The 144,179-nt window shown below is 42.0% G+C and overlaps 2 protein-coding genes and 1 long non-coding RNA gene across 21 annotated transcripts in view; 2 read left to right on the top strand and 1 right to left on the bottom strand.

Moving 5' to 3' along the window:
• Dgkh (diacylglycerol kinase, eta) overlaps window positions 1–58,035 on the top strand; it is a 169,499-nt gene extending 111,464 nt beyond the window's left edge. For 6 of the 10 annotated variants that reach the window (XM_039094036.2, XM_008770920.4, XM_006252363.5 and 3 more), the window contains 19 exons: window positions 1,789–1,873; window positions 4,989–5,074; window positions 8,205–8,304; window positions 10,760–11,030; window positions 12,141–12,248; window positions 16,355–16,486; window positions 19,079–19,196; window positions 20,814–20,924; window positions 21,057–21,153; window positions 27,240–27,347; window positions 29,539–29,652; window positions 29,914–30,048; window positions 31,536–31,699; window positions 32,756–32,861; window positions 35,585–35,677; window positions 38,347–38,466; window positions 39,223–39,331; window positions 40,642–40,772; window positions 46,224–58,031. In XM_039094036.2, coding sequence (XP_038949964.2) covers window positions 1,789–1,873; window positions 4,989–5,074; window positions 8,205–8,304; window positions 10,760–11,030; window positions 12,141–12,248; window positions 16,355–16,486; window positions 19,079–19,196; window positions 20,814–20,924; window positions 21,057–21,153; window positions 27,240–27,347; window positions 29,539–29,652; window positions 29,914–30,048; window positions 31,536–31,699; window positions 32,756–32,861; window positions 35,585–35,677; window positions 38,347–38,466; window positions 39,223–39,331; window positions 40,642–40,772; window positions 46,224–46,310 — 2,275 coding nt within the window. In that variant the 3' untranslated portion in view covers window positions 46,311–58,031. 10 annotated transcript variants of the gene reach the window in all.
• Window positions 58,036–78,315: 20,280 nt separating this feature from the next.
• LOC120097049 (uncharacterized) lies at window positions 78,316–82,957 on the bottom strand. The gene is made up of 2 exons (XR_010057964.1): window positions 82,744–82,957; window positions 78,316–79,514 (listed from the first exon to the last, which is right to left on the bottom strand). It is a non-coding gene; the product is annotated as an uncharacterized LOC120097049 (long non-coding RNA).
• On the top strand, window positions 82,834–127,475 carry Akap11 (A-kinase anchoring protein 11). 10 transcript variants are annotated; one of them, XM_063274564.1, is made up of 12 exons: window positions 82,834–82,956; window positions 97,461–97,570; window positions 99,251–99,367; window positions 101,242–101,289; window positions 102,924–103,058; window positions 104,270–104,534; window positions 105,004–109,432; window positions 111,418–111,573; window positions 116,315–116,401; window positions 117,107–117,153; window positions 120,921–121,081; window positions 123,852–127,475. In XM_063274564.1, the coding sequence occupies exons 2-12, from the start codon at window positions 97,511–97,513 to the stop codon at window positions 123,990–123,992; spliced, it is 5,646 nt and encodes a 1,881-aa protein (XP_063130634.1). In that variant the 5' UTR covers window positions 82,834–82,956; window positions 97,461–97,510; the 3' UTR covers window positions 123,993–127,475. The 10 variants fall into 10 exon arrangements, with proteins under 10 accessions (XP_063130634.1, XP_063130635.1, NP_001381722.1 ...); XM_063274565.1 differs by having other exon boundaries at window positions 82,949–82,976; NM_001394793.1 differs by lacking the exon at window positions 82,834–82,956 and adding an exon at window positions 82,979–83,125 and having other exon boundaries at window positions 116,318–116,401.
• The last annotated feature ends 16,704 nt before the right edge of the window (window positions 127,476–144,179 follow it).

Genomic DNA, 144,179 nt, shown 5'->3' with positions numbered 1-144,179 from the left:
GGTCTTTTTGTTATTTTGTATTTTTACTTTTCCCCTCAGAGCTAAGGACTGAACCCAGGGCCTTGTACTTGCTAGGCAATTGCTCTACCACTGAGCTAAATCCCCAGCCCCAGAAGGTTGGCTTTTACATTTCTAGTTGCAGTTTTCTCTTTCTTGGGTGTTTGTATGATCTCTAATTTCTGTGCTAGCCCATGTGCCTCATTTGGAAACCTGTTGACTCTGTGTATGCAGACCCTGCTGTTCCTTTGCTTTGAGATATTCAGCATATAAATATGTGTGTGTGTATATACATGTTATATATATGTATATATACACACATATATGTTGAGTAATGGATGGAAAATTACATACATACAATCATATTTATAACGTCTTATTTTGGTTACATGTGTGCACACACGAGTGTACACATGTATTTGTACATGTATGTGGAAGTCTGAACTTGTTGGAATCATTCTTGATTTCTTATTCATTGAGGCAGGGTCTCCCACTTAAACCCTGAGCTAGCTGAGATGGCTACTCTCGCTAACCAGCTCCTGTCTTCTTCCTGTGGTACTGTAAGCAGGCCAGCATTCCTCCCCTGCGCTGACATAGGCTCTGGGGATCTGAACTCTAGTCCTCATGCTTTCACAGCAGCTGTTGTAGCTATGAAGCCAGTCTGTGTGGATGGAGAGTTGAACAGTAGCTACAGTAAGTGCTGAGTTCACATAGTCTAAGTGATAAATGCCTATTGGGGAAGTTTGGGTTTTTTTTTTTTTTTTTGGTTCTTTTTTTCGGAGCTGGGGACCGAACCCAGGGCCTTGCGCTTCCTAGGTAAGCGCTCTACCACTGAGCTAAATCCCCAGCCCCCCCCCTTTTTTTTTATCTATAAGAAATCCTTCTCTCTCAACTTGTTAGACTATAATAATGTTCTGCCCCCTTATTCCTTATTCTCTCCAAATTTGGAAATTGTTTTAAATATTAATCTGGAATTATCCCATTGATTGCTTTTTCAAACGATTCAACATTTGGAATTACCACTTAGTAATGCATAATAATTACTTACTGATAATTGGGATAAGTTTTCTTGAATTAAGTATTATTTCTGTAAATAATTTCCTTTCATCTCATGTTTAAATTACTCTTTCTTAAGTTAAGGAGTGTTTACCTCATTTTCATCACTTACATACATGTTCCCATTCACACATACACGCACACACATACACTTTCATAGGTATGCGCACACACACTCACACATATACACATCCCCTCTCTCTCTCTCTCTCTCTCTCTCTCTCTCTCTCATATCTCTTTTGCCAGGAGCAGTTGCTGAATAAGTGTTTTCTTTTCATAAGTAATAGGCATTTATTTAATCTAGGACATTATGTGTTAGAATTCTGGGTTTTGGCTCATGCACAACACATACTAATTAGTACTTTACAATAAGCCTTATCTAGAAAGTGGACGAGAAAATAAAGAGCTACGCTGCATTGTGTCTAGAGTAGTAAGACATAACCGTGGCTAGCACTTCCTTCTGTGACCTGGTGTTTGGATATTTCTAACTGGAAAGAGAATGGTAGAATGGAAATCATAAGCTATGTATGAATCCAATGTTTTCTGGGATTATTTTGTCTCTGTCCCATCCTCCATTTAAGATAGAATAAAACTATATGCCATAAATGTATGTATGTATGTATGTATGTATGTATGTATGTATGTTTATTTGTTTGTGACAGGGGAAAGTTTATTAAGATTTAAAGTTTTAATTTAAAGACTCAAGTTTTAGACCAAAGGATTTTCTCCCATCAGGTGGAGCATAATGACCTATGAACTCAAACTGCCAGCAAAGGCATCTGTACTTCCTGAGCCTGCAGAAGCGACTGAAGAATTCTATGTAAGACTAATCTTTTATCTACTGACTGTTTGAAATGGGCTCTCTTGGGGACGGACGGCGGAGAGGGCAGTGGTGACATGCTTGTTTCATAGTGTCACTGCCTGCCTCTAGTCTTCTCTCCCAAAGCAAAGGATTGTGAGGATCAAAGTTAGAGTCCTTCTGTGACCATGACCCTAAGTCACCGACCTTCCTGCATCTTACCAGTTTGTAACATGGGCCCTGGTACTCGGAGGACATCAGACATGCAAGGTCCTGTTCTTGTGACCCTGGAGGCCAGCAGATAGCAGCCTCTAGTGAAGGCTCACTCATCTTCTGCATGGGTCATGAGTGCCTGCTTGATTATTAGGTGTCCGCCCAGGTCCTCTAAGCCCCTCCCATGTTCCAGTACTCATGACTGGAAGATCATGCAGTTTCTCTCTCCCACTTGCCTGCTCTCTGAAGGGACGTTAAGCCCATTGATCCAGGGCAAGCAAAGGAAGAAGCACTGCTCACTCCCCTCTATCGCTGCTGCTGACACAAATGTCTAACATCTTCAGACATGTTTAAACCCCAGGGCAGTGGAAATATGAGACAATCTAGCTTCCAGGAGATTCGCTCTGACTCACTAAGGCCCTTTGATCTACCGCAGCCTATTTTTCACCTCTTTAGAGCTGAAATCTTTGTTTTGCCGTTGGGAAAAATTATTATCTTGTCAAAGCTGAAACAGGAGCATTCTTAGAGAAGATTGGTGTATTTTTCAGATAGGAAAATATTTAAAAAGTTCTAAAATATGAAAAAGTAATAGAGTCATATGAAATGGAAAACACAGGCCCGTCACCTGAGGAGACTCGACTGCCGAGGTTAATGTGTTTACTGTTTAATTTCCAGAAAGACTCTCGGTTATGTAATTCTATCTGAATATGCCTGTAGAGCCTGTTTTTCTGAAGGCCAGTCTTCCCAGTAACACTTTTCGTTAGTCACTAATTTTTTTCCCAAAATGAACAGAGGAAGTCATGACCCTGCTAAGTGACACTGTAGTAGATTAAACTGTGGCATCTGTAAATTATGTCCTTTGACATAAGAAGTATCTTCTTCCTCAGAGAGAGGTGTGCTTTTATCTATAATTATCCTTAATGAACAAATAAACACAAGCTTCAGGCAGCACTAATTAAATTACAGTAATTAATAAATTAATCAATGACATGAATGAACGCATCCCTTCATAGCATTAGGGGCCATCCCATATGTTACCCACCCTGCAGTGAACAGAATAAGCTCGTCTCTGAAGAATCTTGCTCCGTTTTGCATTTTCAAGGACGCATTTCCATTTTCCTGATCTTTAAAGAAAGAGATTCTTGTAGTCAAGCCGAGAGATCAGATGGGCAGACAGACACATAGCTACTCTGGTGTGGAATTGCTTCTCCAGGTGTGGTCTGCACTTGAAGGAGATGAGGTAGACATTGAAAATTAGCTACTGGTGGATTTGACCATAAACTTAAAATGAGACTTCTTTGGGAAGATGCCAGAATGGCACTGTGGAGGAGAATAGTCACTGAAATTCCAGGCGTGTGTGAATAGACTTGGGGTGAAAAGAAGCCGGGGCAAGGCGAGCACACACTGGAAACTGACTGGCTTGAACGGGGCCATCATTTCTATTGGGAAATCCCAAGTTTATGACATGGAATGCATATGAAGAAAACATTTAACAGAGACTGTACGTGAGGCTGTTAAGTAGTGTGCATGCTTTTATACATCATGAAGCTGTGTTCTTTTGATGGATGTTAAGGGTTCAGTCCAGTTGAAGAGGAGATGGAGGGCATTGGGCAATGCCATGTATTTCACTCTCTCAAGACCGCAGTTCTCACCCTATGGGTTGTGACCCCATAGGGTCAGATATCCTGCAGATCAGATATTTACGTAATGATTCATAACAATAGCAAACTTGAAGTTTTGATTTGGCAAGAAAGTAATTTTGTAGTTGGGGGTCATTTAGCATGAAGAACTGTATTAAACTTCCTAATGTCGCAACATTAGGAAAGTGGAGAACCACTGGTCTAAGAGGTATTTATTTATATAGTTTTATGGTTGTGTACAACATTTGGCTACACAATCGCATTTTTAAAAGCCTTTTGTGACAGGTATAGTATATAGACAGAAAAATATGAGTATCTTAGATGTATAGCTCGGGACATTTTTATAATTAGTCAAACCTATGTAACAAACACCCAAACCACAGGACAGCATGAAGTGCCTGATAAGCCCCTCTCGTGCCCTTGTAAGCACCGCCACACATTTCTCACAGATGACCACTCCTCACTCTACTAGTCTAGACTCTGGTTTAGGAGAATGGAAAAGCAGATTATATAATGGAAATCATTCTGCATGTATTTTTGCTTTGGATCTATCCACCCAGCATCTGGGCTGTTGTGTAATTGGGGCTCACTCCTTCCCAGTGCCCTGTAGTGTTTCCATGGAACAAATGCACTGCATCCGACGCTGTGTGAGCATCCCACCCAGCCCATGTCTTTTGGGGAACACACGTCCGTTTCTTTGGGGTGTGTGTGTAGAACTTGTTTCTCGGTCTTCTGGTGTGGGCCTGTGTTCAGGTCTAACGGACATTGCCCAGCAGCTTCCTAGGACCGTCAGCTTTTATGTAGGAGAGATTTATATTTCCATCCCCTGTGCTGTTGGCAGGCTCCACTAGCTGCTGTTTGCATTTTAGCCATTGTGGGTGTGGTTTCAGTTTGCGTTCTGCAGGTATGTGAGAAACTGATTGTCAGTCACCGGGCTATTCTACCTGCATTTCTAGTGTTCTCCCCATGTTCGGTACGTGCTGGCCTGGCCTTTAGTAAACTTATTTTAAACACTACTTCTTTCAGTCATACTATATTTATATATAAGTCACTCATGTAATTTAAAAAAAACACAATGGAACATTAATTGGATTTCCTAAGCATATAAAGAACTCCAGGTTGTAAAAATGGGAGTCAGGGAAATTTTCGTTTTGCATAACTAATTTTTCACGACAGCCTTTGCCCTGTTTCCAAGTGTCATGAAGCGTGCATTTCTGAAGCAATCATGACTGGGTTGTATAGACACCAAGAGCAATCATATAGTTTAGGGGTTTCTTTTCCAGATGACAATTTATGAAGACTCTGTTGCAAATCACCTTACGAAAATCCTCAATTCCGACGAACGTGCGGTGGTCATATCGTCTGCCAAGTGAGTTGTGGGGCTGAAGTGAAAAGGTACTTAGTTACGTGAGAACGTGAGAGGAAAGGTATTTCCTGACGGTGACACCATTCCTGGCGATTTTTCTTAGATAATAATCTGAACTGGAGTTTTAGTCATGTTAGCATCTGCATGGAGCCTAAAGAGAATATATTTTGCTGCTTATTTTGAACCATTCTGTCATGAAAGTATTAAAAAGTGCTTAGAATTTAAATGTCTATTTGCAAATTATCAATGATCAATTATAACACAGAAATCCTACCTCATTGTAATTTATTCTTTCCCACACATATGTTTTTTTATTTAGCAACTGTTTACATCACCCAAGGGAAAATAGTGAGATCCTCCAAAATGGCATCTCTTGGTGTGTTTAAAATCCATAATTATAATTTATCAAAGCCATCAGATTTTACTTAATTCCAAACACGGAGCCAAAGCCTCCCGATGTTACCCGAATGTGGGATCTCAAATGTACTTCTGAAGTATCCCTTACTTGCATGGCAAGGAGGTCAGCTCGCTTCTGCTAGCTCAAGTTTCCACTCCTAAACAAAGGAGTGCCCTTGACGATCCTGCTCAGTGAACACAGTGCTGTCACGAAGGAAGCAAAGAGAGAGGATGGAAGAATGGGGTGTGGAAAACCAGAAGGAAAACACACGTTTTGATTATCACATACTTAATTTGTAATGAAGAAAAATCACAAAAAGTCATTATAAATCACATGCACCTGTATCAGAAGTACAAATGGAGTGACAGCTGCTTTTGAGGATGCATCCTCAGCAAACAGGAAACAGCACTGACCGACAGGAAGGGGAAATGGCTTCAGGCCGTAGACCACTGTGCTTGAGGCAGAGATGGGTACTGGCTGGTTTGTGTTTGCTTAATGAGTTGTGTTGCATACAGAAATGTGCTTTCAGACCACTCAGCCCTCAGCAATTCTTGTCTCTTGTCCTGGGTTCAACCCCCCTGTTAGTCCCCTGGCCTCAGCAGATATTTGACTTTGCCAGCCTTGATCTATGAATTAAATGCGTGTCCGAGGAAAGTTCACTAAGACACCTACTGGAACTCACTGTATTCCAGGCAGTCTTGGAACCTAGAATCCTCCTGCATCAACTAGATAAAATTCCAGACCCACACCACCTGGCCCACCTGAAGTACATATTTTACTACCCTAAATTCACTTCTTAGATTCTTTCCTCCAGAATATAAATGTCCTATGTTCCTTTTGTAATGTGGAACCATAGGACCATAAGGCAGAACGCTTCTGATTATTTCCACAATTTGAGCATCAAGCACTCTCTTGATTTGCACATCAATCATCAGCCCTGTGGACACAAGGCTGTGATACATAGAACCAGGCTGTTCCCTCAGCCTCTCTCCACCTCAGAGATGTGGGGGAATTGAGGTAGGAAACCTTGCCTGCCCCTTTCCCATCTACAATGATGGACTGAAAGGCTCCATCACTCAGAGACAATAGCACAAGCACAGCAGCGGTCAGCCCTCTGACATGTGCAGTTTTACAAACCCAGGAGGAAATTAGGGCAAACCATTACAGTCATGGCAAGGTGGAATTCTAGGTTGGAGTTATACAAGCTGGTGAGAGTGGCAGTGTCTGCTCTGAGGAGTACTTCACAGAGGATCTTCTGTTAGGGCATGTACTAGAATGGTTATAATAAACTGACATCATCATATGTCATTATGCATAAGGTATATTATACATTAACAAAGAAGAAAATTATATAGGAAGTACATGAAGGAGTCTCTAGTCAATGGTAAGCTAGGCTCTCTTAATTTGCTTTAAAATTAGAAATTAAGGGGCTGGAGTGATGGCTCAGCATTTAAGAGCCTGCCGCTCTTGGCGGAGGACTCTAGTTAGGTCCTCAGCTCCCGCATCTCAGCTCGCAACCATTAATAACTCTAGTCCCAGGAGGTCTGATACGTGTCTCCTCAGACACTAAATGAGTGTGGTACACATACATGCATGACATGCAAGCACACATAGACACGTACTGTTTTAATTTTAAAGTAGAGACCAGAAACCGGAATGTGAAATGCCAGCCAGCTCCAAGAGAACTGTGTCTCTAGCTCAGTGGCTGGGGTTTGCTTAGCACACGTGAGACATGGGTTCTATCCCTGCACCAGGAAGCAGGCCGAGGGCTAGATGGCCAGCAGATCTAACCCCTAAGCAAGAAGGAAAACGAAAATGGTTAGAAATAATGCACCTGCACGACCTGTTCGGAAGTCCGGACTGTAAGAGGGTGCGTATGTGTGTGCCCTGTGCCTGTCACATAGTTTGGTTGTGTAGTATTAAGGTCTATAGATGCTGCTGTTTCTCACCGACCAGAGAAAATTGTGAACTTAATAGAAGAAAAACCACTAGGGGAGCATATTTCTCCTTTTCTTTAAATTCTTACTATATCAATGATAGAAATGTTTAACTTTCAAGATGTTTCTATCAATGTACACTTTTTGCCAAAGCTAATCTATCCGTATATGCCATTCCGCTGGCTGTTTATTGCACAACTTTTTGAGAGGCAGATGCATTTCACATTATTTTTCTTTCTAGTCCATTTCTTTTGCAAAGAAACCAAATGTAATTAAAAGAAACAAACAAGTCAGCCATGGATTGCTGACACTAATGAGACCTAAATGGAATTAGGGTTGTGCATTATTGTATTGGTTATCTTAAGTGGGGGGTGGAAGGGTTTACAGAGAATATAACTGAATTCAAGTGCCTGATCGGTTGGTAACCAATACACACAACTTCTCTGTCCTTCAGGTAGCAGTGTGCTACCAAGATGTACTAGTAGGTCAGTAAATCAGTAGATCCTGGAGACACTGAAGAGCTGTGGGAGATACCTTAAGGGACCTGACAGTTCTTATGGCTTACTTAAGCATTTGAGGATGGTCTGGTTCAGCCTTACTACATGTATGGAAAGCAAGGCTTACTTGTCTATCTGTTTCTCACGTAAAAGTTGTCAATGTATCTAAGATACGTCACCCTGATGGAGTGCAGTCCTATGTAAAAATGACCCCGGGTATTCTGAGTTTTCCTCCTTACCTTTAACTACGTTTGTACGTGAGAGCACACAGGCTCTAACGGAGCATTTTCTCTTCCCCAAAGGATACTCTGTGAAACCGTGAAGGACTTTGTTGCCAAAGTGGAGAAGGCACAGGACAGAACACTGGAAAATACAGTAGTAGCTGAAGCCGTGGCCAGTAAAGTAAGAGGGACACACACCAAGGGCATGCGAGCTGTTTTTTGATATTATGAGCACCGAGCTGTGTTGTAAAGATTGCCTTGGTGTGCTCTTGACAAAGTACCTAAAGGGAAAAGAAACCAATGGTGTTTATTTAGGTGTAAGGGTTTAAGAAAATACCTTCTAGTTTATAGTTATCCTTAAATATGCACCGTGGCGCCACTGGAAGTATCCAGCAAGCCAAGATTTTGTCTTCAGATCCCCTTCTCTGTGATTGACATCTTAAAGGGACATGCAGTCAGCCTGCCATGCCAGGATTCTAGGGGACCCATGGTCCTGTTGGGTGAGGCCGGGCTTTACACATCTAACAAGCGCTGGTGACCCATTTCCCTCCCAGCACGGATCTCTCCATTCTCTAGACTCAAGTTCTTTTCTCCTTTAAGTTCTGTTTCTTTCGTGACCTTTTTTCCATACCTTTACAACCTTTTTTCCTCCTTTATGAGCTTTCTGACGCTAAGGTAAGAATAGCATACAGACTTTACAAGCCAACATCTTTACTTTTAAAGCTCACAGAAGGCTCTTTTTGCCTAAGGCATGGGAAGGATTTCTGTCCCTTAGGTTCCTGCTGTCCTAGGGGATTAAGTGGAAGAGAAAGAAAGTGGAAATAAATTTTTCCTCTAAATTTTTATTTAGTCATTGACAGTTTTATTTACATGTACACTGTGTTGATCATGTCCGCCGCTCTCTCTCCCCCCACCAGCTTCTCTCCATTCCAATTTCAGGTCTTCCTCGCATAATTATTATTTTTATCCCACAGTTAGTGCCACTCATATGGACATGGGTGTGGAGTCATCCACTGAGGAATGGGGAAATCCAACCAATGAGCTTCCCTCCCCCAGAAGTCATCAGCTGTCAATAACCCATTAGCCGAGGAGTGGGACCTCCTGAACCCCTTCCCCTCCCCGATGCTGGAATATTTAGCTGCGGATCTTAGGCAGGGCTTGTGTGGGTAATCACAGCTGCTGTGGGTCCATGGGTGCAGCAGCCGTGTCGTGCCTGGAGGCCACCGTTCCACACCACTCCTCCCTGTGCTCCAGCTCTCACATGTTTCCTGCCCCTCCTTAAGCCATCTTCCATCCCTGAGACATGAGGGTGAGGGAGGGGTGTTAATGTGGTGTCTCACGTCGCTGACCATCCTGAGCCCCCATTTGTTATGATTCTTCCTGTAAGACTAAAGACTCCACCAAAGGGCTCTTACACTGAGGAAACCTCCAGCAAAGGCGCAGAGTATGGAGATAACATGTAAAAGCCATCAGTCTTCTTAGGTACCTTCGAAAGCAACATTGACGTAAGCCTTTGCGTGCTTCACTCGTTCCCTTCCCTATGGAGAGTTTCAGACAGCAGGGACTCTGGTTTAGCCACACTTCTGTCTCAGAAGTCCTTCACCTGTGACTTTGCTTGGCTTCTCGTCAGACAGAGAAATAGAGTAGAGGAGGACAGACAGGAATTCTGTGGAGGTTGAAGTGGTTAATGTGATCATCCCTTGGTGGTAGCAGTAACAGTTTTGTCCCCAAATGTTTCTTTTCCTGTAGAAAAAAAGACAAGCAGAGAGAAACAAGACCTCTGTGCTTGCCTCTCTATAGCCCTCCTCTTTCCCCTCCTCATTCCTGGACAGTTTCCTTCATGATCTTTCTGGGACCCAGTAGTCCTGTGGGCACTCTTCAGTTCTTTGCAAAATAGGACTTCAGCTTAGCCATGCCCGCAACTTAGGGTGTTAAAAAGTGTGCGCTAAGTCAATAACTTTATAGGAAATCCTGGTGCTTTGTATATTGTATATCTTTCAACTTAGTATTGGTTGCATTCTAAGGGAGAAAAGCAGTTCATAGGTTGTAAAACTTTGAACCTGTGGGGGCTGGAGAGATGACCCAGGGGCTATGGGCACTTGCTACTCTTGTAGAGGACCCAGGTTTGGTTTCAAGCACCCACATGATGGGTCACAGAGCACCTGTCCCAGGTGACCTGAGATGCTCTTCCGCCCGCCTTCTGTGGGCACCACACACACACATGTATGCGTGCATGCATTCAGGCAAAACTCCCATATACACAAAAAATTGTTCCAAGAAGACTTTCTATCTGACACTGCATTTAGTGATTTTGAAGTAGGAGTCAATAAGAGTGGCTTCAGTCATTTATGTCATAGATGTATATCAGTCAGCTAATAGCAAGCAGTTCTATACATTAAGAGCCACTCAGATCATTTTCTGTCTTCAGTAAATATTTAAAACAAAAGTCTACAGAATAAAAGACTATAGCTACTTGAATATTGATGTTTTTATTCCCAATGGTTAAAGATTTATCTTACATAAAAATACATCTCATTATCTACCAACCTAATATATTTTAATTTCTTCCCCATCACCCTTGCTGATACTTGTGTACTCGCTTGTCACCGTCACTGATATTTTGTTTGTCTTCTTAGTGCTCGGTCCTAAACGAGAAGCTTGAGCAGCTGCTCCAAGCCCTGCACGCAGACTCCCAGGCCAGTCGAGTTCCTCCAGGGGTCGGCCCTGCAATCCCTGAAGAAGACACCGACACCGCCAGTGAGGAGTCCTTGGGTGAAAGCAAGGACCAGCTCGTGAATGACTTTGGGAAACCCTCCTCCCAGAAAGCCGTGAAGCCCCGGGAAATAATGCTGCGGGCAAACAGCCTAAAGAAAGCAGTGAGGCAAGTCATTGAAGAAGCTGGAAAAGGTACACACAAAATTAGCTTCGAAGAGGCCCGCAACATCCCTGCGCTGCGAGCATAGCCAGTGTGCGTAGTGCTCGGATGTGGTCCACATTTACAAACGAGGCTCGTGACACGATAGAGGACGATAAGTCCACTAAAGGGAATACGTACTTAGACGTTGTCTAACTCCAGTAGTGAAGATCTGCGTCACCGTGACGTGTAAACTAAGACTTCAGAAGTGAATGAAGTTGTAATATTTCTATCCCAACTTAAGTAGAAAAATAGTTACCGAACAAGTCTAAAATTCTGAATCTTTTTACTTTATCGGCCTTTCTTCTTAAAATCAATCTTATAGCTGCTGATAATAAAATTATAATAATATCGATTTCTTTTTTTTTTCTTTTTTCTTTTTTTTTTTTCGGAGCTGGGGACCGAACCCAGGGTCTTGCGCTTGCTAGGCAAGTGCTCTACCACTGAGATAAATCCCCAAATCATTAAAATTTTAATAGTATATAAATCTTTGCGTTTTAAAAGATTTACTTTTTAGTTTTGCTTCTATGCATGCATGGGTGTGTGTGTGTGTGTGTGTGTGTGTGTGTGTGTGTGTGTGTGTGTGTGTGGCAGAATAGGTGCCACAAAGGCACTGGATCCTCTGAGATGGGGGAAGCAGGCACTTGTGAGCTGCCCATTGTGGACTCTGAGACCCAGTGTGAGCGCAAGCAGTCTGTGCTCTCAGCCACTGAGCCATGTCTGCGGCCCCTAGATTTAAACTTCTATATGAGTGTAATGTACACGCTTCTTAGAATTTTAGTGCCAGGTGAAAGTTAACTGAAATATGGCTGATGTTGGGAATCCAGTTCCAGGTGTGTGACTTGTAACCAGGCTTTGTATTTTGATTTAAGTTCATCTATAATTTTAGTCTAGTAAATATGTAACCATAAAAAATTTATTTAGTTTTTAGACTCTCCAGTATCCACAGACATCACTCCCAATTTTGTTAATAAGTAATGTTGCTTTGTAAATGTACAATTTCTCTTGGTACTTGGTTTAGTTTTTCTTTCCTAAGCATATCTTTATATGAATTCATTTTGTTTCCACTTACACAAGTCTGTTTCCCTTCTTACTACTTAAAGTTATGGATGAGCAGACAGTGCAGCCCTGTGAACCAGTTAGTCCATCTTGTGACTATGATACAGAAGCAGATGAAGCTAAAGAGGATGACACGAAAGAGTCGTTATCTGGTGAGAAATCAGTGATGACATCACTTGGAAATCAGTGATGTCATTTGGAATTCAGTGATGATGTCATTTGAAAATCAGTGATGATGTCATTTGAAAATCAGTTACAACCGACTTTGCATTTAGTTTTCAAGTTTGAAATGGACTGTTGAATTTCTATTTTTCTAAAGGCCTGTGAGCAATTTGTGTTATTCATGAACACTAAAATAATAATGGTAACAGATCAGTTAGTTTGACGAGTATTCTTATATCCCTTGTGAGATCTAAGAGACATCTAGAGACCAACATTAAATTAAGTGTTATGGGACTAAAGATGATTAGTGTCTTAGAAGAAATACCCAAGTTTCCAAACTGGAGCCTGGGGTTGCTCTCAGGTTCCTTGGGAAATTGCAAGAACATTGTTGGCCTTCCCTGCATCAAGCTTGGCCTTTGAAGGATTCAACAGAGCCTTATATTTTGCTGATTGACCAATGCTTGTTGCTAAGTTAAGCTTTAAAACCAAAAGTCTTACTCTTACCCCCTCTCTTACACTCTCTTCCTCCCCTCTTCCCACCTCTCGCTCTTTGTTCTTCGCTGCTTTTGCCCACTTCCCCATCCCCCTCTCCACATGCCCATGGCCAGCCACTTTTCTTCTCTATTACTTTTCTCTCATTAAACTTCTCCACGTGACAAAAAACCCCAAAAGTCTTCTAATTACAACACTGTCTCTACCAAATTATTTTTGCCTAGAAATTATTATATTGCTGCTTGAAGATTATTAACTGTCTCCCTGCCTTTTGGCTTTTGATAGGAAACGAATTTGTCCTTTTAGTATTTCACATGATATAAGTGAACGTTTCCAATTACTGTTGGGTAAGACAGACAGACGTTTAAATATTAATGACATGAGGTAGTAGGAAAATGATTATAATATACTCAAGAAAAGTCAGGATAGTGTATCAGAGAACTATTTGTTAAAATTCGTTAGCATTTTGTTTCCAAGCTTGGACTGATTTTTTTTACACTTTTCTGTAGCTTTCTTAACTAAAAATGAGGATGATCATATACTATTTTAATTGGGTTGTGATGAAGGTTGACTTATTATACAAAAGTGCCCAGAATCGTGTCTGCTGTGCAGTGATTCATAAGTGCTTTTCTCTATCATTTTTGTTGTTGTTATTGTTGTTTTGAGAAAATTTGTTTGATTGTACTAAAAACTCTCAAGAAGAATCAAAATTCGGTTCAGTAAAGTTCAGATAGTCAACATACATGTCTGCATGCAAATTCCTATATTCGCTTTCCAGATGGTCATTGAACCTTCAGGGCATTCAGTTCTAATATGTTTCTCTCTTGTGCCTGGCTGTAACTGTTAGAAGACTATTCTTTATCATAAGTTTACATTTTCTCCCTTAAAATTCAACCCGCGAAGGAGGGTACTAGTGGGTTTTATGTGTCGTAGTGTAGGCAGTAAGAACTCCGGGCATTTATATGGTGCTTTGATGATTGGCTCGAGAGTTAATTTCCCAGATGGCATTTTACCAATGCCAAGTTAAATCTGTCTTCTGGGACCATATCTCCCCCTTCTTCCCTATGGCAGTCCTTAAATGATTCTGTAAAGACCCCTTGATACATCCGATGTCTTCCTCCATATCTGGTGTCTCTTAGCTTCTTCCGCTAGACTGTAATTTGGTGATTTTGAATTATTCATTTTTCTGGCTGCATCCATTTGGTCAGTGTCTGTCTTAAAATGTGTTGGACAAACTCCAGATGTTTTCTGTAAGGCGATGACATAGATATTCCTGCTACTCGTTGAGCACATCTTGATGTTGCGAAAACAACTGAGTTTCTTTTCAAGTTTAACTGCAATAATTCCCCTCATCTTTATGACCTTCCACCATTTTTAGTTGGACCCACCCCACTCCCACCTGTTAAATTCTTCTGTCATCTCCGCTGTATTTTATCTGTGAAGTTGGTAATCAGGCCTGTGATTTAAACTCCTGGCTATCGTAGGGTTAGCAATGGCGTCCATGTCTATTCTCTTCCGTAGGTGAACACTCTTGCCCATGGCTTCCAGTCAGCCATTATTCCACCTTACCATACTCTCATAGATTCCACACGTCCATTGTGTAGAGGGGAAATGGAAAGATACTGTTGGGGTACTAAATACAGAGGTAAACCTAGATTTAGGAAAGTCTTTAATCTTGCCACATTTGACGCCAATTTTGCCTATAATCGAACTCACTGAAAGTCATTGGCAATTGATGTGTTCCTTCTATTATCTTAACTGAATCATCCGTATTGTGTCATTATTAGATTATGCAATCAGTGTCTGAGATGTGAGAAATACAGTGTATTAATGTGTTCAGGGTGGCGCCGGACTCGGGAAGATGCATGAGGCACCCGTTTGATTCCTTGCAGGGGAGCTTTGATCTTAGTGCTGTGCTCTCTGCTTTTCATCGAGGTAAACAGCCAAAGTTGTTAGAAATTAGCTCCAGTAGTCCCATCCGCCACACACACGTCACACACGTCACACACGTCACACACGTCACACACGTGGCTCTCTTCTCTTCCCTGCATGCAGCTGCACTGTTTTTGATCAGAGAAAATACATGCAAGATTAATACAGTTAAGTTTGTAATTACTCTAAGGGAGAGTGAGGATAATTAAGTTTTAGTGTACTTTTAAATTAAATTTAATGACGACTGTTCTTTTTTAATACCTGTAGCTGGCCTCTAGATTAGTTCAAGGTGCTGTTTTTCCTCCATTAACTTGCCTCCTGGTAGATGGAATTAAATCTTGCTTTTTGATATTTTCTTGGATATTTTAACTGTGTGTAGCTTTTACAAAAACAGAACAAAACCATTCAGAGCATGTCATCTTTCCAACAAATGATTGCAAGGAAGGTATATTAGTTTTATTTGAAGATAAATGATATCTTTCCTAGATTTTAATTTTTTTTATTAAAGTATTTTTACAAATAATATATCTTGGCCACATTCTTTCCCTCCTCCAATTTCTCAGATCCTCCCTAACCCCCTACCAACCCAAGTTCATGATCTCTCTCCCTTCCTCCCCCCAATAAAAAAATCCTTCCCTCCTTCTCCTCCAACGAAAACAAAGACCAAAACAAGCAAACAAACAAATAAAACAAGCAAAATAGCACACACACAAATCCATGGAGTTCTGTTTTGTGTTGGCCTAGAGCCTGCCCTGGAGTATGGTTGATATACCCAGGGATGCTCCATAGGACAACACGGATTCTGCCTGTCCCAGAAGGTTATCGGTTACAAATAGCTTCCTAATTAGAGGAGGACTTTGCAACTACCGTTCTTTCTTGATCCTGCTAGTTTGTCTGATTTGAATTCATGCAAGTCGTGTACATGATGTCTCCTCTGTGAGTTCATGTGTGTGTCTGCCCTGTCGTGTCTGGAACACAGTGTTTGGAGCTGTCCACCACCTCTGGCTCTTAGAATCTTCTGCCTTCTCTTCTGCATAGTTCCCCGAGCTCTCTGAGGAGGCGTTTGATAAAGACATCTCATCGAGGACTGAACGCTCCAAAGCTGTTCACGATCTGTTCACTGTCTGGTTGTGGGCCTAGTTAATTTTCATCTACTGCAAGAAGCAGCTTTTCTGTTGAAGGTTGAGTGATGCCCAGATCTGAGTCCAGCCAAGTGTCTCCATTAATTGAAGGCTGTGTTAACTCCTGCTTCACATACGTTCACATGGGAGTCATGACACTTAAATATGATCGTGGACCCAGTATCCATGATTAATGGGAAATGTGGGCAGCATGCAGCATAGCACTTACCAGGCTTTAAGATTTCTATTTATCAAATGTGAGTTGATCACATTCAAATTAAGCATATTATTGGCTTTTAATGACAGTAGGTATCTATGCTCTGGTAGCATCTATTCAAAACCAGAGATCAGTATATCTCCGATATTCTCCATATGATCCAAGAAAATGAAGGTAAACTGACAGTGAAGGTAAATAGAGTTAACTTCTTCAGTTCTACTCACTGAATTTAAGTAGGCAATTGCTTGTCGCTGTGTGTCTTGAGTTTAGAAGGGCTTTGTTTAATTTTATACCGGTTTCTTTTGCCAATTTTAATCTGGATTTTTGTCAACAGCCAAAACCACACCTCAGTCTCCTGATGCCCAGGCAAGCCGTGGTCATTCCCAAATTGATTCCGTCGCTGGTCCAGCTATGGCCACCACCAAAGAAAACCTCCCTGTGCTCAACACCAGAATAATCTGCCCAGGTAGTGAAGTTGTGTGACGTGGTCCGTTCTTTAAGATATCTGTAAAAACGAGCAATTTCTCTTATTCGTGAACTACAGAAAGATGTCCTTAGTGATAAATGTTCCTTTAAGAGAATTTTTTTGCCAAACTTAGTTATAGAAATCCAGGTCTTTAGATTATTCCATGTCTAATTGTATAGGACATATTCAAACTCACATTTAGGCCTTACCCTAAAAAATGTTAGTTCATTGGTTCCAGGCCAGAGCCCAGGAGTCTGTACCTGAATTGGAGTGACTGTCTATTCTGTGACCTCCAAAGATCTCCAAAGCTTTCCTTGGGGTTTTAAGCCACTACTTTCTCTGTAGATATTTTCAGCCTAGTATTTGTTTCAGCCTGGATTAGATGAGTTTGCCTTGGATTAGGCTGATACAAGTAGACACCAAAGAGTACAGGTTGGAGCCGGAGGGAAATATACATGTCTGTTTCCTAAGGGGTCAGAGGAAAATATACATGTCTCAGAGCTTCCTAAGGGACCAGAGAAAAATATACATGTCTCAGGGCTTCCTAAGGGACCAGAGGAAAATGTACATGTCTCAGGGCTTCCTAAGGGACCAGAGGAAAATGTACATGTCTCAGGGCTTCCTAAGGGACCAGAGGAAAATGTACATGTCTCAGGGCTTCCTAAGGGACCACAGGAAAATACACATGTCTCAGGGCTTCGTAAGGGGCTGGAGGGAAATATACATATCTCAGAGCTTCCTAAGGGCCCAAGAGGGAGATATACATGTCTCAGAGCTTTCTAAGGGGCCAGAGGAAATAGATTTGTCTCAGAGCTTCCTAAATCTACAAAGGTTTTTAAATTTCTTTGGTCATCATCAGGGCATGTTGGGATCCATTTAGACCCTGAGAAGTATCTTCTCATGGAATTTCTCTTTAAATATGGGATTTAATTCAAGTGCTGGTTGGAGACTTTTGTTCCTCTCTTTCCCTAGTGACAGATCAACCAGACAGATGGTCAGGGAAATAGTGTACCCAGAAGGTCACCTGAAGCAGTAGGAACCAGTCAACATCTAAAGGACACTCAGACACAGAAGAACATGCACTCTTCCCAAGAGTACATGCAACACTCGCTAGGATAGACCATAAACCAATTAGGTCACAAAGAATTCTCAGTAAGACTGAGAGGATCTCCAGCTCACAGTTCTGTTCGCAGCGCAGTGGACTGAAAACAGTGTGTGTGGTGGGGGTGTGTGTGTGTGTGTGAGGTGTGTGCCACACATAGACGTGGAAAGGTGTAATAAGGAATAAGTCAGAGAAGACAATGGGACAACTAAAAATAAATGAGAACAGAGATGCACCACCCTAAACCTGTCTGATGCAGCTGAAGCCCGCCTAGAGCGGAGTGTAGAGCCAGGAATGCCGGCTGTGAAAGCGTACATTCATCTCACATCGAGCACCTGGTACCCACCCTGGCAGCCTAGGACAAGAGCTACCTAGTGGGAGCTAATGGGGAAGCAAACAATAAATGTGAGAGTGGAAATAAACACAAGAATTTAAAAAGAGAGAGACAGTGGAGAAAATGAAAACGAAGTTGAAGAGTGAAGATTCAAATTAGTAAAATCAGGAGTGGGAGAAGCCTTCATTGTGGAGCTTAGATAGAAACTGTGTAACAACAGATCACAACTCAGGGGAAACAGGCAAACACACAAAAACATATAGACTAAAAATCCCAGGCAAGAAGAAAAAGATATAAAACACTAGAAATAAAAAACAGGGGTGGTGGTGCACGTATTTAATCCCAGCACTCAGGACGCAGAGGCAAATGGATCTCTGTGAGTTTAAGGCTAGCCTGGTCTACAGAGTAGGCTTCAGGACAGCCAGGGCTACCTAATAAATGTCTTAATAAACCAGGAAAGAAAGGAAGTATAACTGTGTGCCTTCCCACATTTATCTGCATGTAGTACCCAGAGTGGGACTTCTTCTTCTAAGGGGAAGAGGGAAGGACTTACGTGAGGGGCACTGGGAGGAGAGGAAGGGCTGATATTCCGTTGTAAAGTGAATCAATAAATTTAGTAAAAAAGCAAAACCCCAAGGGCTGCATACACGCATGTGCTCACATGTGCACACAAGTGAACTAAGCCACTAAAGCCAATGAGTGAGTGCACTGAGGTTACAGAGGAAAGGATCAATATCTAGAAATCGCATCTCTATTCTTATATTTCTATTCACTGCAACTGAGCAAGCATTCTGTCCATGCGATTAAGAAAAAATTCCTCCCGAAAGTGCATCCAACATGACGAAATCCTTAGGAATGGGTTTGACCCAGAAAGTGAAATGCCGAAAGCTACAAACTGAAGAATTGCTGGACTGTAAGTGAGAGAATAGCACAGATACTCAGTTCGTGCTTTTCTCTCCATTATTCTTTTATTACAGCATGCAGACATTTGGGACTGTTAAAACTCTCCATGTCCCTAAGCATCATGCTCTGGGCTTTGGCTACTGAGCCGTCAGGGGAAACCAGGCCTTGGTGGCAAGCTGTTTGAGATAGGGACAGGCTGAGTGGAGCTGACTGACTTCTGCTTCCTAACACGTGATCCTGGTGTTTCCGGCAGGTTTGAGAGCAGGACTTGCTGCCTCCATAGCTGGGAGTTCTATCATCAACAAAATGCTGCTGGCCAACGTAGATCCTTTTGGTGCAATGCCGTTTATTGACCCCGACCCAGATTCGCTGTAAGGAGCATGTGTGTAGCTGCTTGGCCTCCATTTTGTTTGCTTCTGTTTCTGTTTTGTTCAGATCCTAACGTTTTGCATGTGTCCCCAAGTGTATGCGCCCATCTGCTAAAAGGGTGGTGACAATGCTCAGATGTTGATCGTGGTCTGTTCCCCGGGGCGAGTCCCTTTCTCAGCTCTGGTGCAGGGCTCTGTGCCTCCTCCTGAAGGGTGACCTTAGCCCTGCTGGGCACTGGTATTCATGTCCTTCTCTCTTCAGTCTGCTAATCCTGCCATTGCTCCACATCCCGCCGCACGGTTTCCCGATTTCTAGTTTCCAACCCGCATTGATGGCACCTCTTTTAAGGCTCCCCAAAACACTTTGGAAAGCTTGAGATATAGTTATTCTTGTTTTTATTTTAAAAATTGCTTTATGAGTGTGTGTGCGTGTGTGTGTGTGTGTGTGTGTGTGTGTGTGTGTGTGTGTGTGTGTGTGTGTTTGTGTATCCCTATCCACATGTGGAGGCCAGAGATGGGAGTCCTCCTTGATCAATTTTCCACTTTATGCTGAGGTAGGGTCTCTCATGTGAACCTAGAGCTGACCTGCCAGTCTGGCTGGTCTACACTGATGCAGGCAGCTTACCCTGGGCCCTACCTCTTCCTCCTGTGTGCTGAGATTGCATGATGGCTGCCTTGGCCACCAGCCATTTACCTAGGTGCTGGCGATCGGACCTCTGGTTTTCCCACACTGGTACCACAAGTGCCTTACCCACTGAGCTATCTCCCTAACTCAAAAATGCTTTTTTAAAAAATCTTACATTTTTTTGTAGTGGCATTTCTCAAGGAATTGTGTGTGTGTGTGTGTGTGTGTGTGTGTGTGTGTGTGTGTGTGTGTGTGTATCAGAGGTATAGTCAGAGGACAACTTGCAGGCGTCAGTTCCTTTCTGTCAACCATGTGTGTCTTGGGCATTGCACTCAGGTCGTCCAGTTTGGTGGCAAGCACCTTTCCTGTGGTAGAGAGAATTGATGCTTGCGAATTATCTTCTGCTGTTCATATATGTGCAGTGGCATCTGTGCACCACCCATCCACCCCATAAAAAAGGAACTGTGAAAATAAAAACATGTTTATCATACGTGTTGAATTCATAGGTCATTTTTCTACATTCTGTCCACTATTAAGGGTTGAAATGGAAGAGACTCTTTCATGAATAAGAAGGAGCGCATTGGGGCTGGGGATTTAGCTCAGTGGTAGAGCGCTTACCTAGGAAGCGCAAGGCCCTGGGTTCGGTCCCCAGCTCCGAAAAAAAAGAACCAAAAAAAAAAAAAAAAAAAAAAAAAGAAGGAGCGCATTGCACCGGACTGGGAAAGTCCTCCCCTACATACTGGCATCTGTCTGCGTAGTCAGACCTTGGCAAACAAGAGAGGGCTTAAGGCTGCCAAACTTCGTAGAAAACAGTGACTCTCTTTGCTTTACTTTTGCCTCAGACGGAAAATTATTGCCCTTGTGCCCCTAGGATGCCTGTAGGGTATGGCTTCTGCTTTCCAGTCCTCTGGGAAGAATGGCTATCAAAGTGTAAATAAACTGCACTTGTCATGAATCTGAAATTGACTTTCGTGTGCTTTTCCTTGTTATCATAGAGATGGATACTCGGAAAAATGTGTCATGAACAACTACTTTGGGATTGGATTAGATGCAAAAATTTCGTTAGAGTTCAATAATAAGAGAGAGGAGCACCCTGAAAAATGCAGGTAATTTCAGTAACAGCCATAATGGTGTTCTACGAGGGCAACTTCACTTGAATTCCGTTTACTGTCTCTGCTCATTTAAGGAGTAGATACATAGCATTTCCTGGGATTAGACAACAATTATTTATTTTTCAGAAGCCGAACGAAGAACTTGATGTGGTATGGCGTCCTTGGGACCCGGGAGTTACTGCAGAGATCATACAAGAATCTGGAACAAAGGGTTCAACTCGAGGTGAGTCAATCTTGAAACAAAGACATTTGAGTTTATCCTACATAGATAATTTGCAGAGCTAAGTTGACCTAATTTCCTCATAATTAGTGATTAAGTATATTATAAAGGTAGTGCCAAGTCCACCTAGAAACAACAGACTAAAGCCGCCATTCTCAGCTGCTCCTGAGGCTGGGGCCCCGGGGTGGAGCTGTCCTTCCGTAGGACAGTGTCTTTAATCATGGACTTTGACACTCAGACGTTCCAGTTCTGAAATGCCCCATGTTTTTACAACATCCTCGAAAATAGTGTTTGTGGCTCATACATTTTAAACTGTATCATTAAATACATATTTAAATATATATATTTATGTTGATCCAATTATTCCTAACAAGTTAGTTAAAAAATAAGATTTTTGGCTTTTTTTTTTCTAATTTAAGTAGAAACTTCAGAATAACAAAACTTCATCTCTTGCAATAGCAGGAAGAAGATGATTGGGGATCTTTTGAAGTCTGTCAATTACTGTAAATTTATTTTCTTTTATCTTTTGTCCAGGACATATATTTCCTACCTTTTATGATCAGATACTTTTATTTAAAGCATATCACTAATGCAGTGGAATTGATAATTCCTAAGTCTTGAGCGCTCTGGTAAGCTATCTAAACTGAGTATTGTTGTCTTGGCATTATCTTCACAGTGGGGTGGAGGCTACCTAGTCGAATCAGACACTATCAACTAAATGTCATAAAGATAAGCCCACTGGCCCTTGCCCTTCTAGAAATATCTCTAGGTGATCCGCTGCTTTGATTCATGGTTGCTTGTAAAACTACGATGCAGACCACTAGGTGAAAGGCTACAAAAATCAGGAAGGTTCACTTTCTGCCAAGACTCTGTACCACAGCTCTACCCCAAGTCAGTGTAGGTGCCCTTGTCTGTATTGTATAATTTCCTTCATTTTTGATCCCTGGCCCCAGGTGACCACCCTCCAGATCAGTCAGTTGTAATTAATGCATAGCATCACACAGTAGCTGACACCGTCTCCGGGCGGAAGTGGGTAGGGAAATGATAACTTGATAAGGAAGATGCTCCGCTCCTCATATTATGGTGACTGACGTGTTGCTGCATGGCTCCAGGAGCAGACTTGATTTGGGCATGAGGGAATGAGGAAATGACAGATACACGGACAGAAAGCTAGGATCGGTGGTCAGACTCTGAGCTGCACGAACTCAGCAGCATATGGAGCTGCAGAGGGAGGTGGGATTATTACATAATGATAACCCTGGAGGTGGAAGTTTATGGCATATGTCTGGATCAGGAGACAGATTTCGCTAACCTTGGTAGGAGCTATCTCTGTAAGCGTACAGCGGGCAGAACTATACGGCAGACATTTTCTGCACTGACTGTCTACACTAGACCTTGTCCCCTGTGGAAGGCATTGCCATGCCTCTGAGCCTGAGGCTCGGGGTCCTTGGCAGGGTTGTGCCTGTGCCAACGATACACAGTCACTCAGGTTTTACTCACTCGGTGCTTCTCTGCCCCCTACAGACGAATCTGATTATAAATTGGGAGGTTGGAGGGGACAGACTCAAAAATATATTTGGAGCCAAGTGTGGTGTCACGTGTTCGTAGTCCCAGCTCTTCTGGTTTGGAACAGGACAGTTGCCCACATTCAGGCCTGGAATCTCAGGCCAACCAAGGCTGTATAGAATGACCCTTTCTTCAGTAAACAAAGCGAGCAAACAAAACAACTGTAAACCATTTAATACTTGTGGCCTGACTTAGGGTTTTACTGCTGTGAACAGACACCATGACCAAGGCAAGGCTTATAAAGGACAACATTTAATTGGGGCTGGCTTACAGCTTCAGAGGTTCAGTCCATTATCATCAAGGTGGGAGCACGGCAGCATCTAGGCAGGCATGGTGCAGGCAGAGCTGAGGGTTCTACATCTTCATCTGAAGGCTGCCTTCAAAGTGGAAGACTGACTTCCAGGCAGCTAGGATGAGGATCTTAAGCCAACAGTGACACACCTACTCTAACAAGGCCACACCTCCTAATGGTGCCACTCCCTGAGCCAAGCATATTCACACCATCACATGAGCTAAACAGCTTATCATGTGGCTGGCCAACCTCATTCACACTTGCTCAGAGTGCTCACATAGCCCATAGTCAACATCCTGACCCAAAGGCTGCTTTATAAGGAAGTGTTGACTCTCCATGAAGTTTATAGAGTACTGGACACAAAAGTGAAAGCAGAAAAACTGCTTGTCAGCCTGGGTGGCTGAATGAATGGCCTCTGTTACCGGAAGCCATTATGTTTGGTCTTTGTTGTGGATCCAAGTTTTAAAGAAGACATCTTACCTAGAGCTCTGTCCTTTGTTTTAAAAGTCCCTGATAGTGTGGATCCTTTGACAGTCTGCTGAAACCATGGATCGCTTTAATAACGGTTTTTTTTTTTTTGGTTCTTTTTTTCGGAGCTGGGGACCGAACCCAGGGCCTTGCGCTTCCTAGGTAAGCGCTCTACCACTGAGCTAAATCCCCAGCCCCCCAATAACGTTTTTTAATACATTGAATAAGCTATGCAGATATAATGGATAGTGTGAGAATCAGTTAAGTGGTTTTTGTTAGTTTAACATTTCACTATTATCAATCAAATAAAAAGCCGGACAAGTATCTAGTAAATACAGTGTTTCAAAGTGGGGATAAAGAGATGGGAGGCGGGGTTGGGGATTTAGCTCAGTGGTAGAGCGCTTGCCTAGGAAGCGCAAGGCCCTGGGTTCGGTCCCCAGCTCCGAAAAAAAAGAACCAAAAAAAAAAAAAAAAAAGAGATGGGAGGCCTGTGAGGCAGCTCCGTGGGCAAAGGTGCCTGCTGCTTAGCCTGATTAATGACCAGACTTCAGGTCCTGGGGCCCACATGGTAGGAGGGGAGAGGTGACTACTTCAGGTTGTCCTCTGGCCAGCACACATGTGCATACATGCATGCTCTCATGCACACTTAAATGAATCATTATTGGGGTAAGTGGAACCATGCCAGCAGACAGAAGAACTGGCAAGGTCGAAGCAGAATCAAAACCCCCAATAATTCTTGTTATTTTGTCTTTTTTTTTCCTGGTGCTGAGGACTGAACCCAGGGCCTAGCGCTTGCCACTAAGCTAAATCCCCAACCCCCCAATAATTCTTATGATTGAGAACGGTACGTGTTAGAAGCCCCGCCCGGCCAGACTCGGTAAGACAGAGATGCACCTGTGTTTGGCCTCCATCGAGCAGTGTATCAGCAGTGTCCTCACAGCCCAGCAGTGTGGCAGAAGTGCTGAGCGGCAAACGATAATAAAAGTGAAATGATATGAGACATCAAGACTTTGATGTAGTCTGCATGTCTGCTGATCACGCAGTCACAGAACTGCCGACGTCTGACTGGTCTGCATTGTGTAATAGGTTGGTTAGTGGACGTAAAAGGATAATCGAGTTTCCATTCTTTGAATGTGTCCATTGACCCCTGATTTTCAGTCCTCAAGCTGAGACTGCATCTAGAGGTATAAACAGGCCAGATGAGTCTGGCCTTGTCACTGGTACCTGTAATCATGACACTCGAGCTGTGGAGGCAGGAGGATCATGAACCTGGGTCAGCCTGCACTATATATCCTTGTCTAAAAACAAAGTATATGCTACGTGATAAAAAAGAAACTAAAAGTAAAATAGGATAAAGGAAGACATGATAATATATATTAAAAAGTGAAGTAGAAAGTCTCGGAGTTCATTGCCATTTTTCAGTTAGGAAGAGTAGACTGGCTTTCTAAGAGCGAGTGTGGAGGACTGGGCCACTGCTTTTCTCCTTGGTGATGCTGTGGAGAGATAAAGGTGGAGCAGAGTCGCCTGAGGAGGCCTCCCTTTATGTGCCAGCCCTGTTTGGGTTCCCCTTGCATTCAGTATTTTACACAGATGAGGGTTCCCCTCTGGTGTGGAAGGATACGGATTTCACGTGTGCAGTTTGAATTCGTGCCAGCTGAGACTTAACTGTGGCTTCTCCGGGTGCCAGTGGGTGGAAGAGTGCTTGATGCAAATTCATTGAGCAAGGTAGAAAGTCACGGTGCGAACTGAGAAGAGCTCGGATTTGCCGTGTGGCCTGGTGTTCCTCATATAAACCCAACTTCCAGAGCACAAGGCGAGGCTTAGGATCCTATCCCCATGGCGGGAACTCCAGGGTATCTTCTCCTTTGCAGTAGAAAAACGTTGGGTGGTATAAATGGGAGGTTTCACTAAAATTGACATCCTTAAGTAACAGTGACTTGTCTTAACAAGCCTGACTTGCATGTGTGAAGCAGTTTTCCTTTCTAACTGAAATCATCATCGTATACTCTTGTGCATTTTAAGTACAGAGCGAATGTAGACAAAAAATAAATCACTGGAAAATGCAAATTTGTAGCTCTGCTCTCCTGACATCCCATCTCTTAACTGCTAGCCATCTCCGTGTCTAAATTTTATTTAAGAATAGATAAATAGAATAAAACAACAAAAAATTTAAATTAAAATACATTTGAGGAATGACATTTATGAAGATGTCAGTTTTGCTTATACTAGGGAAAATTCACTTATTTGAAAAATAATTATATTTTTGCCTTGTTTTGTATTTTTAAGACAGGGTCTCACTTTGTAGTCCAAACTAGCTGGGAACTTCTGCCCTACAAGTATGGATTGCAGATGTGCGCCAACACACTTAGTATAAGTTTTCCTTGCTTTTTTTTTTTTTTTTAATCTGGAGAGGGGCTGAAGAGGTGGTTCAGCCTGTAAGAGCACTGACTGCTTTCAGAGAATTAAGGTTCAACTCCTGCCACTCACATGGGCTAATGACCAACTGTAGCTCGGGTTACAGGGATCTATCGCCCTCTTCTGGCCTCTTTAGGCACTGTGTTCATTGATACAGTGTAATTACTGTAGCAGCCACAGACGCCTTTTCCCATCTAAGTGGTAATTTTCATTTAGGTGAATTAGAAGGTGGGAGTGTACTGTGCCATCCACTGCAGTTTTTCCTTGCCTTTGCATCTAGCTACATGAACAGTACGGTTTTGATTAAAAATGTTTATTGTGAGGGGTGTGTGTGTGTGTGTGTGTGTGTGTGTGTGTGTGTGTGTACTTGCATATGTACAAATGTACCAAGGCACACATGTGGCGGTCAGAGGACAGCTTGGGGATTTTGTTCTTTTCATATACATGTGGGTTCCACATATAAGATCCAAGTCGTCAGGGTTGGTGGCAAACACCTTTACCCACCTGGCCATCTCATCAGCCCAGCTCAGCTCTCGGTTTAGATGGTGGCTGGTTAGTTACCAAACCCAGGCGAGGACCCAGTTATGGCATGGTCTGAGTGAGATGAGTGAAATCAAAGTCTGCCCATACAGGACCATTCAGACAGAATGCCTAAAACAAGACAGACACTAGAACATCAGTTCTCAAACTGTGGGTCGAGACCCCCTTGGGGGAGTGAATGACCTTTTCACAGGGGTCACCTAAGACCATTGGACAACACAGATAATTATTATTTATGACGTAGCAATAAGTTTTTGGTTGGGGGTGTTACCACAGCTTTAGGAACTGTATTAAACTTTCACAGCATTAGGAAGGTTGAAGACCATTAGGCTAGAAGTTTGTAGGCGGTCTGAAGGGGATTCAAGAAAAGTACTACATGATCTGGGAGGAAAGATAAAGGAAAGTATATTTTTAATTCAATTTTTATAAAAATTTCTTTAGTTGTTTATACTTCTTTATTAAGAGAAAAGGTGAAGGCCTTTGTAATATGTAAACAAGCAAGTTTCTTCAAGCAAGCTAGCACCACAGAGAAATTACATTGTATCTCACCCTTTGTAAAGTGAAAGAGTGTGTTTACAAGAAAGCTAGCACCATGGATACCTTCCTGTCTCCATAGCTCTGAAGTAACAGTGTTATCCTTTTTGTCTGACCTCTACATGTTTTATTTTTGAGACAGCGTCTCATGTAGCCCAGGCTACCCTTAAGCTTGCTATGTAGCTGAGGGTGTTCATGAATCTCTGTTCCTCCTACATCTACTTCAAAGTGCTGGGACTATAGGCGTTCTAACCTCCGAGCTTTTGCCTTGCAGTGCGATGGGCAGTATATTCCTCTCCCCAGCTTACAAGGCATAGCAGTGTTGAACATCCCAAGCTACGCAGGAGGCACCAACTTCTGGGGTGGAACCAAAGAGGACGACGTAAGTAGCATAATGGGGTTGGAGTGTGTGTCTGTCCTCGGTGGTGTGAGGAAGAATTCCTAGCATCTTATTTCAACGTTTTCTCTCACGATTATACTCTTAAGAACCTGGTGTTCTGCCATTAAAGGTGTGCACCACCACCCCTGGCGAGGTTCGGGAGTGTTTCTATTCTCTCTCTGTTTCCCTGCATTATGAGAGAAAAGCCACAGTCACATTTGTGTGGTACACAACCGTTGCTCTAAAAGGAATGAAAAGGAGAACAGTTATTGACAGGCATATGGTGAAGAGTGGTGTTACTGTCGTGCTCCTGAAGAATCTTACTCTGATATCAGTTTGAGGCTTAAACGAACGTGCAAGGTATAGCTCATGATGTGGATAGATTTCTGGTCCTACTGAAGTATAACCCACTTTTTTTGCTAGCACACTGTCACTCAAATAATCAGTAGGGTCAGATAAAGTCGACATTCCTGGGCATCCACTAGGCCCCCATCATTCAAAGAGCTTTATATTCATTGTTTAACACCAATGTAAGGTGATTTTTTTCTCCTCCTTCTCCTCTTCCTCATCTCCTTCTCCCCCTTTTCCCCCTTTCTCTCCCCTCCCTCCTTCCTTCTCCCTTCTCCTCCCCCTTTTCCCCCTTTCTCTCCCCTCCCTCCTTCCTTCTCCCTTCTCCTCCACCTTTTCCCCCATTCTTTGTCTTTCTTTTTTCTCCTTCCCTCCCCTAACCCCTCCCTCCCTCCCTCCCTCCCTCCCTCCTTCCCTTCCTTTACTGTGTTTATGTGAGCTAGGGATAAGAACTAAGCTCCCTGCACACACTAGTAGAACCCTGCAACGCTGACCTACATCCTCAGCCCTAAACCTTAACTTTCTAATTTTACCCTTGAAAAAACGGAGACAAAGTTTCCACAGTTACTAACAGAGAAGCAACTTGGATCCAGGCAGTTTGATAACAGAACTTTCAGTGTCAGCAAGTTTGTGGCCTCGAATTTCCAGCACAAGTTTTGGTTAGGGTATTCCTTTAGAGTGAGTGTTTCTCTAGTCATAATTATCTGTGATATACAGTGAGTGAGAAGTGATGACTACGTGGTTGTGACTAAATTTAAATTCTTGGCATCAGTTTTGCAAACAAGGAGCACATGTCTGGGGAATTTTTGTCCCCTGAGGTTTCTGTTTCCAAACTCACGAATGCCCTGAAAGGTGGTTATATTATAAAATATAAGGCGCAGGGCTGGAGAGATGGCTCAGCAGTTGAGGGCACTTCCTGCTCTTGTAGAGGACCCAGGTTCAGTTCCCAGTGCCCAGCACCCATCACCAGTTCACACCACCCATTACCACCTGCAACTCAGGCTGTCTGTCCCAGTTTGCGTTCTATTACTATAAAAAGCTCCACGCCATCAGCAGCTTGGGGAGGAAAGGGTGCACTCGGTCCACATGTCCTGATCACAGTTGATCATGGAGGGAAATCAAGGCAGGAACTGAAGCAGGGGCCAAGCAGAGCATGCTGCTGACTGACTCATCTCCTGTGGCTTAGTCAACCCGTTTACTTACACAATTTAGCTACCTACTTAGGGGTGGCACTGCCTACAGTGGGCGAGCCCCTCACACATCAACCAGTAATCAAGAAAATACCTGAGACAAGACTAAGCCAGTCACATGGAGGTAGTTCTTCCACTGGGGCTCCCTCTTCCCAGGTGACCCTTAGCCCGTGTCAAGATGACAGAAACTAACACACTCTTTTGGTCTCTTTAGGCACTTGCCCTCCCCCTGCACATATTTATATGCAGACACACCCACCTGTGTATAGTTAAAAATAAAAACAAATCAAACATGCCAAGTGCATTGGATCACGATTTGCGTGTTGGTGGTTTGTAGATTTCTGAAAACATCTTATCAAGATGTCTACCAATTATATGTGAAGTATCTAGCAGTTCCTATCAAGATGAATCAGGTCAAAACATGTTGGTCCCGAGTGCTGTTTGAGTATCACATCCATGTGGATGTTGAAACCTGTTTTGAAATTGTGCTTATTTTGGATTGTCCTTGAATGTTTCCTTGGGCTATTATTACTCACTGATGTTTCTCTTTCGACTTTTTATGTTTTGGGGTTATCTATGGCAGGGTTTGGGGGCCTGGTACTCCGTTCTACCTAAACAGTTGGCGGAAGTGTGTGTAATACAGTTTTCCCTCCTAGATATTTGCTGCTCCATCCTTTGATGACAAGATTCTGGAAGTCGTCGCAGTCTTTGACAGTGTGCAGATGGCAGTTTCAAGGGTCATCAAATTGCAGCATCACCGGATAGCACAGGTTGGTTGCTCAGATCAAGGAACACCTTTTTTCATGGGTAAGGACTGTAGAAGGATGCTATTCCAGACGACCTCCCTTGATCAGCTTCTTGACAAAGCGCATTGATATTGTAAACGTCTGTCGTGTCTCACCGTGTCACTGCAGTGATAAAGTCTGACATTCTGCTCCACAGACCAGAGTCAACCCAAACCCAGATAATGCAGGCTGCGTCCATTCTCAGGTTCATCTGTGGTCTCAAATAATGTGTTGGCTTCGTTTCAGTGTCGTACAGTAAAGATCACTATATTTGGTGACGAGGGAGTCCCAGTGCAGGTGGATGGTGAAGCATGGGTCCAGCCCCCCGGGATCATCAAAATCGTGCACAAAAACAGAGCTCAGATGCTGACCAGAGACAGAGTATGTATCTTTAACTTTAACTTTAACTGTGTGTGTGTTGAGGGAGCTGTGGTGCGTGTAAGTGTGGGGCCTATACAAGCCAGAAGCCCGGTTTTAACTCCCAGGAGCTGGAGTTACAAGTGGTTGTGAGCCACCTTGGTGGGTGCTGGGTAGGCATTACATGCTCTTAACTGTTGATCCATCTCTCTTTCCCCTAACAGTCTCCTAGAATTTTGTCAAATCTTTTTAAAAGTTGGAAACAATGAGAAATAGAAAACATGGAAAGCAATTTAAATTGTCTTAAATACACTGTAGCATGTTTGATGGGTGCAGCCCCCTGGGTTAAGTATGAACAGTTACTCAGTTTTATTTTAAATTGAGTGCTTTGCTTTGTACAGCTTTTAGATTTACCGAGCAATGGAACAGCAAATACATAGAACTCCACTTCTGTTCCTATAGGTGTCTTTCCTTCTACCGTCCCCAGCACACAGAAAGTCCTATCACACATATGTTGCACACACGTTTAGTGTGGCACAGTTTTACGGCTGGTAATCTGTTCATATATTGTTAGCTGCCGGGCAGGGCGGCACCCACCTTAATTTCAACACTTGGGAGGCAGAGACAGGTCAACCTCTGTTAGTTCAAGCCAGCCTGCTCTACATATTAAGTTCCAGGCTAGCCAGGACTGTACAGTGAAACTGTCTCAAACATACGCATGTACATCACATACAGAAACACACACGCGCGCACACACATGCACACTCACACTCACACTTCTAGATGACATTGCTCTCCCTGCCGTTGCCCTGTGCTCTGTCTTATCTCTTCCTTTCTCCCCCTTAACCCTGGCATCCATTGGTCTTTCAAACACCTCCATAGTATGGTCTTCCCCAAAACAAGTATTTTTACTTAAGGTCGGCCCTTAATAAGGCTGGCAGTATTCATACGGTCTAGTAAAAGAGTGAAGGAAAATAAAAGTATGATCGATCACTGATTGGATAAGTGAAGATTGAATCATAAGCACTATTTATGAACATTAGTGCTATAATCGTCTTTATTGGTCATTTTTCTTTTTTATGATGTGATGCAGTGACAGACTTGAAAATTCCCTGTCACCAATTTAATGAGTTTTTTTTTTTCTTTTTTCTTTTTTTCGGAGCTGAGGACCCTTGCGGTTGCTAGGCAAGCGCTCTACCACTGAGCTAAATCCCCAACCCCTTAATGAGTTTTTAGAATAGAGCAAAGCACTTGGAGTTCCAGGCTCTCTTATGCAATGCCTAGCTGCCATCTCTCTGTCTCTCTCTCATGTCTCTCTCTCTCTGTCTCTCTTTGTCTGTCTCTCTCTCTGTCTCTCTCTGTTTCTCTCTGTGTGTGTCTCTATCTCTTTGTGTGTGCTTGTGTGTGTGTGTGTGTGTGTGTGTGTGTATGCGCGTGCTCACATGTGTGTTTAGTTATGTTCATCTCCAAGCTCTAGCATGACTGTTCCTTGCCACCCTGGTTTTAAACAGGCCTTTGAAAGCACCCTGAAGTCTTGGGAAGACAAGCAGAAGTGTGACACTGGGAAGCCAGTTCTTCGAACCAACCTATACATCCATCCCACCGCTGACCTGGCCACGGAGGAAGTGTCACAGATGCGGCTCTGCTCCCAGGCCGCAGAGGAACTCATCACTAGGTAAACTGTTTCTGCTGGAGATTTCTACTGGGAGAACGCTGGTCTTAGCCAGTTGTGCTGTCATCTTTAAAGTTGTTTTGGTGCCTAGAGTAATCATGAGGGGTGTGTCTGCTTATCTCGTTAGCTGCCTCTGTGGGCTGTATCTTGCCCCCTTTATCAGGTCTTCCACCCATGCTATCTGGAGTCTACGTCTTACACAGCTTCCAAAACTACAATGAATTTGTCCAGACTTGCATTCTCAGTATCTCTGCACCCCCACGTGTTCTCGGGAACTACTCACTGTGTGTGAGATGTTAGAAGAAGTCTGAACATGAACCGTGTTCGCACACGTCACGAGACAGAACAAACATTTGGAGAGTAGTTTCTGGCAGTATACTCCAAAGGCCACACAGACTTATCCTTCTAGACAGAAAGGGGAGCGATCTTTGAAAATTGATGAATGTAAAAGATAAAAAAGTCGGCCAGGCGGTGGTGACACATGTACTCAGTACTCTCAGTACTTGGGAGGCAGAGGACAACGTGGCCTATAGAGTGAGTTCTAGGACAGCCAAGGATACACAGTGAGACCCTGCCTCAGAAAACAAAGAACTATAAGAATCACTATGATAGAACTGAATTTCAGAATGGAAGAGAGGCTGTGATAAGATCGTTGACTCCTCCCCACCTGTCGGCTACCAAGTGGGAATGAATTCTCAGCCTGCCACTCGATACATACAGTCTCTGTGAGCCTCCATGCTCAGCTGAGGGCTTGAGAAAGGGTATCACCATACGCTGTGAACGTGGAATTTTATAATATGTATAATAAAACAGACAGCTTAAATTTCAGGACCGGGGTGCGACTGATAGAACAGCAGCTTCGGAAGTTCAAGTCCTGGGCTCAATCTCAATACCACAGCAAACCCACAAAGAAGTGGGGGTCTCGGCGGCATGAAAGCTATACCGTTTGCAGTCTTTCCACTTTCCAGCACTGCTCTCTCCTGGCCAGGGGACCCTCTTCAAAAGGCCAGTCTTCACTGATGCCCGACAATGTTTATTTTGTCTCATTCTTCCTTCTAGGATTTGTGATGCAGCCACGATTCACTGTCTCCTGGAGCAGGAGCTGGCTCACGCCGTGAATGCGTGCTCACACGCCTTGAACAAAGCCAACCCACGCTTCCCGGAGGTGAGGATTTAATGGTAAATTCTCATTCCACAGATTCCTTTGGCATTTCAGCTACTGTGAAATACTGTGAAAGACAGCAGTGTCTCTCTGTTGCTGTGATTAAAACACCGTAACCAAAAGCAACTTGAGGAGACAAGACTTCATCTTCTATTTGACTGGCTTGTCTCCATCATGAAGTCAGCTTAAAACTCAGGCAGGAACCAGAGCAGACAGCAGGAGCAGTGTTTCTCTGCCTTGCTCTTCAGGCTCACCTTCAGCTGACTTGTACCTCCCAGGGCCACCTCCACTCTAGTAACGCCGCCCTCGGTGGGCTGGGCCCCCACATCAATCATCAATTAAAAAATGCCCCACAGCTCTTCTGCAGGCCAGGCTGATGGAGGCATTTTCTCAGTTGAAGTTTGCTCTTCCCAGAAGACACTAGTTTGTGTCAAGTTGATAATCCAATGATCACAGGTTCTTCATGAGTTTCTATAAGAAGCTTATAGCAAATCTGTGACCATGATTTTGTTTCCCTTTTCCTGACATGCATGCATACATACATACATACATACACACCCACTTATAATTTCCCTGCTCTTAAATTTTCTGCATTTCTTTCTATTTCATTTGCAATCATTTGTCACCTTGACATCTCCTTTCAAGTCTTTCTACTGCTTTTATTACATTTGATTCATTCATTCATTTATTCCTTCATTCATTCACGGGATGGAAGTAAGCCACAGAGCACATGTGGCGATCAGAAAACAACTCGCAGGGGTTAATTCTCTTGCCCACCATGTGGTTTTAGGGATTAAACTGAGCCCTCAGGCTGGATGGCAAGCCCCTTTCCTGGGGAGCCATTCCCTTTCCTGGGGAGCCATTCTCTTTCCTGCTGAGTCATTCCCTTTCCTCGGGAGTCATTCCCTTTCCTGCTGAGTCATTCCCTTTCCTGCTGAGTCATTCCACAGCCTAGACTTTTCATCTGTCTTCCTTCTTCCTCTTGATTTGGCTCTGATATCCTGATTCATGTTTTGCTAAATTGTTAAGTTGATGTTTCTGTAGTTTTTAATGTCCGTGTCGATAATGGAGTGGGTATATTGTAACTCTTATACTGTGAACTACTGTGTACTGGGAGTCTAGGGAAAGCTAATACCTTTATTTATTCTTTTAATTATTCCATTGAAACCACCCAAACTACTGTTCTACTAAATGTTACAACTCAGGATTAAAGCTCAAAGAACCAGTGAGTAAAAATACATGGAACTGCAGCTGAAACACCCTGGTGGGGGAGGCCCCTCTCCGCTCAGTACAAAAATCTGGGTAGAAACTCTGACTCTCCCACAGCCGACTACCATACCTGTCTGCCATTGACCAGTAATGTTCAAAAGTCACTTAAACACACTGTATTGTGATTTTTACTTATTTATATTTTATGTGTATGTATTTATTTAATGTAGTGTATGAGTACGTAGTATGCGTCTGAAGGTATATCTGTACACTATATGTATGCAGTACCCTGGGAAGCCAGAAGAGGGCATCAGATCTCCGGGGACTGGAGTTACAGATGGCTGGGAGCTGCCTGCCCTGTGGGTGTTGAAATTGAACCCGGGTCCTCCACATGAGCGGCCAGAGCCGTAACTGTTGAGCCATCTCTCCAGCCCCTTAACAAAGACGTTTTATATATTGCAAATGGTGGGAGGCATTCGAGAATCGTGAGAAGGCACTTTTACTGTAGCACATGACCACCCAGAAACCTCAGGCAGAGATTAGCTATGTCACTCAGCTTTAAGCAGATACCCGTCAATGTGAGAATCACCACAAGAGCAACAGAGAGCAGCTGAACAGGTTACCATAGTGAAGTCCGTTCCTCACCTCACTCCACCACCCTGATTCAATAGAGCACTTTACATTTGTGTACACTTCCACAGCTGAAAGTGACACTATGTTTGTGCATGCAGGGATTTATTCTGTTTTTAACTCTCTATGTGTGTGTGTGTGTGTGTGTGTGCGCATCTATGTGTTCATGTGTCTGCTGGGATATATGCAGGGGACTGCAGGTATCACCCCAGGAGGCCAGAAGAGGGCCTTGAACTTCATGGAGGTAGAGTCCCGTGGTTGTGAGCCACCTGGCATCGTGCTAAGGAACTGAACTCAGGTCCTGTAAGAGCAGCAGTGCCCTTAACTGATGAACACCTCCCAGGTTTTGATTGTTTAATCTGTTGCCTGTATTTTACTATTTATGACCTACTGAACTTTTCCTTAATTTTGTCAGATATCTCTTAGCTATGTAATCCATCTTCGAGAGTTTTCAAATTGTCAAAAGTCTACAAAAATATGCATAACTCCACAGTTCAAACCCATAATATGCAAAGACTTTTGCCTGTGTAATTGGATAATATCTTCCTTCAAGGCATGAGTTTTTTTAACTTTTATAGCAATACTGGTTCTAGCATATGTGAACTTGTAGATTGGAGATGTGATCCTAAGTAAATATATATATGTATATATATAATGTATACACACACACACACACACACACATATTTTAGTTCATTCTGTTGATTCTGTGATTTATTACTTAACAGATAACCTTATTAACAAACCTGTGTGCAAAATTTTGAATCTGTTATAGAATTTTGGTATTTTTTTGAAAATCGGTTATGATAAGAATACAATTTACAGAATCTATTGGTGGGGGGGATTTAACTTAATGTGGAAACCTATATCTTTGTTATTCTCTTCTAGAGTCTTACGCGAGATACTGCCACTGAAATAGCCATCAACGTCAAGGCGCTCTATAATGAAACAGAGTCTTTGCTAGTTGGCAGGGTTCCTTTGGTAAGAAAAAGAAATGATTGGTGGCTGTTCTAGTTTGCTTCTTTGCCTGTGATTCACTGTGGCCAAAAGCAAATTAGAGAGGAAAGGCATTGCTTCATCTTACAAAGCCCAGGTCACACCCCATCACTGAGGGAAGTCAGGGCAGGGTCCCGGAGGCAGTAAGTGAAGCAGAGACCGCAGAGGACTCTGCTTAGTGGCTTGCTACCATGCTCAACTTCAACAGCTCAGAGCCAGCTGCCTGTGCACGGTACTGCCCCCCAGGGCTGTGCCCTCCTTCTTTAATTAGCAATTAAGAAAATGCCCTACAGACATGCCACAGGCCAATCTGATGAAGGGAACTCCTCAGCTGAGCCCCCTTTTCCCATGTGACTCTAGGTTCAAGTTGACACCCGGAAGCTCACGCTGACAGTAGCCCAGATGGTGGCCTAAGGATCTGAGCCCTGCTTCATTAGTGGAAGTGTATTGCTGACCTCTGACCTCCATCCTTGGACCTTCCTTTCGGTCAGACTTTTGCCTTCAGGAAAGCAATGCTAACCTAGAGCTAACTTGAGGCCGCCATCTTCTCACACCATCCCTCTCTCTGCTTAGAGAGATTTGAGTGACATAGGTATAGCAGCCGTTCCTCAGCTACTCACACATGCACAACTTAGGAGACATCACGTGTAAGAAAGTGTGAATCTGGCTGAAGCCCACAGGCCTGGAACAACAATACAGCCCTTTCTGTAAGAGCACCTGAACTGGTTTTGAGTGTTCTGATACTGAATCCTGTGACCGCCTGAGGCTGGGCATGTGGAAGGCCTCAGACGTTAGCTGTCTTCCCTCTCCGTGTGTCTCTCTGAATGATCACAAAGCATCTCTTGTCATAGCAGTCGCATCTGTTTGGGCAAGTGCAAACCGACGTAAAAGTATATAAGTCATTACCGACGTGGTGTTTGAGGTCCTGGGTTGGGGAAGTGGAGCTTGGACTTCCTGCTGGGTTGTAACTGTGGTCCAGCAGGATGCCACCACCCAAGTCTCCTTTCTGCTTAAGACACGCAGAGGCTCTGTTGGTCCAGTTCTCTTCACCACTTCCCAGGGAACTGAAACACAGCTTCCTGGGCCACAGGGTGGCCATGTCCACTCCGGCAATGCAGAACTAGTAGGGAGAAGTCTTGGTTACTTGTTGGTAGGATCCATGGAGACCCCGCCCTGGCCATTGCTGATACTGTTTTTGTTAACCAGAATCTTCTATTGCTTTTCCAAATAAACCCACCAGAAATCCTGTGGGCTGTGACCAAGGATCCAGGTTTCAAATTAAGATGTCTGTTTTTCGCGTCACTTGAAAGACTTTTAAGGTCATTTATGATAAGAAATAGAAGCATAACTTTGTCCTTTACACCAAGATATATTATATTTAGTGATTATATTATATGAAAACATAAGAACTTTCCCCTCCATTTCTAATCCTCTGTGATCCTCAAATATAGATGTTTGGTGTCAAAGATGTCCCGGTAAATTTTACCCAAAGTCTTAACAATAATGATATGATAATAACTTATTATACTTGAGAGCACTGAAGTTTGTCATTTTACTTCCAGAACAGTTGTGAAATACAATCTAATCAACTTTGTCAGATATTCTTATATTAAAAGAAAATGGTAAATGTCTTGTGATAGGGTGGAAAATCTTATTTTTATTAAATACTGGGAGTAGATACTTTAAATATCACAGGAAATCTACAACAAAAAGATGCTTAAAATAGACAATAACGATAATCTCAGGACTTCCTAAGATTCTGCGAACATCAGTGCTGGCACTGTGGGGTTGAAAATAGTCTAGAAGGAGATGGAGTAGTTGAACGAATTCTCGGAAATACTCTCGTCACCCTGCGCTAACAGGGAACGAAGGTGCCTGAGGTCAGTTACCCTTCCTAAATGGGTATAGTTAGAAACCACGCCACGACTAGCATCTCACCGACTCTCTTCCAACTCTGCGTATTGTAGTGACTACCTCAAATGTGCCGAAAATGGGTTTAATGACAGTTATATTCTCTTTGAAGGAGCCGCATCAGCTCCACATTAGTAGCCCTTTGACTCTCCTGGTTTTCATAATAGTTCTTCATCGTAAAAGTTTCAGAGATTCATTTTTTCCTAAAACTTACTTTTTTGATTTGCCAGGATATGTACGTGTGTGTGTGTGTGTGTGTGTGTGTGTGTGTGCATGTTTGCGTGTGTGTGTATGTGTATGTGTGTGTATGTGTGCATGTGTCTGTGTGTGTATGTGTGTGTACATGTGTGTGTGCGTGTGTGTGTGTGTTTGTATGTGTGCTTTTTATATCATAGGTATTTGATTATGATTAGTTTTTAAAACTGTTTTTTGTTCATGGAACAAGTCTGTGAGTCAGAAGAATTTTGATAAGTGTGATGGTTGACAGATATTTATTTGCTTTGGAGCAGTGAAGGTGCAGTTAGAGTGGGAAAAGGATGGGAGTGAGGGCCAAGAAACACTGAGCACAGTAGTTTTGGAGGGGAAATTGTTCAGGCACACCAGTTACAGATTTCAACTTTGGGATTAGGAGTTAGGACAAAAGCAACCACTTTTTATCAGAAGGGAAGATGCTCAAAGTGGCCCCGTATGAAGTTGGTCGCTGAGTCTCCGTTTGTTTGGCTTTCTCCCCTGCTGGTGACTAGCACTTGGAATCTCCTCATGAAGAGCGGGTGTCCAGTGCCTTACACTCTGTGGAGATGGAGCTGCGGAAGTTAACCGAGATCCCCTGGCTGTATTACATCCTCCGCCCCAATGAGGACGAGGTACGTCAAGTCCAGACTATCGGATGTGGACAGTAAGACTTTTGAGTTTGAACTTACCTTTGAATAGAGACATTTCCGGGAAATGAAGTTTGAATACTTCTTTGAAATGTTTTGTCATTAAGAGAGAAAGGGCCTTTTTGTGAACATGGGCATTTAGTAGAGTAGGACATGTTCAGTATTCAAAACCCATTTGTGCTGGCCAGTTTGATGTCAGCTAGGTACAAGCTAGAGTTGTTTGGGAAGAGGGAACCTCAGTTAAGAAATACACCTGTAAGGAAGCCCGTAAGGAAGCCCGTAAGGAAGCCCGTAAGGAAGCCCGTAAGGAAGCCCGTAAGGAAGCCCGTAAGGAAGCCCGTAAGGAAGCCCGTAAGGAAGCCTGTAAGGAAGCCTGTAAGGCATTTTCCTTATTAGTGTTTGATGCGGAAAGGCTCAGCCCCTTGTGTAAGGCCAGTCCTGGGCTGGTGGTCTGGGTTCTGTAAGGAAGCAGGCTGAGTTACGCCCTAGGAAGCAAGCCAGGGAGCAGCACCCCTCTGTGGCCTCTGCATCAGCTCCTGCCTCCCTTTTCTCAGCGATGGACTATAATGGGGAAGTGTGAGCTGAAACTTAATCCTTTTTTCTTTGTGTTACTTTTGGTCATGGTCTTTCATCACAGTAATAGAAGCCCTAATTAGGACACCATTCTTAGTTTATACTTGCTAACAGAGTGTTGTTTTGTTTTTGTTTTTGTTTTGTTTTGTTTTTGCTTGAATTTTGCAGGAGCCTCCTATGGATTGCACCAAAAGAAACAACAAAAGCACAGTCTTTCGCATAGTGCCAAAGTTTAAAAAGGAAAAGGCTCAGAAACAGAAAACAAGTTTACAGCCTGGTAGGTGGTCCCACGGTGCGGGGTTGGGGTGGGGGTGTAACTTGCCAAAAGTTATTGGTGAAGGCAGAGGAATATTCTAGAACTAGGTAGAGTGAGCATTTCCTAGCATTGTAAATAGACTACATACCATTGAACTGTAGACTTTAAAATGGTTTCGATGGCACATTGAACCATGCAAGTCATGCCATAGCCAACACGTCCAGTTATTGGAGAGAATCAGCGGCTACAAATGGATGGAGAAGAGGAGGCCATCTGTTCTGTCTACTTGAGTCAATGTGTCCATTCAAAGGGGCCTTTATCGTCTCAATGTGCTCCAGGCATTAGTGTATAACTTCAGTTTCTTCTCAGACTTAAAAATCCAGATGGCTTTGATAAGGGGAGCATAGACTTACTTTCTTTTACTCAGCTTGCTAAATATATGTTTTTACTGGAGATCCAAAATCCCTTTATTCCTGTTTTAAGGACACCGTCCACCCTTTGATAATGCCAGAGTGTGTGCTACTGACATTCTCAGCAAAGACGGGGACTTCTGTACCCCGCTGCTTTCCCAGGCTCCATCCCTTAGAGGCTGACTTTCTGCTGTCTGCACTCAGTACCTTGGGGGTTCTGTGTCTAGATCCGCCTTTCATAATGAAATCACTGTATAAATTCTTAGAAGAATTTCATACGTTCTTAAGAGAATTTTATAAATTCTTTCTGAGTTAGCTCTGTGTTGTTTATAAGCAGTGATATAAAATCTTACATCCATAGGAATAGTTACTGAGACATGTTTAAACACCAAACACAGTGGGGGAAAGATAGGTTTTTGGATGAAAGATTTGAAAGAACAGTTATCCACATTAAAAAAGTAGCATAGCCCAGCTAGTCTTGGGCAGCTGCCTGAACAGTTTTTTAATGACACTGATGTAATGAAGACATTTAAGCAGATCAGTGGTAAAACCAAGTAGCCCAGATCAGACTCTAACTGTAGCGTTTGTAGTCCGTTCCTAAGGAAACACTTCCACCTGCAGTCTTAAGGTTTCAGGGCTCATCCTGATGTTTGCATCCTGGAAGCTAGTGGTGCAAAGTCAATGCCCTGACGCACATTGTGTGGTTTTTTGATGAGAAGCTGGACTATGGCTGAAGTCAAGGGTGCAGGTGGCACCCATCTTTGTTTAGCCATACCTTGTTGGCAGTCCGTAACCTGCATCCGCTTTCACTGTCCCTTTGCTAGCGCCCATTGCTGTCTGTCTCGGTCTTCTGGCTGACCTTTGCTTTGTGACGCATCACGCATGTAGACATTAAGGGGGTTTTGCTCTTAACTTTGGTAGTCCAGAATTGGGGCACAGAGGAAGTTGCTGCTTGGCTGGATCTGCTCAATTTGGGAGAGTACAAAGAAATCTTCATCCGTCATGACGTCAGAGGGGCTGAACTTTTGCATCTGGAAAGACGAGATCTTAAGGTATTTTTATTTTGCGCTTCTCTCTGGCTTTTGAAAATTTTCTTGCAGTACAGAATCTTTTCTCCTGTGAGTCCCCTGTCACGTGCTTTCGGCTTGGCTTGTGTTCTGCAAATGCACAGTCATCTCTCACAATTATATTACAGTCTGCCATGCTTGTGTGCTTTTGCAATGAGAATGTCAGCAGTATTTTCCTGTCAGGACCACTCTCTGGCTCTCACAGCAGAAGCACAGCATGCACCTCGTAACTTCTCTCTGTATCCATTGGTGTGGCTGTTCCTGTCCTAACATCTTCAAGTGGGGCCACCTTTCTACCACCTCATTGTGTTGCAGCCGCATGGATGGCAATGACTGTTGTTGGGAAAGACTAAAAATGAATGGAGTATAAAGCTAACTAAAAATTAATGTAAAGTACAATATGGAATTGTAGATGAGACAACGGCGATAATTTAGATGATTTTGCTGTGTTTCTAAGCTGTACTTTAGAGATCACATGAATAACTAGACAGTATGTCAAAACTTCCTTCCACGGCACATCGTTGGTATCTTATTACTCTCAAAAGGAAATGCTTCATTTTCTTAGTAAATGGGGCTGAAAATATGCATAGCTGCTTTCTCTGACATGTATGCCAGCGCAGGAAACCTTCACTGGTGACGTGCAGCAATTCCATGTCAGTCTTTGTGTAAGACTCAGCAGTAGAATAGTGAAATCGGGATTATTCTGTCCCGGGTTTAAGGAGAATCATAGGACCTAGAGAGATGTCTCGGTCACTAAGCCCTGCTGCCCAAGCCTGGGAACCTGAGGTCAGTCACAGCACTCATGCAAACAACAGCAACAACAACAGCAACAGCAGCCAGGCGCGTGGGTCTTAAACCTCAGAACTGGGGATGAGTTGAGACAGGAGGATTCCCAAGAGTTCTCTGGCCAGCCAGTCTAGCCAATGATCTCTAAACTTAGTGAGAGACCCTGTCTCAGATCGTAAGCTCATGAGTGCTCACACATCAGCTCTGGCTTCCACGGGTACACACACGCAAAGAGGGAGTTTGCCAGGTTATGTATGCTGCCACTTCACAACTCCAATAAATACCATGGTGACACAATCCCTCTCCAACAGAGAGTGTTCGAGAATTCACCTTTCGGTGCACTCATGACTCTTGTTTCAGCTGTGTAGTTTAGTGGCGATCTTGGCCCAAGTAATGGGTAGTGTAAAGTCCGTATCCTCCTTACAGAGTTACACAGTGATTTATCAGATCTAGAGGAGAATGCTGCCCCTCTCTAAACATCGTTAGCTCTGAGAATAATAATAAAAAAAAATACTTATTCTGTCAGTCCTAACTGATGCATCCCAAGAAGCACAGTATGAGAGAGTCATAAAGGAAAGATTGACTTCAAAACTGGAAACGAACGCATACACATGTGCACACACACGACATATGCTCAGAACTGCGGTGCCTTATTGTAACTAGTGTTCGTGTAGCTCCTGGTGACCTGGGTGTGTTGCACTGTTTATTGAAGAGCCAGTTACCGGCTAATGGATTATGCTAGATTCTCTGTGTCATGTTTCTGGAGGCTCACACCATACATGTTCTGAACTTGTGTGTCTTAAAGTACACATAGTACATACATGTTCACATAGTACATACATGTTCATGCTATGTGAATACATATACAGCTATATATTCAACACAGATGTGTATATGTGCATCACACACATTGAATGTAGTGAGTATTTGCCAAATGTTAACACTCGTGCACACACACAGAAGCCAAATTAGTTAGACTGACCGGTGTGGGGGAGAGAGAGAAAGTATGAGAAGAAAGGAGATGGCGGAGGATTTGCTAAACATCCTCATTAGGTTTTCCTGGCTTGGTTTTTGCTTTCTTTGTGTTTGTCATGCCAGTTCTATTCTCTCCATCGCCATTTTTGAAATCTGTATCGACACTTAACGCTTTTGGTTCTAAAATAGGGTTTGGGTGATGGGGAGAGGCCATTTTTTACAGAAGGAGCCTCCTGCAGCACAAAACCACAAAGCTGGAGGACTGCGTCTTTCTTCCCTGTGTGTGAACTGTCATAGCGTAGTTCCTGTGCACTGGGAAAGGGTTACCCGCTGCTGAGTCTTCTCCCACACACCCACTGCTTCAGCTCCTGTTTATGAAGATGTCGGGGACTCACGGTCGTCTCTAACCCTGACCTTGTTAGTGAACTCTAGAGTCTGTTACCAACCAGCTGCTGACACTTGGGCATCACAAAGGGCATAGATCTTGCTGTATCGCAGGAGGGACTCTCATCTTTGTCTCTCTCCTCCCCTGTTTCCTCACCAGCTCTGCATTTTACTGAACCATGTCCCTAGCCCCTCAGGTGCTGGAAGCGGAGAAACCCAGAGTCCGATTTAGCGTCTGTCCCATCCTGATCCATCTGGACATTCTAGCCAAACTCTTACATGTGGATTCCACTCCATCATCGCTCTGCAGTTCTTCCCAGGACCTCCCTTTATGCTGCACCCCACACCCCACCTTTCCGTGGAAGATCGGTAGTTTTTGTTTTGGTCTTCTCACTGTTCCTCTGTCTCTCCAGCCTATCATCCACATTGAACCACCATGATAGATTGTCATCTTCAAGTATATTACTTTTCTGCTTAGGACCTTCCGGAAGCTTCTCATTCTCTATCCATGTGGAGGTCCAGAGGCCCCGCCTGTTTACTCACCCTCTTGTCTCTTACACCTTACTGGCCTATGGCCCATCCACTTTGGCCTCCTTGTTTAAAAATGCTGTTTCTGACCATGAGGATGTGTACTCATGGCTTATGTCTCAGTATCCCCCGCTCTCTGTCCCACAGCTCAGCCTAAGCATCCTTCCTTAACATGGGAGATTGCCGGACAACTGAAGATATCAACCTGGCAGCCTAACTTGGCTAAGAACCATTTCTAATGTGATCTTTCCCTGCTGGAACCCAGTGGGGAAGATGGTGAAGGCATAGTGGGGGGATGCCCTGCACACACTCGGAAAGCTGTATATGGGTGGCTGGAAGGATAGCTCAATATCTACAAAGGAATCTTTGGCAAAATTATGTCTATTCACCCAGAGAAACAAAACCTCAGTTGTAAGGAATATGATAACCATAATAAATCAGAATATAGATCTGGGAAAATGGGGAGTAGGTAGGAATCTAGCCAAGTCCATTATCCCCAGGCTCAGAGAAACCCCACCTCAGAAATAAGACGGAGGGCAAGTTAAAAAGGCACTCCGTGTTGATCTATGGCCTCTACATGCATGAACAAACCACACATCTGTCTACATACATACATCTACACATACACAAACACATATACATCCAAAGTAAGTAAACAGTGATACAAGAATATGATGCCCGCTGAAATGAGAGCTCTATCAAACGTCAAAGCAAATATTTCATTATAACCTAACAACTAGAAGTCATGAAGACCCTGGATTTGGTCAGAGTGAAGGGACTGTAGCTATGAAGCCAGCGTGAGTGGGTTACCCTCCAGAAACCATTCCTCTCACTGTACGAAAGCAGTAATTCTGTGCAGAACATCAAAGATAAAGTTTGTCTTCTGGAGAAAGCAGTGTCTGCATGGCCTAAAATAGGATAGTATTTAAATATATCCCATAAGCAGAGTCTTATTGCAAAGTCTAAAGATTAAGTCTTCTGTCCTGGAACTGCAGTGGCAGGTAGACATAATCCACTTGACATGGGTGCTGGGAACTGAACTTGTGTCTTCTCCAAAGCCTCAAGCCCTCTTAGCCACTGAGCCAACTCTCCAGTCCCATTAAAACACTCATTTGTGTTGTAAATTTATGCAACAGACACGAATTGGGGCTTGGCCTCAAGTTTGATATTCATCGCATACCCAAGAAATGTGAACTAGCCTTAGGACTAATTTCATTTACCTACATAGCATATGAGAACATTTGTTTTTCTGGGTCAGTTAAGTGTGATAAAAATGTTGCCCTAAATGTATCTCAAGCTTGAGTTGAGCTGGCTATAGAAAAATGGTTTTCTAGAAGGGTTTAGAATGGTTACTATTAATACTATTAATATTATTACACTTTATGCTCTAAAGTGTAAGAGAGAATGTGTGTGCTGTGTTCATGTGTATAATTCAAATCAGTTTGATCTGCTTCACTTCTAACTTCAAAAATAAATCCAGTCCCTACACTGTAGAACTGTGTGAACTTTCTTAGGACATTTCCTTTTGGTCATCTTGTAGTTAACTTTTTGGGGGAGTGTCAAGCAAGATAGGAGAGACAAACAAGAGAATCACTTAGAAGCACTAAGGGCTAAGGCCAGCTAGCCTAAGATGCTCTGCAAAGTAACTGAAGCAGCAAGAGAGACTGAGCCTCAAAAGGGGGAAGGAGAGAACAACTTCCAAAAGTTGGAGACCTCTGGACTTCACATGGTCACTGTGGCATGTGCATGGCCAGACTCATTCATGTACGTACACACACACACACACACACATATACACACACACACACACACACAACTTAATAAGATATTTTTATCAAATCAGGACTCCTGATGCAAATACAAATAAATTAAATTTTAAATTATAGGTAGTGGGCACTGGTATCTTCCTCTAATAAAACTCTACTTCTTTTTCTTCCCAAATCCTAGGTCTCATGTAGTCTAGGTTGGCCCCAAACTTGCTATGTAGCCAGAGATGACCTTGAAATTGTTATCCGCCAACCCCTGTCTAGAAAATCCTGGGACTTCAGGCATGTACCACCATGCCTAGCAGGACTCAAGCTTGATTTTAATGTAGCCCAAGAACTGGGAGTGGTGGCACATAATGCCAAAGGTTGGGACGCTGAGGCAGGAGGATTACTAAGTCCAAGAGTAAGCTGAGCAAGATAGTAGAGCCTTGTCTACAAAGAGAAAAGAAAGAAAAGTGTGTGTGTGTGTGTGTGTGTGTGTGTGTGTGTGTGTGTGCGCGCGCGCACGTGAGCGCATGCTCATGCACACACATGTGTCATACATGTGTCATGATAAAAACCTGTGCCTTAAAAGTCTGGTTGTCTTCCATCATTTGCCTCAGATCACAAAAGAGTCAATCTTTTAAAGAGAGAGAGAGAGACAGACAGAGAGGAAGAAACTATATTAGTTTTGACTCTTGCTTGAACACTTTCCCTAGCTGTTCATAATTCATGTAAATATCATATTTAAGAGGGGTTTGCATGGGCTATGGTATCTTTTTACTGACTGGTCATTTTTAAGTATGGTATTTTTGTTTTAATAACTTAGTTTTCTAGCTGTCATTTTCAGAGCCAATCAATGTGAAATGTTAACAAAATGAAGTAAATGCTAATTATGGAAATTACCAGTTGAAATGCTTATTGGTAAACTTGTCTTTTTTTCTCCCTCTGTTCTATTACTATTGTTTTTCTTTCTCTCTTTCCTTTTCTATTAATCGTTTTCTCTTATTTTTTCCAGGACCTGGGGATTCCGAAAGTGGGTCATATGAAGCGAATCCTCCAGGGAATTAAAGAGCTTGAACGGAACCCTCCCAACTTGGTCTGAGGTGTGATCACACTGGTGCTATTTCTGGGAAGCGAAGTCCTCACCACTCAATACAGAGTTCTTGGAAGCTGCTGGCTGTTCTTGTGATTTACTGCACAGATAAGCACCTCTGGAGCACCTCTCCCGATTGATATTTTGCTGTGGGTGAAGGTTTTGATTTGAGGTATTAGAAAAATAATTTTTTTGTGCCAAAAAAAAGACCATTTCACAAAGCCATGTTCTCATTGTGCAAACCTGACATGCTAAGAAATGCTCCCAGTAGTGGAAGAAGGATCAGACGAGGTTGCTTGTCTAGAAGGTGGGCTCGCCCGCCCACCCATCGTCCAGTGCCCTTAGATCTGGGTCCACAGGAGGGTCCTCTGCACCTGCGGCCAGTGACAGTGCGTATTGCAGCTGAAACTTCACAGGCTTCATGGCGAAGGCGATGGCTCCTCCCTAGAAGCCACCGGTTAGGGGAAGAAGCTAGGAGTCGAGCTTTAAGTTTCCCCCCCGACGTTCCCAGTATCCACTGGTCAAAGAATATGGTGAGCCCAGCCCATCACACACTATGACTGATGCAAATCTGATGCACGGCGTTCCTTGCCTGAGTTGTTTTTCTTTTTTCTTGCATGTCATATATATTATTGTAATATTTCAATAGCTTTAACGTCTATTATGATGAAATTTAACTTATTACCACCCATCTACCCAAGCACTTTTTGGTTGGTTAAGGGCACTTTTGAGTAAATATCCCATACCTAAGACTCTGTGAATGTTCCTCTGTGCCATGATCAACAGATGATATACATCTTATGCAAACCAGGTTATTGCCTGTCCCAACCACAGGTGTGGGCACATGGAGAATTATTGGGCATTTTCATAAGCTTACATGTTCGGTTGCCTAACAAAAACTTACTCCAACTTTCCAAACCCAAATTCCTACATTTTGTTCCCATTTTTTTTTCATTTCAATTTAATAACCATTTTGAGTTTCTGCTTTAACTTGTTAAGACTTGACATCCAGGAATTTTCCAAGGTCTCGGCTGAGATTCCTACCCTGGGTTCCGGGGACTAGCTGACGTGATTATTGACAGGAGTCACCGGTGGAAGGAATTTCATTTTGTTTCTTAAGGGCTTTTTGTATTGTCTCACATTTGGATAGTCTGTCAGGTAGATATTCCCCCTTTTCTAAACCATTGTGTGTCATTGTGGCTCAATAGAACTATCAAGTATTTGAAAGCCAAAGGTATACATGTCAAAAAAGTAAAGCAGAGGAATCTTTGCTTTCTGGTCATTTTATGCCAAAAATAAATTGTAACATTTGAAAGTTCTATAAGGGAATCAGGCAGGGTTGCTGACCCAGCAGAGATGGTTTTGATAATCTGCTTGGCAGGCGCTCAGTAGGTAAACATACCCACTCATGTGCACACACGTCATGCACCTTTACCTGGATGTGCACACTTACTGACATATTATCTTGAGATAAAGTATCCCTGGTACTTTTTAGACAATCATTTGCCCAATGCTTAGTGTTTTATCTTAACTTTTAACTTGGGTATTTGCTAGAAAAAAAATCACAAAATTTAAAGACCTTGAGAATAAATGAAGGCCCAACATGAAGTTCAGTGGCAAAGGGCTTGCTTAGGACAGACAAGGGCCTTGGTTCCACCCATGGCAGGGCAGAAACAAAGGGGTCAACAGACAAACCCAATGGGTCCCTGGCCATAGAACTATGTCTTATATTTTACCCAAGTTGTGCACAATGGATGCTCTCCAAAGATAATTCCTATCAAGGCTTTTGAGCTGATAATAAACCAGTCCCTTAGTAATTTCAATATTAAGCTTCACGCCTGTTAACCTTGCCAACATTTTCTCTGAAACCAGATCATCCCAGAGCTCTGCCCAGATCACGTTCAAGAGAAAAGAGGTGGGGGTGGGGAGAGGACTCCAGTATATAAAGAGTGTATTAATATAAAACACATGATTGAGTTTTCATCTCCCCCCAAATACATCATTGTCAACAGGAAAAACATTCTAATGGCTGCTGCCCTGGGGGTGCACAATGATTGGCTGTTTTTGCTTGGCAATCTTTTCAGTACCTGCTAACACCTTTTATGTATTCCGTAAAATCCTGACTTGTGGAAACACATTTAAATGGAATGGCTTTGGGATGATGGAAATTCTTTAAGATGACAGTTTGGACGAATGAGTTTGTCCAGTGTGAACATCCTCTCTAGTCCGTGCCTACAGGGGTCTGGATTGGACTCCAGCGAGCCCTGACACCTGCTTACCAGCAGTGGACTCCAGAGACTCCGTCAATCTCCTCTAGTGTCACGGAGAAGCTGTCTTATCCTAGTTGAGGTTTCAGAATGAGGGAAGTGCGAGTTGCCTGCCACTCGCTTGGTCCAGCCACATTCAGGGTACCGAGGGCTGGTTTCTGATCCTCGCTTAAGAGGAGAGAGATGCTCAGGTGGGCGCCCGACGGGACAGCAGCTGTCTCTCTACTCCAAAGCACTCCCCCCACTCCAGGAAGGGAACAGAGTCGGATGTCCTCCAGTGACTAGACAGTTCTCATTCATGTCCTCCCACATACTCACTGACCTCTGCTCATCTCCCTCCATCAGTTACCCCATGGCGAGACGTTGGAGGGGATTAGATAAATTTCCATTTTGCTGGACAGTTGAAATGGAGATATTGCAGTGGTTGAGAAGATGCCAGCAGTGGACGTCCAGACCATGTCCGTGCTGTCTGGCACCTTAGCCACTGTACACCTGTGGCTATTAAATTGGAGTTTAGTCTTACTAGAGATTCTGTTTATCACTTGCACTGCCTACATTTTGAATGCCCTGTAACCACAAATGAAGACTATTTCCACCATTACAAAAATATTTCGTTTGACAGCAGTGAACAAGTATCCCTGCTACCAAAATGTGGTCCATGGGCCATCAATCAGCATTAATGTCACCAGGGAGCTTATGAAAATGTAGACTGTTGGAGCTGACAAGATGGTTTCAACAGGTCTGGCGACAGGTTTGATGCCAAATGCCGTATAAAAGTGGAGAGAGAGACACTTACAGACTGTCCTCTGACCTCCATCTTCCCGCCATGGTGTCCTCACCCACATCCACACAATTAAAGGTACATTCTTTAAAAGCAGAACTTCATATTCACTCCCTGTCTGCTTCTGGAGTCTTCCTCCTGGTGAGGGATTCCTGGGGCCTCTCTCCAGCCCTTGGGGACATTAAGCTTCCCTGATCCCACACTTGGCTTAGCTTGGTCTTACTCAGTTGCTCATGACTTAATTCACGCCAACCGTTTCAGAAGAACATGGCCTGAGATAAAGATTAGGCAGTCTCTTTCAACTTGCATGTTCTCATTTTCTTGTATCAGTAGAGTGTCCTGTGGACATACTTCATGCTCGAAGGGACGTAGCGGCCCGTGCACACTAAATGGGTCATTAAGTATGCAAAAGGAAAAAAAAAAGAACCAGAATGATTGTAAGAAAGCTGAGTGTGCCGCTTGAACTCTGAAAGCAGGCATATTTTTGCTAGATTTGGATCTCTGTATCTTACGATAACTTCTCTTGATTTGCATGTGGTTCATAATCCCTTAAAAATAACTGCTAGCGGCAATATCTTCTTGGCCTCCAAATTCAAATGAATTCTATACCGAGATCTTTTTCCAGTGATTTATTGTCAGGAATCTGTCCCTTAATTATTTTTATTATAAATTACCCAAATGTAACTTCCTAGCTTCTTTGATGTATAAGATCTTACTCTTTTTATATGAATTGACAGGCTACTAATTGAAAAATTATAGGCTATACATCACCTAAAGTCAGTCATTTACACCTGCAGCTGAGCCAGAGTGCATTGTGAACCTTCATTTTCCAAGGGTGAATTCTTTAGGGATATCAATTTTAATTTATCTGTAAAAGTCAATCCCCCCTTTAACTCCAACTTCCGGAGACTCTCTTGCTCACCCCACCCCGAACCTCAGTGGACACATTCTCTGTCTGACAACTCTAAGTTTGTTAGATGCGGGATTTATGGGTGGTTAAAAGAGATGGCAGTTTTCAAACTCTACCCAGTGCAGGTGGGAATAAAGGAGATAGAGACGAAGCACCCTCAGAAGGACCGCCGTCCAGTGGGACTGCTTTGCTAGTGGCTTCCTGGTCTCCCCTTCTCTCCCTGCCCACCCCAAGGGGAGCAAGACCTTCCTCTCCCCTGTTTCTGCTGTGGTGTCCCTCAGGTGACATCTGTGTCACAGTATCTGTCACGTTGGTAGTGATACCTTAGCAATAGGATTCCTCCACAAAGAAGCAACTAGAACTTTTCAAGGGTGGTAATTGTTTTTTTGCTTTTTTTTTTATAATAAGCAAAACATTATTTTTCTTTATATTGTTTTCCAGGTTTTGTTTAGACATATTTATGTTAGAAGAGAATGTATCAAGGTTTGTTGATGCAGAGAACAAAGAGCTAAAGACAGCTGGACTGTACCTATCTTTTTGTATAGTATTTCCAGGTAAAGAAGTTAAACCAAGACTGCATTAACTCAATAACAATGCTTAAGATGATAGACTCCACATTATATATCATAAGTGAGCAGCCTACTTCCGTTTATGTAATTTAAAATGTAATATTTACATTATTTAATATACTTCTATTTTTTTGCACTTCCAAGTTTTCGTTGGAAAATAAAAACCAAACCATAGCCTAAAAAGTACTTAAAAATCCACATAAAAATATTTCCTATTAGCTACAAGTTACCCATGTGTAAGACTGTGTAAATAGTCTGGCCATTTCATATTCTCTACATTTCAAAAGTAAATGAATCAAAGAACAGGGTTACTTATTTAAAATGCATTAAGATAAAGACATTTCATGCTCAACTGCTGTCAAAGTAGAATAATGCAGTTCAACACATAAGCAAACCAGGAAGAAGGAGGTTTTGTGACCCTTAGTGTTTGATTGTAGTGTTGCTCACACAGCTTAGCCATTTCTACAATCTGAGTACTACCTGCATATGCAGCTGAAGGTTGCTAACAGTGCTGGTAGCTCGTTCTGTAATAGGTTTGGGGATTATAACACTCACAGCCTTGTGAGTTCTATCTTATATACTGAAGATGACCAATACATTGGAGTAATATATTTATCTAGAGCTGGTAAATATGAAAATTATTTTCAAACCATCGATTAAATGAGGTTGACTTTTTTCTTCGGGTGGGATAAAGGTCACTTGTATAAACAAATCTCTATTTGTATAACAGCTTTCTCCTACTGGTGTTATTAATTTTCATACTACAGCCTTTCTTACCTTTTTATACCAAAAGAGTCGTCGTGCTGCTTATTCAAGCTTGCCAAGATGTGTTTGAGTCTGAAGACTCTTGGCAGGCAAAAATACTTAATAACAAGCAGATACAGAAGCTTTGTATAGTTTGTGGCTTTAGGGGAAAGAGTTGTACTTTTGATTTTCTCTGACGTCAGCATTGTCCCATGACAGTATTACTTAGAACGGCTGTATAAATCAGTCCCCTTATTTATTATGCTGTGAAATGTACTCTTTATACAGAATACGTAGTCTAGCTCCTTTCCTTTTTACTGCTGTTGCCTGGAGTGTGATGGCTCTGTTAATGGTTGACTTATATACTTGAAATGCTCATTTCTGTGAAACAGACGCCCAGTGTACTCCTTCTTTAAAAAAAAGAAAAAGAAAAAAAAAGAGAGAAAAAAAGTATTTTCTTTCCTGTCTTAGGTAACTGAGTTACAGTTACCAGTCATAGGAACTTTTCTACCAAGTGATTTTTATATCTAAAAAGGCACAAAGGAGAAAGAAAGGCTAAAATGGACAATGTGTTTAAGAGCTCCGTTAGGATGTATTTTGCCCGGCCTACGTTATGTCTTCAGTCTGTACGTTTTTTTCTTGTGGTGGGTTTTTAATTACTGTGGTGGAGTCATGTCTGTGTTGCACTGGCCAGTCTGGCATTCTGACTAACGTTGAATCTTGAACCCTACAACAAATCTAGTACCTCTGATATCGAGCCCATGTCCCAGAGTCTCCGTCGGAAACCCGTTTCCTGGCTTTGGGGCACACTGCAAATGGAACCCACGGTGGATAACCTTTGCTTATTTCTGTCAAGTAACCAGAAAGTTTAGCTAAGTTTCTCATTGTTTCATTTGCATTCTTGACTCAAATTTAAAAACCTAAACATTTAAAATGCATTTGCACGACACGCCATGCAGAATAAAAATCACTTGTTTTTCAAGGAAGGAACAAATATCCTACTGAACGTTGCAGAGCAAAGAATTCGCTTTCATCCCTAAATCCAACTGTTTTTCTTCTTCTGTTTTATGATGTAAGCAGCAGGTGAATCATGAGCCACATAAACCCATTCGGGAGATTAAAAATTAATTTGCTTTTAATGACAGCTTCATATTTATTTCCCTGTCGTAGATGCTTTTATTGAGGATAGGAAAAGTGAGAATATATAGATATTTCAGGAACATGAAGCAGTTTGGCAAGGCCCTAGACTTGAGTTTGAACACCTTTTCTCTTTGTATTACAGAAGGATCGAACCCATGTAAAATGTATCATATGGTGGGCACCTTGGAAAGCTCCCACTGGTCAAGTCTAACGTCCTAGCTAGAAGTTAGCTAATTCATTCTCCGAGGAGGCCATTTTACTGCAGAAATTTGCAGGTCAATTAAGGAGGCCACCAGGGTTGGGGAGCTAAACTCTTAGACATTTAGAAAGGCCCCTGCAAATGTTTATTCCCAGGGCAGAGCTGTCTGTGCTTTCCAAATACACAACAGACAGGTGGATCTAGGCATGGGGACTCAGACGGTTCCTTTAAAGGACATCATAAAGATGACTCAGTCCATACAATGAACACCAAAGACATTTTCATGAGTTAGCTGAGCCCTGAAGGGTGTGATATGTTTTCCTTTGAGACAATACTTGTTTTTCACTCACCTCTTGGATCTGAAGAGGTTCATTTGGGCACACCTTGTCGCTGGCCCATTATGTCCTCTACACACTAATATATTTTGGTGCCTTGGGTCCCCAGCTCTAAGAGTTGCCCAACACTGCCAGTTTTAAGTAATCAAATTTTTTTCTACTATAAGAAAGGACAGATATCATCAGCCCTACCTAAATTTACTATGTTTTTTTCCAATGACATTTTAGTTTAAAAGAAAGGCATTCCAGTTATAACATGAAAAAGAAGTGGTCCAATCTGGTAACCCTGGACAATGCATTTGGAAATAAAAGTGGAAGGCAAGTGTCTCAGTGATAGAGTGTTTACTCTGCAAGCGGGAAGCCCTGGCTCACTCTAACATTGCAATAGTAGAAACAACCAACCACAGCAAAATGGAAGTGAGTTTGAGTGAGTAACATCTACCCAGAGTAGGTCCTGAGTCTCTGAATCTGCCTATTTAGGTTTTCTGTGTTCATGTTAAATGGCTACTTTAATGAGATGAATACAGTTTTCAGTCAAGGCCCTCACATATTTCCTTAGAGTAACTGCCCCAAAAAGGGACATCACAGAAAAGCAGTCACTTAGAAGCAAAGCCACAGGATTCCTTGCCAGCTTTCCCCTGGGATGTGACAATCTTGATGTTTAAGCACTGTCCACAGTGGCATCTTTAATCCAGAGCTTTCCCTCTTCCCTACATTCTCTGGCTTGGACTAGTATTCTGTTGTTGCAGCACACCTCCAAAGACATCCCACAGAGAAACAAGCAGATGTCATCCCGATTGTTTGCCACAGTGGACTAAAAGAAAGAAGTGTGAGCGTATAGTCACATGACGTTTTGATCTAGTCACTAATTGATTCTTTTGGTTTTAGCCAGTCAGGGAAGAAGCCATGGTAGACGATTTCTGCTCTGAGGGGTTCTTTGTCAAAGCTGGCAGTTCTTATAGCATAGCTTGATGACTCAGAGCTCCTGTGGCATCCCCTCCCCCAACACTGGAAGGTAAACACCATGTGACAAGGAGAAATCCTAAGCTAGAATTCATCTGTGTGACTTTTGTTTGCTTTGAGCTTATTTGTATTATTTGCAGATATGGTCTTAACTGATGGTCATATCCCAGGCTGGCCTCAAACTCACCGGGTAGCCCAGGATAGCCCCAACTTGTATTCCTTTTCCACATACCACTATAGCATGTTGTTGGTCGTAACAACAACTTTCATGATGACAGATCTGTAAATGATTATTCTAGAATGATAAAGCACATTGACTTGCAGATATTACTTTGCCAGGAATTCGTTTCCACAGTAACCTGCCATAGAGATGACCCTACTTTGGCTATAACTTCAACACTTGTCCTGTTGTGGATGTCAGCTAAATGGCACCAGTGTTTTGATGTGCAAATGAGAAAGGTCTTGGGACCCATAATTGTTTTGTTCCCTCAACTTTTACTTGGAAAACCACCAAAAAGATAACACTGGGATTATGACACTGTTTTTCTGACAAGATATTTGTAACCTAAACTATGAAACAAAACTGTTCATCCTAATGGATTTTGGATTACAGAAGTAAAATTTTTATAGTTTTTTTGTTGTTATTTATGCAGCTGTGTATTTCCTTTTTTACCATCTCAGTTCAAATGGCATCTTTAGTTCTGTGCTGCCTTGGCTGTGGTAAAGTTAATCCCACGGCCTTGACTCAGTCTTTGCCATTTTCTTTCCTGTCCTTTTGCCAATTCCTCAGCAACTCAATTTCCTACTTGCTTTCTCACATCCCCGAGTACGGAGACACACATTTGCCTTGTGTTCTCTTTGCTAAAAGTCCTGAGTAGGCTTTCCTGTCCCTTAGCAGTGTGGATCAGTGTCCATAGGCCTTTGCCTCCAGAATGGCTTATTCAGCACAGAGCAGGGGAGGCAAGGACTGATCCGTCAGCCCAGCTCTGCCTGCTCTGCCTCCCTTTAGCCCTGCTTCTCCCCTCTGTCAACCTTTCTAACCCAGGAGTGCAGAGCAGCACCAGCATGGGATTTAGTACCTTGGCAGAATGACCTGGTACAGGTCAGCTCACCCAAGAAACAGTGCACATTCAACCTTCTGTGATGCTCTGTTGGGAGGCCTCCAACCTGTAATGCTTCAGCTTCAGCCTTCCTACCGCGTGCTTTTGTTGTTGGTTGTTAAATCCATCTCAATGATAACTTTCAGGGCAGTATTTCTTCCACATTTCATGTATATTCAAAGTTTTTCTGTTTGTGTCATATTCAGTTACACACACACACACACACACACACACACACACACACACACACACACACCTCCCACTGAATTTTTTACTAGTTCTGTAGTCCCAGAGTATAGCTAGCACATAATAGGACTTTGGCAAAAGTTTTTGAATTCTATTTTCATACTGTCTCAAACTCAAAATGCCTTCAAAGTCTTGTGCTTGCAAGGATGCGTGTCTTCTGTGCAAACAAACAGAAGTCATCAGGCAAAAGCAACTATTTTGTCAAGGATCCTCACCCAATAATCACATTCCTTTACATCAGGAATATCTGTCACATAGGAATTCTTGTTTCTGAAAGTGAGATATGATTTCCAACATTTCTGACAAAGTTTTGCTTGTAAATCACACACCTGCCCTGCAGATTGTCTTTCCGTTCTATACACTTGACTACTTACAGTCTTCATAGACAAATATATATTAATTATGGACTTGGAAAGGAATAGAAAACAGTAATAAAGGTGAAATTTTTAGACAGTATTTGCCCAAGAAGACACAGATGAAATTTGCATGATTTTGGGCCATTTACTGTTAATGTTTGTCGTATTAGAAATGTAGGAAGATCTGTGACTATCATTACTCTTCTAAAACATAGTGACTAAAAATTTGCTATTGCCTGTGGGCCTGTTTTCCTTTACGACTCTCTGAAGCCATTCTACCATGTCCCCAGATAATGGTAAAAGTTATCACAGCGCTCTTTAAGTTACATCTCTTGGATGAACACCAGTCAATTAAATAATTAAAGTGCCTCTTCTAGGCACTTGGTAAACTTTCCCTCCTACTTTGTAACCTTGATAACTCACTTAGATGCTGAGGGTACGGGTCAAATAAGACAGGACTCTTGTCTGGTGGACTCTACATTTGTTCACAAATTGATCTTTCTAAAGTCTGTGAGAGTCTTTTACGACAAACAAAAGCAGTTTCTTCTCTCAGATTATTTCGTCCATGTCTCCTCCCACCCCAACGCCCTCCACACCAGCCAAATCTAAGTCACCACGAAGCAACCCCACTGTTATTCTCACAACTCTCATATTCTCATGTCAGCCCCAGTGCTGGCCATCGCTGACCAAGAGTGTGCCTCGTTAACCCCACGCCATGCTACTTCTGCTGCACGAGGGCCTGTGCTGGACGCAAGTGTCTGGTTTATAGAACAGGAAAAAAAAATCTCAGGTTTATTTTGGGAAGGCAGAAATTCATGACATTTTAAGCAAAATACATGAGGCAACGTCACAAACCCACAGGAGAGGATGAAGGTCACACAGTGTTGCTTTGGAGATCAGAAGTCTCCATTTGCAGTTGGTTGAAGTGGGTTGGCGTTACCTTAGATGTCCTGATGGTTTAGGTAGGAAGTAATGACATTTGACAGGGAGCAAACCTGTTATCTCAGCATTAGTGACAGTGGGTGTATGTGTCCCACAAGGGTCTGCTCTGTAGATGAGCCACAGCAAACATTTGTGTTATGATACTGACTTCTGAATATTCATTGACAGGTAGGCTATAGATTTCCTTTATTGAGAATGAAAAAATAAACTGTCTTTACTGTCAGTAACTTTTCAGGGAGGGATTTGCTGGTTTGTATTTTCACATTTCAATAAGCATATTTTGAAATCACTATTTCCCATCATCTAAAATACCGTATAAAATAAGAGACACATCTCTTAGCAGAAGAAAGGTCTTAACTTGATAGCTTTTATGCTTAGTTTGACTTTGTAGATGTTCCACAAAAGAAGGGGGCAGGGAAGGCTGGGCGCTGTGCCCTTCTACCTAGGACATTCATTTCACTTCTCAATAAACATAGTCAGAACTTATTTCCCATCTGTTACTATCATGGTAAAAACCTAACATAGCTCCTTCTCTTCTTTATATTGCAAAAGATAGTTTTAATTTAGTCTTGCCATATTTATAGCTAAGAATTTACTACGTTTTGGTAGTCTGTTTTGAAACTAAAAACTTATATCTGAAAGATGCAGATAAAGTCTGCCTATTTCTTACACAGTGGGCTCTGTTTGCTACAGAAAAGAGTGAAACTTTTCCCAGCTTAGCACACTTGCCATTGAAATGGACCTGACAGAGCAGAGGTTCTGACTTTGGCTCTAATTACTTTTAATAATGATAAGACGTGAGTTTTGTTTGTTTACATGCTGTTTACAATGGCATAATTTTTAAAAATCTATATGAGAACTGAGATATTTATTGCATACTATTTTAAAGATGTTTTAATGTGTTTTCACCTTTGGAATATATTGTTACATTTCCTTGTACAGATAATTTGGGTGGCTTTGTTAATGTAGCTAATAATTTCTATGACTACTAAGTGACCAGTTTCGGTGCCTTCTCTTGTGGGATGCATGACTCTGTATTTATTGTAAGGAAGTCACTGATGTGTGTATTTTTGTACTTCGCTGAGAGTAATGGTTGATGTACCTGGTGATGAGAGACGTCTTTCCCAAAGGGCACTGCCTTCAGGTTGACCTTCTCAAATAAAAAGACTGCATTGAAAGGTGTGAAGTCTGCGCTCTTTCTGGAGGGACATTGTTGCAATGGTTGTAAGAGAAAATACAAAGTATCTTTTTTTTTTTTTTGGTTCTTTTTTTTCGGAGCTGGGGACCGAACCCAGGGCCTTGCGCTTCCTAGGTAAGCGCTCTACCACTGAGCTAAATCCCCAGCCCCTACAAAGTATCTTTAACCACGCTTCCCACTCCCGCACACACCCTGGCAATAGTGTGCATGGTGTCAAAGCCAGGATGCTGGTACTCATACAGTCAAGATGCTCAGCAGTGGGGTCACCCACAAGGCTCCCCTCGACGCTCATTCACGAGCACAGTTCCTTCCCGTTGTGTCTTCTTCAGCTACTTTTCAACTCCAGGCAACTGATAATCTGTCTCCATCGCAAAACTTTCATTATTTCAAGTATTAGTGGAATTACACAGTTCATGACTTTGTATGATTCCTACCACCGCCACAGATACATCAAGATCAGTGTACATATCAGTGTGTCTTTTTGTTCCTTAAGTTTTTTATTGATGGATAATATTCCATATGGTAGATTTATTAATGTTAAAAACAATTTGGTTTACCCCAAGAGAAATAAGCCCTTGATGTTTACCACAGAATACTTAAGTTCCCGGCATGGGAGCTAGAGAAATACCTCGGCAATAAGAACACTTGCTTGCCAATCAGGGAGACTAGAGTTCAAGTCCCAGCACTCATATAGCAAGCCTGAGCATCCTGCCCATACCTCAGATCCCACCTCTGAGGAGGGCAAAGACAGGGGCACCGGCTTGCTGAGAAAATGTGAACCCAGTTCACGATGAGTAACTCAAACAGCTGGAGAGCACCGGAAGAGTACATCAGGACCCTTGCCTGGCCTCCACATGCACGTGTGTCTGTGTGTACACTGCACAAACAGAGAGAAACAAAGACTTTTAAAAAGAGAACAGAACAGCAGTGGGAAGATGGTGCAGTGTGACTAGGACCTACCTGCAGGGGGCAGCAGAAGGTGAACGTGGAGTACGTGTGCATGGACATAGATGAACGTGAAAGGGGCCGAAGACAGGGCAGGCAGGCAGAGGGTACCGAGGGCAATGTTAATGAGATAGAAAGGAGGGAACAATGACGAATACTCCATAGTTATGGCCTGGGCTTGGAGGTTGGCTGTAGATGAGGAGCATGAACCCAGAAGTCTGGGTTGGTTTTCACAAGAGTTTATTAAGTGGCGGTGGGTAGGATGTCCACAGCAAACATAATACTGGGGAGAATCTCTGAAAGGAAATGCAGATATGAAGGCCAATCTCTGGTGAGCTAAAGTCGTTAGAGAGAAGGAAGTTGTCCTAAAAAAACAAAACAAAACAAAAAAACAAAACAAAACAAAAAAAACTTTGTGAACACAGAAAGTGAGTCCCTCAGAGTTTGACCCAGAGAGATTAGAAAATGGACCCAATGCCTCAGTCAGAATCAGAGGCCACACTGTTACTCAGTGAGAATCAGAGCCCACAGTTAGGATGCTGACCAAAGCCTGGCAGACAAGAAATCCTTACTGCTGCTGCCCAGTCTCAGGCTGCTGTGGACTGAAAGGGAAGAGGCAAGGAAGGGAAGTTGTTTGTAGAGCCTCAGGCTCAGGACTGCAGAGCAGTGGTTACAAGGCATGTTTGAAGTCGAGACTGGAAGAGCTCCCCTATGTGGTCAGTAAGCCTAAAGATGCACTTTTCCTTAGGATAACCTGGTTTCCACCTCATTCACAAGGCTCTGTGCCCAGGAGGAATAGTTGGGGGAACAGGATTCGTAGCTGAGAATATAGACTATGGGTAGTTGAGAGTGGGGTCAAACCAGAGGGGATAAAGGTGGAGGAGAGAACTGTTCGAATCTGGAAGGGATCATCATGGGAAAGCAGGCTTAGAAATGAGAACAATGAGACCGATGGAAAACACCGTGCTGTCTGAAGGCCTGATACGTCATGGGGAAAGGTTTCCTAAGAGACAGGAATGCAGCACTACCTGGCAACTGCCTGGAACCTGTTCTAGTTTGTTTTCCCATGCTGTGACACAAAACTTACCAAAACAATTTGGGGAAGAGGGAATTAGCTCATCCGATTCTGCTTCCGGTTCCAGTCCCTCACTGAAGGAAGTCAGGGAGGGGGCTGTGGAAGAAAGCTGCTCACGGGTTTGTTTCCCAGCCGTTTATTACACTGCCTAGGCGCCCCCTGCCTAGGTATGGTACTGCCCACAGTGGGCACATCAATTAGCAATCAAGAAAATGTCTCAGACATGCCCAGAGGCCAGCATGACTGGGTAATTCTTCAGCTGAGATTTTCTTTTTTCAACTGTGCCAAAGTCATAACCAAGATTAGCCATTATGGCACCCATGGAAATACAGGGAAGAGAACCATTTCCTCTCTATATCCAAATGTGTACAACAGTGCTCAACACATATTTATTAGCTGAATAAATTGGAAATGATTATGTCAAGTCAAAGGACCAAATAATCTTAGGTCCCTTTCATTTTTTACAGTTGATCATATAGAAACACAAGATATGCATCCTAACTACAACTTAAACTCCAAAAGAGTAGTGTAGTATCCCTCTCAAAATAAACCATGATAGCCAACGCTTCTGTGCGTCTATGTAAGGATCCCATGGCATTGTCTGATTCTGATGGACTTTCTGAATCATTACATCAGACCTCTTCCAAACGCAAATCACGTTGTCCTACATACAAATTCAATCTGTTTGTGTAGCTCCAAGTCTCACATAATCACCAGACCCAGTGTCTGCTTTCAGAGCTAATGGCTTCTGAGGCCAGAGCTTGGGGATTTTTGCCAGGAAATTTAACTAGCGCTGATATTCCCGACGAGAGCATCGAGAGCCATTCGAATGCTCTAGGGTCTTTCCTTGCTCTGGAACCGGCGTCCGTTTCACCTGGTGCCACCACGGGTACAGTCACAAAATCTGACAATGGCTGCATGATGTCATGGCTGCAAGGCTGGTGCCAGCCGTAAGGAAAAGAGGCTACAACAAAAATAAAGCAGAAACCCAGTAGCATCCTAGCAGAGTGCAGCAAGTTTTTGTTTCTGCCATTAGATCTACAATGAGTGTGCAAAACACCATGAGCTTAGCATTAGCTCCATTTGGATATCCTCACGCCAGGACGTTGACACTTCTTTACCAACGGTGTTTTTAATAAAAGTGGACACTGTCCTTTGAGAGACTGGCACTGGTGGGTAGACCTTGTTCTCTACCTAGTTCCACCCTGATGCAATCCACTGTCCTGCTTAAATCCCTGTTGCCACACGCCAGTGTCACCGGTTAAGGCCACAAGGGAGAGATATTGTATCAAGAGTCACACAAGTCATAACCATGTAATATTTGAAGGTTTTGTTATTTTATTGGTACCAGCAAAAAAATATTTCTGAGCTAGAGCGATGCCTCAGTCAGTAAGGTACATCAATACCCGGGTTTAATCCTCAGGCCCTCACATTAAAGAAGCCAGGTGTAGGGCTTCTTGCTTGTAATTCATCACTGGGAGGTAGAGACAGGAGGATCCCCATCACTGGCCAGCCTGTCTAACCTAATTGTGAAGGCTTCATTCAAATGAGAGGCTCTGTCTCAAAAGACAAGGTGGGCAGCTGGGGAACAGAACTCAGAGTTGACCTTTGACCTCCATGCAGCCATGCACGCATACAGGAGTACCTGTATTCACCTGTATTCACGTGCGCACACACACCACATACAGAAGTGCTGCTTTGTTAAACATTGATAATAAACCTCATGTGCACATTGCTTTTATGTATGCATATAAATTACTTGGGGGACAGATGCTGGAGGGTCACAAGTTTGAGGCCTGATTTGGCTGCAGAGTGAGTTCAAAACCAGCATGGGTCACTTAGACCTTATCTTAAAAAAAAAAAAAACAATTATTTTAAGTGAAAAGGTGGATGGGAATATAAGTCAGTAGTAGAGCAGTAGCATCCATGAAATTGAAAGCACGTTCCTCAGAATCGTGAGAAGAATATTAAGAATCTGGGGTATACGGACTGCGAGGTTCAGAGCACGGTGCAGTCTCACCAGTAATATCCACAAGAAATCTGGAAGGGAACCTAGCCTGATCGTAAACTGTTCATTACTGATGAAAGGAGAGAAGCCTCACTGACAGTAAGAATAGTTAGCATCTCAAGGCTGAACTGGATAAAGGCTCCTTACCCCAGAATGACAGATCTTCAACTGACAAAACCCCACTACTACGTAACGCTCTCATTAGCTTAATTGTGGTTTGATGAACTATGCGGTTCCAACTGGAAATCGAGTTGTTCAGGCCAATCTGCTGATTTGAAAGTGATTACCGCAGCTGACAAACGCTCCTAACATTTTTTATTTTTTCTGCCTAGAGCATTCTTTAATTTTAAAAGCACAAGTTGGCTTTATAATAAAGCCAACTATACAAATTACGTTGAGACAGGCTTTATCATAGAGACTTCGGTCTGTTGAGATAAAATGGATGAAAGGGAGCTCAAAGTCAGGTAAAAAACAAAACAAAACCCCTGATCGTCTTCTAAATTTCTTTTATTTCTACTCATATTTATTCTTCAGTCTTTAAGAGCTTTGGTTACAGTGTTTTAAATATTAATTTTGTTGCTTCCCTTTGTGGTCTGAGTCGGAGAGGAAACGTCTCAGGCTTTCTCCTTTTCACTCTCCAGCACACACAGATGCACACATTCGTGAACACAGAGCACTATATAAACAGAGTATGAGTCTGTTGTGTTAGATTTTTGATTTTTAAAAGTGTTTGAGAGGTCAGAGAGATGGCCCAGTCGTTAGGACCAATGGCTGCTCCTCCAGAGGACCCAAGTTCTGTTTTCAGAACCCTCATGACAGCTCACAACTGTCTGCTATTCCAGTTCCACTGGATCTAGTGCCCTCTTCTGGCCACTGTGGGCACTTCATGCTCGTGGCGCACAGATACACATGCAGGCCAGCACCCAGACACATAGTATAAAATGGGGGAAATGTGTGGATTCCTCATTTAACCTGTTTTCAAATAAATGGGTGTGAGGCAAATGGCTATACTTCTCTCACTCGAGAGATGGAGCAGGAGAGTAGGTCAGGAGTTCAAAGATAGACCTGACCACGAGGCAAGGATTAGGCCAGCCTGGAATACAGGATACCTTATCTCAAAATAGCTATTTAAATATATAAGTAATAAATATGTAAATAAACAAAAATTTCTTTGTGATTTAATACTAGTGAGTGTTTTATTGGAATACCTGTTTTACCTTTACACATATGTAAGTAAAATTTCCTCTATCAAAAAGGGAGGTGGAAAGGGTTTCAGAAGTCTTGACTTAGGAAAAATTGATGCCATTTATAAGCGTGATACTAGATTAACCTTTTGCGTATAATCTGCCCAATATCTGTGACGGGATACTTAGTTCATGAACATGATAGGACAGCTATTTTTGTAGGACCCAAGGATTCACATTCATGAATGCTAACGGTCCACCATTGAGATACCTTAGGACTGTGGATTACACCATCATCCAGCAAGGTTTTATTTTATTAATGAGTAAGAATTTTAAAAAAAATTATCTTGGACAGGACACCCTAAGTTCTAGATATTTTCTATAGTGTTTGTTCTGAAGCACAGAATATGCACTCCCAGGAAGTTAGCAAAAGAGTGGATTCCATCATTTCTCTTCATCGGGCCAGTGTTAGAAATATGTATAGAAATATGTGGGGACATTTTAATTGTAAAATGTCACTATGTTGCTTTAGATAGCGTCATGTGAGGCTGAGGTGTAGAGAAATGACTCAGTAGCCAAGAGGACCTGAGTTCAGCTCTCAGCACCCATGTGGGATGCTCACAAAAGCCTGTCTCTCCAGCTCCAGGAGTCCTCTGTCACTTCCACACATGTGGCACTCACACGGAGACAGACAGACAGACAGACAGACAGATACAATTAAAAATAAAAATAAAGTTATAAAGTTAAGAGGATAGACTAGGACAAGCATGTCCCTTCGCTTGGAAAAAGTTGACACTTTACAATTAAAGAGCTGGGCCTGGAGATTGCCTCCCATAATCTCAGCAATGCTGTGAACTAGAGGCCAGCCTGGGCTGTATTGTGCTTTCCAGATTAGATTAACCTGGGTTCCATAGGGAAACATGTTTTTAATAAAAAAAATAAGGAAAGGACAGAATTGTAACTCAAAATATGAATTCCTGATAAAGAAAAGATATATAAAATTCAGAATTATGAATCTCCATGTGAATCTCCATTTATTGCAAACAAAAGTTTCTCCAAGAAAAGTTAAGGAGTTCATTCATCTATGAGTATAAGTTACTGGCAATCAGTTCAATACTATGTCCATTTAGCAGAATAAGAGTCATAGGAACTGTAGGTTCTCCCCTAAGACCTTTGACCTATCTGGCCGTAGGCTCATGGTTTCGTCTTATGCAGTAGGACTTAAATCTAATTAGAAAGTGGCTGTTTATTCCCGTGATATCTATGCCCCTTGCCACGCTAGTCAGGACAGTAGTGGGACAAGTGGGAGGGTTGCTGATTACTTCTGTGCTCTGACACTGGGCATAGCACCTCCCAGCCCTGTGAAAGCAGACAACAGACATGGCTTCCTGCCGGTACCAGCTTCGTTTCTCTCTGTTCTATGACTCCAATATGTAGTGCCTTGGACAACAGGGTCTTACCACAATTACCATCTCATTTGTTATCCTCCGATGTCTAGTAGGGCCTTGTTTCCCTGTTATAGGGTAGCTCCTCTCTCTCTCTCTCTCTCTCTCTCTCTCTCTCTCTCTCTCTCTCTCTCTCTCTCTCTGTGTGTGTGTGTGTATGTGTATGTGTTGAAAAGCCTCTATTTGTAGTAGACAGCGATTATCCCAGAGACCCACAACTAGCCAAGGTGAAGAGAGTAGGGGACTCCAGAATGCTCAGGCCACACCCCACACCCACCTCTTTCCCACACTCGAGGATCTTAGTGGATGAGGAAACAGAAAATGTAAGAGCCTCAGGCAGTGGATGACTCCAAGGAAACGCCGTCTTCTGGACCCAGCGGAGCAGCTGTGCATGTGAACTTACAGCGGTCGTAACTGCATTCATAAGACCTGTGCAAGCCCAACATGGATATGAGAGCTGGATGTGAACTCCTGCCGCTAGCTGTGGAGGTAGTGTGATTGGTAGCTGCTGGGAACAGGAGAGACAGTTTTCTCTAAGGGTATAGTCCCTGGTGAATGGAGCATGTCCCAGTGGCAGACCACACATCCAAGAATGTAGCGGTAATAAAAACGGGAACTCTGTCTCACACTACCGCCGGCTCTCTGGGCCCTGCTGCGATCTCTCCACCTCCATGGCTAGCCCCATTAGTGGCCTTCGGCTCTCTGCTGTGGACTCTGCTCACATTCCCAGCCCCCTGTGCTTATAGTCACAATTCCCAGCATCCCGGTAAAATCAAAACTCTAGAAGCTTGTAATTTATAAATCAGATTTATATCAGTAAATTCTCACTCCACAAAACGTCCACACAGTAGACTCAGAGCCAACTGATACTGATATAAACTGCTCATCTAGATAAGACAAATTGTTCTACAATTAATTATCCATCCCTTATGATATATATATATATATATATATATATATATATATATATATATATATATTTTTTTTTTTTTTTTGGTTCTTTTTTTCGGAGCTGGGGACCGAACCCAGGGCCTTGCGCTTCCTAGGTAAGTATATATATATTCTTGTCTGGATTGATGTCTATATGCAGGTGAAGGCAGGCACAAGATAAGTCAAGGCCTGTGATTGGGCAGTGAAAAAGAAAGGTGGGGCAGAGTTTTTGTAAGGTGGGAGACAAGAGAAGGTAGAAGAAGAAGCAAGACGGAGGTAGAGGATGATGACCCAGATCTGTGTGGCCTTAATGGCTACAGGTAGCTATTCATCAGGGATGGATAATTACAGGCTACATTTGTCTTGTCTAGGTGGGCAGTTTATGTCAATATTAATTGGCTCTCATTTTATTGTGTGGATGTTTTGGGGTGTGATCTCAGGGAGTATTTTAATATGATATTTAAAAGTAATATTTTAAAAAGTCCATTGAAAAGGCATACATTTGATTGTGTGTGTGCGTGCGCATGTGTGCATGTGTGCGTGTGCGTGTGTGAAGTGGGAATTCTGATGTTTACGAATGAGCACCCAGCAGTCACTTATTCTTAGCACTGACCACTTCTGAGTCTCTGTGTTAACCACTGCCCACTGGAAAAAAGAAACTTCTCTGGCCAAGATAAGGCATATTAGAAGGCAGTTTGAAATGAATCCATTTAGTGAAACAGCAGTAGTAGGGTCCTCCCTGGACCTAGGGCCCCTTGTCTAAGATGTGTCACTTGTTATTCCGGAGCTCTGATTGCATTCATGTCTGTGTGTGCCTGTTTGAATGGGTATGAGTGGCTGGCCCGAGAATGATGTCACGGGCCTTCTTCAGTCCCTCTCCCATCTGTTCACTGAGGCATGGTCTGTCAACTTCATCCACAGCTTCCTAATATGACTAGTCTAGCTAGCCAGCTTACTCCAGGGATCACCCCTCTGCCTTCTAATCTCTGCAATTACAGGCCGGCCATTATGTCTACCTGACATCAGTGGGGTGCTAGAGATGTGAGCACTGGTCCTCCTGTTTGCTGGGTTGTACAGCAAGCACTTTAACTGCTCAGCCATTATCTCGTCCCCTCTGACTTCTTAATAGTCACTTGGAGCTAGGAGCTTCCCTCTTCAGACTGCTTTCACCATATCCCCGCGGCTTTCACTGTACCCCCAACAGCTTTCATCATATCCCCGTGGCTTTCACAGTATCCCCGCAGGTTTCACAGTTTTCACTGTACCCCCTCAGCTTTCACCATATCCCCCGTACCCCCACAGCTTTCCTGTGTTGTATTTGCATTCCCATTCATTTCCAGGAACTTGACTTCCTTCTCTGTTTCTTCATTGGCTTGTTCATGGATCAATAGTGTAGTTTAATCCCCAGGAGTTTATAAATATTCTATAGTTTCTCTTGCCACTGTTTTGTGCTTTTAGTCCGTTGTGATCACATAAAACACAAGGAATTATATTTTACTTTTTCTGTTTTTTTCCTTAAGATTTGCATTGTATCCTGATGTATGATATACTTTAGAAATCTAAAGTTCATGGGCTGCTGAGGAAAATGTGTATTTTTCAGTGTTTAGATACAATGTTCTATAGATTTCTCTTAAATCTACTTGTCTATGATGTCATTGCTTTGGATAATTTTTACCTGGGCTATGAGTTAATGACAGTAAGATTCTAACCTTTCCCACTATTGCTTATGATGGGTTTACTCTATGACATGTCTAGGCTAGAGGCACACTGTGGTCCTTGGGATTGTGGACAGGGCTGGTGCCTTCTGTGCACACTGTGCTCTCTAGCCCAATGTGCAGGGCTCAAGCCTCCTGAGTGCTCAGTCCTCTTTGGGGTGACGGGCTGAGTAGGAACCTCCTGGGTGTGCCATGGTCAGTGGCGTGAAGGTGGGCACTGGAGCCTCCCAGCTGCCTGTGCTTACCATGGGATAGCATGATAGGAGCCTTCTGGACACAGTGTCCTCACCCCTGGGTTGGAGCCTCCCAGGCATGCAGTCCTTTCTAGGATTCTGGACAGGAATGGAGCCTCCAGGTACTTACAGCAGGGTTCCCACTTGCATTTCGTAAGAATTGTCTGTTTAGTTCACAGGTCTGTTTAGTGGTTGGATCATTCATTCTTTTGATGTTTTGAATTCTTTACCTGGATATTAATTCTTTGTTGAACTAATAGCTGATTTAAAAACAACAACAACAAAACCAAACCAAACCTCTCCCATTCTGTAGATTACCTCTTCTGGGTTATTTATTTTGTTGTGCAACCGTTTTAGTTTGGCATCAGCCCATTTATCATTTCTGTTGTTTCTCTTTTTTCCTTTTCTGATGTGTTTGTAGGCACCAGGGACCAAATCCCAAGCTTTGTGGGTGAAAGCACTCTCCTCAGAGCCACATCTTCACACACCCGTGCTACACCTTGGAGTGTTTCCCTCGTGCTTTCCTGGGACTCTCTGAGTTTTAGGTCTCCTTACAACGCTCTGAATCCATTTTTGTACAGGTTGAGAGATGGGGCTCTTGTTTCATTCTTCTTAGCTGTTTGTTAAAGCACATATTTTCTGGACTTTTCTTAGTGTGTTTGTTTGATCCTTTCGTCAAAAGTCAAATTGGCCTGCGCTCTTTGAGTGTCTTGAGCCTGCATTCCCCGATTTTCCATTTGGTCTGCATGCTGGGTCAGCTCTCACACTCGAAGTTGAACACCTGCTGAGTTTCGTGCTATCTTTGGGATGCGGAACCCTGAGTCCTAGCCTGGATTTTCACTTAGCTTGGTTGCCTGAAACCCATCCCTACTTAGTGCACAACGCAATAGAGTCCCAGATGAGAGTGACGGAAACGCTCTTACCACTTGCACGACTCAACACTTGCTAAGCTTCCTGACTTCCTCCTAGCCTGTCAGACTGATCATATGAGGCACTCTGGAGAGCCAGGCTCCTAAAATAGAACATTTATTAGGACACAGCTGTCCCTCAGTGGCTCTTAAATGCCTCAGACCTAGAGATTAAGTCCTTTCGGAAGTGAAACCCTTTGCTTTGAATGATGGGGACAGGTGTGCCCTTTAAGTCGCATTCAAGAAGGCTTGCCCGAGAGCTACTTGTCTTGGGAGACCTGGTGCCCTTTTGGTTCCAACCGTGAACTTGATCAACTTGGCCCTTCTGTTATCTGAAGATTTTGCTTTGTGTGTGCCCTAGGAGGACTTCTTGCTTTGCTTCAAGTCTCCTCTGTTTGCCCCATCATGGGCAGCTCATACTTACCAAACTTAGCTTTTGGAGCAACTAAGCATCATCGTACCTGGGAGACCTGTTTTCTCCAGGGTACCAACATTAAATTTCTTGTCTGCTCCTGGCTTGGCTGCAATTTCTCAGACCAAGACCCCGGAAAGCATATGAAAAGAGTGAATTAGAAGATGCTATGAATTCTCAGAGATATGCTTGGACTCCAGTTAATGCCCATTCCCCAATTCTGTGACAGACCCTGGAGAATCATTAACAATAAGGCTTGGCTTCTGACTGTGTTTAAGTGGCACTGTGATCAAACTGGCTTTGTAGGAGCAAAGCTAATGAGTAAAACTGGTTACCGGTTACCGGTTAACCGGCTAGGGAATTTATCTCATGTAGAGCTCCTGACAAATGGTTTCTTAGAAATTCTTGAAGAGAGTCAAATCCTTGGGAGTAGAAGGTGAAGGATAGAGAACTGTCTGGGAACAACAGGCTGTGGGAATTCCAGCATCCGGGGTCTCTGGTTGTGTTCCTTTGCTTTCGGTGGCTGTGATAAAACACCATGACAAGTTTTACAACTTGTAAAAGGAAGAGATATTTGGGCCAATTCTTCCAGAGAAATGAGAGTGGCAGGAGGCATGGCAGGAAGCTGAGAGACCACATGCTTATTTATCAGCATGCACAAAGCAGAAAGACTGAACCGGAAGAGGAATGGGGCTATGTAATCTCAAAGCCCGCCTCCTGTGACACACTTCCTCTAGAAAGGCCAGATAAATCTCCCCAAACAGTGCCACTAGCCGGGGACAGTGTGCAAATGCCTGAGCCTGAGCAGGACATTTCTTAGGCAAACTACCACACTGAGCCTTTCCTATTGGTGCACAAAAGATTCCAGATGGCTCGCAGAGACGAAGTGTCAGCCTCTTAGCATCCGTGTTTGGATTGTATTTGCTGGAATAGGTCTGATTCTAGGGGGTTGGAGATTCTGATATGACATCAACTTCATCTTCTTGATTCGTATGAAGAGTTGAATGGGGCAGGATTAAAGAGAGGCTACTGATGTGGTCCACTGTAGAAATGGAGAACATCAGGTGCTATAGCAGCCTAATGCCAGAAAGACGGCCATAAGGACACGTCGGGAGAACAGTTGCCAAGATGTTAGTGAGAGGGTTAAGATTCTTTAGCATTGTCCTTGGCTACCACAGAATTTGAACTTATTAACTTCTTTTGGGAAATATGCTAATTATCTTAGACTTCCCCAAAGTATATTCTGAAACTACAAATGCTGACAGGGAGAATTAAGCCCACTAATTTAGAAATGTAGTTGACAGACATTGTGTGTTCTGAGGTAAAGATGGATGGCATTTAAATAATCGAGTTAGATGGAGGGAAGGAAGATGATTGGTTAGTTATCTTGGTGGAAGGAAGAGAGGTACTGACAATACATCTTTAAGGTTTGGCTGATATTCTCCTGCCTGGCAGGTTAGCAGTGGTATCCTAAGACACTTGGATAGACAGACCAAAAACAGGTTCTTCCTAAGAGTATGCATATTTCCATTCTTTGTATGTCTATAAAGTATCTATCTTCCTTTTCCATAATTGACAGGATTTTGAGAAACAAAAGAAGGGCTGACAGTCAATGTCTATGACTGTAGTGGCCAAAACAGAGAGCAAAGCCTCCTTGAGCATACAGAGATGTCCTTCGGAAGTGCAATGAACAATAGTGGACACACCTTGGTCATTAAAGGAGGACCAGGTGACTACTCGATGATTCCTTTCTGTTTCTCAGGTACAAGGGGAAGTGAGCCAAGTGTTACTGGAAACAATTACAAAGGCAATGTGATGTTTCTCGGAATCAGCATAGTAATGAATCCATTACAGAGGTAGCCTAGTGAAACCAAGTGTATAGTACAGGACAGAGAATGCCTGGAGATTTTATCAGTAGCTTTTTGTTCTTGTGTATATCTTGTATATCATAACAGTTCATTACTTTAAGTTTCTGGGATTATTAAATATTAGGCAGAAGTAAAAGCTTAAGTTGGTAAATGTGAACAGATGAAGAGAAGGCAGAATTCAGGACCCTCTTCTATGATGGGCAAGCTGAGAGGAACTTCCACCGAGGGCAAGCAAAGAATTCAATTGTTCTTAATATATTATTGTTACAATCGTGAAACAAATGGGACCAGCTGAGGGTGGTGGTGCACACCTTGAATCTCAGTTCTCAGAAGGCAAAGGCAGGTGAATCTCTGTGAGTTTGATGCCAGCCTGGTCTACAGAGTGAGTTCCAGGACAGCCTGAAGTAGTGAGACCCTGTCTCAAAACAAAAGAAAACAAAACCCCAAGATCACCAGTACCAGCTGAACCATAGCATGGTACCGAGTGTCACTGAATGTCATGTCTAATGGAGGAGGACTCAGATCATCCCAGACAAGAGGAGAACACATTCACAGAAATGACTGCTATCTAGAGTGTATGTGGTATTTAAGAATTAGGTGTTGTGCTGGGTGGTGGTGGTACACATCTTTAATCCCAGCACTAGTGAGGCAGAGGCAGGCAGATCTTTGTGAGTTCCAGGCCAGCCTGGTCTACAGAGTGAGTTCCGGGACAGGTAGGGCTACACAGAGAAACCCTGTCTCAAACAACAGCCACCAAAACAAACAAAAAGAATGGAGTGCCATTGCTGCAGGAGAGGGTCCCTGCGTGTAAAAAGGTATTAGTTAGAACATCTAGATGAGAGGATTTTGTAGCAAAAGGCAACACTGACCAGAAGGCACTTCCAAGGACTCCAGATTAGAAAAGAGGTAATAGTAAAAAAATATAATAAGATACTGAGAAATTTGGCAGACTTCAGTTGAATAGATTCTTCTCGGAACTTAGTGGCTGGTGAAGTCTCAGAATCACACAGAGTAAAATGAACAGATTGGGGTTTTATTTTTTGGTTGTTTGTTTTTTAAAGTTACAGAACATGTCAACTTGATATCAACATTTCAAGGGTACGGATTTAGTACTAGAGTTCAAGTGACACCTAAGAAATGGGGACTTTTCTTTCCCATTTTAAAAAGTCATGTCTTCCAGTCAGAACTACATCCCCACCAAAAAGAAAAAAGAAAAAAAAAAGAAAAAGAAAGAAAGAAAGAAAGAAAGGAAGGAAGGAAGGAAAGAAGGAAGGGAGGGAGGGAGGAAGGAAGAAAGGAAGGAAGGAAGAGAGAGAGAAAGAAAGAGAAACGGAGACCTTATTTACCACAGATCTCACTTTCTTCCAGAGTTTAAGTGGTGACTTCAGATCAGCTGCTGGCCATCAACAAAGGAAAGAGAAAATTACACAGTATTTTCCTGTTAGACAAGAGGTCTGTGGGAATCCTGTTACAGCCAGGATTCTCTGCCATGGGTTTACAGATAACAAGGTCTCTTGGATCTTATTACGTTGACTGAGAAGGGCAGCAACCTGAACCATCACCACAGTGTAAGGACACAGGAAGAACATTAAAATCAGCTTAGAAATAAGAACAGAATATGACAAAACAATAGATGAGATCTTATAAATGTGGGCTCTACAAAGAATATATTTTTTAAAAATATAGATATCAAAAAAATGTTTTGCTCAAGGGGTGGTGGTGCACATCTTTAATCCCAGCATTCAGAAGGCAGAGAGGCAGGCAGATCTCTGAGGCCAGCTGCGTCTACAGACTGAGTTCCAGGGCAGCCAGGGCTACACCTGTCATGGAACAAATATTTTTATATCAATTTTTTAAAAAATAAGAATAACCTATTCCTTGAGGCTTGGTGGCAGAGATTTTTGACTCCAGCACTCTGGAAATAGAGACAAGCAGTTGCTGTGAGTTTGAGCTAGCCTGGTCTACCCATTCCATTTGAAGATAGTTTTATTACCTTTCACCTTATATTTGAGTAAAAAATCTATTTTTCTCCTAGAAGAGGAAAAGGAGCTTGGGATATGTCTTGCACAATAGCCGTTCAGCCTCAGTTTCTATAATCTGCCCAGGTCTTCCATTCTATGGGTTACACAAACTTGGGTTGAAATTTGTACGTAACATGTTTCCTAGTCACCTCACTCCTGATACTAGCTCACTTGATCACCGTGAGGCATGACTAGCCCAGACTAGTGGAGTCTGTGCCTTTTTTGTTCATGCAGTTCTTTTTTGGATAACAGCATGCTTCAGCCGAATGAGCTTAGACTCATGGAATGACGCAGGCCAGCAATGGTGGTGACTTTCATGTTCATAAAGACTGGCCAGAGAACCGGCATCCATCAGTTCCATTGTGGGGAGCCTCAGGGAAGTTATCTGGACTCCTTCAGCATGTGCTGTCACATGATGAAGAGATTCCACATGCAAAAGTGGACATCTTCTCTCCACTTTGATATCCTTAAATGCTCTTGAAACCCTTGGTAACTTTCATGATTTTTTTGAACTTGTCACATCTAAAAATAACTTTTTATTGGGTTCCGTGCTTCTGTATATAGGGGCCATTTAAAGTAACCAATGAATAATAACTGTCTTTTTTTAAGGTGGTGTAATCACCCTGTCCCACAGATTTAGTTTGAATACTCTCTTTTTCTTTTAATGGATTTTTTAAAATGTACCTTTCAAATGTTATCCCCTTTCCTGGTTTCCCCTCCAGAAGCCCGCTATCCCATCCCCAATTCCCCTGCTTCTATGAGGGTGTTCCCCCCACTCACCCACCCCTTCACTCCCTCCTGCCTCCCTGTCCTGACATTCCCCTACACTGGAGCATTGAGCCTTCACAGGACCAAGGGCCTTTCCTTCCACTGATGCCCAACAAGGCCTTCCTCTGCTACCTATGCTGCTGGAGTCATAGGTCCATCCTTGTGTACACTTGGGATGGTGGTTTAGTCCCTGGAAACTCTGGAGGAGGGGTGTCTGGATGGTTGATATTGTTGTTCTTCTTGTGGGGTTGCAAACCTCTTCAGTTCCATTGGGAACCCCATTCTCAGTTCAATGGTTGGCCGTGAATATCTGCCTCTGTATTTGTAGGTTCTGGCAGAGTCACTCAGGAGACAGTTATATCAGGCTCCTGTCAGCATGCACATCTTGGCATCAGCCATATCGTCTGGGTTTGGTGGCTGTATATATATGGGATTGATCCCCAGGTGGGGCAGTCTCTGGATGGCCTTTCCTTCAGTCTCTGCTCCACACTTTGTCTCCATATTTCCTCCTGTGAGTATTTTGTTCCCCCTTCTAAGAAGGACTGAAGTATCCACACTTTAGTCTTCCTTCTTGAGTTTCATATGGACCGTGAATTGTATCGGTTATTCAGAGCCTTTGGGCTAATATCCACTTATCAGTGAGTGCAAATCATGTGTGTTCTCTTGGGATTGGGTTACCTCACTGAGGATGATATTTTCTAGTTCCACCCATTTGCCTAAGAATTTCATGTAGTCATTGTTTTTAATAGCTGAGTAGAACTCCACTGTGTAAATGTATCACATTCCCCTGTTGAAGGACATTTGGGTTCTTTCCAGCTTCTGGCTATTATAAATAAGGCTGCTATGAACATAGTGGAGCATGTGTCCTTGTTATATGTTGGAGCATCTTTTGGGTGTATGCCCAGGAGTGGTATAGCTGGGTCCTCAGGAAATACTATGTCCAATTTTCTGAGGAACTGCCAGACTGATTTCCAGAGTGGTTGTAGCAGCTTGCAATCCTACCAGCAATGAAAGAGTGGTTCTCTTTCTCTACATTCTCACCCACATCTGCTGTCACCTGAATTTTTGATCTGACTGGTGTGAGGTGGAATCTCAGGGTCTTTAGCCCATGGTGATCTGATGGGATGCATGGGATTATTTCAATCTTCTTATATCTGTTGAGGCCTGTTTTGTGACTGACTATATGGTCAGTTTTGGAGAAGGTACCATGAGGTGCTGAGAAGAAGGTATATTCTTTTGTTTTAGATAAAATGTTCTATAGATATCTGTTAAATCCATTTGGTTCATAACTTGTTAGTTTCACTGTATCTTTGTTTACTTTCTGTTACCATGATCTGTCCATTGATGAGTGTGGGGTATTGAAGTCTCCCACTATTATTATGTGAGGTGCAATGTAAGCTTTGAGCTTTGTAAAATTTCTTTTATGAATGTAGGTGCCCTTGCATTTGGAGCACAGATATTTAGAATTGAGAGTTCATCTTGGTGGATTTTTCCTTTCACAAGTATGAAGTGTCATGCCTTATCTTTCTTGAATTTTTTTTGGTTGAAAGTGATATTAGAATGGCTACTCCAGCTTGTTTCTTGGGGCTATTTGCTTGGAAAGTTTTTCCTCAGCCTTTTACTCTGAGGTAGTGTCTGTCTTTGTCACTGAGGTACATTTCCTATATGCAGCAAAATGCTGGGTCCTGTTTATGTATTCAGTCTGTTAATCTATGTCTTTTTATTGGGGAATTGATCCATTGATGTTAAGAGATATTAGGGACCAATGATTGTTGTTTTCTATTATTTTTGTTGTTAGAAGTGGAATTATGTTTGTGTGGCTATCTTCTTTTGGATTAGTTGAAAGAAGATTACTTTCTTGCTTTTTCTAGGGTGCAGCCTCCCTCCTTGTGTTGTTTTTCATCTATTATCCTTTGTAGGGCTGGATTTGTGGAAAGATATTGTGAAAATTTGGTTTTGTTATGGAATATTTTTGTTTCTCCATTTATGTTGTGAGAGTTTTGCTGGATATAGTAGCCTGGTCTGGCATTTGTGTTCTCTTAGGGTCTGTATGACATCTGCCCAGGATCTTCTGGCTTTCATAGTCTCTTGTGAGAAGTCTGGTGTAATTCTGATAGGTCTGCCTTTATATGTCACTTGACCTTTTTCTCTTAGTGCTTTTAATATTCTTTCTTTGTTTTGTGCATTTGGTTTTGTGATGGGAGGAATTTCTTTTCTGATCCAATCTATTTGGAGTTCTGTAGGCTTCTTGTACGTTCATGGGCATCTCTTTCTTTAGGTTAGGGAAGTTTTCTTCTATAATTTTGTTGAAAATATTTACTGACCCTTTAAGTAGGGAGTCTTCACTCTCTTCTATACCTATTATCCTTAGGTTTGATCTTCTCATTGTGTCCTGGATTTCCTGGATGTTTTGGGCTAGGAGCTTTTTGCATTTTCTTTGAGTGCTGTGTCAATGTTTTCTATGGTATCTTCTGTCCCTGAGATTCTCTCTTCTATGTCTTGAATTCTGTTGGTGATGCTTGCATCTATAACTCTTGATCTCTTTCCTAGGTTTTTTATCTCCAGGGTTGTCTCCCTTTGTGATTTTATTGTTTCTATTTCCATTTTTAGATCCTGGATGATTTTGTTCAATTCCTTCATCTATTTGGCTGTGTTTTCCTGTAATTCTTTAAGGGATTTTTGTGTTTCCTCTTTAAGGGATTCTACCTGTTTACCTGTGTTGTCCTGTATTTCTTTAAGGGAATTATTTATGTCCTTCTTAAAGTCCTCTAACATCATCATGAGATATGATTTTAAATCAAAATCTTGCTTTTCTGGTGTGTTTGGGTATCCAGGACTTGCTCTGGTGGGAGAACAGGGTTCTGAAGATGCCAAGTGGCCTTGGTTTCTGTTGCTTTGGTTCCTGCACTTGCCTCCTGCCATCTGTTTATCTCTGGTGTTAGCTTGTCTTGCTGTCTCTGACAGTGGCTTGACCCTCCTGTAAGTCTGTGTGTCAGCACTCCTGGGAGACTAGCTTTCTCCTGGTGGTATCTGGGCACAGAGAGCTGTGGCACAGGGCCAACTCTGGGCACAGATGGAAACCTGAAGGACCCTATCCTAGACTGCTCCCTGGTTCCTGTCTCCTGAGGGCTCTAGGTGGGTCCCTCAGAGCAGAAGTGGTAGTCCTACCTGAGCTCTCAGGTGTGTCAGCACTCTCGGGAGACCAGTTCTCTCCCAGCAGGATCTGGGCACAGAGGGCTGTGGCACAGGGCCAGCTCAGGGTGCAGATGGAAACCGGAAGAATGACAACTGTCTTAAGTAATTGCACTGATTACATCCTTTCAAAAATGCTTGGTTTTGAATTTTAGACAATGATGCTTTACATGTTCTTAACTGACTGTCATATAATGGAAATTATTGATACCTAATGTTTTGATTTAATAAGAATAATTATTAGGTTTGAGTATGATATGTAATAACACTTCATTTTGCTAGTCAAGAAGGCCCTAACTTGGAACAGTGCTTCTGAAGTCACCCGTGTGCTATTTATTAATAACAGCTGTGGTGGGCAGGAGAGGTGACTCAGTGCTTTTGAACGCTTGCTCTTCTTGAAGAGGACCAGAATTGGGTTCCCAGCACTCACGCATTTTAGCTCACAACACTTTGATACCTTTGACTGTCCTCTGTAGATGTCATATGCGCATATGATACATGCAGTGTACATACCCCACCCACACAAACATGAAGGGTAAGTAGAGGCACGGCTTTAGAAACATTACTAGGTACTCTATTCTAATAATGCTGCAGTTGTATTTCTATAGGTCCAGAGACTTGCTGCAACATAATAGGTGTCCATATTATAAACATCGTAATAGATCATGATATGATGTATATGCTCTTTGTAATTGTTTGAATGAGAAATGCCTCTGACAGGTTCAGTTATTTGAACACTTGGTCCTCAGCTGGTGGTGACTCTTGTTTGGGGAGGTTATGGATCCTTCAGGAGCTGGAGTATATGATATATATATATATATGTATATATATATGAATGAAGTATAGTATATATAATGTATGTGTATGTATATGTAATATAGACACACATATATGCTGATGGAAGAAGTATGTTTATGTTCGTATGTACACACACACACATACACACACACACACACACACACACACACACACACACACGAGGCTCTGAGAGTATATACCTTGTTGCGTTAAATAATAGAAATGGCACCACCCCATACTACGTCAGGCACTGGCGGGCTGTTCTCATTTTGACAGACTCTCTAGCCCAGAACTCTCAAAATCTCTCCACCCAACTCACTAAGTTCCCATGGCGAATTGCTGCCACGCCAGCCCCACACATTCAAAGTCTGTGAGTAGCTAGGGTACCTGCCATAGTACCTTTCTCTTGAACTCAGTTGAGTCGCCGTGTGAAGGAAAACACCACACGAACTTAGGTTAGAGTCAACAGGTGACTGAATCTCTGGGCACAGCTACTAACATCATAATTAGTAAGCCATACTAAGTTAAATCCTCCTGTCGTGGATCTACCAGCTGAAATAATGCCTTTTGTCTTTGAATTGCTTTTGATCACAATATTTTTTCACAACAATGGAAAACTAACACTGTTAATATACTCTTGAAACAAAGGTGTGGAGACCAAGGGGATAGATAGCTCAGTGGTAGAGTACAAGACCCTGGGTTGGGTCCCCACCACTTCAAAGCAAAAATAAACAAACAACAATGTTGTAAGGACTTCATCACTTCGATTTTAAAAGCTTTTAATAATTCAAATGGGTTATAAATTTGTATTTTTCTACTTTCAGAATCCTTACATTGGGTTATTATCAAGTAATAGTGCTGTAATAATGCACGGTACAGGAGGGTTTCACTGTCTCTTCTGAGTTTTCTATGTTTTATGTGAGTCTGAGTTAACGTATAGCCATAACAAACAAACAAACCAGAGACAAGAACTGAAGGATGTGCACTAGAACTTGACACGTTTTCTACGAGTGAACTGACAGCTGGGTCCATCACTCATGCAGAACGGCTCAGGGAGGAATCCAGCAACTCAGCCAAGGGGCGAGTCAAGTTTTCAAACAGGAAGCAACATGGAATCTGCTTTGGCTATCTGAGGTTGCTGGTGTAGAGGTCCGAGCCTTCTGGGGAAAGACGATGCCTTCCTTTATAGTCAGAACGTCAAGGAGAGATTAAGTTGGGAGCCAGCTTTGTGTGGTGTGATCAGTCTCACTGACAGGCAGGACCAGGCTGACCTAGTTGATTTCAGCATGCACTGTGACATTAGTGCCAGATGTGATCAGGAACAGATCAATGTGGCTAGGCCATGGTTTTTCTATTGTGTCTGTCACCGAAGCATTGTGGCTCCGCCGGATCATGTCTACAAGTGAAAGCACCTTTTCGTTCATTACAGAAGGTCATGTGGGAGAGGACACTAGCAATTTACTTACTAAATTGTCCCTGTGGTGTCAGGTCTGACCTGTAATCTCAGCTGCTCAGGTTGCTGAGGGCTCAAGGCTCGCCTACTGTACAGAGTGAGTTCCAGGTCAGCTTGGGTTAATTTAGTAGGACTATCTCAGAATAGAAAGTAAAAACTGGGCAATGAGACTGCTTGCCTGGTGTGCCTGAGGCCCTGGATTCAATCACCAGGGCTATAAACACAAGCAAGAAGTAAACATTTTCTGGGGCCATGAGAGGGTTTCTCTGATGCTTTCCTAGGCGTCCTTAGAGCAAACTGTGTTCTGTAACCTGGCAACCTGCTGCCTCGGCTCTTTTGTACACTGGCCTCGTTTCTTCTCTTCCTTGAATTCTTCTTTGCCTCAGAACAAATCTGCAGCCGGCCTTGGCCTTGGCTTCCCTTAGCCCAGCACACGTTTAGATTGTAACTTTTACTCAGATTTTACTGCTAAGAAACATAGATGTGAATCCCGCTTGGATCCTCTGGTCTGGTGGAAGAGATGAGCATTAGTTAAATGTAATCACACAAATGAAAATCGTTACATGTGGGCAAGGGCTTCAGAGAAAAGGCAGAGTCCTTCATGCAGGGACTGAGGACATGACTTCCTGCAGGAATGACCACAGAGCCGACAGGTCCTGGGTTCTGGGCAGTCATAGAAGAAGTGCCGGGCTGAAGGCAAGGTCTGAAGCAGGGTCGGGTCGTGTGTCAAGACTCTCAAAGAGAGAATGGCATGAGAGCAAAGAAATCAAGTCGGGCCTCAGGGAGAAGCACAGGACTTTAAGCTGGTGAATGATGTGGTCAGATGTGAATTGTCTGAGTACAAATACTCCTGCAGGTACACTAACTATGCTCAATAGAGCACCCCCCGCCAAAAAAAAGCCACAGGAACAAAGAAAGTGTTTCTGTGGAACACTGGAAGTAAGGACTTCGTAAACTAGACAATTTTATGTCCTTTAATTTTAGAAAGATTTGTTATGTATAGGTATACGCACGTGTGCGCACGAGCACACACACACACACATACACACATATACGTGTGTATATGCACATACTTCAATGTATGTATGTAAGTGAACCACGTGCATGCAGTGCCCACGGCATTCAGAAGGGGGTGTTGGTTTTCCTGGAACTAGAGTTATGGACAGTTGTTAGCTGTCATGTGGGTGGGGGAACCTAATGTAGGTCTTCTGGAAGAGCAGCCAGTGCTCTAACTGTTGAGCCATCTCGCCAGCCCCATAAACATATTCTTTAAAATTAAAAATGGGAAACAACATCTGCCACAAAATGTTAGATAAATGTTCAGTACACACTATTAATAGCTCAAAGTGAAAACAACCCACATATCTATCAACTATAAGGTGATCAACACAATATACTATATGCATAGAATAGAATCATTGTTATTAAGAAGAAATGAAATCCTGACATGTTATAGCATGAATGTCCCTTAAGAACAATGTACTAAGTGGATAAATTGACAAAAAAAGATCACATATTATTTAATTTCATTAACATTAAATACCCAGACTAGGCAAGTTTATAGAAACAAAGATTATTAGTGATTGCTTAAGCCTGAGGGTGTGATAGGGGATTACTGGTTGCTAATGGGTATTTTTTGAAAACGGGAGGACAAAGTCATTTTGAAAATGAGATTACAATGTTGGTGCACAGTTCTGTGATTATACAACATGAAAATGCATGTAAGTTATATTGGAGTAAAACTATATATATATATACATATATTTATATAATGCACGTGTGCATGCATGTAAAAGATGTTTTGAAAGAATCTAAGAACTAGGGATACTTTAGGAGGTCTTACATTTCTTTTCTCTTTATATCCATAGCACTCCAAACAGCTAGCACAAAGAACCACAATCACTTCCCAGCTAGAGTAAGTTGGGATGGTTTATGATCCTGTTAATATGTTTGGATGGTAGAGTAGAGTCCTCTGCCCAAGTCATCTATACCAAGCAGCTGCTTCTATTAATCCTTATGAGAGCTGCAAAGATCCCAAAGAGCACTCCAAACTAGCCTTTAAAATAGCCTTATTTGAAGGAGTGGGGAGATTTCTTTTAAAGGTCTTGTTAAAATAATACTTGACACATTTTTCCCTTCTTAAATCTTATTAAAAGTAAGATGCTAACTTTCAGATGTTGCATTGCTCTGGTCAGGCACATGGGAATGTTTTGGATGTGACATAGATTCACAGTGGCTCCAGAGGAAGGGACTATGGGGGTGAGCAGGTGGTGTTACTTCCGTTTCCACACCCAGAGGCCAGCATTTCTTAGGAAAGCATTCCTGGTATCTGGCTCAGTCAGTTACAGTGTCTCAGTTGGTGTGTGAGGTCCAATTTCACTTGGCTTGCCCAGCCTGCTATCTCGTCTTTCAGAAAAGTTCATTTCCCTCACCTGCTTCCCCTGCCAGGGCAAGCGCGACAAAATGGAATTCAGTCTCAGCCAGCCTGTGTGGAGACCAGAGTGCCTTGTTTTATGTACGAGGAACTTGAGACTCAGGATCATAAAGAGCTTATGACTTGCTTATGTCACTAGTTAGTGGAGTGTTTCATACTGGAAGACTTCCTGATTTCTTTTGTTTTGAATTAAACTTCTTTTTCCAGCCTCCAACCTCTTTTCTAATCTCACTCTACTAAAATCTACAAAGAACATTATTTTATGTTCCATATTTTTTAAAAAGTATTTTTTAAAAAGCTAATTGTTATTATTCCCTCCTATAAAAAAAATAAATCTTTAAAGCTGCTCACTGTACATTCCCAGTTCTTTTCTTGGCTGATACAGCTGTAAGAGATCTAGCCTCCATTATCATCCCAGGTTTATTTCTTGTTGTCGTTCAAATGTGCTTGCTACATTACATCCCAATTTCGGGCATGTGAGTTATCCTACTTTTTGCTAGCGATGCTCTGCCCTCCCATTTTTGTAGGGCTATTATCCAAATCACTGCTTTTATCTTTCCTCCCACAAGGGCACCGCCCCCAAGTAGTGGCCCAATTGTAACCACCATCAGATTGTGATGATTTGCGAGTTAACACCTACAGATCTCTCTTCCCAGCCCCCAATCTCTACATCCTAGTCTATTTGCCTTCATCATGGTTCAATAGACAAACTGGGATGATAACTAAAAAGCTGTAGTAAGGATGACAGCTTTCGGCTGAAGAAAACGAATATATGAATGTACTCTTTCTTGTTCCTCTTCCCTGAAGAGGACAAAAGAAGTAAGGAATATATACTTCAAAACGTCTTTCTCATCTCTCTGCCAACTTGAGGACCGGATGTCCTTGAGGAGACCATGCAACGTGACTGTACTGATCCTTCCGATTTAAACAGGAGTCACATAGCTTGTCATCCAAGGCTAGGGTTCTTGGTGGTCAAAGCCTTATTTCCCAATTTCAATGGTCCATGGGGTAGGGAGGTGCATTCCCCTTGGACTGACTCCAGAGGTTCAGATTGGGCCCGAGGCCTGGTGCTTTCCCCATCCCCCAACCCCCTGGTTTTCCCTGGTGATGTTGGGAACCGGGCAGAGTCATTCTGAGGGATGGGCCGTGCGTGGACCCTTGATCTAGTGGGCTGCCGCTGTGGGAAACCAGCCCCAGGAAGGTGGGGCGGACCAAGGCAGATAGTCTAAGGAGGCGGACGTCAGCTCCCTAGGCTCCATTGCTTGCTAGAGGAAAGGGTTAAGCGGTTCCCAAGGCAACGCACCAGGAAGCGCGCAAGACGTCAGCGGAGAGTTCGTAGGTCAGCTTCGGGTTTAAAGCTCCCACGGGCCGAGGGCCACCCGGCCAATGGAGAGGGTGCCTCCACGTCACGTGACGGGCGACCCGCAGCTTTGCCCTCCAGAGCACGTGGGAAGATTTTTTCCCCCCTCCTTGTTCCTTTTGCGCGGGCTCGGCCACGGGGTTGTTCTCGCGAGAGGTGCGACTGCTCTCGCGAGAGTGAGTGGGCGGCGTGGGGAGGCGGCGGCGGTGGCGTCGCGGGCTGGGGCGGGCGAGGGATCGCCGCTGCGCCGCGGCTCGCGCCACCGGGCGTTGCGGGCCGTGACGGGAGGGTGACATGCCCGGGAACTGAGAGGCTGCGCCGCCGGGTGAGCGGGGCGGGGAGCGGGGAGCCAGCAGGCCTGGTCCAGACTGCGGCGGGGCGCCGTGGCCTCGCTGCGTGGGGCGCAGGCGGGAGGACAGTGCACTTTGTCCTCCGCAGCAGCATCCTTCCCTGTCAGCGTCCGAGCCCAGGTCCGCGACGTTGCCCTAACCTCAGATACCGCTGTTTGCATCGCTGTCACGTCGCCCCCAGGCTGGCCAAGCATCCGAACTGCGCTACCAAATAGAAAATGGGCTGGCCAAACCACAGTGACAGTACAATCTAAACCCCTCGTATGGCTTGGTGACAGCCCTTTACCTCTGCTCTTTAAAAAGAAAAAAAAAAAAAACCCTATTAGTTGGAGGTGGCTTAGCTTTAGGCATTAAGGCATTTCACGGTGAGCAATACTGCTGAGACACATCGCTAATGGCCTTGGCGCATACTGGAGTTAATATTCGCAGTTCTTCTTAGCTTTGTAATTATTCATTTGCTTCTAAAACGCCTGTTTTCCGTTGCATCTTCTCACCTTGTTAGCAGTGTTATTTATGTTGATACTCAATTTTGTTATGTATGAAAATATCTAAAAATAAGAGTGTCAGGAAAGGTGGAGTATTTATTTATGCAAAGATGATTTTGTTTTAATATCTTCGCGTTTGGGTGTGTGTGTGTGTGTGTGTGTGTGTGTGTGTGTTGGTAGAAGGCAGCTCAGTGCCTGGTATGATTGATGTCATTTTAAATAGTGTCACCTAATCTTTCAAACTGTAGGAGCATTTTTCAAGGAATATCCTGGTTATTCATACTTAATTGTGTTTTCCAGGCAGAACTGTGAATCATGGGTTGGCAGTAAATTAAACAATTAGTTGTGTTGTTAGTAGCTGACTTAGGAGGGATAAAGGGATATGAGGGAACTGGGGGAAGAAGTGGGTTTATAAGCTGTGCTGTGGCTAATGTAGATAGATAGCTACGAAACTGCTCAACTGATCTGCCTGGAAAGGAATTGGCAGTAAATACTCTGTGGCCAGTGATTTTTCCCAGTCGTTGAAGATACTGAAGTTAGAACCCCATAATTATAGTGAGAGTTTTGCTAGCCTTCTCTCTAACCTCTGAATTCCAGGGCTGCGACTAGGAAACAGAAGAAAATCCTCTGGGAGAAAGGATGGTACATTTTATTTTAATTCCAAAGATTTAGTGTCTGGGAAAGGAACTCAGCCAATTCAAAGCATAATGCAGCAGGTTGTCTAAAGGGAAAATTCCAGTTATAAATAGGGGAATTCTAACCACACACGAAGATATGAAAAACTTAGGTGAATGGGCAAAGGAGATTACAAAAGTTCCCTTCCATTCCTCTAACTTGTGGCAAGGGTTTCAGACTTTTAGGGCAGTGGTTGCTCTGTCTTGTGTTTGGAAAGCAATTAAATTAACTTTGGATGGAGTAATTACTTACGTAATTTTTTTCTTTTTCTCCTTTTCTTTTTGTGAAGTGGCCCTGGTAGTAAAAAGAATTAACCAGTAAAAGAACGAGTGTTGGGAGGTTAGAAGATCTGCATTTGCTTGAGTGGCAGTAGAAGGCAGACACACTGGCATTCTGGCCCAGGAAAAAATGTGCCTTACTGTTTTAAAAGCAAACGGGGCAGATCCATTTCTTTTCTTCTCTTTTTTCTTTTCTGTTCTTCCTTTGAGAAAGAAATTAATTGAAAATGACCTCCTGAAGATAAGCACTCAGAATGTATGGATTATTGACTGGACTTGACAGGAGGAGGAAGCTTAGTGATTTTGTGTTAGCCTCTGACTAGGTGTTTTTCCTTTGACCTTCCTTAATGGTTTGAGGATTATTTGGCTGCCAGAATCAAAAGGCCATTAGAATTAGCTTACTTGAAAAAGGCATTTGTCATAATTTTGTAACACTGATGCCAAGGTCCAGTTTGCAATTTTAGCTCAGTGGCTGGGAAACTGGACCATCTTGAGGTTGGAGCACATAGAGTTTTCTTTTAGTTCCCTTCTACTAGCTGCATGCCCTCCTCAGTTGTTAAATAATCACCTTCTCCTGAAACCTCTTGGTTTTTGTTCTTTGGTTTGCCAGAGTGTTCACATCAGACCCACCTTGACTTGGCATCATAGTTCCTACTGACCTCTTTAACTCTCAATTCAAAATGTCTGTACATGGAGAGAAAGCAGTGGTCAGCTTTCCAGGTCTTGTCAAGTTGGTTTAGCATAGAGTAGGAAGATGTAGAGTAGGAAGTTGACAACGGGAGGTGGATGGTGGGGAACTACACATGTGGCTTCTCAGACTGCTTCAGCAAGGTCTTTAAGATGTGGGACATCTGTAGTTGGGAGGAAATGATGGATACCTCTGGTGTACTGTAGTGTCTTAGGGTTTGAGTTCTTCCCCCAAGTCCTGCATTGCACTTGGTCTCAGCTACCTAGAGTTGTAACCAGATTCAGTGATCCCTTTCCAGGACAGGTTCTCTTGGGTTTGTTAGGTGACAGACTGCTTAAAATAATTTATATAATGGGCATAATGATGCCATGAGAATTGTAGATTCACATGTGTGACACAGTTTCTTTCTAGCTGGCAAATTGCAGTTATGGTGCAGAAGTATGATGTGTCCTGTTTGTTGCTGACTCTGTACTGGGCTTCTGCAGTGTTCAGAGAAGAAATTGTCATTTTTCTTTTCAGTCTAGTGCTGACTACACATACTTAGAACTTGTTTAAAAACTCCTACCACCTGTGCTTTAGATTGACACATAATTGTGGTTCCCCACTGCTTTTTTTTTTTTCTTCTTCTTTTTACCTGCCTTGAACCATTGATAGTAATTATTCCTTTAGATTTTTGGATAATCTTATATTCTCTTCTACTGTCTTGGGTCAGCTTTAAATTCTGAATGTATAAATGATTCTTAGAGTACCATTTCCAGGTTTGACATTGAGTAAGTCTGTTATTAGTTGCTTTTTGGATAATGCCATATTGATGTAAAGCACCGTCTTCCAATTATTTCATAATTGATGAAGACTCTGCTTTTCCTCTGCTTCTCTTAAGTTCAGACCTTAACTTCAGGTTTCACACCTCCCTTCTCATTACTACTTATATATCCTTGATGAAGGCCTCTGTGCAGGCTTACATGATTCTCCTGTGGCCAGGCAGCACACCTTCTGCATCCGCCTCACTCACATTATCTGCTCCTGGCAGCCTGGGGCAGAGGCTCACTATGTGTGTGATGCTTTTCAGTGATGTGCCGTTAGAGTCAGGGAGTCACAGGCAGTCCTGGGAAGAGATTTGTTCCATGACTCCAAAACCAGCCGTGGTTTTGTTCAGAGACAGTCTGTAGAGGATGGTGCATAGTAGTAAGGACATAACTGTGTGGTCATGACAACATGATCGCGTTGACAATAGTGCTGAAGGTTTCAGTTTGTGTGTTTTCTTCTTGAAGTTATATTTACAACTGCTGTAGACGGAGTTACAGTTCATACTTAATGTCTGTCAACAAGGCCCTGATACTTGAAATACCAATGGCTGGCTGGACTTAGACGTACTTTAGGAATGTGGTTGAAAGACCAGTGACATTTTTCTATGGCTGTGTAAGAAAATAAAAATGGTTAACTTCAAACAGTTCTTGTCTAAGTGACCCTGCTCACTTAGACATTGTTAACAGTGTCCCTCAATTTCATATGCTTGACAATTAATTCCCTTAACTTTTGTTTGTTCAGTTCAGTAAATAATGGGTTTGGTTTTGATAAGAACTTTGGAGAATGTAGAGAGATAAGTAAGGCCTGGCCTTGGAGAGTAAGTGAACTCTTGACTGAAAGGTTTTCTGCATCTTAGCCACTGTTACAGACACTTGAGGACTGGTGAGTGAATGTTGCTAGTAGTTAATGCAGGGCATAAATGAATCCACTTAATTGTAATACAAGGCACCATAGTTTCCAGTGCTAAAGCTAGCTTTGCTCTGCCAGGCACATGAGAGGACTTCTGGAGAGTTGTTTTTCACAGCTGGCATCCGGAGGACAGACAGGCCCACCTTACAGCAAAGACTGATCTGGCCCTTAGTGCTGGATATGAACAGCCAAAAACTATCAGAAAGCCAGTGTCTTAGTCATTGTAGAAATGGAAATGCTCTTTCTCCTTAATGTAATTGGCTATTGTTTAGGAAGGCAGTTAGGAGAGTTGTGGTATTTTTAGATTTAGTAAGTCAAGCAGTACTCTGTGCCTGAGGGAGGAACCAGCATGTGAGTCCTGCCTTGCCATGCTGTTGTCATGGCTGAGGCGGAGCCTAAGCCTTGTCTCTGCAGGCGAGGACAGCATCACCCTGTCCTCCCACTGCTCACTGTTAGTGCTAATTCTGTTTCCTTTCTCTGCTGGCCACTGTAGGGCTTAGAGCTTTAGCTCAGCACGGCCTGTTTTTGCACAGTACCATTTTATACGTGATGTAGCATCTAATGACTGACTTCTCACAGCTCACCCACCACATCCTTTGTTCTCTCTGTCCTGCCACTCACTTCAGTGTCTAATCAGTTGATATCTTTAAGCTATTTTTTTAAAGTGACTACAAACTGAGGAAATCCTCGTACATTACTGTTTTTACCGTTTCATCTTCCATTATTACTTTGGAAGGTTCAGGTCCATCTAGTATTGTTTTCCTTTGCCTGAAGAGTTTCTTCTCATAGTTAATTTTTTGTGATCAGCTGGTGATGAATGCTCACAGCCCTGATTAGTAAGAAGACATTTATTTTGTCTTACTCTTTGAAAGGTATTTTTTATCATGTGTGGCTGTTAACACTTTCCTCTCTTTCTGTTGTTAGAACTGATGATCATTGTCCTGCTCCAGGCTGCCTAGTGTCAGGCCTGCTGTCCGCCTCACTCTCCTTCCTCATCACTGGGAAGATGTTCTTTTGTTTCTAACAATTTGGTTGTGACTCACATAGGTGGTTTTTAAAAAATGTTTTTAATATTTATTGGATTTTCTTAGATCTGTCATTGTTTTCATCAAATTTGGTACATTCCAGACCAATTCTAGACTGCTTTGCCTTCTTTTTCTTTTCTTTTTTTTTTGGTTCTGTTCCTCAACTGACCTTTTCCATGTACCTACTTTTTAAAACAAACAAACAAACAAACAAAAAAAACCCAAAAAATCAAAAACAATGCTTAATAGGTCCTAATGCTGTGGGATTGCCTGTTTTTAAATTCCTGTGTTTTGCTGTGATATTTTTTGTTTTATATTTTCTATTATATTATCTACAGTTTCACTTCAGTATTAAATCTGCTGTTAATGCATCAAGCATGTTAGAAATATTTCTTTTATTTATTTTTTTTCTTTTTTTCGGAGCTGGGGATCGATGCTAGGCAAGCGCTCTACCACTGAGCTAAATCCCCAACCCCACTTCTTTTATTTTTAGCGTTTTTATTCATATAGGAATTACACAGTGTCATGACAGTTTGGTACATGAATATAATGTATTAATCATTCACCCCATTAACTTCTTATGTCTTCCCACGCCTGGTGACTCCCTTTCTCTTTCTAACTAGTCTCTTTCTACTTTGGTGACTTTTTGGTGACCCGGTGAGTTTCAATAGGCTTTCTTACATAATACAGGTGAGGGATTATTTACAGGAGCGTAGTGCGGAGTACCTCACCAGTGGCTACAACACTGAAGGAAATCTCTCACTCTCCCTATCAACCTTTTACTGCCTATGGATTGTTGGTGAGGAGGGAAGTCTCGTGGAGCTCTACTCCGTAGCTACTTTTAACTGTCTATCCATCCTCAGGGAGAGGTTGAGCCTTGTGAGTCCCTCCTTTGAAACAAATGTTGATGGGCCGAGTCTTAAGTAGGTCTTGTCGAGGTGAGTACAGCTTCTTTGAGTGCATGCCCCTCATGTAGGGACACCATTCCTTCCATCTCCTCTCTGTGTTCTGTGAATTAGAGGGATGGGGCAGGTCTCCTGAGCATTCAGTAGTCAGTGATTCTCATCATTGACTGGTTGCTTGTCTGCATTACCACTGTCCGTCTTTGATCTGTGGAGCTACACAGAGTAATTTAGAAGATAATTTGGTGGGCACATTATTCTGTAAAACTATAGCTATAGCTTCCTCACTAGGGCCTATGACCCCCCAGCTATGAGGGACTTTGGTTTGCCGTACCAGATGTGAACTCCCTCTTGTTCCAGTGAGAAAGCCATTGGCTATTCTCATAATTTGCCCTTATTGCATCAGTGGGCAGATCTTGCCTGACAGGTTAGTAATGTGGTACAGGTGAGTAAGCCTGTTTATGAAAATCCACCCCCAACAACCTACATAGCACTTTCCAGCAGGGAGGAAGCTTCTGTCTCAGTTCCGTGTGGTATCTTCAGTAATATGGTCTACCAGCAACCACCAACAGTGGCAGTTCCTGTATTGTTTTGGGGGCTGTAGAGCCTCCCGGACTAACAACTCATAAGGCACCTTGGCATTGAATTGTTCACTTAATAACCTGTGCAGGCTACCTCTTCATATTTAGTTTTATCAACCACATGTCAGGCATTTCCCACAATCTTTGGTTTTGATTGACCCTCACCTCATCCTCTCTCCCATCTCCCAACCCACTCCTCTTGACTTAATCTGTTCATTTGCAGGGTTCCCCTTCTTTCCTTGTCAGAAGTTCTGTTATAGTCTGATGTCTTGTGTTTCTTCCTTTATCATGATCATGTTTTCTTCCCTCTTGAATGTATAGGGCACAGTATATTAGTCAATTCTGTAAAGGAACAGAATTCATTGAATGTGTTTTTATGTATTAAAAAGTGTGGATGCTTCAGTCCTTAAAGGGGGGGGCAAAAATATTCATAGGAGGGGATATGGAAACAAAGTTTGGAGCAGAGACTGAAGGAACAGACAGACATCCATAGTCTGCCCACATGTGCCCTATATATATATACAGCCATCAAGACTGGATAAGACTGATGAAGCCAAGAAGTGCATGCTGACAGGAGCCTGATATAGCTGTCTCCTGAGAGGCTCAGCCAGAGCATGACAAATACAGAGGCCAATGCTAGCAGCAAACCATTGAACTAAGAATGGGTTCCCTTTTGGAGGAGTTAGAAAAAAAGACTGAAGGAGCTGAAGGTGTTTGTAACACCGTAAGAACAATATCAACCAACCAGAGCTCCCAGAGACTAAATCACCATCCAAAGAGTACACATGGACAGACCCATGGCTCCTGCTGCATATGTAGCAGAGGATGGCTTTGTTGGGCACCAATGGGAGGAAAAATCCCTTGGTCCTGCTAAGGCTGGACTGCCCCCCCCACCCCCCACCCTGTGTAAGGGAATGTCAGGGCAGGGAGGCGGGAAGGGGTTGGTGGTTGGAGAGAGGGGAACACCCTCATGGAAGAAGGGGAAGGGGAGATGGGATAGGGGGCTTATGTCTAGGAAACTGGAAAAGGGAATAACATTTATGTAAATAAAATAATATCCAATAAAAAGGGGACAGATTTATTAGTGTGGCTCATAGGATGTGGGCTGGCTGGTCTAAAAGTGGCTACTCCTAAAGAAAAAACCAAAAGTACATTTGTTTTTCAGTCCTTGATGTTCAGTGTCTTGGTTGGTCCTCAGTCTGTGCTGGAATCCTGCAGAAGCAGCCTCTGACACCAGTGAAGCAGTGCCTCAGCAACAGGGTAGATGAACTTGCCAGCAAGAGTGAGCGAGCAGGCAAGCAGAGCAAAAGCTTCCTTATGTAGGCTGCCACCACAAGGGGTAGCCCAGATTTAGGGTGGGTCTTCTGCCTCACATGACTTGAGAAATCTTCTCACCTCAAGTGATCTAAACAAGGAAATCCTTCATAGGTGTATCCAGCTACCTGGGTTTCCATGGATTCCAGATGAAGTTAAGTTGACAACCAGGATCAGCATCATACGACATAACATTGATTTCATGCTCATGCGCTTGCTCTCTCTCTCTCTCTCTCTCTCTCTCTCTCTCTCTCTCTCTCTCTCTCTCTCTCTCTCTCTCTCTCTGTTTCCAGTGTATCACTTCTAGGTGTATAGTTGTTGCCCTTTTCTCTCTCCCTGTTAGGGTCAGGTTTCCCTCCTTTATATATTGTCTGTCCACCATTGAGTTTTTCCAGTATCGCTTCCTTGATGTGCACTTTTCCAGAGAGCTGGCTGTAGTTGGACTGCACAGTTAGATTATTTGTACTCTGAGGGTTGTTTCAAGGCCCACGTTGAGGTTTTGTTAGTGGTGATGTTTTGATTTCCCATCCCAATGTGGATGGCTTCTGGGGAGGCTGCATGTTGTCTGATGGGCTACAGGAGTTTTGCTTTTCCCTACTCTCTTGGTAAGAATATGAAGTATTCCAAACCCAGTTTGGTCTTGAGTACTGCTTGGTATACTGCTCTTGAATCACTCCTCAACCTCAGATGCTAATTTGTATTTTGCTAACAATTATAGGAAAACCTTCCTTTAGACCTCTGGAGCACTTGCTACCGTTGCATTTTTCCTTTAATACTCTGTTCTATAACATGGACCAGCATTGTCTCTAGAACTCACTGTGACTGCCAGACTCCCCGGCTTTGCTGTCCTGTGTTGTGACCTGGAAGTCGCTGGCAGGCAGTGTTTCCTTTCTGAGGTATCAGTTACACCCTACATTGCTGTTGTCTGATGTTTGAAAACCAGTGTTTCATATATATGCTGTACTGTTTTGTTGTAGTTCAATGCAAAGTTAAATTTAACACTTGACCATTTGGTATGTGTTGAAATATATTTAGAACACTTGTTACATATCTCAGACACAGTAGGACCTGTTAATCAACTAAAAAAGACATTATATGTAGGCATATCTATTTGAACATATAAGTATATACTTAGCTCTTTAATTTAAAGATTACTGGGTTTTTTTGAGAGTCTTGCCTAGACCAGCCTTGACCTCTCAGTCCTGCTTCAGTCCTGAACCTAAGGATCCAGTGTGTGCAATCGTAAGATTGCTTTTTATTTAGTGGGCATTTGAACCCTGCCATTTTCAAATACAAGTGTAATCTCCCTGAGTCACAAAAGAGATGTGTACAGACAGTGGCCCCAAAGAGTAAAGACAACCCCTTGGAAAGAAAGCATAGAGACATGACGAGTGTTGGGGAAGGGGCAGGGGAAGGTGAGGGAGAGTCAACTTTCCTCAGAGAGAGATACAGGAAAAGAGTAGATTTTAAAGCATGACAGATCAGGAATTGGTACTTTATTAGCTATGATCATCAGTAATGACTGAGGGAAAATCATGGTTGATTATACAGTTGGTTTGCTGGTATATAATGAAATAGAATAGAGTGTTTAGAGAAGCTTTATTCAGGTTTTAAGCATATCTTTAAATTCACATTTATTTATTTATTTAGGAGACAGGGTTTTTCTGTGTAGTTCTGTCCTAGAACTCCCTCTAGGGACTACCTGCCTCCCCACCTTCCAGTGCTGGGATTAAAGGTTGTGCTACTGCACTCAGCTTAAGCATAGTTATTTTTATAATAACTGTACTTGGCTTAGTCTGTTTTGTGTTGCTCTAATAAAATACTTGAGTTGTTTTCTAGAGAGAATACATTTATTTAGCTCACAAATTTAGAGACCGAAAGTTCCATATTCTACCTTTTCAGCCCTTAGTCAGGGGACGGAAGAGATGGAGCCGTGGGACGGGAAGCCAGAGAACTGGAAGGAGCTGCTTTATAACAGCTCTTGGAGTGCTTGCTCTAGTCCAGTGGGAGTCAGAACTGCCAACGAGCAACACTAATTCATTTGTCGTGGCTGTGCCTCCAGGGCCTAGAGGTCCCCAGAGCCCCAACTCTTTAATATTCCACTCTCTCTACCATACTGATGACCAACTCTCTAGAATGGGAGCCTCTGGGGAACAGCCCACACCCAAACCACAGCAGAGATACTTAACTTTAATGTCTAGTAGAACATTTAGAGAAAAGGAATTGAAGCTAAAGCATAGGACTGAATGGAAACTCTAAATTAGGAACTTAATCGTGTAGTTCAAATCACAGGTTAAAAAGTATCTTTGGAAAACTAAATAGGAAGAAAACCAATGGGGACAAGGATTAAAAAAAGAAAGTATTAAGGCCTCACAGAGACTTGAAGTGCTAGGATGGAGGTACTCATGAGGGGGTCCACTTGCTCAGAGGAAAGGGGCTGGGGGGGAGAAATGAGGAGGGGTGACCAGGAAGGGGGACAATGAGCAGGGTGTAAAGTGAATAAGTGAAAGGAAGAAAGAAAGAGAAAGAATAGAATTGATAAAAATGGATCTCGTAAGTATGTGTCTTTAGAAACAACCTGATTTTCAAGTTGTTTGAGAGCTAGTGCATAGAGGTGAGTCATGGGGTACAGTGACTGTTAGGAAGGTGTTTTACACCTGAGTCCTGATTATAAAAAAGGTCAAGTTACAGATGCTATTGACTTGAATGGTTCTTAAGCTAGAGATGAGCGAGGAAGGCTTGGGAAGTTGTATTTGTTTTGCATTTTAAATCATTAAGGAATTTATGTGCTTCTAGAAAATTATGAGATAATTTTGTCCCCGTAAAACCACTATCTGGCCAGAGGCCCACCCGTTGTCACACCACATGGAGTGGGTGGGCAGAAAATATCCAGAGTCCTATAGGCCACTAAGCCATGAGGCAGGGGCAGGCAGAAGACACCAAGAGACTCACCAGCTGTATGGCTTGTCCTCAGTGGAAGCCACTGTGGTGTGTTGGACTGATGGGAAGGAAAGAAAGGTGGAACTGAAGACTCAGGTAGAGAGGACTAACCTGATGTGAGGAGCTTGCCCTGCCTCCTGAGGCCATGGGGAAGTCCCAACCCTGGTGCTGCTGCTGAGGGCCTTATCTGGGTCCATGGCTATGAAGCAGTAGGGATCTGTGTCAATGTACAGGACTCACTGACACCAAAGGCCATGTGCATGATCCTAGTCTGGGCTGCTTCTTGAACATTGTTGATGTTCAAGGGCTGTGCAGAGCTGGCCCTACCTCTCACTGGCTGCAGCACTCTGGAGAGCTGGCCATGTCCCTCACCAGCTACATTGCTCGGGAGAGTGGCCCTGGGCACCTTGCTTAGGCAGCACAGTAGAACTGACTCTGCTGTTGGTGGCACGGGTGAGCTGAAGAGCAGCTCCTGCCCTCATTGCCTGCAGCACTTTGCACCTGTCCTGAACAGCACAGGTAGAAGCTGGCCCAGCCCCTTGTTGTCTGTGCCATTGGGTGAGCTAGCCTAGGCAGTTCTGGAGAGCTTGGCCTGGTAGTGTGTATATGGGAGAAAGCAGGTGGGCTGACCAACTCAGCTGCCACCCAGGCCCAGATCCAGGGCCTTATGTTGGCTCACCCCAACATCTACCTCATCTAGGAACTACTGGATGGAGTGAAGGGGCTGCACCTACAAACCCAAAGTGACAGAACCTCCATGGCACAGGACAACAGGATATCTGAGACAAGTCCTGGTGATGATCCAGTATTGATAGTATAGCAGAAACCAGAAGCCTCAAGCCAGACCAGTGACTCATTGCAATGAATATTTGCAAGTAAAGATGTGTGTACAAAAGGGACCTACCATGACATACTATAGCTTCCACATCAAGATTTTTGTTTGTTTTTGAAGATTTATTTATTTTTATGTGTATGAGTGCTCTATCTGCACATACACCTATGTGCCACAAGAGGGCATCAGGTCCCATTATAGATGGTTATGAGCCATCTATATAGTAGCTGTGGAATTGAACTCAGGGTTATGGTAAGAGCAGCCAGTGCTCTTAACTGCTGAGCCATCTTTCCAGCCCCATCTTTTATTTTCCTTTGAGGGGGAGGTTGTGAGGGCTGAGAGTAGATATGAAGGGACAGGGAGATGACTGAGATTGGGGTGCATGATATTAAATTCACAAAGAAGTTTTTAAAAACCCACTGCCTGTATCTATTTATAGGGTATATTTATAGTATCTGTATGTATATGTATGTGCATATGTACTATATATATATATGTATGTACATATTTACAGATTTTTTTTCTTTTTTTCGGAGTTGGGGACCGAACCCAGGGCCTTGCGCTTGCTAGGCAGGCGCTCTACCACTGAGCTAAATCCCCAACCTGATAGTTACAGATTTTATACTGAATGGGATAATGCCCGTGTGCTGGAACTGGCATTATTTTATTTGATAATTTATCATCTTCCCATAAATCAGATAGATGACATTTTATAACATTAAAAAAAATCCTCTATCAGTTTCTAGCACTGTATTCAAGATGCTTCCTAGGCTTGTGTAAACGTTCATATATGACGGTATCTGTCTGCTAGTCTGAAGTCATTTGTAGCATTTTACAAACCTGCTTCTTCACTCAAGTGTGCATTGTTCATTTCCCACAGCTGGGCAATATATAATATGTGAATTTATTTAAATCAGTGACATACTAGATTACTTTTAGGTTTTGTTTCTGGTTCAGTGACTAGTCTTGCACTGTATTTGCGTGCTATACTCTGCACTGTAGTTTGCAAAAGCATGTGTGCAGGGAGGTTTCGAGATACGAAGTTCCAGGATCGGAGGTGTGGATCTTTGTTCAGTGCTCTACAGATCTGTTCTTTGTTCTTTATAGTTGTTTCTCTGATTGTTTTCATGTCTCCATAAATTTTGTGATTTTTTTTATTCTAGATATGTATGTACAGTTTGTATTAAACCCGATTTTCCTGATGCATATTGCATTTGTGCTATTCCTCGGGAGATTTACTTTAATGGTGGTGGTCTTATTTTCTGTTTCTTGCCTGAGCTCTAGCCATTCCACTTCTTGCTGTTCCTTTCTGCTTGGCTTGTCTCTTACAACTCTCTTTTCAATTGTTTCCTTTTTATTATAACTGTGATTTCTTGCTTAGAATTCCTCTTTATTCATTCAGAATAGGGCATAAGCAGGCATTAAGTGTGAAGCTTGCTATGTCAGTACTTTAAGGGGAGATGTGTGTTTGCTCTTGTGCAATTGTAACCCAGCGTCTTCCTCGTTCTACAGCATGAGGGAGTCATCCCTCACTATTCCACTTTGTCCTTTACCTGCTTTTGGATTTGCAACGTTTTTTTTTTTTTTCTCTTTCTTAGAAGCATGCCATGTTATTCCACGGAGTTCTCTTACTTTGCACAGAGATTCTTTTGGTAGGTGTTTGGCTTAAGTGAAATACAGACTGACATGGCCATGTTCCTCACCATGATGATAATGGACTAAATACCTGAGACTCTAAGCCAGCCCTCAGACAAATGCTTCCCTTTATAAAAGTTGCCTTGGTCATAGTCTCTTCACAGCAATAGACCAGTGACTAAGATGATGGGTGATATGAATACATCTCTGTAATAAAAGATGAAATAGAATATAAAATTAGAACTGTACTAAAATTTAGCCTTTTTAAGATCTGTGGAGAGGACTAGAATGAAGTTATGCTGAAGACACTTCCTTGGAAACCTCAGTCAGGCATGCCTTGAGGAGATGAGTGTGGTTAACCGAAGATGATTGAAGCGTCTGTGAGCTTTCCTTAATACTTACTGCTGTCATGTTCTGTGTTTTGTTTTGTGTTATTTAGAATCCAGTTCTCTACTTCAGCCTTTACTGTAATTAAATATTTCCCTCCAAGGCCTGCATCCAGCAGGACCGCTGTCTTCTCACTGTCCTCGGTGTGCGGCACAAGCTGCCCTCAGTGGTTAGACCGCGTTCTACACTGAGACAGAGCAGTTGGCTGGTTGAGTAGTGTTCCAGTCTGGTGACATCCCCAAGTTTGTATGACAGCATCATTTAAAAGTCAGTATTAATTTGAGAGTTCTGTGTGTAAGATGTGTAATTCTACAGATTGTTTTCTGAGTTCTAGTCATTGGTATACTCTTAAACTTCCAGATAGGGAGTCTTTTGTTCATCTGTCATAGTATATGTACAGATTTCACATTCTCATTATATAGACTTAAAGCCCTCTGTTGAAGGGGTAATAATACCTGCCCCATTTAGTGTTGCCTAAGGATAGATGAGTGACTCTGGCTATGAGAATGGATTCCTTTTGTGACAGTGTCCAAGTTTATAAACATTTTCCCGATGGTCTTTGTTAAGGTTTTGCAGCTAAGAGGGGCAGTGCAATAGAATGTAATAGCAAACTATAATTGCAACTCTAAAAATATTTTGTAATACTTTTGAATCTCATTAAGGTGCCCATATTCACCTCTTTTTCACCCCCTGGCCCCACATACCTATCCATGGTGCTAAATAAGGCTTTAGTATTTGTGTTCAGATTTTTCTTTAAATGCCTACATTTGAAGAAATTATGTAGCAGAAAATGCTTGCTTGAGTCACAAAGCTGAGTAAATAAGTTGTTTTCCTTTACTATGTCTCCTTTAGGTGTGTTGTGGATTGACTCCGACAGTATCGCACACTGCAGTAACACAGTTATGGCGGCTTTCCAGCCTTTCAGAAATAGTCACACGAAGACTAAAGCATCTGTCCGAAAAGTAAGTCCCTTGTGCTAGGTTCCTTTCAGTGCAATTCTAAAAAAAAGTCGTTTTTTTTTTTAAGAATTTTCAAATGAATCTTAGTATTTATATACATTATAACATTAAATACTATGAAGATAAATGTGTATGAAAGTAGTGATGTCAAGTCACGATTGTTAATGATTTTAGTTTAAATCACTTAGAGACTTTTTTTTTAAAAAAGATGGAAAGGATGTGTGAAGAAGAAATGGGGAGAGGCACTGTACTGTGATGATTTTAGTCTCCTTAGTGACGTCTGTGTTCTTCTGAAGTCGCCCTGTTAGTCTTTGAGTACTTCTCTGCGTTCTGGTACGGCTCGTTGGTACAGCCTCTTTTGATGTTCTCTCTGTTTAGGGTCTGGAACCAGACATTTTTCTGAGGAGCTCTAGTTCTGTTAATTGCTGGTTGGTATTTAGAAGTCACAGTCTGAGTATGGGATCTGCTCAGTGCTACCTGAGAGTTACTGTTTCTAAGACCCTGCATTAGAAAAGTGTGTGTGTGTGTGTGTGTGTGTGTGTGTGTGTGTGTGTGTGTGTATTTTTAAAGAAATATGGACACATCTTGATAGGTGAGTTTGAAATTTAACATTACATCCCTTTTTCTTGAATTCCTTAATGTTATCTCTTAGATTACAGATTTGAGTTAGATGAACTTTTTATAGTTAGCTGTTTGTTACCTTCCTGTAAAATGTGAGGAGATAATGTGAATGGAATATAGTTTTCATGATATAGTGGGTGGAAAAGATATACATATGAATATTATAATCACAATATGTTTAATACAGATCAAGTGACCTTAATCTGCAAATAATAAAGGAGAAAATTAGACTAAAGGGTGGGGAGTTATCTTCAGCCTTGGTGTGGATGGGTTTCTGTAGGGCAGGATTGGGTGTAAGCATTCCCACAGGCAAGAAGAGCAGGCCACACATCAGAAGAGGGATGAATATTGGAGTTAGTGCCTTTCTGTCTGACTATGATAGTCATTGTCTCCTCCCTGCACTTGGCATTTTTGACAGCTTCCTTCCCCAGACACAGAGTCCTCTTACCTAATTTTTGTCATATAGCTGCTTTAAGACCACTGGGGAAAAAAAAAGACCACTGGGAAATCTTATTTTTAGTTCTGTTTTCTTTGTCTCTTAGGGAGGAATACTTGACGCTAATATGCCCTTTCTAGCTACCCCATTTCACTCAGTATAGGAATTGTTTCTGTTCTGCTAGAGACTCAGAGGTAATGTATGCAGTTTGCTAATTTTAGTGTAAGGCAGTGGTTTTCAACCTGCTCCCTCTTGACCCCCCTTTGGGTTCCATCTGAGTTATCCTACACACCAGATATTTACATTATGATTTCATACAGTAGCAAAATGACAGTTATGGAGGAGCAGTGAAATAATGCTATGGTTAAGGGTTACTACAGCATGAGCAGCTATATTAAAGGGTTGCAGCATTAGGAGGCTTGCGAGCCAGCGGTGTAAGAAGTGTAAATAAATCTGGAGCATAGGTCTGCATGGCCTTCCAGTAACTTGGCTTTTCCTCTCAACTGAATTGAGCTTAACAAATAATATAAAAAAAAAAACATTAATTGGAGAATGAACTGTAAAGCTTAAATATCTGCAAGTTTTCTTACTTGTCTTAGACTTAAATCATTTTGTTTATTCCACAGAGTTTCAGTGAAGATGTGTTCCAGTCCGTAAAGTCTTTATTACAGAGTGAGAAGGAGCTGTGCAGTGTATCAGGAGGAGAGTGTTTAAACCAGGATGAGCATGCCCAGTTAACTGAGGTTTGCCATTCAACTTTCTGAACCCCTTTGCAATTGCACACAATATGGTTTCATGCTGTTTGTATAACTGCAGGGTCTGTTTTTATTTTTGGTTGTGAGCCTAGCCTTTAACGGCTGAGCCATCTCTCCAGCCCCAGGGTCTGTTTTTAAAAGCTGTACATAATACTAATAATTGGGAAGCAGTTAGGTTATTTTGAGGGTATGACCTTGTAGGTTGACAGCGCCCCAAGCAGGCCTCATAATGGAGAGGGAGAGTATTTGGGCAACACAAATTAGACCTGATTTTTTGTTTTAATGATAATACCACATTAGATGGGTATGGGGTTGGAAGTCAATCTGGGATTAATTGAGGCAAGCAAAAATGCTCAAAATACATTGTGTGAAATTCTTAAATAACTAATAAAATGTTATTTAAAATGAAGTACCTGTTTTAATTAGTAGCTGACATTGATCAACTGTTCTTATTAGCTGTTGGTAAGTGCATAGGCACTACTGGCCTTTCACTGGGCAGGTAGGGCTTATCCAGTGGCCGCTGCTTTAATACAGTTTCTTTTCTCTTGAAAGGAAAAAATACACTTATTTCATGTAGACACTTTTTAAATCTTTTTCTTGACTGTCTCGGTGCTTTGATTTAAAGTATAAAGTGGTAAGTTTATCTTCAGAATTAAGATACTCGCACTTGGAAATGTGTGTGTGTGGGGGGGTGAGTTTTACATACCTTGCTTACCTATTTCTCTGCAATAGCAATTGTTTTTAATCTTTGTTTGAATTTGTTGTTGCTAAAAAGTGATTTTTTAAAAAGCATCTGTATTCCATCATCACATTCATATTACAAATTGGAATATAATATTGAGGGCTGAGAGTATAGCTTAAGAGTAGATCACTTGCCTAGCATGTGCAAAGCCTCAAGTTTAGTATTGGGTCTTCACAGGTTTCTGTTCCTTGAGGAATTCTTTATGGGAAAAGCTTCCTTCTCTAGAAAGAGGAGCATGCCTGTTAAATGAGTCGCATCCTGCCACCTGGATCTCCTCACTGGATTTCTGCGCACCTCCCTTTACTTTTCTCTCTGTAGGGCAGAGCACTCTTACTCTGCCTCCTGCCTGCCCTCAGTTTTGTAGCCTGTATCCTTGGTTGTTGTCAAGCTGCTCTTCCAGCCTGTTCCACGAGATCTTCCATATCACCAGAAGGAGCAGGCTCCCTTGGTACCTTCAGGGCCCGCGGTTATCGTAGTCTCCCTTTTGTGTTCAGCAAGGAAACTTGAAAGGATAGGAGAGATTTCTGTTCCATTTTAGGGTATGCATATCTCAAATATCTAAGGTTTTTTCCTTCCCAGTGTACTGGTTCATTTTAAGTATGTGAGCGTATGAAGTGTTGCTGTCTAGTGAGGAGGGAACCTGGGGAATCTACACAGGGAAGGTCTCTAAGAAGGCTGCTGGAACTCATAGGAACTTGTAGAATGAAGAGGGGCCAGGCCTAGAATGGTCCGAGGAAAACATTCATATCAAGGGGACACCACTGCAAGGACCTTAAGGAGTCACGTACAGGGCATGTGCTAGATGTAGAAAGGAGTCTCATGGGTTTGAATGAAATGAGGGCAGGCTGAAGGCTTCCATTAACAACTCTGGGAAGCATGGACAAGAGGCATGGCAGTGGACAAGTCCAGTGATGGTGAAAGTAAGAACACATGGCAGTGACGATGAGGATCAGGAGGGAGAGGGAAAGGTGAATGGTGAAGCTACAATCTTGGTCATTGGAAACACTGCCTGCCCCGTGTTTAGTACCATAGTACCATGCTTATACTGTGCCTTGTCAACATCCTGACCCAGGACTTAAAAACAGTAAACTAATGGAGGGGTTTTTTTTTTTTAATTCAGATCACATTTCTGGGCTTTAATGAAGAAACAGATGCTGCTCATATGAAGGTAGGGTCAATTTATTGAATTGGCAAAGACAGTGGGAGACTACTTAAATTTTGGAGACTGAAAATTTTACTGTAGAGCTCAAATTTTACAGTCAGCCAGGCATAATGGTGCATGCCTTTAGTTCCAGCACTCAGGAGGCAAAGGCAGGCTGAACTTTTGTTCAGGACCAGTGGCTGGTCTGTACAGTGTGTTCCAGGCCAACCAGGGCTACATAGTCTCTTTCCCTATCCCGAACCCCCAGAAACAAAGATAACATTTGAGTGTGATCTTTACATCTTCAATTTCAGCATTTTTACTAAGGATTCCTTTTTTGTTATTTATGAGACAAGGTCTTGTCAGATATCTTTGCTGTGGCCTTAAACTTGTAGAAAGCCTGCTGCCTCCACCTCCCAAGTGCAGGGATAACAACCGTGTGCTACCGTGACTAGCTTTCGTTGATAACTCTTGCTAAGGAAAGAAGATTTAAATTTCACTATTGAAATCATTTTTCTGAATCTTTAAACCACAGGCCATTTTCTCGATTCTGTTTATTATATTGCATGTAACATTTGTATATTTTGACAGTTTTCATAATTTGATTTAGTAGTAAAGTTCTGTATTTTTAGTGAAGTAGAATTAAGTATAAAAGGTCAGATTTGTAAAAGGTGTCAATGTTTGCACATTTATAAGTTTGTGCACATTTCATGTAGGCGTTTATAGGGGACTGGTAGTTGAGGTTAGCAGCCGTGAAGGGATGGCTGACATTACACAAATCACTGCAGAGTTCCCCTGTGCTGCTGCTAGACAGCTGGCAGGTTGTGTTAGTCCTCCCTGGTGAGGTCATCTGCAGCTTCTGTCTCGATTTTCATAGCAGAAGGAAGAACTGGTTTAACAGCAACAGGGAGGGCACACTCTCCAGAACAGCATGTAGATATATAACTGGACTCTCAAGGCTGATGCAGGAGTGTCACTGTGAGAGTCCGGCTTCGGCTGCATAGTTCTGAGCCAGCACCATCTACAGAGTGACACTGTTTCAGAAACAAAACAAACAGCACACCTCTGGTGGCCCTCAGGAGCTGTAGACAGGACCACCTGTATGAAGCCTCTACTCTCTGTGGGGCAAAGACTGGAGAGAACCTTGAGCTGGAAAAAATAATTAAAAAAAAAAAAAAGAGGAAAGTTAAGAGAAAAGAAAGGTAGCTCTCCTTTAACCTGCATAAACTCTTTGAAGGCTTTCTACAATACCTTCGGGAAAGTGGACTTACAGTTTAAAGAGATAAAACTTTATCCCTGAAGGGTTTTAGTGGCTAAGACTTCTATATGAAAAACTCCAGAATCAGACCAAAGGATGTTAGGGTGACAACTGCTAAAATCATTTAAACGCTGATCTCCTTAGCTGTGGGAGGTGGCCTGTTAAGGTTGATGGGGTAGCTCAGTAGCCACATGCTGGAAAGGCTCTAAAGCATCACTGAGTAACCTTGGCCTTGTGTGAGTTAGAAAATGACTGCAGGCACACTGTTAAAGTGTGCAGCCCTTACAAAGCAGGCAGCTTATTGACCAGTACACTTCATGGGCTTTGGCTATGGACAGTTTGTGGAAACCTTGACTGTTACTCTGTGGTGTTGATCGTTACTGTTACTGTCATTTAAAATTAGGATCTAGCTGCAGTTTCACTAGAACTTCCAGATCTTCTGAATTCGCTCCATTTCTGCAGTCTAAGTGAAAATGAAATCATTTGTATGAAGGATACCAATAAATCTTCTGATGTAAGCAGTAGTCCTCTAAATCAGGTAACTAGAGGATCATTTCTAATCTGCTTTTTGGGGGCAGATTTTTACTATATTTGCTTAGTAATAGTAAGTGATTGAAGCTTTCCTTGTTTTAGTCTCAAGGAAATGGTATTGATGAAAGTCTAACTCACAAAGCATTGCCAGCCTTGAAGTATAAAATTATTTTGATCATTGCGTATAAACTAAATTCCTGCCAGCAAAGTTCCGTCAGTGGTGTGCAAGCACATAACTAATTTTTAGTGAAATATTCCTGTTCGGATTTCTTTGTACAACTGGAGGGACTGCTCCTGCTTTATGCCCGTCTTACACACATTTATATGTGGTGCAAACTGAACGGACTTCTTGTTAACTTTCTAATGAACAATCTTCCATGCAAAATGTTGCTTTCATAAGACAGCCTTTATTTAGTTCATCACTAAATATTTTTGATAATGTACCAAAGAAAAAGGCTTTTCATTTTAGGAAGTAAGATATCTACAATTGTATGAGTAGGTTTACAATTGGGAGAACTCACTCCAGCTATGAAATACTGTCCTTTGTGAGGTCTAGTGGTTCGAGCTGTGCCTGGTCTTCTGCATCATGTGGTTCAGTTTAAACACTTGCTTTGTTTGCTGGACGTAAAGGGCGATGAGCTGTTACATTTGCTTTCTTCTTTGGAAAAACAAATCACTTATCAATGTCTGCATTTAAAATGCAGTGCGTATAGGGAAAACAAATGGCTCATGTTCTTAATTAGAGCTGTGACCATTATAAGTTTTAATACTGGAAAAATATAAGTTAAGTTAAAAGCAGTTCTTTTGTGGTAGAAGGAGGTGACATGTTGGGGTCTATAGGGAAGTGGAATAACAAGTAAACTGGAGTCTGGTTTCTGCCCAGTCATAGAACAGTGGGTGAGATTTAAGGAGTAAAGAGGACGTATTACAAACGCACAGTCATAGACGTGCTAATAGGTTCTTTTCCATGTAAGGAGATAGATTGGGGAGAACTCATACACAAGAGAAAAAAATACTGGAAATGAAAAATATTAAAGTAAGATTTAAATAAAAATAAGTATATATCTTTAGATAACTTCAGGAAATTAAATACTTAAAATCATTAAACATTATAGAATGAAGGAACCTTTCAGGATGCATGCACTTCTTGCCCCTACCCCTTGAGATTTATTTATTTAAAATTAAAACTGATTTTTACCATCTTTCATCTCTCCCAAGAGTCACCATTCAGGAATGCTTTGTGTCATGAGAGTGTCACCTACATTACCAGGACTCAGAATTGATTTCATCTTTAGTCTCCTAAGTAAATATGCTGCTGGCATAAGACACACCCTGGACACACACTTGCACGAGAAGCTCCACCTTGAGACCACTGATGAAGATGACGATGACACGAACCAGTCTGTGTCTTCCATAGAGGATGACTTTGTCACTGCTTTTGAGCAGTTGGAGGAGGAAGAGAATGCAAAGCTGTGTAACGACGGTGTGTGGTTTACTAGACTGTCCTGAAGTAGATCGGAGTTGAAGCTTTGGTTTTGAAGTTTTAAGGAGACTTAACAATTGGAACTTATTTTAAAATCTGACCTAGTTTAAACATTTTAATAGTTTTTTTTTTTAATTAAAGAAATTAATTTTCCTGTGACATTTAAGTTCATTGTTATGGTTGTATTGTTCAAGCCTCGATTACCTCACAACCTAGAATCTAGCACTCTGCTGTGTTCAAATGTTGAAGTGGTTAGCTGACAGTCATTAGTAATTTTCCTAACAAATGACAAGGAATTGTGTTTCCCATAGGCATGTATCTGAAGGCATAGGGTAAAATGGGATTATTTAATTAAAAGGTGAATAAATAGTATATAGAAAACATTTGTGATAGAAACATTTTGTGCTTAATGTCAGTGTTTTAAAACAAGTTTTCTAGAATAATGTAAGAATTTTTTCTTTTCCCATAGAAATGAATATTGCTACACTAAGGAGCCGGTGTGATGCTGCCTCTCAGACTACTTCAGGTCACCATTTAGAAAGCCATGATCTTAAAGTGCTGGTTAGTTATGGATCACAGAAGTCTTTGGCTAAGCCCTCACCTTCAGTAAATGTTCTGGGACGCAAAGAAGCTTCTGTGAAAACATCAGTTACAACATCGATTTCAGAGCCCTGGACTCAGAGGAGTCTCTACAGGTCACCCAGTGCCTCAGATAAAGGCAAGGACACACAGGAGACATTCTTTCCTCCTTCTCCTGTCCACTCGTCAGAGTCTGAGTGCTCAAGCCCAAGTCCTGTGATTTTTTTGGATGAAGAGGGATATCAAAAAAGTTTAAAAGCGAAACTTGAGCTGCCTGAAATCCCTGTGACAAAAGATGATATAGAGGATTCAGACTCAGAAGTGAGTGAGTTTTTTGATAGCTTTGATCAGTTTGATGAACTAGAGCAAACTTTAGAGACTTACCTGTTCATGGAAGATCCTGTCATAGGGAAGTCATCACAGAAGATAGGGCACAAATATGAAAAGTCTTGTATGAATCCTCAGAAATTCAAGTTTGAGCGCCCAGCTCTTCCAGCTAATGTTAGAAAGCCAACACCTCGCAAACCTGAGTCTCCATATGCTCACCTGTGTGGTGCTCCAGATTCCCCTCGCCCAGTGGTGGCATCAGAGGACAGTGGCTTGTTTAGCCCTATTCGAACCTCTGCTTTTAGTCCCCCTGGAAGCTGTCCTCCTGCTGAATGCCTTTGCCAAACAGATACTAGTGAAAATAGGAATCATGAAAAGTACTGCACTTACGAAGATTATGCAAATAATCTTTCATGTGAAGTACTAGGCTCAGTTCTTCATACTCAACATGCAAACACAATGTCAGATATTAATAGTATTAAAAGGGGAAGAAATAATCCTGTAACTTATAAGCATGGAGACTCTGATCAAAAAAATAAATGTAAAAAATCTTCAGTGATTACCGATAGCGTTCAGAAGTTTGCAGCAGATCTTGTGGGAAAAAGTTTTGGCAGTGCATTTAAAGACTTACAGAAAGGAGTTTCTTCATGTACCAATGCACTGTGCCACCTGGCTGTCAAATTGACATCATCCATATTTCAGATGGCATTTAATGAACTAAGAAGGCAGTGTGCATTTTCATTAAAGGAGCGAGCCATTGGTAGCCTGGCCAGTCTTTTGGTGAGCGAAGCCTTATCAAATGCCTTGAAAGACTTACAGTATGTGAAAAAGCAGATGTTTACAAACACAGTTGCTAGGTTTGCTGCAGACCTTGCTGAAGAGCTTGTTTTTGAAGGTATCATGGAAGTGTGTCAGTTTTCATGTCCTCAGACACCTGCATCTTCACAGTGTCAGTCATTTGACTTTGAAGACAAAGTCGTGAAGTCATATGCCAAAGATTTGTCTGAATCTGTAATACAAGAAGCATTCATAGAGCTGTCACAGACGGACGTGACCTTCACAGCAAAGGCAGCAGTTAATGTTTCTATGGGTAGTGTCAAGTCCGTGAATGCAGAAAATGCAGTGCCACCTGCGCAGACCCTTACATTCTCCTCATCCTTTAGCAGTCAAGCAGTTATGATGACCAAACCAATGCAGGAGCATAAGAAGGAATACACGGTACAGCAGGCTTTGTTTTGTACCTCAGGAATTGTCACTTCCATACCAGTGCCCTTGGCAGGTAGTGCCCTTCTCCCATATCACGTGTCATCTACTTTGTACCAGTCCAAGTCTCTGTCATCGTCTGAGCATAATAAAGCAAATGGCGGTTCTCCCCAAGAGCACATTGCCATGGAAAGCAGTGCAGAGGAAGTGGATTGTTTTAAAAACACCTGTCTACCTTCAGAACTCAGTCCTTGCAGCCAGAATGACTTCAAACCAACTAATGGTGATATCGACATGCAGAGTCCTTCAAAATTAATGAGTGGCTCTATGATTATTAGCAACTTTTCCACAGCAATGGTACATACAATAGTAAATGAAACCTTAGAGTCCATGACATCCTTCAAAGCCACAAAACCTGTTGATACAAATGCAGATTATTTAACTAAAACAATAAAGGGAAAAGCCTGTTCTTTTTCCCTTTGCGACCAAGCAGCACCACAACAGAACAAAGCTAGCAGTAAGGACATGTTTGCTGAGCATTTATCAAAGTCTATTATTAAACATTCCCTGGATAAAAGCAAGTCAGTCCTTCCAAATATAGATAAAAAACCAGTTAGTAAGGAACACATGCTTGTTCTTGGAGAAGAATCACAGTTGACCTTGGGGGAAACTCCCAAATTCCTTGACTTTTCAGATAATTCACCTCAGTATTGTGTTCCAGAATGTAAAGATTCTGTGGGTTTTGGATTTTCTTTAGAGGCACTGCCACCTTGTTCAATGATGACAAGTCAGAAATCTGACTTGAAGGGAGTTATGAAGGATAAAGTGGTAACAAGACACAATCTGACTAATACTGCGCTTGAGCCCTTGTCTTTTGGACAGGAAAGCTCTTTCCGTCCCTCACAGACTTTATCATCTGCAGTGCTTACCTGTGTAGATAGTTTGCATGTGGAAGATAAGCAGAAAATCAGAGACAGAAATGTGATACCTGATACTCCCCCATCAACACCTTTAGTACCATCCCAGACTAGTTCTGAATGGGACATCAAAAAGTTAACCAAACAACTCAAAGGGGAGTTAGCCAAAGAATTTGCTCCCGCAACACCACCTTCGACACCTCACAACTCATCCGTTGGTAGTTTATCTGAGAATGAACAAACTACTATAGAAAAGGAAGAGTTCATGCTGAAACTCATGCGCTCTCTTTCTGAAGAAGTTGAGAGCAGTGAAGGTGAGGAGCACCCAGAAATGGATGTAAAGTCAGAGCATTCAGGGAAAAAAGGTCAGTTTGCAGACGCATTAGCTACACACATCATTTCTCTTGCAACTGAAGTGGCAGCCTCCCACTTAGATCATGAAATCACTCAAGAATTCAAGGTTCAAAACTCTCACTTAACTGTGCCAAGTCAAAGAAGCATGCTGCCTGCTCTAAGTCACTTAGATGAAAGCATACAGACGTGCAGTTTTGCAAGTGATATGGCAGCTGGTGTTATTGCAGAAGCCGAGAAAGTTGCAAACACTAGAAGTTGTATGCTTTTCGGGCATGAGAGGACCATTTGTCATGTTGAAGGTGATCGAGGTAAAGCAGAAGAGAAGCTGGATGTGGAGGATATTGCACATCCAAGAGAAGTAGAAACGTGTGTTCTTTCATTACCAAGTTGCATGCCAGGTCTGACATACAAGTATCCCAGCTGTGAAAGTGTGACTGATGAATATGCTGGGCACGTTATTCAAGTGCTGAAACAGGAAGGTGGCAACAGTGAGCTAATCATGGATCAGTATGCCAGTAGATTGGCCTACCGTTCTGTCAAGTCAGGAGTACGAGAAGCAGCTAAGACAGTAAAAGTGAAGTGCAGTTTGAAACTCTTCCCTATGCACACCTCTCATGTGAAAACAAACAAGGAACTGTTGTTCTCAAGTAAAGAGCATCACCAAGAAGTAGATAAAAAAAGACAAAGAAAAAAATATGGCAGCCATCCTTGCAAATACCAGACATGTGACAGGACACAGGATCCATGTAGAAACGAACTTTCTGAACTGTACAGGTTTTCAGCCTCTCTTGCTAGCAGCATAACAAGAGATGTAAAGAAACAGCTGACAGCACCTAAAGTTGACTTGCCAAAATCCTCAACAGACTGTTGTCTTTTTGAAAAATCTGAATGTGTTGACAACAGAGAGAATGTTACTGGACCAGAAGTTTCAAAGTCGTGTCAACCTTTACAAAACCATGGACTTTGCCAGAACACAAGCAGTTTAAGTGGGTATAGCTGTGGAGAGAGTGCTCACACTGTAGAACAGTATGCTAGGAAAGTAGTGGGTGACACTTTAGAGCTAAGCTTAGGACCTGCAGTTTTCCTTAATTCAGAGACCACAACATCACCAGATAGGATTACTTATGCAGAAAAATTGTCACCACTTATAAATGAAGCTTGCAGATACTGTGACCTTAAGGAATCCCATGGTTGTATCAGAAATTCTGCTCAGCTCTTTTCAAAGCAGGGTCCTTGTGCTAGTGCTAAGCCAAGTTCACATTCAAAACTTAGTAGCATCCGCCAGAAATCAAGAATTTTTCATCTTGATGTTCCTCAAATTCATGTTAATCTTGATAAGAGGGCGGTGCTTGCAGAGAAGATAGTCGCTGAAGCTATTGAAAAAGCAGAGAGAGAGTTGAGCAATACGAGTTTGGCAGCTGATAGTGGAATTGGACAAGATGGCATTAGCTTTGCTGAGAGCCTTACCACAGAAATCATGACCACAGCTATGACAAATGCCGGGCATGCTGTTAGCAGGTAGGTTTCAAATTTTCTGTGGAGTCTTACAATAGAATGAAAAGCTAACTTTGCCCTATAAGTTTTAGGTTCTGTTCATAAAAAGACTACTTATTTTCATTCTAACTTAACAAAAATTTTCTGTTGCATTTGTATGTGGCTTCATATCCTGTGCATGGTTTTCATCTGAAATTTTTGTTTCCCAGTTCCTTTTGAGAGAAATTATTCATTTACAGGGCTGGAAGATGAGAGAAAGGACAATAACATCAATTCACAGAACTAAGAAACAGGTAAATAGAATAAAAGAAACTGGTGAATTTTATTTAAGAATTCAGACTGATATATTTACTACTTTGAGATTAATGTCTCTTTCTATGGTTGAAACAACTTGGCACACATGGTTTTTATTCTTCCTTGTTCACAGCAGCTCTAGAAGAGGATACTAGATGGTCATTCCTAAGCCCTTACTCCCAGGACCCAGCAAATAACGTTGCTATTCATTCTTCAGACTATTCGTTTTCTTCCTTAGACCTGGCCAGTAATGTACCTTATATTCTTCTTTAAGCTTGTTTTTATCCAGGCTGGTATTCGCAGATTCTCTTTGTATTTCTGTTCCTATGTCTCCTTTAAGCGTTGTGCCAGGAGTCTGTAAGTTCTGCAGAGTCCCTTCAGTTGCATGTAGTTCTACCTCATATTTTATAAAGTTAAAATGATTTAAGATTGAAGAATGATTGGTTCAAATAGATTATTCACTAAAATGTTAACTGAATTGTTTCACTAATGTTCCTTTTCTCATAAATGTTTGATTAATGGAAGTAATCATAATGGTAGAATATTATAATAGGATATTACAAACCCATAACGCTCACCAGGGTACCATATGAATATCAAATAGGAAAGCATATGGTAGTGGAATTTTATAACAATAATGGATCTATACTTTATTTTTAATTACCATGAGTCCAGTTACCTAGCAGTCATTACAAACCCTCCTTTTAGCCTCCTCCTGTGAGTCATTTTCTTAAAAATGTGACAGGTAACAAGAAAAAGTGTTAAATAAAATAAAGTTGTGGTAAGATACCTGTGTTTGGGATGCCAAACCTAACCCGGTTGTTAGATCTTAAATGCAAAGTGAGAAGCTCCTTAAAAATGGGAAGGGCAGTTCAGGGCTTATTTTAGATTTTAGGGAGATAAATTGAAACAGGAAAAAAAAATGTGTTCTCCAAGAGCTGGGGGATACTGTGTTCCAAGCAGAGGGCTGGGGCTGCCTGTGTGTATTGCTGTAGAATGACTACTCAGAGGATAGCAGGTAAGAATGTTGACATTGTGAGGGACTAGCTTATACATCCATGATGTTCTGAAGCCAATGGAAGGTTTTGATCAGAAAACTGATACTTTTTCTCTTCATACTTAAGCTTCAGCTGTGTTGACTATATACAGATGGAACAATTGGTTTAGTCTTTTCTTTACTGTGCCAGATGAATGTCTGTTTAAATTTTTAAGACAGGGTCTTAACTATGTAGCCTTGACTGGCCTAGAATTATGTAGACCAGGCTCGTCTCGAGTCACAGAGATACCCCCCTGCCTATGATCATGTTCTGAAGAGATTTCCCAGTTTGAATATAGGCTTGGTTGACACGGTTAGAATTTCAAACTGCATTCCTTATACTAAAAGCCAGAAGGAGGTTCTCCTAGATTCAAATGAAGATACTATTTTTATAGGGCAGATGATGTGCTTAGAACTTGTAGTAAAGTGTACTTCTGCTCAGTGTCCTGTTGAAAGTCTGCAGTGCTTTAGACGGAATGTGCTGGACACACAGGTATCATCCAGGTAGCGGGTGTGCTCCTTGCCGTGCTCATGTTTGCAGATACAGTGATGTGTTCAGGGATATTAGTATGAGCACGGATGTAATTCCTTAGTGTCAGCTTTATCATCTTATTTCTTTGTCACAACTTGTGATCTTTCAATTGCTTCTTAAAATTATTATCATATGATCTTTTCTTAGTTCAAAAGAAGTAGAAGATTTTCAGTCCACTGAGTCACTTGGCAGCCAACAGATGAATCTTAGTGTTGGTGAGGACAGCACGGGTAGCTGGTCCAACTTAAGTTTTGAGGATGACCATCAAGATGAAAGCAGCAGTTTCCATCATCTCAGTGAAAGGTAACTCTGATTTTATAGTTACTTGACTTAAGAAAAGTGAGCAATAGATTTACATTATTTAAAAATTCTCAATTTGAAAATCTGTTTATACTTCCAACATTTTATTATTCACAATGTGGCTTTTTTGTTGTTTTTAGTTTAATAATTCTTTGAGAGGATGTCTCTCTTCTGGTGTAGCCCAGTCTGGTCTTGAAGTTAAGTTTTTCTCTTAACTATCCAGGGTCTGGATTATAGGCTTGTGGATTGTATTGCCACCCCTGGCTTCTAAATGGTTTTGACACATATTAGATACAGCAAGGGAGCAGAGCTAGTGTTCTTTGGATATGCTGACAGCTGACCTGAAAAAAATATTGCAATACTGTATTTTATTTACATTTTAAGCTTTCATGGATGTTCCGGGAGTATAATTAATCATTCATTAGAGAGTGAGAAGGGTGGTTAGGTATCTGGAAAAGCCATTGCTACAACCCTGTGGTTTTCGTGATACAAGCTAAAATAAATAGTATTGTTAGGGACAGGACTTTTGCAAGGAACAAAATAGTGAGCATTTATGTAGCTTTTTAGATTGAAAATATAAACACTGTATAGGCTTAGATTTTTTCAAAACCTACTTTAATAAGGTTATTACATGCTTTATACCCTTCTCATCTACCAGCCACCAGAGGTAGTGGAAAGAAAAGGTTAATAGGGCAAAGGGGGATGGGGACATGTTTAGACATAGTTCTCTGAGGAGATTCCCATCTTCACTGTCAGGTCACTGACAGCAGTTTAGTTCACAGGAATCAGCAGCAGTGGCTCCATCCATTCACAAACACCATTCCTGAGTCAGCAAGGGCAGTTCAATCCAAAAGAAATAGAGGCTCTGCCAGTCAGTTCGAGTCCACAGACGGGTAAGAAGCTGCCAGAGCACCCCGGAAGTTCTTTGATGCGTTTCTCTTTATGAGGTCGTGGCAAACGATGATCAGCTCAGAAGGCAAGGCGAACCAATGCCACAGTGACGTCAGCTAAGACCAGCATCTGCAAAGCCCAAGGAAGACCAGCAAAGAGTGGCAAGGGGAACCCGTGCCACCGCCTAGTCCACTTTCTGTTGGGTTATACTCGTACCTTTTCCACACATCACGTGCTCTCTAGTAAATCATCACGTGCCTTTTTTCCAGGCAGCTTCCAGAACAACACCATGTGTCTGTTTTTAGGAAAACATCTTCTCATAACACAGTTTTTAGAAAACCACATGCCACAACTGAATCTCCAAAGAAACCAGAAATTTCTACTTTCCATGAATCTGTAATAAAACTAGTTTGTATACTTGAAGACATTTACTTTACATGTAAACTTTCTTGGTTAACTTTGTTTACAACAGTCATCATTGAAATATTTCATTATGATATGGTTTCTTATGTTCTCACCTCTGACTAAAGGCATTCATGGGTTGCTTATGAACTCCCATAAAGCATGTGTCCATGTTAACTGACTACTGGAACAGGAACTAACAGTCATAGTTGGACCTTAGGGAGGGAGAAGCTCTTAGCATGTCTCTACCAGGAGGTATATGTGGACAGGACCTTGTGAGGTTCCAGTTCACCCAGGCCCTTGAACTGTCCTTGCTGAGAGAGAGAAGGAAGACATTGTGAAGTTGGAGGAGAGGGTGAGGTGGCATAAAGAAAGGAGATGGCCTCTGGCCTGGTAGAGCACATTGCCCTAGCCTAAGGGTGAGAGGGTTTATTTTGTACTTGGTTACACTTTTTCTCTCTCTCTCTCTCTCTCTTTTTTTTTTCCTTACTTTTTTTTTTTGATACTGTTTTTGTTATGCTATGGGAAACATAAATATCTTTTACAATGTGGATGCAAACAAAAAATAGTCTTTAAAATGGGAACAGTAGAGCAAGTTTGCAAATTATGATTTTCCCTATCTATATCTACTATAATAACACTTAGGTTTTTTTTCTTTCTTTAAAAAAAGCAAGCTTCTAAGACTTGAACAAGAGTGACATTGCTGTCTAGGACAGTTAAACTGGGAAGAAACCAGTGGTCTGAAGAGAGTTTGTGGAAAGCTCAGTAACTAGAGAGGGTTAACTGTTGCAAGAGGGAGTATCCTACTGGGCTCTAGCCTTCCTTCTGCCTGTATTGTTTAGTTTATTAGTATAGATGACTCAGAAACAAGACTGAAGTGACAGCCTCATTACAGAACCAAATTAGGCTAAGGCCAAAGTAATTGTACATAATATGAGCAAATGCATTTAGGCTCAGATATTAATTATATCAACTCAGCTAGGGAACACATCTGGCTTGAAAGTATGTAGTCAGAAGATCTGTTTCATTCATCTACTGTCAGCATGCACTAGTGAACTAGTGATGTTACAGTAGTTTTAAGATTTAGACAGGGAATAGCTCTTAGGACCCATCCTGGGTCAACCATGTGCCTGTTGAATACAGGCTTCCAGAGCCTCACCTCCAGAGATTGACTCAGTGGGCCAGGTGGGGGCCCAAAACCGTGTATTCTTTAGAAGCACCTCAGTGATTTCAGTGTGAGTGTTTGGACATTTGAGAGTGGTAGCCTTACAAAAAGTCTTTTGGTGACCTTTGATGTGACTGCTGTTCTTTCAGGCACAAAGAGCAAGGTTGGCAGTGAGCATTCTGATTTTCACTTTAAATAGGAAGTTCAGTAAAGAACATCAGTTTTAGAACTTAGATTTTAAAAAGGGTTAGGAAGTATATATAATTGATAACAAAGAGAGCTGGCCTGTGTGTGTGATTTTCTTAAATATTTTGAATAGCTTGAAACCTTTTTGAAATTATATATTAGAGGCAAGTGCGATGTTTTATAGCCATAACCCTCTTGGGGGCTGAGGCAGGAGTATTACAAAATTCAAGGCTAGCATGGCAATTTCTCAAGGCCCTCCCTCAATAAACAAACACCCCTCCCCTCAAAGAAAACTTTTTAGAGTTAGGAAGTTATAGCTCAGTGGTAGGTAGAGCACTTATTTACATGTGTAAGGTCTTAGGTTCAGTTCCCAGCACAGCATACATACAAAATTATGTATGTTAGCTCGAGATAGGGTGACCATACTTCCCAGTTTACTCGTGTGGTTCTTGTTTAAAATAACAGACAGTAACCCCTTCTGTTTTGAATGTGTGCTGTTTAGATGAAATCCATAGTCTTAGAAGTAGTCACATTACTACATATTATTACTACATATTATTATTACATATTATTATTACATATTATACATTAGAGATAGATAGTACTTTGTAAATAACCGACTACAGATCTGAACCACTTTGATAAACAGGAGCAAGAGGAGGTTAGAAAGGCTTCTGTATTTTATTATTAAGTTACTTAGATGCTACTTCTTATGTTCATTTAAATTTAAATGATAGATTTTTATTACTAATTGGATTGAAAAATTATCGTTAATAGAATATGGATGAGAATTTTAATTTTGTGGTTTTCATTCTTTAGAAAATCATTTTCTTAAAGTAGATAGGGTTTGAGATAATAAATTCTCCCCTTTTTGTCTACTCTGTGCTACTGTATTTTCTGTGTTTTAGTTTGCCTAATGACAGACTGGTGGTAAACATCTGGTTGTCTTTATGGTTTTATAATGGAACTATATTTGTTTGAATATATGTTGAAAAATGACTTTGTTACTTCAATGCATTGTAATTTGTGAAAGTTTGATACTGTTAAAATGAAAATGGATAAGTAATTTATTTGGGAATGCTTGGAAACTACTTAGAACTTTAGGTAATCATGACTTTGGTTACCTTGACAACACATATATTAGAGAGGCAAAATTTAGGTTTGTGGGGAGGGGAAAAAAATAAAAAAAAAATAAATAAAAATTTAGGTTTGTATCAATGATAAGTTATAATTGACTAGTGGAGAGTAAAGCTGCTTATCACTGCAAACTAATGTGCTTACTAATTATTTTAATAATTAGAATGATTAGAATTTTTAAGTTGCATGTTGAAAATTTTAATCTGAAAAGTAGCCTATAATTTTGTTTTTGAAAATGGTTGCCTTTTTGTTTTCCCAAACAACGCTTGCTGTAGTTGCAGATATAGCTGCCTTCTTCTTTTGGCTACGTAATTTAAGAAGCTAGAGCTGTGTGGCTTTGGTGACCAGCCAGCCATGCAAATGTATTGCTTAAATAAGCCTTGCTTATTCTAGCTTTCTTCTGAAGAAAAATATGTGCTATTTGCCAACTGCTTAGTGTGTGTAATGTCAGAAGTACAGATAATTGGCATATTGATGTAGCAATCTCTTTAAAATAGGATGGCAAGGGCTGTCCGAGAGTTTATCCTACACCTTACCATTGTTGCGTACTGTTCAGAAATCTCAGAGGACCTCAATCTAGGTCTTTTTCCTTTTTAAATTTTCTCCAAACTGAAGAGAAGGAAAGCATATTGCCCTTTTGGTTGTTTTTAATAAGTTACATGTTAAAGTTTGAGATATTAATTTTATCATGCAGTCGTTTGCCATCCTAACAGTTTTGTTGTTTTAATCTTAAAAAGAAATGTAAGTTTAGAATGATTCCATGTTGTTTTGAGGACAATGAAAAGACTCCCTCATCTCCAGCCCTGCCAGTTATCCTTTATGGACTAGCAGTGACAGTCTCTCGCCCCCTCTGTGGATGCTCTACTCCACTGTGGCAGCTTTAGGACAGAAGCTGCCCCAAGGAAACACAGGTGATCTTCACTATCCACTTTCTAGTTCAGCTCTGTTCTTTTCTCCCTCCAGCAGTAATGGTAACAGCAGTAGCTGGAGCAGTCTTGGTTTAGAAGGAGATTTGTATGAGGACAATTTATCCTTTCCAACATCAGACAGGTTGGTCCAGTTTAGACACTTAACACTGATGACTCTTTCATCACTAATGCATGATGTCATTATTCTCAAGAGAGCCAATATGTATCAACCTGCTTTTCTCCTGAATTTTGACATGATTCTGCTCAATATATTTATATCTAATGAAAATTTCAACTAGCTAAGATACGACTGACATCTAATTGCAAAGTGTGTGGCTGTTTGCATGGGTTGCTCTGCTTGCTGTTTCCCATTCTACCAATGATTTCATTAAAAAGAGCTTGCTTCCTACAGGATTTCTGTTCTTATTTTGTTTTGTTTTGTTTTCCTATGTACTTTAATTTTATATATAAGTATAGGAAAATTATTTTAAAACAGTCAATGGCATTAATAGAAGCACTAGTACTCCATAATTCATGACATTCTATGATATTCAGATAGTACATGACTTAAAACCAGATCAGAATACTTCACCTGAAGTTCCTTGGCTTTAAATGCCATGATAAGGTATGGCTTCTGTAGGAATCATGTGCAGTTCAGACTATAACACGAAATAATGTGAGAAGCAAAGCTTCCTTTTGGTTGCCATTTTCTCCTTTCTAAATGTCATACATCACATTGTAACATTCATTCCTTACTCCTCTTCTGAGAAGTGATTTTAATTCATTACTAATTAAGCTCCCCCTCTTTTTTTTTTTTTTTGAAACTACTCTTGTTTTCTTTGAAAAGTGATGGACCGGATGATAGAGAGAGCGAACAGGAGGATGGTGCTGAGGGTGAGTCACAGTTTCTCTAAGTCTCTGTGTAAGTCTCTAGGGTTTGTCTTTATGCCTCTTACAGATAAGCTTTGGATTGTTGGTGTGAAACATCACAAATCATCTCAAAAACAAAAAGTTTGAGGGAGAAGCTTAGGGTATACTTTTCTTTTCAAAATTAATTTATTGTAATCACAGCATATTTATTACTGTGTTACTTCTCTGTAGCTTGCAAATGGGAAAGGGTTTCATGCTGGGAGGACGTGTCCGTGGGAGCTGGTGGCTAGAGGAAGATAGGCAGGAGACCAGTAGAGCAGGTGGGCTGCAGTCCTCACCGGCCCACCCTAGTGACCCATCAGGCCCCAGGCAGTAATGACTTCCCAATGTCCCAAAACAGTGCCACTTAGCTGGGGATGGGCGGGGAGGAGCGCACTCAGACTGAGACGCAGTCTCCTTCAAGATGGTAACACATAGAGTTAGTGTTGTTGTCAAACTTATATGAGCCAAAGATTAAACATGAAAAGGGACTTTAAATGTCTCTGCGTCTCTCTTCCCCTTCTAACGCTGTACTCACACATCTACTTACTTAAAGAAAATAGCCTTCTTTAGTGAACAGAGTTCTTACTATGCCAACATTACATATCATTGGCTGCAAAGTTTTAAACATAGTTTGTGATCTTAATTCTTATATTAGAATATTCAAGTGAACCTAGAGACTTCATTCATATTGAACCTAAATTTTCATTGTACTCATAGTTTTTGAATGTCCTCATCAGATCTTACTTTTTTAAAAGTATGAATTGATATTTTCTATAAAACAGCATATTTAAATTTAAAATAATGTTTAATATAATTATTTTTGAACTAATGAAAAATTGTTATTTCTTTAGAAGTAGGAAAACAGGGCTGGAGATAGCCTAGTGTTCTCTGTTAGGAGTTCTATCCCATACCCTCATGCCAATAATGTAGGCACACTGAGACACTAGAAAATGCTGAAGAGAATTTCTTGAGATATAATCCCTCAGTTTCCAACCATACTGTTCTTATTCATGGAAGTTACATAACCATTCATAAGTTAAACTTCTCAGATTTAAAATTATTGTTATTTAATATTTTAAAATTACATTTATCTGTTTTGTATGTGTGCCTGTGTGTGCATAAGTGTAAACACATGAACGCCACATATCATGAATCTCACACGGAGTCAGTTTTCTCTGTCTAGCATGCGGGACCTGAGATTTGAACTCAGGTCTTAAAGGTTTGCAGCAATGACTCTACCAGCTGAGTCATCCCACTAACCCAGGCTATTCTGTATATTTTTTAAAGATTTATTTCTATTTTATGTCAATGGGTATTTTGCCTACATCTGTGTGCAGTACCCAACAAGGCCAAAATAGGGCATCTGATTCCTCTGGAGCTGGAATTACAGAGAGTTAAGAACTGGGTGTCGAATCTGTCTCTTGCAAGAGCAGCCAGTGTTCTTAACCAGTAAATCATCTCTCCAGCCCTTACTATAATTTTTAGAGTTAGTGATAATCTAGGTAGTGTTTAATTTTGTTCATTAATGTGTTGGTCTTTAATATACTCTTTTTAAATTTTATTTTTCTTGGATATTTTATGATATTATGATAATATTTTTAATATCATAAAATTATATTTTATGATAATATTTATGATATTAACATTTCAAATGTTATCCCCTTTCCCCCCTCTCACAACCTCCTCCCCCCTCCACCTGCTTCTGTGAGAATGCTCCCACTCCACCCACCCACTCCAACCTCAAAGCCCTGGCATTCCCCTACATTGGAGAAACAAGCCTTCACGGGACCAAGGGCTTTTCCTCCTATTGATGCTGGACAATGCCATCCTCTGCTACGTAGGTGGCTGGAGTCATGGTTTCTTCCATGTGTACTCATTGGTTGATGGTTTAGTCCCTGGGAGCTCTGGAGGAGTCTCATTGGTTGATATTATTGTTCTTCCTGTGGTGTTGCCACCAAACCCAGTCACTATTGCTGATGCCAAGAAGTGCTGGCTGACAGGAGCCTGATATGGGTGTCTCCTGAGAGGCTCTGCCAGAGCCCTACTGATACAGATGAGGATGGTTGCAGCTAACTATTGGACTGAACCAAGGGGACCCCAATGGAGGAGTTAGAGAAAAGACTGAAGGAGCTGAACAAAGATTCAGCAAAAGATTGATGCAACCCCATAGGAAGTCATATACTTCTAATAACATTCATGGTTATAATTATTCCAAAGGCTATCCATATTTTATATATATATATATATATGTATGTATGTATGTATATATATGCATATATATGTATGTATATATAGATACAGACACACACACACACACACATACACACACACATGTGTAAGTTGTGGGTCTTTAGTAACCTAGTTATTACTTAGCTAACTTTGCTGAGGAATGATTAAGAGAAGAGATACAACTTAATATAAATAAACTAATTCATTTTTAACATAGTTTAGTGGTAGGCCTGAAAATGGCTTCTGTTACTATGTAGACAGCAGGAGGTTAATTATATCCAATGCATCATGCCTCAGCTCTTGAGATGATGGGCATCTCTCATGTATGAAGTTGTAGGGAACTTTTGAGATTTGTTCCATTTGAAGATACATTGGTTTAAATTGACAGAAAACCTCAAAATTAGGGGTTCCTATAATAACAGATACCTGCATTTTAAACCTTTCTTCTTTCCTATTTATTATTTATTTGTTAGGTGGCATCAGCCCTGACCTCTGTTGAAATTTCCCGTCAGGCCAGGTAACAAGCAGACCCTAACCAAGGAAACCCTAGGAGTGTAGAAAAGTATAACATGACCTAGCTTCCAACCCCAGGAACAAACACTGCAGGGTTTACTAAGGGCCTCAGATATGGTGTCTTGTTTCATAGTATTTAAGACCTCCTTTAAAACAAATAGACATATACATTTACTAAGTTAATTTTTATGTTTAACATACAAAGTGGTTGATAATTCATTCCATGTGTTGATTTCTGACTATATATCATATTTTCCTCTTCCTCATTGCCATCTCCCATTGGCACCCATTCCCCATGCTTCCCTCTTCCTCTCAGGGGTCTTCCTTCTACTTTCGTGTCCTACACAAACATGCATGTATGTAAGAACATAGACATGTGTGATTTTTAATATAGATTCTGCATAGGAAAGAAAATATATAACTACTTTTGATTGAGACTTACTGGCACAAAGGGTGAAAAAAGATAAATTCCTGAGCATGACATGGATCAAACTTTTTACATTAAGAATAGAGGACCAGCACAAATTGTGAAAATGATTAGTAGTGGTCTAGAGTGCCTTCTATACTATAACAGAAAAACGCCCATCAACAAGGAAGAAGTTGGCCAACGTTCCTGAGGGTAGTGCATACTGGCTTAAGGACCGGCAGCACGGCCAGACACCTGTTGCGCTCAGTTGTCTTTGGGTGAAGTATAAACACGGCACTGGCTCACAGGAAATTGTTCCATCGTCCAGCTAGGGCACATCATTCTCATTCACAAGGAAGTAAGATTGAGAGCAGTTCCTCTTTGTATCATACTTAAATTCACTCCACATAGTATTTTACATTCGTGCCATCAGTAAGCGGTCAGTTATTCCTTTGTTTTAGCATTATTCTGTCCTTAAGAAATGCTTTATTTGACATTATGGTATAATTAAGGAAAGCATTCATTGGAGTCTTAAATCAAGATTAGAGTTTTGAGAGTTAGTTGATAAGCTTTACTTCATATTGTTTAAATGTGCTACTAGGTTTGCAGCCGAGTGGAAAGACTCTGCTGATCGTGAACATTGACGTGGAGCCTGGGGCGGTGGACCCTCAGCTCAGGGTCATTCTTCAGTGGCTCATTGCCTCGGAGGCGGAAGTTAGAGAACTTTATTTTCAGGACTCTGCAAAGAAGGAGTTTGTCTTAGTAAGTACCTCCCTTCTAGAGTGGTTGTGAGGAAACAATGCCATGTAATAATCCTAACTCCTTTGTCGGTTTAGCAAAATGCTTGTTGACTGCAGAATATTAATATGTAGGAGTCTTACAGTCGGGTTCTGGTTTGACACTTGGGTAGGTAACTCACCGTGGGCAGATGAGTTAGTTTCCTTAGTTGCATGTGGGATTAGAGGCACATAGAATTTACTGTACAGGTTTGTGAGGATTAATTACAATACTGTAAAGAGCAAGGACTTGGTCTAACATCCTAACCCTAGAAGTTAGATGTCAGTAATAAGCAGCTAATGAATTCTTGAGGAAAGATCTAGCTATTCTATTTCTCTGATTCATAATTGTACCTAATTAATTAGGTCTTTCTCATCTTTATGTAAATAGAAGGCTTGTGTAATGAAAAACCAATACGAGATTAGATACTTTTGTTTAGATATACCAAGCATGCTGTTAGTAGGGATTTTCAGGTTTTAGTTTTAAGAGTGTTCTTCCTCAGTTTTCCATATAAAAAATTATAACCTTGCTGTAGTACAAAACAGTCCAGTGACTAAACAATATAGATTAATCAAAAAAAGGACAGGAAAGGATAACCCAAGGTACTCTTATTTTCTGGTTCAAAACTTAAAACACTATTGTTGGAAGATGTCAGTGAAGGATGTGACTGCTCCGACACGGAGTTTATTAGCTTGAGACTTCTGTTTGTAGGAGAGAAAATAGTCTGGGAAGAAATACTCAAGAAATGAAATATCAAGTGGAAGTGTGGCTTAAGATAAACCATGGCTACATGGGGCTGACAGGTGGTTAGAGGAGGAGGCCTTGTCGTCATGTAACCTCGCCCAGGGATCTTTGCCTGATTGAGTCAAGTACAATGCTCAGTTGTGGATGGCAAGGTCTTATTATGTTAACATTGGCTCATCTGAAGTGACTCTCAGAGACTATCTAGCTAGGACTCCACAAGGCTATTGGGGATGTATGAAACAGTCAAGACAAGTACAGCTTATGTTTGATAGTAGTAAGAATAATAGAAATACTTTGTCTTTCTGGATCATATATTAAAATTCAACATTTTCATGATTAAATAGAATAAACAGTATTACCATGAGGATAAACAGAAGATGACATACAATTGTATGTCAAAAAAGATATAAACATTTTAGGTAACAAAAGAGAAAGACATTGTCAACAAAGGGAGAAGACAGTTCACATATGAGAAGAAATGTTTATAATTTTGTATTCTTCATACAAAGAATGCCAATGGACGTTAGTGTTATTATTGCCTATCTTTGGAAAATAAAACATGAAGGGGTATTCAGCTTTACTAGCCGTTAGGAAAATGCAAATCAAAATCACTACATTGCAGTAGGGTGACTGTCCAGGTGGTAACAGCAAGCGTGGGAGGACATGGTACCCTGAATTCTTCTTACAGTTCTCAGTGAGAATCTAAAATGGTGAAGCTGTGGTGGAAAAACACCTAACAGTTCCCCAGAATGCCAAGTACAACATTAGCATGTTACCCAGCATTTCACTGCTTGTGTGCACTCGAGGAACACAAAAGCATGTGTGTACACAAAAACCACCTCAGAAATGTCTGTGGCAGCATTACTTATAGTAGGTAAGTAACATTTGTAACATTTGTTAGGCTTGTGGTATAGGTCTATAATTTCCAGTACACCAGAAGCAAAGGCAGGAGGATTACTGTATGTTGAGGTCACCCTGATCTAAATTAAGCAAGTTCTGGTCATAGTAAGACCCTGTCTTGAACAGTGAGCAGTCTCCCATCTGTCTTATCAGCTAATGAATGGAGAAGGAGCTTTGTTGGTTAGTAGAAAGTAGTAAGGCACTGAGTCTTGCTTTACTTCAAGATAACTATGCTAAGCCAAACACACACACAAGAGTTCACAGTTCCATTTCTATGACATACCTCTAAGTAGGCACAGCTATGAGACCCCAAGTAGATGAGCGCTTTACAAGGTGCTATAGAGGATGGAGAGGGGCTTCTGATACAGACGGCTTTTCTCCTGGTATGAGGAGAGAGCATCCAGTATTGACTGTGTGGACTTGTCTTCAGTTCAGTGATGTACTAAAACCCATGGACTGTGAATTGTATCTCAAAACTGTTTAAAGAAAAGCACATTTCCAGTAAAATAGTTTTTCAGAATTTATTTTACAGGCCTTTTAAAACTTAAGAATTCTTACATAGTTGAATAAACAGGAAAGTAAGGTCAGGTTCTGTTTTGCAGTGGTAGAGTTTGCCTAATCCCTGTTCATTCTTTTGCTTGCTTCTTTGTTCAGACATCACATTTCTTAACTTAGAAAGCCATGCTTCTGTTGAGGCTGAAGTGTTTTCCAGAATATAAACCATACTATATGCTTGGAAAGAAAATCTCCATCCTTTTATTAACCTTGACATTGTTGTTATTATTTTATGTTCCTAATTGAGGTTGTGGCAGATGTATTTAGTTAGGTGAAGAATTTTCCTGTACACAGTTACTCTGCATTCCCATGCAGACTGTCCACTGCCAAGGCTTGCGTTCTGTTTCCGGCAATCCTGAAGTGTCATTCTGTGGAGACTTGTTTCAATTTGGGCAAAGGGCTGGTGGTTGGGAGGAGATGGCATAACTGGAAAAGAAAATTTCATGGTAAACTGCAGGATTCCCAGTTTTGTCTGAAGATAAAAATAAAAACTTTGTTGCCTCAGATTGTTTTTTGTTAATGTATATTAATGTTTCTGTTAATCCTTCTTTCTTAGCTTTCAAAGCAGTTACAGGAGAGAGGATGGAAAGTGGGCGATGTCCTGCAGGCTGTGCTGAAATACTACGAAGTGGTGGCCAAAGCCTCAAGCGAGGACACGTGCACGTCGCTGTTTGATTGGCTTTTAGAAAATGCCTAGCACACCGCAGGGCAGTGTACTTTAGTGCTTGTTTTAGGAAGTAAAAAAGTTGATGATTTACATGTAGGATAAAATTCAAATACAGAATATTAACATTTTAATTGAATTGAGAGGAAAGTAAGCTTTTTAAGTGCTTTCTGTCATTACACTGTATATAGTTCATACTTTTGTAATCTTTGTCAAGATATTCTCTTTACTTATTCTTCTGTATATGTGTATGTGTTATGACCTGGAGATAATATTCTGTGAAGGACGATCTATCCTCACCCGAGGCTGGGGCATTCATTGTCTGACAGCATTTGTTTGGATTCACATAGTGCTGCTGCTGCTGCTGCTGCTGCTGCTGCTGCTGCTGCTGCTGCTGCTGCTGCTGCTGCTGCAAACAGGGCTGAGGCGGCTGGCCTGGCCCACGTGATCACTTGGTTCCTTTGAAAACAAGTGGTGTCTAATGATAAGTCATCTGACATGAAGAAAGAAAACTGAGGCTGATATTTTGTTGTTTATTTATTTCTGATAAGTTTGTATTCTTTATGTACTGTTCTTTAAAATCAGTTTTACTTCCCAGTTCAGCTATTGGTACTTGTAGATTCCCCAATCTTTAAGCTCGTAGCATACTCATTAGTGACTTAGGTTTCTGTGAACACCGTTATGTGTTCCCCTGGCTTTCCATCAAGTGATGTTATTTGCTAATACTGCCAATTGTTATGAGATGAGAAGGAGAAGGGCGTGTGTGCGTGTGCAAGAATAAACGCTAACCTTCCCACTAGTTCATTCGTTTACTTTAGAGTTTTCTTAAATAGAAACCCATTATTAACACTAAATAAAATGTCTAAATATTGTGCAGTAAGAATTTTGTCTTTTTGATTTATTCTACAGATGCAAATTTAGGTTGTAAAATACATTGAAATTTTAAAAATTAATGTAGAAATGCACTCAGAGGAGCCCAATAATGAATTTCAGTATTGGATTTTGAAGAAGAAAAAGATCCTCCTCACCTCACCAAGAGTAATTTCTTTTAGCTCGGTGATTCTCAACCTTCCTAACGTTGCAACCCTTTAATACAGTTCCTCATGTTGTGGTAACCCCTAACCATAAAATTATTTAGTTGATACTTCATAACTGTAATTTTGCTACTGTTATGACTTGTAAATATTGGTGTTTTCTGATGATCTGATAGGGGTCATTTGACCCCCAAAGAGGTTGCAAGCCAGAGGTTAAGAACTGCCATTTCAGCATAAAAGTACCTCTCTCCCAATAAAATGTATCTGGATAATTTCGTAAAGTTCCCTCTCATGATCTTTTTTGGCCTCTACATTTTCTACTGTGTTTTTAGAGACTGCAGGTTCTAATTGAGATGAGTAGGCTTTGTCTCAGTGTGCTTGAGATGTGTGTAGGTGGGAGGTTCTCCCTAACCGGTTCTGGAATCTAAGGCGAGTCATACTGCCTGGGCTGTTGTGTTTTCTCCATTATATTTTCTCTCTTCCCCTAAGCGCTGACTTTTCTAGAACCTACAGTGAATAGATGACATAACACCTACCAGGGTACTTCCATTAATCTGAGTTAGTAATTATGGTGGAAAAGTTATTTTTATAGAGATGTCACATTTGCTTTGTCTCCAGAAACAACTTAAGTATTTTGAAACTACATTATAAACTCTAGTTTTTCTCAGTTCAACATAGAGACACAGGGCCTGCCTTAAGCATACATTTTTTTTTTAAAAAGAAGTTTCTTCAAGTATTTTTCAGAGTGGGCAAATGCAGGAATAATATCCATGTGCACTCTCTTACACTTATATGAGGAACAAGCACACTGCACATATGTAATTTGCATGATATGTGTTGCTTAGATTAACAGTAAAACTGACTTTAAATTTCCTTGAGATGCAAATGACAATGTTGGTCTTAAAAAATTGAAAGTGCCAGGAATGTTTCTGTTTCTGGATTAGTTATTTGAGGCAAGCTCTAAGTTGTGCTCCGATTTCCTTTGCATTCTGGTGAAGCCACGCTACGCTGTACTGCCCAGTGTTCTTCAGTAAGTGCAACAGTGACAGAGGTGGAACTCACAGTGCGTCGGTTCTGTGCAGGAACACAGAAAACAGTAGGAAGTACTGGCAGGGTGTGTGGAAGTGTAGGCAGTTTCGTTATAGAAAGCATTTGCATGTAGAGCCATGCTGCGTGCTGGACACAGGTAAAGGGGGCCGCTTTAAAGCACGTTGTCTTTGGAGCAACTCTGTTGAGAGTAAAACTTAAAATGTTGTGATACACAGTGAGCTGACTCTTGACTCACCAGTTTTAAAGGCATCCAGGATCCACAGACAGAGACACCTCTGTCAGAAAAGCCAGCCAAGAAAACAAACAAACAACACAAAACCCACAGAAGAAATGGCAGTAGATGGATGGCTCCTTATGGTAAAGCTAACATTGTAACAACCTTCAGTGAACACATGTAGTACCTTTGTTCTTTCAGAAATGCTTCATTTACCCCTAAAGGTATTTAATGTGAATTAGTTCAGTTCATACTACTATAATTCTGCTTAGCAGAGGACTTATATTGCAGGTAGGAAGCTACGTGTTGAGTGCACTGTGCAGAAATTAAAGACGGTTGACCATTTGACAGAGCTGTGGCCCCCAGCGGTGGCACATGTTCTCTGATTGTCCGGAGCCTCGGCTACCTGCCGTTCCACTAGTAGTGTTTCTCCACAGCTGCTTTTAGCAGCATCAAGTCAGTGTATTGTTTTGTAATTTTTCAAAGAAATCTTTACACAGAGTTTAAATATGTTGGGTCCACACACGGGTAGGGAAAATACTCTCCGTTTAAAACCGTGTCTGCCTGTCAGCAGCACGGAGAACTGTGGGAGCGTCTGTGGGAGTCGGAAGGGGCGGACTCAAGTCAAGTGCGCTTTGCTCTTCAGCGCAAGCCCTGTAGGCACCCCTTGTTTACGGTGCGCCTGCTCTGCACACGCAGGCGCGGTGCTGGTCACTCCTGCCTCTCTATTTATTTATTTTGACATCTGTACATTCCTTTCCTATAGTTAAGAGCCGCAGTTCTGCAGGCTCCTATCTCAATCTGTTGTACGGTTTGGATGCTATTTAAATGCCAGGTTCTGTGTGGCTGGATTTGCTGCCTTCAGTTACTTGTGCTGTGTTTCAAGTAATCTGCATTCTTGTTCACTTAATGAATATTTAGTAGAAGTAACTTTGAGTAACTGTGGCCACTTATTTGGGTTTGCTCATTTAGCACACTAAGGTCGTATACTGTGCGTAGTAGTAATCTCTCTTTCTGCTCTTGAGTAATTTAATGTTCATTTATCAAACTCGGAACTTCAAAGTGCACTAAAGTTTTGTTTAGCAGTGGTTCAAACTGTTTCAGAAATTACTTTTGTAATCATTTGCAATTAATTGTTCTTTTGTCTTTACTCTTGTTCAAGCCTGTGATCTTTCCTCTCCCAGCCAAGAATTATTCAATAAATTTAAGAAATGTCAAGCCATGGTTTCCATTCTGTAGCATCCTGTTCATTTCGAGCTAAACAAAAGCAAAGGCATTCAAGACTGCTATGTTAGAGGACATGGAAGGAGCTACCTGCTTATGTCATGGCTCTTGAGGACAAGAGAAATTAGGAATATTTCCAGTTGAATACTGGATTCTGTCTATTTCAGAGATGCCTTTAATGGATAATGTAGGAGACTTGAAAGCTCAATTGGATTCAGTGCAAGTGGAAGGCCATTGCCTCAGCAGATGCGTGCATGACTCTGAAATTTTTCTCATCTGGCGTCAACATTCTTTGGTAAAATATAGACATCACACCTCTGACACATTAGGCGAAAGTTAGCCCTTGGTTGTGGGTATTAGCAAACATGCTAACGATATCTACAATTACAGCAGTTTGTAACAGGAAAATGGAGAAAAAGGATTGGTAGATGTGAAGGTATGGGTTAAGTTTATAGTGAGATTTTACTAGTAGAATGTAAATGCTTTTATGTTTTTAGAAATATTGGGAATAGAGAAAAAGTGATGTGAAAGTACGGTTGTTGATTGACCTCCGCTTCACACTGAACATCACTGCCACACCTCAGAGTGAAGCATCTGCCATCTGCGAGCCTTCGTGCTATAACTGTTAAGGCCCACGAGTTCTGTCAGGGTGTACTCTGAGTATTATACATCCCGGAGTTTGGACATGCATGTAACGCATTGGAGGGTCATACAAGTGCATTTGTTGCCTGATGAGCATTTAATACCCAGAAGCTGGAAAAGAACTCGAAAATGCGTCAGAATGTTTGGGGGTAATAGCCTTGGGTGTTAGGTACATTGTTCTTAATTGTGTTTGAACAGACGGACACTGACACTAAGGAAGATTCCAAGAAGAGAACGGGCCCAAACAGTAAGGCGTGCAGCAAAGGTCTTTTGAATGACTTAAGTCAGGGGACCCTTAGAGCTTGTTTCCTCGGGAGGACAGGCTTGAGGTTGAGGCAAGGACTTGACATATCCTCCCAGTTGTTTGAGTGTGAAAGAGATTGTGTATATAAGGATAGGTGCTTCATGGTACTGTGAGAGGGGTAAAGGGACAATTGTAAAAGCTTATGACATTGTGCAATGAAGAGCACAGGCGACATCTGTTTTCCTCGTCCTTTGTAACTTTGCAGTTGTCACACACTGACTTTACTCCTGTTCTATAGGCCGAGGATGAAGATATGCAGATTGGAGTAAGAGGGATTGAAGGCCCAGTGAGATGGGTAGATAGATGTGTTTATGGAACAAGGCCTCCTGAAGACAAGTTCAGTTTTCAGGGCCAGCGTCAAGTCAAGGTGGAAGGAGAGAATTAATTCACAATAGTGTCTACACACGCGCACACGCGCGCATGCGCGCGCGCGCACACACACACACACTTAATTTTAAAACTAATAAAATTTTGATTAAAAAATTAGACTAAAAAAGGACTTGATTTTTAGGGGCAGGTTCTTCCCTCTGTACCCATTTACCCCCTTTAAATAAACACCGGAATGGATTTCTTTTGCAGTAAGTGGTTAAGACTGAACCGGAAAAAACCAAACAACACCACCCTCTCCACACACACATTTTTAAGTTGGGGCAGACATGCCACAGCATTCACGTTGAAAGGAAGGACAGTTTGTGGGAGGGGGTTCTCTTCCACACTGTGGGCTCTGGGAATCACGCTCAGGTCACTAGGCATGGCAGCAGTGCCTGTGCCCACTGAGATACCTGTTGGACAAGGTTGGACTTGGTTTACAGAGTTCTACTGATAACTTTTAGCTTTATGTAAGATATTTTAAGGTAAGTACTAACAAGGAGATGCTGCATTTAAGTTATGCTTAGAATTATCAGTTTTATTAATTTGAATTCTCAGGAGCACTGGTTGGATTGCTTGTGGCAACAATATAATAATAATAATACTAATACTAATAATAATAATAATAATAATAATAATAATAATAATAATTTGGTAGGAGATGGATGATGACTGCCCCTTGTCCCAGGATAGGTTCTCACTGTTTGTGGAAAGTCATCCTCTGTGTCCTGTTCCTGTTTCTTGGAACCAGTGCCTGGAGGTGGTGCTTGGTTTTGTTTTGAGACAGGATCTCCCATGGGTAACCCAGGTGAGGAGTCTCCTAGGTAGACCTTTTCTTGCCTTAATTCTGAGTCTTGGAGAAGGGAGGGCCATTTGTAAGTTCCAGGCCAGCCTGGGCTACATAGTGAGATCTCATCTTAGCAAGCACAAATAATTTAAGTTTAGAAAAGAGACTATATTTACAGGAGACGAGTTAGGGGCAGGCAAAAAAATAAAAAACATGCTCCACAAGTTTCTATTCAGTCTTAGTAGTGAGTCAAGGAAGAGAACCATCTACCCAGAGTTCATGAGCTAGCTCCCATGAGAGTCTGTAGCCACAGTTGACCCTAAGTGGGTGGTTCAGAATGTTCAAAGCAAGGAGTTGTCTGTTAAGTCTCCATGCCTGTCAAAGACAAACAAAACAGAAAAACTTTAACGAGCTCATTTTCATCTGAAGTTTATAAAGTCCAAACCATAAAAAGATAGAAAAATGAGAAATAAGTTTGATTTTGGTTTTGGTTGTTTTGGTTTTTAAAAAAAGCTGTAAAACCATGAGTGAGAGTGACAGAACTGGAACCATCTCAGTCTGTCACTAGGATATAAAGTAGCCAACAGTGTTTGGTGTTTCTGAGACAGGACCTGAGTGGCTGTGGTACACCCTTTGCATCCCAGCACTGGAGGCAGAGGCAGGTGGGTCTCTGAGTTTGAGGCCAGAGCCTGGTCTACGGAACAAGTTCCAGTCTAGCCAGGGCTACACACAGAAACCCTCTCAAAACAATAAAACCAGAGGGAGGTTTAAAGATGAGTAGAGAGCTACTTCACATCTACTAAGGTGGCTAAACTAACAAGCTACATACTGAGGGTTGCCAAGGTTATGAAGAAACTGAGGCCCATAGGCATTGCTGCGGCTCACAGGGATTTAAAATGATGTGACTGCTTCAACAATTCTTTGGCAGTTCCAGTTCACGTAGAATACCATATAATTGGAGTAACTTCTTCCCTGTGGATATGCCTATGAGAAGTGAGAATGTCTCCACAAAACTTGTACATAAATATTTACAGCATTATTCCTAATAACTCCAGAGTACTGGGACCCAGTTCAATACACAGATTGTGGTTTCTTTCTGCAATATTGTTTAACCTTTAAAAAATGAAGTAGAGATATGTGCTACCGTATGATTGGGCCTTGAAAACAGTATGTTAATTATGAGAAACCGGACAAAAATGAAAACATACATATATGTTCACACATATGTACATATGCTTGAATACATACATATATGTGTATGTTGATTATAGCAATATACATCAAACTGCAGACTTTAGGTTAGTGTTTGCTCAGAACCTGGGGAACAAGGCAGTGAATCACTAGCACTACAGGGTTTCATTGAGTATGATGAGATAGTTCTGGCATTACATCTGATGATGTTCTCTAATTCTTTGAATATAATAAAATTCATTGAATTGAGTATTTTAAAAGAATGAATTTTATCATATAGGCGATACCCCCAAAATCTTTCATGGGACAAGGTAAATAGTTTTTAAAGCAAAAGGATCTTTTTAAATGTGAGGTGAGATCTTTGAGACTCCGCATTTGCGGTTGACAGCAGAGTAGGTGCAGCTAAGAGTATTGGTGAGTTGGAAAAAATTACACAGAGTAGTTTTCAGAAAGCCAATAAGTGGGTGGATATATAAAGAGAGTGATGTAAGTTTGTTAAAGGAGAAGGTTCAAATATGTGTAGTTGGTTCAGAAAAAGGAAAAAAAAAGTCCCAAATAATGGAAAAGATTGCTACAAAAATTCCAGAAACAACTATGCATAGACTTAGCATAAACCTCAAAACCTGTTTTCTAGGGATGCATGCATGCATGCATTTCTACTTTTCTAAAATATCGAATAAGGAAGCTAAAATGTCTAAGGTAGGTTAGTAAAAGAATAGAGGTTGTATTAAAAATTGGAGGAAAATATACGTGAAGTAAGAAGGAGAGAAAGAATCCAGCTGCACCAGTGTAAAGCCTCAAGATGAGTCAGGGCACTGAGAACGGGAGGCTGTGGGTGCCAGTCCTAAGTCAGTCACCTGTCTCAACCTGTCATGGCCCTGAGACAGTGCAAGAGGGAGCTGGAAGGGTAAGCCAGAGGACGAAGATGTGGGCTCTGGAAGGCTGTCTTCTGCCCATGGCATGGCCAGTGCATGACCACTGCACTCAAGAGCTCAGAGCAGCTGTGGTTGCTTACACACGACCGAGACAGTTCCAGCATGGGTGAGGGAAGGGCTCTTGAGGTTCCACCTCAAATTGATAAGCTACTCACTGTTGGCAGCTCCAGGGGTGGCTGGATCAATGGGAGAATTTGCCCATGTTCACATAGGCAGCATGATTGGGCTCAGTAGAATTTCAACAAAAAAATCAAGAGGGCCTGAAGGTGGGAGGGGCATTGTTGGGAAATTGGGAGTGGGGGACTTTAGGGGTGTAGATGATCAAGATACCTTTTGTATTTACACATGGCATTGTCAAAGAATTACTAAAAATAAGAATTTAAAGAAATTACATACCCCTCAAAGATAAAGAAGATAGTAGATCTAAATCTCAAATTCTTGCTGCTTCACGGTTGTTCCTGGGAGTCTTCCTCCATAAGCTCCCTTCACAACATTAGTTTTTCTTTCTGGAAAATCCAGTTTATGAAAGAATTAAATATTAGTCAAACCACTTTGGAAGAAAATTGGGCATGATTTACTTAAGTTGGACTTGTGTACTCCCTGTATACATGGCATTGTTACATACAAACTTCAAAGAATAGCTACTGTATATGTAGTACAGGAAACCAGGATGTTTATGGAGGCTAAAGTTGACACACAGTTGACCCCCACCCTGCACTAGCTGAGAGTTCTGCACTGGAGAACCAACTGGGGAGCTAAGAGACAGAAAACTGGCATCTGCAGCTACCATGCAGAATTCTATTTTCCTAAACAATGCTGTTGAATAATTATTTGAAGGGTATTATAAGCAGCCTAGAAGAGATTTAAAGTATGTACGAGGATGTGCATAGGTTATATGCAAAAGTGACACTTATAAAGAGAATTTACACATCCTATGATGCCAGTGTCCACAGGGAAACCTAGAGCCAATCACAGTCACCGATGTGAAGGGATGATTGTATTCATGTAATGGAATTTAAAGTAGAAAAAGGGGTACAGCTATGTGCTGAAATCACTGTTAAAAACATAGCGAAAAAAATCACAGAAAGGTATAAAAAACATGAGAACCAAACCAGAGAAAACCAAACATGCATGTAAATAGGGAGAGAGACACAGGTAATTTTTGATAGTCATGTAGTCGCGTGTGTGTGTGTGTGTGTGTGTGTGTGTCTGGGTATGTATATGTACACAGACATACACAAATATATATGTGTACATATACACACATGACTATCAAAAGTTACACATACACATATATATGGATGAGCTATATTGGTATATTAGCATATGAATGTTGGAGAAGATTGATACAGAATCTCGGGTCACTTCCTGGATAGGTGAGAAAAGGGGGGATGCACAACACAGGTGTCTAAAGCAGCGGTTATAAACTATGATGCTGTGTCCCTGGCCATGGATTGTTCTTTCCTTCAAATTATATTAAAAAATTATATATTTTAAATGTTTTGGTTAATTTTTGCGAACCTCATTCATACAATGTATTTTGATCACGCTGATCATGACTTCTGGATCCACATGTCACCTTTTATTTCCTCCGCCAAGTTAAAAATCAAAAATCTGAACCAAAACAAAAGAGCAACCCACCAGGTCCAATTTGTGCTGTTTATAAATGCATGTGTGTAAGGACATCCAGTGGTGTGTGGTCAACCTACCAAGGACCTTATCCTTAAAGAATGTGTACTTTTTCTTAGTAGCCATCATCTGCAATGACCTCCTGGCCCATCTGTGCTGGAATGGTAATCAGGTTGTCTTTTAAAGCCAACTGCAGCTTCCACGAGTTTGTAAATCCAGTGGTCCTGTCACGGCTAGAAGTCACTTTCACCCTAGCCGGTGGCTCTTAGGATTTTCCCATCCCCTCTTCACTATATTCCCCCAGCTTTGGGAATAGAGAATGTCACAATACATGACCAAGTGTTCCAGAGACATTTTTCAGTTTGACCACTTTTGAGTTTCTGTATTAACTGCTGTCCACAGCAGTTGAAAAGTTTCTCTGATGAGGGCCTTGGACTGCAGTAACTTGTGGTGTCTTAGGGTGTCTGTTGCTGTGATGAAACAACAAGCTGAGGAAGAAAGGGTTTATCTGCCTCACGCTTGTTTCCACATCACTCTTCTTCACTGCAGGAAGTCAGGACAGCAACTCGGCCAGGGCAGGAACCTGGAGGCAGAGCTGATGCGGAGGCCGTGGAGGGCTGCTGCTCACTGCTTTGCTCCTGTGGCCTGCTCAGCCTGCTTTCCTACAGAACAAGACCACCAGCCTAGGGATAGCACTGTCCACAACGGATTAGGCCCTCTCCCATTGATAACTAAATTTAAAACCTGCCTTACATTTGGATCTTATGGAGACGTTTTCTCAGTTGAAGCTTTCCCCCTCTCTGATGACTTTAGCTTGTGACACGTTGACATCAAACTAGCCAGTACAGAGGGCAATTTGATTCTCTCTCCATTTAGGAGAATAACATCGGATTTACCTCTGGGATCTGGGAGCTCTCCAGCTGTGGCTTCTTGGTTAGATTTACAGTACCAAGCATATATTTCCTCCCATGGAGCTGGCTGTAAATCCACTCCATGATTTGTTTATAACAGGCACACCACTAACACAGCCACAGTAGTATCTTGTCAGGTTAGTCTTCATTCAGCTGTCTGGGTTCACAGGGAGGTGGGACTGTTAATGACTTTTCTCCCCCAGCAGCCTCTGTAAAACTTTCCTGATTATATGAAAGCTAGAAGGCAGGAAGGAAGCCTCTGGGTCAGTACCAGCTTGATTTCTGCATGTTCTAAGGCTGAAGTATATGATGATTTCAGTAAAAGGCTCATAACATCCAAGAACAGTAACAGTTGCTGGTGATGTGTTCGGGTCATCAGCTCATTCTGACCAATAACTCAAGATGAAGTATCCCACACCTGGCTCAAACATGAAAACTAATTTAAGAGATGTTTATAAGATTTGTATAAAGAAGTAATGGGTATGTTATATAGCTTCTGAAATCTTTTGTAAAAACAAAAAGCTGAAGATGTTTAACCTCAACTAAAATTATTAAAAACATTATCTCTATACGTTCTAAATTGCCTCCTCATAAAAGTACACATTGTGGCTTCTAGTCCTCTTCTGCGGGCTAAGTTGCCTCTACCATAATTCCTAGATCCTAGTCTTATTTTGGATTCCTACATCTACCTGAACTCCAAACCTGGGCCAGCTCTGTGGATGGAAGGAACAAAAGCTTGTAGTCCTGAAAAGATGATGGATTAGAGGAAGAAGTGGTGTGGCTGGGTAGTGTCTTAGGGTCATCACTGCTGTGATGAAGCACCATGACCAGAGAGGAAAAGGTTTTGTTTGCCTTACACTTCCATATTGCTGTTCATCACTGAAGGAAGTCAGGACAGGAACGCAAACAGGGCAGGGACCTGACCGTCGAGGAATGCTGCTTACTGGCTTGCTCCCCATGGCTTGCTGGAACCCAGGACCACCAGCCCAGGGATAGCCCCATCCACAATGAGCTGGGACCTCCCCCATCACTCACGAATTAAGAAAATGCCCTACAGGCTTGCCTACAATCTGATCTTATACAAGTATTTTTAAAAATGGAATTCCTCCTTCTCAGATGACTTTAGCTTGTGTCAAGTTGACATAAAAATATCCAGCACAGGTAGGATTAGAGGAGGTTTTCATCCAGAACAGAAGTAATGGCAGGAGAGGAAAGCTGTCCTTGTTAGGGACGAGAAGGCAAAGCTGCATCCTAGCCATTCTGGTCTTGGGACATGAGTAGCCGTGCTGATTGATAGCCAAGGCTAGATTGTGAGACTCAGAACTGAGTGGTTGGAGCTCTGGGTAGCCAGCCACAGTGGTATTTTGGCAGTCTGCTCTCAACAGGGCTTCCCAGTTGCCTCCAGCCTGGCTGGACTGGACACAGAGCTACAGGGCTGGATGGCTGCTGTGTGGACACACTGCCTTCCCACAAGTACCCTGCAGCTTGTCCTTCATGGTTTACTCAAGGTAGTATTTGTGACCAACTTGGGAGCACATCGTGTTTCAGGGTCAAAAGAGGGATCCTTTGGAACAGGGCAAACCAAACCGTGCCCAGCTTGGATGCTAGCTGTGCTCCTGAAGCTGCAGTGTCTCTGTGTGCCTCAGGGTGGTACAGCAGCACAGCCTATGGCTTACAATACATCAAAGCTCCCTTGCTAGACTGAGCCTTCCTTGTCTCCTGCATTTGTTTCAAACCAGCTGGTTCCTAATTTAGCGTGTATTTTCAGGTCTTTTCTTGCTGGTGTGTTTCCCTCCCCAGTCAGAATCGGAGCGTTTTCTTCTCAAGTTACCAAAAGGAAGCCTTTCTCTGTCCAAGTTCAGCTTCAATTTCAGGGTAGAGCTGCTGCTTTGGTCACAAACCTTATCTGAGCAGCACCACCCGGTGTGAGGCAGGCACACTGCAGAGGGGAAGTCGGAGCTGCCCTGTACGCGGTCGGGTGAGCTCAAATACAGCGCACCCTGCACGCTGCACCACAGCGTCCATCCCCTCTGAAGGGAGCGCACTGGGCTTCAAGGGCTAGAGTTCCTCTCTAATAGGTTTTGGTTTTATGACTTTGCTTTTGAAAGGAGCCAAAACCACGGTCCAGGTGACAGTCTTTATTGTTGGTTGCACTAACACAGCACTGAAAGGTAGATCTCTGTGTGTGGACAAACCTGTAATTGTCTCATAGCTTTTACATCCTTACACGAGTTATGCTCTGGCCTGTATAATATTGATAGATTTTTTAAAAATTACACTTCATTTTGGCTCTTGCTTGATTATTTCGTTGGATTAGCTGCTTTGCTCCGTGAAAGACAATTCATTTTTCGTGTGCTTCCAATGATAAAAGGATTCGACATAGATTCATAATTTACTATTCATAAAATACTATTGTACTAATTACTTCTGTCCTAATCCATCCTACCATGTGCTCATAAGTGTGTTACAGGATTGATGCATGCTGGAATCTAGAAGACATTAAATTTTGTTTGACTGGTCAGTAGCATGCAGGAGGGGAACTGTATACTGGGACATAGTCAACACCTCAGGAAAGTGACTATTGCTGAAAGCAGGGAGGCTTTGCTCTTCCTAGTCAAGCCGAGGAGAAGAGGGCAGGACCTATCCATGTAACTTAGTCCAGGGCTTCTCCCCTTTCAGTTCCTGATTTTTATTGCTAATATTTTTATTATTTTATTACTTTTAAAAAAATTGTGTGTGTGCAAGTATGTGGAAGTCAAAGGACAACTTGCAATGATTGTCCCTCCTCCCAGGTGGGACCTGGGGATTGAACTCAGGTCACCAGACTTGGTGTCAAATACCTTTTACCCACTGAGCCGTCTCACCAGCCATCTCTCTTTATCCTGCAAATAAGTTAAAAGAGAACATTACTTGTAGTTGGCAAAATAATGTTTGCCTCTAATATGCAAATATATCTAGAAGACATTAAATTTTGTTTGACTTCTCAGTAGCATGCAGGAGGAGAAATGTATACTGGGATATAGTCAAAACCTATCTTTGAATCTGCTACCTTGCGTGGTAAAGATTTACTCATTTATTTATTATTTTTGTTTTTTTGAGATAGGATTTTTCTGTGCAGCCCCAGCTGATCTGGAACTCATTTTATCATCCGGGATGGCCTCAAACCCAGCTGCTCTGTTTCCTGGGTGCTGGCTGGGATTAAAGGTATTCACGACCATACCCTGTGTTCGTTTACTTATTCTTTATGAGAGGGAGCATTATGTAGCCCAGGTCGACCTCCAGCCGACTATAGATAAGCGGTCTTTAACTCCTGACCTTTCACATGTTATGGAGTTAAGGACCCTGCTATGGGGCGTTTAAACTGAACTATCTATGGGAGTTCCATGAATCTCCTTAAATTGGGAGAGCCTCAACCAGCTCTGGCCTTTGTGCAGTGTGATTACAGAGCCAGGATTGGAGAGGGATGTGATACCTAGCTGTGATGGCTGGGAAGGCATTGAGTCAGCAAGAGCAGCTGCCATTGGTGACTGGAACAAGGGTGAAAATGGATTCTGGGAGTGTCTGGAAAGGGAGCTCTCCCCTCCCCACTCTCCTCCTCCCAGAACACGGAATGACCTGCGTTAGATTTCTAACCTCCAAAACTAGGAGAGAACGAGAGCTGCATATTAAGGTGCCAAGGTCGTGAGATTGCTTAGGATAGCTGGCTGGTTCAATAGGGTAGCCACTAGCCGTGCGTGTGTGAGTGCTGACTGCCTGGAATGTGAACTCAGAACCGAGAAGTGCTGTAAACATCAAATGCAGATTCCACAGCTTTAGTGTGAGAAAAGGAAAAAGAAAGAAAGAGAGCTTCTTTGATAATTTCTTTATACTGAAATAGCACTATTTTGAATTGATCGTTTAGATGAAATAAAGCACATTAATTTTGTTTCATTAAAAATCACATTTAAAAATACAACTGCTAAAACTTTAAGGGGCAGCTATGGCCTGCATTCCTGGCCCACACACTACCTCTACTGGGCGGAGCAGTAATGCCAAGTCCCTGAGGGATAAGAGGCAGGTTCCCCGTGTTCTCTTGTCCAGGAGCATAGAAGTCTTTGCATCCTCACCAGACAACAGAATGGCCAGCACATGCTCAGAAGTTATTAATAGAGCATGCATTACTCGTGTTGCTGATCCTGAAAAGTCCTTTGACAGGTCAAAAGCTGGCAATTTTATTTGAATACAGCTGTTCCCAAAGGATCGAGAAACCATAGTCTAATAGAACATGGGATGCGAAAACTGAGTTTTTCTCTTTTTTGACCAGCATTTGTGGTTCCATCTCTCCCTTTAGGGATGGGGCCGTTTACTATTTTCAGAAAAGAAAAAATATCAAAAAGAAAAACTAGAAGGCAGCTCTTTTAGTTATAGCCCAAATATCAAGCGACATTCTCGAATGGCTTCTATTTTACGTCTGTGACAGTCCTCTCAGCAGGTGCAAAGAAAAATGTCTGAAGCTCAGAAGTAGGATACTAACTTCGTCTCGGAAATTTTGATTCGCTGATTTGCTGCATGATCAATTTTGCATCCCTTAATTCCATTATCACAGCTGCTAATGTTTACATTTACTGGGGCTGAGGACGGTGCTATTTAATTAGTTTTAGTTAATGATTTTCTACTTAGAAATATTTTTAAATACCAGAAATACCCTGCTTCAGTAACACATTATTCTCGCGCAGAGCTTGAGAATATTATCAGTGGATTCCTGACAGCCCTGACATGGATGTGAGAAATCTCTGGTGATTCTCTGGGTCTCCTAGGTCCAAAATACAGCATTTGAAATGTATCCACCGCAGTAATAAAGGTTGCTTTCTTCCCCTTCCTGTATGAGGTCATTGCTTAACTCAAATGAACTTTGTGCCATTAAAAACGGGGAAGTACACTTTCTTCCATTGCCACTTGAGTCTGCTTTGAGGTATTGTGGACGGAAACCCTGGTTACTGGGTTGGGATGATTCATGGAGTGAAACAGTCTGGAACCAGACTTTATCTTGTCTTCATCTTTATTTTTCTTTGCTATATGGGAACTTATCATTTGAGGTCAGCAATATGGATTTTGGCTGAATTTCTTCAATAATTTTTTTTCTCTGTTTCTTCACCTCAGACCAAAAATATCCAAACACAGACTACTTTCCAATTGCAAACCTGCTCAGGACCCCTCTCAACGGCTGCTAACCTCTTAGAAATTACAGTAAATGCCCTCTGGCATTGGTTAGGTGGCAAAGTCATTGGTTAGGGTGTTACAATGTAAACCCAGAAGCAAGAGAGAGAGAATTAGGAATAACAACATTGCCAGTGGATATGGATACAGCGAGAGAGAGAGAGTGCACACACACACACACACACACACACACACACACACACACACACACACACACACCCCTCACAGGCTGAGTTCCTTAGTTTAGTTCCTAAGCTGGGGCACTATATGGGGGGTGGGGAGAGAAACCAATGAGAAGATTCTGGTAGCCTAATTATTTTTTAATTGACTCGTTTTATTTTTGTTTTTGAGACTATATCTCATTCTGTAGTCTAGACTTCCCCCGGAACTGACTATGTAGCCCAAGTGGGCCTTGAACTCAGGGCAGTCCTCTCTCTTCAGCCTCTTACACATGAGATTACGGGTATGTTCCTGCCTACTGATAGCCTAGGTTTTGAACCCACAGTGTCTTTGTGTTTAGAGCCTGTGCTCAAAGTGTGACCTTCGATAATAGTAGGACGGTGTGATGGTTTGAAGGGGATGTCCTTCATAGTCTTAAACATTTAAATACTTGGTCCCTAGTTGGTAGCTCCGTTTGGGTAAATTTTGGAGGTGTGGCCTTGCTGGAGGAAGTACGTCACTGGGGGTGGGCTTCCAGGTTTCAGAGCCTCAGGCCATTCTCAGTGCTCACTGTTGCTTAGTGCTTGTGGCTCAAGAAGTGACTTCTCACTCAACCTGATGCTCCAGCTCCCCGGCCTGCCTGCTAGTCTTCCTCCATATATGATGGTGATGGATTCTTATCCATAAGCCGAAATGAAATCTTCTATAGAACGGACTGTTCATGGTGTTTTATCAAACGTAGCGGAAAAGCCATTAAACATACATGTGTATGCACCCTTATCCCCACCAGTATGTAAATAGGGATATGTGTGTCATAGAGTGCGTGTGGTTGTCAGGGGACAGCTTAGTGGAGTCTCTTCTCTCCTTCTCCTTTTGAGTCAGTTTGAAGGATTGAACTCAGGTCATTAGCCTGTGCAGCGAGTGCTGTATCTTCCAAACCATCGCGATAGCCCTGTAACAATTGTATACTGTCTTCCTTGTACTGCCTAGTTTTATGTCAACTTGACACAAGCTAGAGTCATCAGAGAGGAGGGAGTCTCAATTGTGAAATGGCTTCTATAACTATTGATCAGTGGAGGGGCGCGGGGGGCGTACCCTACTGGTGGTCCTGGGTTCTGTAAGAAAATCGGCCCAGTGAACTAGGGGAGCAAGCCAGTAAGCAGCACCCCTCCATGGCCTATACATTAGCTCCTGCCTCCAGGTTCCTGCCCTGTGTGAGTTCCTGCCCTCGCTGCTTTTAATAACGAACCTGTTATATGGAACTGAGTGAAATAAACCCTTACCTCCCCAGGTTGCTTTGGTCATGGTTTTTTCATCACCACAAAGGTAATCCTAGGATAATCCTCTTCAAGTAAACTCCTTTACTTGTCTCACAAGACTTCCATTTACTATCGAAGACCATCTCTTTAGCTCAAATTATTTTCTAATTGATCAGATATAAAGTAAGTATCTTAAGGCTTTTCTGGAGCCCCATTAGACCAAGCACATCTATTCTCAGTGGAATCAAACTTTGAAGATGTGCATGCTGCCTCCCCTCTGCCGCTCCTTTTCTGGCGAGTGAATAGCTTTTGTCCCTATAACACGGCTTTCTGTTTGAAGGCTGCTGGAAAGCAAGACCATTTATTCTCTTCCGTATTATTCTTTGTGGGCTTGCAGAGCTGTGGGTAGGGGGTGGTCCACAGGGCAGTCTGTAGGTATTGTCACTGTTCTCTGTGGATGTGAAGCGTCCTGAGGATTGTCGAAACAGAAGGAAATGTGACCTGTGCTGAATAGCCCTGGGATGACGAAACAACAGTGTTTTCAGAGTGGCCCAGCGTGGAGAATAATATTTATTGTCCAAAGAAGGAAAAGGAAGCCAGCTTTGTCTCTGGGGCTCCTGGCACTCCAAGGTGGAGGGAGTAGGTAGACTTCTACAGTTGAGCAAGTGCGTGTTGGTTTGTAGCCTTTTAAAAGACTGTGCATGCCACCCACAGTGGGACCTCTTGCTTAGCTCTTCCTTCAGGATTGTTGAGTCCCACCCAAGGCATAACGGCATAGCCTCCAGCGGTAGGACAATGGGAATCTCGTTTACGTCAGAGAACTTTTTTTTTTTTTTTTTTTTGGAGCTGGGGACCGAACCCAGGGCCTTGCACTTGCTAGGCAAGCGATCTACCACTGAGCTAAATCCCCAACCCCCAGAGAACTTTTAATTTTAGACACTTTAGGCTTGCAGAAAAGTTGCAGAGGAAGTGCAGAGCCTTTCCGTGGGCCCCACACGTGTTCTTCACTCGGACGCTGAGGTGCGCATGGCGCTACATGGCGTTTGTGTGGCTGTGATATGCATTTAGGGAGGAAAGATTCATTTCAGCTCGTGGCTTCGGGAGATTTTACTCAATTGACTGAGAGAGCACCTTTACCAGTTGAGCTCTCTCACCAGCCCTCAACTTCGTGTTTAATCCACACATAAACCCACAAACATTGTTTATAACAACAAAGTACTATGGAGTGTTTCAATACATGGATGTATTTTAATCAGGGTATCTATATCTGCAACCTCAAGCATCTATCATTTTTTTTTAATGGGGAGAACGCTCAAAGTCCTTCCTTCGAGTTTTTTGAGACAAAGTACAAACTATTATCTGACAACACCACACCATGTTACAGCCTAGCACATCTTCTCACTCCCATATTCTTGGTGAAGCTTAACTCAGACGCTAGCAGTCACCATTTAATTTCAAATTTGAGAACTTATTATAGGTTCCACACATGAGTGAGATCATGTGATATTTGGCTTTCTGTATCTGGCTTACTTCTTTTAATAGCGGTGGTCTATAGTTCTGTGCCTGTTAGAGTAAATGACAGGATTTCAATCTTTTTTTTTTGTTTATGCTCTGTGTGTGTGTGTGTGTGTGTGTGTGTGTGTGTGTGTGTGTGTGTGAGAGAGAGAGAGAGAGAGAGAGAGAGAGAGAGAGAGAGAGAGAAACCTGGCATTTGTGTGTGTATTCTAATTTTTCTTCAACGTTTAAAGAGGCTTTCTTGCTTCCCAGCATGCTCTCGGTGCGGCACAGTTGTTAAAATTTGTCGATAGATGATGTCAATAGTTACTTCTAGGTTCCCTATTCTGATGCTTCACTCGTAGGGTTTCAGGGGCATTTCTGGCTCATCTTGCCACAAACACTCCAGAAATACATATTTTAACAAACTATCATGAGCTAAAATTCACGGTCTATCAATTTCCATTAGTACAACCTGAAATTTTCCAAATGCTCTGCATTTGCTAGTGGCAAGAATTATTTTTTTTAATTTTATAGAAGAATTTACATGTTTCTGAAAATTCTCAGTTTACTTAGTATTCTAGTTCTCTTTCTGTTTCTGTGACAAAACACAGACCAAAGGCAACTTGGTGAGGAAAGGGTTTAGTTGATGATGACAGCTAATAATTCTTCTTCTTCTTCTTCTTCTTCTTCTTCTTCTTCTTCTTCTTCTTCTTCTTCTTCTTCTTCTTCTTCTTCTTCTTCTTCTTCTTCCTCCTCCTCCTCCTCCTCCTCCTCCTCCTCTTCCTCTTCCTCTTCCTCCTCCTCCTCCTCCTCTTCTTCCCCCTCCTTCTCCTCCTCCTTCTCCTCCTCCTCCTCTTCTTCTTCACCATTATTGTTATTATTTTTTTTGAGGCAGGGTTTCTTTGTGTTGCTCTGGCTGTCTTGGAACTTGCTTTATAAACCAGGCTGGCCTCGAACTCAGAGATCTGCCTGCCTCAGCCTCCCAAGTTCTGAGACCAAAGGCCTGTGTCAGTCACCTTTATTTGACTTATATTTCCAGATCACACTCCACCCTTGAGGGAATTTAGGGCAGGATCCCACAGGCTGAAACCCTGGGAGAATACTACTCACTCTGTGGCTCAATTTCTGGCTTTATACACCTCAGAACCGTAGTGACCCGGGCCATCCAATTGCAATTGATTATCAAGACAGTCCCAAGCCTACACTCCTACATATCAATCTGATTGAGGCAATTCCTCACAAGAAACTTTCCTTTCAGCTGGCTCTAGGCTGTGTCAAGATGAGAATCAAAACTAGCCAGCATACTTGGTCATATCTACCAAGAGGTGGTTGTTCAAATCTAATCAGGTCATTACAAAGTTCAGTAGATCTATTATATAACGATGACTAGCCAGCAATGTACCATCCAATAAAAAATATGGGATCTAATGCATATGTTAATTAGCTGACTCTGTCATTCCACATATGTATATATTTTAAAACATTATGTTTCATACCAAAGATATATATAATTTTTATCAATTTAAAACTTAAATGTGTGTGTGTGTGTGTGTGTGTGTGTGTGTGTGTGTGTACACCATGGAGCACATGTGGAGATCATGATCATAGGACTATGTTGTGCACTGGGCTTTCCCCCACACTTTTATATGGTTTCTGGGGACTGACCTCAGACTGGCATAGCAAGTACTCTACATGATGATCAGTCTTTCAGACCCCAAGTACTACTCTTAAAGGGAATGAAGACTCACAAGAATCATCAGGGAATGGTTTTCTAGGCACCCAGGGGGATGTGGTCACAGATGTATCACTGGAGTAGAAG

Source organism: Rattus norvegicus, chromosome 15 (assembly GCF_036323735.1).
Source record: "Rattus norvegicus strain BN/NHsdMcwi chromosome 15, GRCr8, whole genome shotgun sequence".
NCBI lineage: Eukaryota > Metazoa > Chordata > Mammalia > Rodentia > Muridae > Rattus > Rattus norvegicus.
This window is presented reverse-complemented; position numbering and strand designations above follow the sequence as displayed.

Coding starts and splice junctions, on each gene's coding strand:
- Akap11 (XM_063274564.1), top strand. CDS start 97,511: ATGGCGGCTTTCCAGCCTTTCAGAAATAGTCACACGAAGACTAAAGCA. Junction 99,368..101,241: donor AGCATGCCCAGTTAACTGAG/GTTTGCCATTCA, acceptor TTTTTAATTCAG/ATCACATTTCTGGGCTTTAA. Junction 121,082..123,851: donor CAAAGAAGGAGTTTGTCTTA/GTAAGTACCTCC, acceptor CTTCTTTCTTAG/CTTTCAAAGCAGTTACAGGA.